The sequence below is a fragment of the Meriones unguiculatus genome, chromosome 5, assembly GCF_030254825.1.
Source record: "Meriones unguiculatus strain TT.TT164.6M chromosome 5, Bangor_MerUng_6.1, whole genome shotgun sequence".
In the NCBI taxonomy this organism is placed as follows: Eukaryota; Metazoa; Chordata; class Mammalia; order Rodentia; family Muridae; genus Meriones; species Meriones unguiculatus.
In genome coordinates this window covers 6,630,250-6,774,428 of record NC_083353.1, presented here as the reverse complement: position 1 = coordinate 6,774,428, position 144,179 = coordinate 6,630,250, and positions in this window count along the sequence as shown.

Here is a 144,179-nt window from a genome sequence, read left to right as displayed (position 1 = left end):
CCAGCTGTATATGGGATACACCTTATGTTGGGGTAAAATAGACCATAGCACACATGATTTTCAACCTAGGGTTCATGACCCCTTTTGGGGGTCAAATGACCCTTTCACAAGGTTTGCATTTCAGATATCCTGTTTATCAGATTTTTACATTACAATTCCCAACAGTAGCAAAATGACAGTTATGGAGTAGCAATGAAAATAATGTTATGGTTTGGGGTCACCACAACATGAGGGACTGTATTAAAGGGTCGTACCATTAAGAAGGTTAAGAGAGACACTGCCCTTACAGAAAAGGTTAACAGAGAGAATTTATCAATGATCCATTTCATGGAATTCTGTTGCTGATTTTGGTGCGTGAATTCTTGAGATGGTCTGAATGAGAAGTGTCTCTCTTAGGCCCAGGTATTTGACTTCTTGGTGTCCAGTTCATAGCTCTTTTTGGACAGGTGATAAAGCCTTGTTGAAGGAAGTATGTTTCTGTGGGTCCCTTGAGAGTTTACAGCATTGTCTCATTTCCGGTTTGCTCTATATTCTTTGTGTTTGCTGTTGAAGACATGATGTTTTAAAACCCTTTCCAGCCTCTCCTGCCATTGTGAACTCCTCCTTTGGAACCATAAGTCCAAGTAAGTATTTTCTTCTACAGGTTGCCATGACTATGATGCTTTATCATAGAAACAGAAAAGTAAGTAGCACTTCTCTGATCTTACTCAAGTCAGATTGCTTGAATGCTAGTTTTATGCCAACTTGACATAAAAGCAGAAATCTCACTAAAATCATAGTCAATCCCTCTGTATTGCAAAAGCCCCCTGATGTCATCATTTATTTGATCATTTAATCTTCTACTCCACTTACCACTTCTTAACCCTAACCCTAACTCACTTCCTAGCCTTAACCCTAACCTTATAACCCTATCTCTATCCTTAAAGGAAAGTATCTGAAGCTGCATAACTTGGATCTAATTTGAAAATTAAATCTATAGACTAGTGATTTCCTCTCTGTAATATGCTAAACAAAATCAAATACCTCAGAAATAAACAAATTATCTTGCAAATATAGAAGGCTCAGTGTGGAAGAAGAAGAAAAAAAGAATAGAATAAAACAACAAAAAGACAGCAATTTATGGAACAAGGAAATGGCTGTGGGTGACAGTAAGGTGGGAGGATTCAAGAGCTGAGTGATGCATAACCACTGAGAAAAATCACAATGGTCAGTGCAGATAGAATACTCAGAAATCACAAAAGGTCAGAGTAGGTACTGTGCATAGCAGTAGCAGTGTATTACCTTACTAAGAGATGTGGCATCCATGTTCTTGGGGGAAAAAATAACTAAAGTGGGGAGGCAAGTGATGGATCCATCATGGCTGAGAGCATAGAGCATGCGCAGCTAATGAACTTAGCACAGCAAAGGGCTTTAGGCATCATAGGATGGAGGCATTTCTAGTGCTGTCTTCTAATGTCCCTTCTTAACTCTATACCAATACTGAATATGTTGGATATGGCTTTCAGTATAAGCCAGCCACACCACGCATATGCATCAAAATAAGAGATTTTTACTACTTATATTCTGACAAGGAATAAAACACCCCAAAAGAAGGCTAATGAAAAGGCTGCAGTGGGGTTTCCTACAGGTATTTACTCATCAAGAAGTTAAATTTTCATCTCCGCTTCTGTTTTTCTAGGAAACTATCCCAGTTGTGACTTCCATGTCTTCAATCAAGAGTCAGTCTTGACTCTAGATAACAACATTAACCCTCTTAGCCCTCAAATCACTCTTCTTTCGAAGTTATTTTTGTCTCTGAGCAACACCAGCCTCTAATCAGTGCCTTTGCATGCCGTGGCAGTCCTGAGAGGGTCCACAGAGCTCTGAGTCTGCAGGCAGAATCAGATCATTCTAAATGATTCTTCTGATTATTTTAACTACAGCATTTGTTCCTATGTCCTTTGTGGACTAGAAGGCACCAGCATTTCCTTTTGCAGAAGAGAATCCCCAGAAGTAGAACTAGAAAAAATTTAAGATCTCAAATAAAGTTCAGACTTCGAAATTAAAAAAAAATGCTCAAAATAGAATTCTGTTGACTTAGCCAAAGACACAGTATATTATGGGGTTTTATTTATGCATGAAACCAAGGCCTTCAAATACCCAATGTTCTTAAATATAATGTGCAGATTCTGCAGATGACTAATGAACCAAATTGATGACTTAACCATTCTTTCCTCTGAGGAAGAGTTAAATAAATTGGATTAAACATGAGGGCAAAAGGTGCCCTTCACTTAGTGGAATGATACCTTCAACTTGGAAAGTAGTTTTGACTTTGAATGCAAAAGCCCTCCCTGGTGCTTTTCTGGGATAGATGTGTTTCAAACTCAAGTTGTCTTCTGTGGCTACTGTTCCAAAATCTTTTTTCTTGCGTGTGCAGCACACACACAACACTGAGAAAACATTGCCCTATAGGACCTGAGTGCTGTGGTGCTCTACTGAGAGGGAGCTGGACCCATCACAGAGGCTGTGGCTCACCTTTTCTTTGCCACCTTGTCAGGTTTCATTACCTTGACATGTCTCATATGTTGATATGTGATAAGAAATGGTAGCCTTTGACAAAAGATGAGGAAATGAGGCTTCATTGGGACACAAAACAAATGCCAAATGAAAGCTGTAGAAAATGGATGTGACATGGTTATTCAGATTGCTTTCTTAAGGAACCTTGCCTCAGCTGCTTGTGAGGACGCCCCCATTTCTGCATCACCTGGTAGCAGTGTTTTCTCATGAATTTGTCATGGATGGTTTTAACATCCTCCTATACATGGAAAGCTACTGCCTTGTGGGGAAAATGAGCTGCTGGCCACCTAGGAAAAATTCATCCACATTATTAATCTCTCTTACAGCTACTGAATCCTCACAATTATAAGGATGGCCTTTTATTTTAATATGGATATTGCTGAATTTCTTTTCATGGTTTTTATTTTTATATTGTTTAGTAAGACTCTGGGCATTTTGCAAGGCTTCCTTTAATCTCAAAGTTGTCAAATAGACATAATGTAAACATGGAGACTGCCTTGGATTTTTTCTTCCCCTTTAAGTGCTGTAATGGAAATGAGATGCTGATGGAACATGAGGATTCTAATGAGAAATTCAGCACAAGTTTCCAGAAGGCATAGCAACCCAGTTATGATCTGGGATGGGACTGCTATCTGGTGGGGGGTTTTAACAGTTGGCTGTTTCAGGCAGATGGGTTGTGACAGTGTAATTCTAAATGATGGATCTGTTTGGGGTTGAAATTCTGCTCACCAGTGGCTGGAAGAACAGTGTGTGTGCATGTGTTTGTCTGATATCTGACTTCTAGAGTAAATTAAGTTTTTATTCCTTCAAAACCAGTTAGCACAAACATAGACTTAAAACATTAATGTAAATTTACAGGTTAAAATTCACTTGTCTCTCTGCTCAGTTTCCTGTGGCTAAAATCATGGTGTCTGATAGCTGAAGCTGACATCTCACCTGAGAGATCCTACCTATTTCAGCTTTGCATGACTGGTAGCAGAATTCAGTGTGTTGGAGCTGTAGTTCTGTGCCTCTTGATCCTGAAGAGCTCACCTGCCTCCCAGATAGCCTAGAATACAACAGCTTGCTTTTCCAGTTTCTTTTACATACACCAATATCCTAGACCATTGTCTTCCTAAGTATCAAGCGCCAGTTCTGGGAATCATGGAGCAAGCATTCATCACCAGTTTCTAGATCTACTTTCTCTAAGCCTTCCTGCCAAAGAATGAGTATAGGACTCTAGAGCAGGGCACGATATTTGTAGTTAAATGCATCTGATTTCCAATGCCAGTCATTCCAAAGTGGCTTCTTATCCCTGCTAAGATAATACTGCCAGAAACCAAAAACAGAGATCCATTTCCCCTATTTTTGGTGTTTTCCCATATCTTTAGTGTCTTCTTTTGGCAGGACCTAACAGAATCCAGCAGTTTTTGCCAAGGGATCCCAGGACACTGGGATCCCTTGGCAAAAACTGCTGGATTCATCTCCAGCATCCCCAGCATGGCACAGATTAAGTTGGTGTGGAAATGATAGACAATGTATAGATAGTGGACACTATAATTTATCCATCAAAAATAATAGGAACACTCTTGAACAAATACATCTAAACCTCTCCTAAACTTCAGTCTAGGGTAAGAAATTGGCCCTTTTGCAGAATTTAGCTTTTGAGTGGCAAATGCTTACAATTCTTTTAGCCTGGGGTATCTCTGACTACTTCCTCAGGGCAGCTGGGCAGCTGACATTGACTTCCCACCTCACTATCAGCCTAACACAGGCAGTGGGATCCTGGCTTCCTTTAAAAAGAGATATTCTAAAAAAACATCTTTACCCTCCCTTTAGTTATCTGGTTATTCTAAGAATGAACCCCAAGAAATTGTATTTCCTCAGGAATCTCATCAGGGAAGGAAGGATTTTTTTTTTCTTTTGACTGAATTCTGAAGATCTGTGGAGATAGCTGAGGGAAACTGTGCTTATCCAACATGCCTAACATCCTGACTTCAAGCTCCAGGACTTCAGAAACATCAACCAACAACGAAAATCCCAGAAAAATACAATAGCCAGAGAAGGAACTTGTCACCCAGAAAGACAAAAAAAAAAAAAAAAAAGTTATCCGATTGTGATATTTCTGTCAGAGTACCTTACAACACAGTATCATTTCCTTGCATAGCTCTAGAGACATGGAGCAGATAGGATTGATGAGGGAATAAAGAAATGACAGACAGATGAGCACAGAGAAAGCTGGAGTCAGGTGATCTGGACTTTCAGATGGAGAAGTTACAGCACCCTAAAAGCTCATCCTGTTTATTATATAGAGATGAACAGGCAGGCAGGGTTTTTATAGACATCTGAACAACGGGGTGACATTATTACATACAGATAAAAAATGAGGCATGATGTATTATATACAGCTGAATGAAGGAATGAAGTTTAGCTAATCTCCATAGAAATAATCTCTGTAAGGGAGTAGTCCTCAAGCTATAAAACTCTGGACAGGGGAAGAAACCATGGTGAACATTTTCTTTTGAACGGCACCTCCAAGGAGAAAGCTTTTCTTTGTTGTTTTTGTTTTTTTTTTTTTAATTTTAAGTTTTTATATTAATTACAGTTTATTCACTTTGTAACCCAGGTATAGCCCCCTTCCTTGTCCCCTCCCAATCCCACTATCCTTTTCGAATCTCCTCCCATGCTCCTCCCCAAATCCACTGATAAGGGAGGCCCTCCTCCCCTTCCACATGACCCTATCCTCTCAGGTCTCATCAGGGCTGGCTGAACTGTCTTCTGCTGTGGCCTGATAAGGCTGCTCCCTCATTAGGGGGAGGTCAAGGAGAAAGCTTTTCAGTTCCTCCAGGGGTCTAAGGCTCTGGGCTTCTTGAAAGGACCATGTCCATGTTAACAGCGCACATTGGCTCAGGACTTCAGTCACTCACTTTTTTTTTCTTACAGAATAGACAGAAATAAAGACAATAATGGATAATGAAGGGCAAAACCACACTTGAACCAGAATTGCTTAGTTATTCATACTTCTTTCTTTCTATTGAAACCTAAATTTAATGACAGGGCTCTGAAGATGGACTTCAGGTGAGAGTGTCAAAAGACTTCTTTGCTCTTCCTAATTTCATCCCACTGCACTAGTGCCCTGTTCCTTAGATTTTCAGTATTTTGTTAATTGAGCCACTGAGCATGGGTGGGCGAATTTTGCTCTTTATGGTTGCTAGGGCCCAGGCTCTGACCCTAACAACTCTGGTCAGACAACCTACTAAGTTGTCTACAATCATTTTAAAATATGGGCTTATTTATTTTTTTCAAGCACATATCTGTTTGTGTGCACATTGCATGTATCTAAATTTCTCTATGTGTAGTGGTCAAAGGACAACTCAATACCAGTTTTCGCCTTTCATCAGAGTGTTTATGAGAATTTAACTTGGGTCATTAGGTCTTGTGGCAAATACCTTTACCCAGTGAGCCATCTCGCTAGCCCTAAATGTATTTTGTAATTGGCAGACAGTTGTACTTCTTTATGGTGTGCCCGGTGATGTTTTTGGCACATTTATATATTGTGTAATGATGAAGTCAGGAAATTTAAGCAATCCATCATTCCAACACCATCTCTTTGTGATGAGAACATTCAAATCTTGTCTTTGAGGTTGTTAACTGTAATCACCTTTCTGTGTAATAGCACATCAGAATTTATTCCTCTGCTCTGCCTGTGACTCTGGAGTCATTGTTTTGTCAGTCTCTGGGCTGTCTCTTGAAGTTCAGCCTCCAAGAGCTTTTGCTCCCACCCCTAGACTTTGAAAAGCAGAGGTTTGGCAAGCAGCAGGCTCTTGGCAGGTTTCCTGGCAGCAGCAGCAGAAGTAGAAGCAATCCAGATGTGCAAGGCTGCTCTCAATACTCAGGGCCAGTTGATAATCTGACACCCTTTAAAGCACAAGTCAGCAAGGCTGGGAGAGACCAGTCATGGGTTAATCCACTCAGACTGGAAGCCACCCCTTCCCATTGTTCCTTTCACTGCTTTCGTTACTGTAAGGGTGCAGAGATTAATCAGCAGGTTTAAAACTTGAAAGCTTTTCTACATAATTTTTGTCATCAGCAAACCTTGGGAAAACTTAAAAAACAATGAAAGCACTAAATCATTTTAATTGCAGATTGAACTAGTGTCTTTATAGGATATTTTATTGCTTGTCTTCTGAACAGACAGCAGCTGCCTTAATGTGTCCTCAGACACATTAAGTTCATACTGGCACGCTCCCATGGAGATTCTCAGGTTGATGTGAGAAGGTGGGATTTGCCTGTAGCAACTGGCGTCATTAGACACAAGCTGTTTTTACTTTAAGAAACCCCAGTGTCTGAGAGGCCAAAAGTGCAAATTAAGGATGTTGAGACATTGCACATGGCACAAAAATGTCTACATTTTAATAAAGAACAATTAGGATCCTGAAGTAGTACTTTTGCTATGGTTCCCATGGAGCTCTTTAATTGGGAGGATTTATTTTGCTCTCAGGTACTGGAGAGACATGCTTGCTGCCTTCAGGAAATTGTGGGGCACCTGCAGAGCACGGTCCCCACAAAGCTGCATGCCGTGACAGTGAGCCCAGGTGCAGCGAAATTCTCTCCCGGCTGCAGGCTGTGCCCTCATCAGTGCCAGGCTGACATTCTCCACCCACTCCACCACCATTTTGCTCTGTGCTAACATTTGAATGTGCGATGACCCCCTCATCTTGAACACTTGGTCCCGGGCTGGTGCTGCTGCTGGGGAACTCCTGACACCTCCTTGCTGAGATCTGACAGCTGCAGGTGGGTCACAGGGGCAGACATTTTGGATCTGACTCTCATTTGAAACCCACTTTTTTTTTCTTTTTCTTGACTACTATTTCAAAGTAGCTGATCATTAGCCAGTGATGCAACCACAACAGACCATATAGCTTCAGATCACCGGCCAAAATAGCCTCTCCTCCCTTAAATTCTGTATTTGCCTTTGTTTCCTCACAAAAATGACAAGAGTAGCTAATGCAGAGGGTGTGATAGGAAAGAGGTAATCTCAGAGGTCCTGTCACTCATTTATTTAGGGTTAATGATAAAGCACTTGAAAGTAGAAAGAGAAGAATATACAAGGTGGGTATGTCTGTAATCAACAGTTCAAAAGAAAGTTAGAGAGCAATCTGGGCTACATGACGCCCTGTCTCAAAACAAAATTTAAAAAAAGAAAGACCCAGAAGACCACGCATAAACAAAATTCTGAAAGTAAGAAGTGGTGTTAATATGAAGCAGCTGCTTTTCCTGTGATATTTATGGTCTGCCTAGATTGCATGAGATCATGATTACCACATCCTCCTGAATTCTTGACATGTGGGTGAGAGACAGCCCATATGTATTCCCATCTGACCGGCAAGGTCATGTCTTATGCCCCTCCTACTCATCCAGCCACCAACCTTTCAGATTTGTAGTGTTCCATCCAGGTTGCTGACAATCGGAGGGGAGGGGCTGTTCCTGGCTCCACTGTGACCAGAGAAAGGTAGCATCCTGAAAGTCTGTGTATGCATATGATGCTTTGTGCTGTCTCTGGAAGAGTTCCCTGTCTAGTTTCTGTGATGAGGCCATGGGGACAGAGCACATGCACAACAGGAACAAAAGTACAAAAACTATCTTTAGATCTCATCTGTTGCTTGATCCTGTTTCTCAACTTTTGAGTGTGGGCCTGTGACTTTTAGCTGATTCTTCCAATTAATATGCAGATTCCTCATATGTTATGATGCATGTTATTTTCCAATGGAGCAAAAAAGTCAAATATAGACATGGAGAATGTACTTCATAGCTGTGCTTTAGGTATGGAAAGTTCCATTTTGAGGAAAGTGATTTTTAGAAGCTACTATTAAACACTGTGAGTAGCTAGCTTCCACACATTTTACTATCATGCACCTAAATTAATTTGATTTAGTATTAATAACAATTAGAGAAAAAATAATCCCTACCTTCAAAAAAGTTGAAAAGAGACATAGAATTATTTAAGATGGAATTTCATAGAGAAAATTCTTTCATGAATTTATTTTATTTGTAATTTTTATGCTTTTGTGTGTGCATGCTTGCATGACTGTATGTGCAGCACATGAGTCCAGGAGCCCGTAGAGTCCATTAGATACCCTGGCATGTAGAGTTGCAAGCAGTTGTGAACCATACTGTGGGTGCTAGTGACTGAACCCAGGTACTCTGCAAGAAGAGGTAGCCCTTGTAATCATTGAACCACCTCTCCAGCCCTTGCATAGAGAAAAATGTTTAATTATATGACTGCCTGTGTTTCTTTCTAGCCATTCTTCCTCAATGTGCTTCCTGATGTCAGCCCCAAGCCTTTTCTCCTCTGGATTGTGTTTCTATTCAAGAGTGATTACATGTATGCATTGTATTTACAGGTTTGTCAGTAGTCTCCACCAGCCCCCATACAGTTTGTTCTTGGTCTTCAAATATCAGCTCACATAAAACACAAGTTAATGCCCTTTTCTCTTAAAAAACAAAACAGCCCTAAAGCAGCTTTTGTTCCATCAAAATCTGAATCAGTAGCATACTTAGGTTGTATCTTGTTTTCCTCTATGCTTTGTGGGGGGTTCATGAGTTTGTACTCTGAGCTCTCTCAGGTTTTCCTGCTGGATATCTAATGCAAATGGTTCCTCCACTGCTGTCTACTATTCAAGCGTGGGTGCTTATTCTCCCCATTGCCTTTACATTTCTGCTTTTCTTCTTTTTTATTAATTAATTCAACTTAAATCTCAGTCATAGCACCCCCCACTCTTCTCCTCCCAGCCCCACCTTCCCTCCCACATCCCCTCTCCCTTATTCCTCAGAATAGGGGAGGCCCCCTACCCAGACACCCCAGCCTGGTAGGGAAGTTCCATCAAGGGGAAGTGATAAAAAGTAGACAACTCTTTATCCCTGCACTTCTTGTAGGCAGGGTAGATTTCGGATCAAAGGTTTTGTTGGTAGGTTCTTCCTCTCCCTCCACTAGTCCTGCCTGTCTAGGAGGCAGTCATTTCACTTCATGCTTCCACCCCACACCCCATTAGGATTTTCAGCTAGAGCCACACCCATATCCTCCCAGGAGCCTACCCTGCCACAGGCCTCTGGCTTAACAAAGATACCCCCCTTTGGTTTCTGCTTCTGGCATACCTCAATCAGGATGATCTTTTCTATTTACCACCATTTGCTTGCAAATTTCATGATTTCCTTGTTTTTAATTGAAGAGTAGTATTTCATTGTGTAAATGTACCACAGTTTCTGCATCCATTCCTCCGTTGAGGGACCTCTGGGGGTTGTTTCCAGGTTCTGGCTATCATGAATAGAGCTGCAATGAACATGATTGAACAATTGTCCTTTTTGTACTTTAGCATAGATATATGCCTAGGAGTGATATAGCTGAATATGGTGGATCCTTACCTCTGTGGTAATCTGATCTTTTCTCTTAGTTTTCCATCTCTGCAGTTTTCTCAGTTTGTGTTTTCTGTATTGATTCTAATCCTGTTTTCCAGTCTTGAAGAGATTTACTCATTTCCTTCACCTGTTTGATTGTGATTTCTTGTCTGTCTTTGATAGTCTCTATTTGTTTGGTTTTATTATCTCGCATTTCTATAAGAGATTTATTTTTCCTCTTTATATGACTCTAATAATTGCATAGGCATAGATTTAAGGTCATTTTCTTCTGTTTCAGCTATGTTAGAGTATCCATTGTTTTTTGTGGTTTCTGGTGGACCACGATATCTCGGTTTTTTTTTGTTTTTTTTTTTTTTTGGTTGTGTTTTTTCTGGCCGTTTTCATCCAGTTGTCTGTAACCTTGGCTGTTCCTAGAACCTGCACGGAACACTGGATCTGCCCATCTCTGGAGTCTGGAGTCTGGAGTAGTCTTCAAGATGATGAGAGAGGCCTGGGGGAATGCAAATGGGTGCTGTCGTTTCAGATGTGGACCTGCTGGGGTGTGTGTTTTGGAAGGAAGGGTGCAGGTGTGAGTGCCTTGAAGTGAGTGGGCAAGGGTACCTTGAAGGGCAGAAGCACTGGCATGGGTGCCTAGAAAGGTGGATCATGGGCATCTAAGGTAGCAGCTGCAGGGCTGGTGGGGGTATGTGCCTCAGGTAGCAGCCAGGGAGGCTCTGATGCTTCAAAAGGCACCTGACCTGTGGTTTCCAGACCTACCAGACATTGTGCTCCTGGGATTCAGATTCTTCTGGGCTCCGCCATCTTGGATCCATGATTCCCTATGATTTAATTGTCTCCCTTTGGGGAGGGAATCTGATGTCTGTCTGCTAGCATTTTGGGTCCCTGGAACTTGTGGGCTGCACTGGCTCCAATATGCAGGAAGGGTAGGGAGCTCACAGTTTGTTACTCCTGTACTGAGGAGAAGGCCACAGGGGGCCTGGGATTTCTTCCCTAGTCTGGGAAGCACCAAAGTAGGTGTTTCTGATCCAGCCACCATTTTACTCACAGGTTTCACAATCTCTGATCTTCTGTCTCTTAGATGTGGTACACATTGGTTGCTATCATCTTGGAACTCCTTAAGTTTTTCTTTTTTCAATTCCATTGAGCTCTTTTTAAATTCCCTTTACTGTTCACAATAGCTTGGGTTTTTCTGTACCTGTTTAGGATAGAATGATGTCACTTGTATTATTCTGGAAATTTTCAAACATACAGAAAAATTTACTGCCTTTTACAGTAACTTTTATTCTGTGGAGGTTTGAGTCTGAAATGCCCCTTGGGTCTATTTTTCCATATGTGTTTCCCAGCTGATGGTGCTATTTTGGAAAATTGTGGAACCTTTAGGGCAGCCAGTACTCAACCTGCGGGTCCTAACCCCTTTGGGAATCGAACGATCCTTTGACAAGGGTTGCCTGAGACTATTGGAAAATACAGTTATTTACATTACAATTCATGACAGTAGCAAAACTTACATTTAGAAAGTAGCAATGAAAGTAATTTCATGTTTGGGGTCAACACAACATGAAAAACTGTATTAAAGGGTGAGAACATCAGGAAAACCAAGAGCCTCTGCTTTAGAGGTTGGTACATCATTGGTGGAAGGAGGTCACTAAGGGTGAGATGGTGGTACCCATCTCTAGTTCCTACTGTGCTACTTCTGCTTGTTGGCTTACTGTGATGTGAAAAGATACTACCAAGTTTGCACTGCAATGAAGTGGGCTGTTCTAATGTGCACATGTATATGTATTGCTTATTTTTAATTGTAACCTTGACCCAGCCTGGCTATAATATGAAACTTTAAGTTCTTGCCTTTACCTACCCACAATACTGAAATAAAATCAGGAATTGTGAAGACAAATTAACCCTTTCCCCTTCTATATTGCTGTAAGATGGTATATTTTATGATTGCAAGAGAAATGAAGCTACAACATATATCTCCCCCACACACTTCTAGTCCACGGTGGTTAATAGTGAGTTATATATGTTTTATCTTATGTTTATCAGCATATTCTCTTATATGACCATTTCTCAATCCGTCTTTCTTGAGATGTGTCTAAAGGATATTTCAGACATTTTTACCCTTGTGGGTGTCAGCACTGGGATCCTCATCTTCTCAGGTCCTAGTCATTCTGTCATTTCCTCTCATGCTTCTTCAGATTTGGTCTATGCAATGTGTGGAATATGGCAGAAGAGACTGTCTGCCTTGAAGGTCATAGCACAAAAGGGGCTATGGCTTTGGCAGCCATTTCTAAACAGTTGAGTTGCAGTTAAGTCTTGAGATATTGATGACCATGAAAAGAGAGCTCTGTGGCCTAGAAAAAGAGGATGTGCTTCCATGTATGTGGACCTATCTGCATTGCCCACGTGGCACGCCTGGGTTGGCTACCCAGAGGCTATTTAAGCTGTGGGCTGGCTTTCGCCAGGGTCCGAGGATTGTTCAAGGTTCCTGAATAAACTGCATTGAAAAATTGAAAAAAAAAAAAAAAGAGGATGTGAAGTTGACATGAAGACTTGTCGCTGCTTTAGTTTTGAAGAAGAATAGGTGTTGGTATGATCAAAATACATTGTACAAATGTATGGAATTTTCAAAAATGAAAGTAAACCACAAATTACTTTGGCTTACTGGTGAATCTTATAGCATAACTATTTCTGCTTTCGTTGATTGTAGCATTTTTAAGATTCATCCAGCAGTAGTCTTTATTAGCAGTGTGTAAATTTTACTTGGTACTTTTCAAAATAGGGCTACACCCTACACCACAGTTATTTCCATTACTTATCAAAAAATATTTGAGTTGATTGCAATTTCAGGCATTGTCTTGATAACTACTGCTCAGGCTGAGAATATAGCTCACTTTTATAATCTTGTGTACCAAGTAAAAAGAAGCATGTTCAATTTCTGGCTTTTCAAAAGAAAGCAACAACAAACAAACAAATGAACAAATTTAACAATACTTTTATCATATACATTTTAACTGTTTTGTTTTTTGTTTATTTTTTTTGCAGATATGTATTTTTTCATTGAAGTTTTAAATATAGAATTGGCATGTCCTGTTGTAACTTGCTTGGCAGGGAAGAAAATACTCTAAAGCTACTCCTGTAGTCCTCTCTTTAGTTATCAAACTATTGAAACAATGGAGCCCAAGAGACTGAACATACTCCTCCCTGGATACACATGCTGGAAGAAAAGTCTGAAGCTGAACCACCTGGGACACCTTACAGAAGAGATAGTGATTAATCACCACGCATTGACCAGGACTGCTTAGTTGTGTATTTCTCTGGCTCTTTGCTTAAATCTTACTTCAGGACCTTAAAGAAGAACATGTGTTTGGATGGGCCACTGCTAGTCTCTGTCCCTCTTTCCATTTGGTCCCTTGTAAGAAATCTCAGTTTTCTTTGTTTTTGTTTGTTTGTTTGTTTTGTTTTTCATTATTGTGGTGGTTTTTGGCTAGGTATGGCCCCTATAGACGCATGTGCTTGAATGCTTGGCCATAGTAAGTGGCATTATTAGAAGGAGTGCCTTGTTGGCAGAAGTATGCTACTATAGGGGTGGGGCTGTGAGGTCTAATATCCTCAATCTCCACCCAGTGTGGAAAACAGTCTCCTATTGCTGCCTCTGAATTAGATGTAGAACTATGGGCTCCTCCAGCGTCATGTCTGCCTGCAGACATGATAATGATGATGATATGGAGTATGCCTCTGAAACTGTAAGCCAGCCCCAATTAAATCTTTTTATTCATAAAAGTTGCCTTGGTCATGGTATCTCTTCACAGCAATAAAACTCTAACTAAGACAATTAGGAATTTGGTTGTTTAAATTTGGTGATCTAGAAAAAGTGTTCTACTCTAGCTCTTTGGGGAACAAGCTGTGACCCTAAGTCTAGTAAAAGTATCATAATTATGTTTACTCTCCTGTGAAAAGAATGAATCTTTTCCCAAAGTGGATGTTGCATCTCACATTCTCATCAATAATGTGTAAGAATTTGGTTATGCCACATGCTTACTGACACTTAGTAATGCCAGGTTTGGAAGTTTAAGACATTACTATGAATATGTAATGGTAGTTCACTGTATTGTTCTCTTGATTGAATCCTCTAATCTATTTTTATGAAACCATTTTCCCTTTTACCTACAGGCTGTTTCACTCTTTTAATTCATATCATTTTAAAATTAATAACACTATAAGCGTTATATTGTTCTGTTTGTTTTTAAAATATCCATTTGCTTATATTAGATTTAGCTCTTACTTTCACTGATTCTCATATGAAAGAGAGACTTCCTATTTTTTAAATAATATGTCATTGCTGAAATCTAGAACACATTCACACACACACACAAAATACATTCATAGTACCCCATTTTCTTTAGACAGAAAGCCAAGTAAGTAAGAACAAGCAATCATCAAGCAAACAAGTGGATACTGCTGAATAGAACTCAGCTCATGCTATTTGAAAGAAGCAACTTTGAGACATTTCTGCAAGAAAGACAAGATGTCTTTCTAACTTAAGTTACCTAGGGAATAGACGTGTCTCACACACATCACACACACACACACACACACACACACACACACACATATATATAGTTTCTGCTTTTCTTGTTGACATAAATTGGATAACAATCTTCTAAACCACCTTTCCTCCTTCCTTCTACATTGTATCCTGTGAGGATAATCTCATGTGCTTTTTAGTGGGTAAGTCTCCAACTTTTGATGGTGTTTGTGTGTGTGTACATATGAACATGTATGTGTATGTGTGTAAGTTTGCATGCTTGTGTGTGTGTGTGTGTGTGTGTGTGTGTGTGTGTGTGGAGGCCAAATATCAACTTAGGGATTTTTTTTTCTGATTAGCCTAGAAGGGCTGACTAATGAACCCCAAGGTTCTACCTGTGTCTCTCCTCAGTGCTTGAATTACAAGTGCATGTGACCATGCTCAGCTTTTTCTTTTTAGGGGGTTTGCTGTTAGGAACCAATTGCAGGTCATCTTCATTACAAAGCAAGCAGGTGGTTTTGCACTTGAGCTATCTCTCTAGCCCCCAGACACTGTATTTTTGTACCTTCTAGGCATATTAGTAACAAACAAGCTGAGTTTCTAGATGGGAGTCACTACATGCTTTTCAATTTCTCTTTAGTATCTCCAGATTGTATGAATATTTGTGACAAGGCCTATGTCACATCTTTATTTTTATTATCCAGATGTCTTAATACAAAAGGCTGTTAAAGATATATACTCCACTTTGTTGTATTATCATTTTATGGACAATAGAATATCTTCTGAAAGCCATGAAGTAGAGGATTATTCACAAACTGTTCTCAACTCACTGTCTTCACTATGATAGCATGACTTGACCTCTGCTCCAAACCCAGTCACTGCATCTCAATGAACAAACCTTTTCCAGCTCGCCAATCATACCTCTCAGAAGTTATAGTAACAAAGCTCAGAGTTTGATTTTGGAAGCTTTGAATTATAGTTTATAGTAAATCCTGAACTTGTTACTACTTAGGGACTATCAAACTACATTTCTGAAGTAATGTATGAGAAGACTGTGGGTATAGGTGTGCTATAAGAAATAGGAGGAACAAAGTAGAGATAGAAATGAGAGATGACCAGAGGACAAGGAATTAGAAGAAAAAATAGAATCAAATTTTGCAGGAAAGAGTTTTAACTTAGAACCAGCCACAGCTGATGTCACTCTGGTTTTCTTTCATAGTTAATCATTAGCTTTACTTGAGGCATTGAGAAAATACTTACTCTTGAGCCCAGGCTATACCTGACTTACAAAGTATCTTCACCTTAATCCAAATATCCATCAGGCAGATCTTTGTGTGACCTAGAAAAAAAAAAACATTTCTTTTTCTGGGCATATTAAGACTCTTTCACAATCCCTTACTTTACTGCAGTCTTTACTTGTCATTTTACTTTTCCTTGTCCAGAGAACAGCTTCTGTGGAAGCCATAAGTTCCCACCAGACAGATGAAGTTCTATCTTTTGGTAGTAGGAACTAGAAAAGCATATTTTAACAAACAAAATATGCCCAAGATGTGAATGATTCAAATGAGAGCTGAATATCTCATAATATGCTAGGAGCTTGGTCCATTCATTCTCCATTCCTTCATTTTGCAGTTATAAATACAGTGTTTAAGGTATGTTGCTTTAAGAAGCGCCTGACATTCATAGACTTCTTTGTACAAGTAGGACAGCTTTTGGAGACTTCTGGTACCTCTTCTAATTAAAATGATGCATTTTGTTAACTCTTTGAAGATTTCATGCAATGTAGTTTTATCATATTCACCAAACTGCTACTCTGCTCCCCATAACTCCTCACAGATCCATGCTTAGTTGATTTTAGGTTTTAGTTTTTTATAGCCTTCTTTCTCAAAACACACACCAGTGCACACATACAAACACACACACACACACACACACATACACACACACACTAAAAAGAGCACAAACTGAAAAAGAAAACAAATGAAGAAAACATTCAGTCCATTGTTAATATTCTTTAGGAATTCCAATTTTTGCTGTCCATATATGCCTGCTTGTGGGGGTATCCACTGGAATGTGATCCATCTACCAGTCACCACACCCTTAAAGAAACCTAATTCTCTTTTACAAAAACCACCATCTGTCACTAGCTCCCAACATTCCATTTCCACATGGTCCCTGCTCCCATTCTGGAGTAATCAGGTACAGTTCCTTTCCATGGTGGGCACAGCCACACTCTTCTCTAGAGAACAGTAACCAACTTCTGCATCTACAGGTAGATACTTTTTCAAGGTCATCCTGAAGCAGTCACTGCAAGGGGACTGACATAATGAAAACCATATTTCCAGAAGAAAGCATTCAGTCCCCACCCATGCCCCATTCAAATTTGATACCTTAATGCTGAAATTGCCTGGCAGTCAGCAGAAGGATTAAACTTTATAGTGACAGACACAGAGAGAAAGAGACCCTCTTTTACTTCTGAGTTCACTAGAGAGTTTATGTCATTCCAGACTGAGTGCCAGAATTCTGGGGGGTGGTTGACTCGACTCTACCATCACTGATAGAATGGAGCCCTTGTTACCACCTCAGTAGGCTGCCATAAAAATCAACAAATAATTAAAGAGTGAGGAGTACTGAATCACTTTATGACAATAAATGAAATGGGTTTATGCGTTTTTATTTTGGGGTGTGTGTGTGTGTGTGTGTGTGTGTGTGTTTGTTTATTTGTTTGTTTTCACAGAACTTGGCATCTTTGTTTTTATTCTGAAGAAAGCCACCATAAAAGCTTAAGTATATAAGGGTTAGGTACATTAATGAAATAGCAAATCAATTTTATTTTTAATTAACACTGTTATTGTTATATTTTCCCAAATAACATTTGAAAACATGAAATTAAATTTCTAAATAATACAATGTTTAAATGTTTTTAATATTCATATTGTAAGTAATTAATTAGAATTTAAAGATGCCCAGAACTATTAGCAATGGAGGATGCATTTCTTTGTCACTAACATTGTCAGGCAAGGATGTCCATCTAAGCTTGCTATTTTTTGAGACTCTGGTTAACTTCATGATTTTTTTTTATAATTTGTAATTTTTAATTCTACAAAGATATACTTTCTTTTGATCTTAATTCATTTATGTTACCCACTTTCAGCTTTTAAAGTTAATTTTGTAGATTTACTAAAACTCCAGAGAAATTTATTGCTTTTATAAAATCACACAATATATCATCCCCGTTTATTTTTAAGTCATATGTACTTAGGCTTCAAAGAGGAAAAAAATGGTCTCTAGTGTTCCCAAAGCTGTGAGCATTTATGCTCTTTTCATGTTTGCTTTTTGTTGTAAGTAGATGATTTATTAGGCATTCTCCTTTGGTTAAGTAGTATGTGGTATGCATTCCTGTTATTTTTAATGTTTAATTTAATTGCAATTTACTGATCTATACCTTACCAGGTCATGACACATCAGCTTCATCCTGCATTCAATTACTGCTTTACAATAGTCCATTTTTGAGCCTTCTGTTCTATTCATTGATCTGTCTTTCTATTCTTGTGTCAGATTTTAATATTTAGCCAGAGCCAGTTTTCTTTGTTCTCATTTATCTTTCAATGTTTCTTTGTTCTTTATTGACTTGTTCAGACATATTGTAGGATAACTTTGTTAAAACTATGTATTGTTTTGCTCTTTCACCTAAGGGCTTTTGGTTTAAGACCTTAGGTTCTTCTTAGATTGGTCCTTAATCTTCTAGAATACTAAACTGTTAATCCTTCAAATTAATTTAATTATCTGAACATGAGCAAAAAGGGAGTGTAGCTCATTGATACTTTTGAAACAGGAACAAAGATTAAATGCATTAAAATATTAAATGCATTAGTGCATATATATATGCATAATGCATGTATGGATTCTACTCATGGTAAAGACATACAGCATTCTCCTCTTGCTTGGCATACACAAAAATGGATAAAACATTTTTTAAATTTATATATTTCAATTTATTCACTTTGTATCTCAGCTGTAGCTTCTTCCATCTCCTCTCAGTCCCTCCCACCCTCTTTCTTCTCCCACTATGCCCTTTCCCTAGTCCACTGATAAGGGAGAATCTCCTCTCCTTCTATTTGACCCTAGCCTATCAAGTCTCATCAGGGCTGGCTGCATCATCTTCCTCTGTGGCCTGTCAAGGCTGCACCTCCAAAGGGGAGGTGATCAAACAGTAGGCCACTGGTTTTATGTCAGAGACAGCTCCTTCCCCCGACTCCCTTAATAGGGAACCAACTTGGAAACTGAGCAAGGTGTCTAGGTCCTCTCCATGCTTGGTCCTTGGTATCAGTATCAGTCTCTGCAGACCCTCTTGGGCTCAGGTTTTTTGACTCTGTTGATCTCCTTGTGCAGTTCCTGTCTCCTCTAGTTCTTTCTATCTCCCTCTTCTTCCATAAAGTTTCCTGTACTCTGCCCAAAGTTTGGCTATGAGTCTCTGTATCTCCTTCCATACCCTGATGGGTAGAATCTTTCAGAGGCCCCTGTGGAAGGATAAAACATTTAAAACCACATTTAGCAAGGTGATATTGAACATGAATATGTAAAGCATAGGTAGTATTTAGAAGACTCGAGTGTGTGTGTGTGTGTGTGTGTGTGTGTGTGTGTACACAAGGAGGTGCCCATGCAAGTGGAAGCCTGATGTTAACCTCGTGTGTTATTCTTCAGGAGCTTGTTTGCTGAGACAATGGCTCTGGCTGAACTAGAACATGCCAGCTAATGTGGTTAGCTATACTAAACCTCAGGGACCTTTAGGTCTCTGCCTTCTTATTTTTTTCCTAAACTTTATTTTTATGTAGGTGCTAGGGATAAAACTCATTTCTGAATGATTATATGATAAGGGCAATTTGGACTGAACCATCTCTCAAGGCCCCAGATAAGATCATAATTAATAATGGATTATATGCTTTTGAAGAACTTGCGACATGGAAGTTTAATCTTTATTGTTAACTTGATGTCCATTAGACTGACTTGGAAGGAAAAAAATTCTATAAGCATGCTAATCAGTATGTCACTAAGACTTAACTGAGGAAAGCTTACCTTGAATACGAGTGCTACCATTTAATGGCCTCATTCATTGGGCTCCATAAAAAGGAGAAAGTAGTTGAATGACATTTATACTTTTCTACTTCTGGACTGAGAACCAGCCACTTCATGTTATTATTTATGTGTGGCCTGCCGTGATGGACTGTGATGCTCCGAATTGTGCTCAGAAATAAACCATTGTTCCTTAACAAGTTATTGTCAGGTATTTTTCACATCAACTAAAAAAGTAATTAAAATAATTAACATGACATGCAGCTTTCCAAAATAAATACAGTGAGGAAAAAATTAAAAATGGACAATGATTCACATAGCTCTAGGAAAACGTTAAGCTGACAGTATGTGCACAATTGAAGTCTGTGAAGAATTGAGGACAGACAAGTTTCTTATTTAGCTCAGTTAATTTTAAACATAAACAATAGAACAAAACTATATTGATTCACTACAAAGTCGACTTGCTTAAAACTAGAAAAAAAATTAAGCATCCAAAACCAAACACACAACAACAACAACAAAGCAAAAACAACAAAAATAAATTACACATTAGGCATTCTAAGAATCTTTTCCCCTTAAGGGTATAATTTTAGAAAACAATACCACATTTCAGTACTTAACATTAACTCAGCATCTGTTTCTCATGAAACAATTTACAAAGTAAGGAGTATCACATGAATAAGTTTTTAAAAGTACTTTAATTTATCATATCTACTGAAGCAGGTGATATTCAATAGGTATAAAGGCATCAGCTTCCTATCCTTTTTGTCTCCAGCATATTGCCCATCACTGTTAGGCTCCAAAACCCTGGTTATCACCATTAAAATAATTCAAATGATATACAGACCAAGCATAGTAAAGAAAATAGAATTTATCATAGAAGAGAAATCTCAGTGGAGTGAGGTGGGTAATGGCCAACGAGTCCATTGTGTTGACTTACATTTTAGGAAGGCTATTTCTAAAGTTTCCAGAACAGACAGCTTTATCTGTGAGGGTTTGAGTGTTATTCTTGTCTAGGTGATTGACAGGTCCACTTGGATTAACTGCTAAAAAGGGGGAAAATGATATGTATTGTTCTCTACTAGAAAGCCTCTAGCTAGACTTTAATCTCATGATTTCTTTTTGGACAATTTAGAACACCGTTTCTCCATTCAGAGCCCATTGTTTTTGTCACTAATTAAAGTCCTACATTTCTGCTCCCAGTTTTGTACACACTGAATATGAGGTAGGGTTTCATCCTCAGTGACTTCTAAAACTGCTCAACAAGCTTAAAATCACTGGAGCCTTTGCAGACTACGAAACATATAAAGTGTCAGAGGGGAGGAAGGTTATGCAAATACTTTTCTTCAAATTGTCTTTGGACTCTGTCTCCTTGCTGTTTGGGTTAGCCTCAAAGGCTGAAGGAATGTTTTGCAAACTTGGCCATTTCGCTAATTCTGGTGATAAAACTCACCTTTAGTTTGGTTATCAATATTAAGGAATAGACTTATGAATTCATAGCTGAAGGTTTGGGAACAGGCATTAAGGACACACTTTGTTAAGTGGGCATTGTTAAGTAAAGGATGCTGCAAAATTGCATATTCACATGTAGAAGAATTAACCACCATATCTTTTTATCCTTTGTGATAAAATTCATCACAAAATGAACTGAAGACTTGAATCTGAGACCTGCAACTTTGATTCTGCTGGGAACACACAGAAGAAATGATTCAACACTTGGGAATGGGCCAGAAAGATTTTGGGTAAAGACTCAAATCACTAGGAAGCAAAAGTAATAGTCACCAGGATGTACAAATAACATGCACAATGGGAGAAAATATTTGTGACTCATACATCTCAGAGTAGACTAACATACAGATTCTGAGGCTCTAAGAAACACAACAATCAGAAGCAAAATACACGTTAAGTATCTTGGTATATCTTAAAAGGCTATGGGTCTAAACAGGATTTCTAAAAAGAATACAAATGAACAAGAGGCTCAAAAAGATGTTGAATATCAATAGTCATCAGGAAAGTGATAATGCTGAAAAAGGTAAAGGACCAGTGGGCAAGTAAGGAGGGACAGAGAGGGAAAAGTTGGTGAATGGGATAAACTACAGGATGTACTTGATGAAAATCATGAAACCCCATCATGTTTACAGTGCAAAAACCTATCAAAATGTTTACAAAGAGCCTAGAGAGATTTCTTAGTGGTTGAACGTGATTAATGTCCTTTCAGAACTTCAGTTTCCAAAACCCACATTGGGTGTTTTACAATCAACTGCAACTTCATCTCCATGGGATCAGATGGACTCTTCTGGCATCTACAAGAACATACACACGTATAGCACACATATGCACACACAACACCACACACATACATGCAGTAAATCTTAGAAAAATACCTAAAAATTTCACAATGGGGTGCAGTAGAAGGGCTCAATGAATAAAGGTGCTTGCTGCCAAGTCAGATAACCCGAGCTTAATCCCCGGAATCACATGGTGGAAGGAGAACTGATTTTTCAAAGGTTATACTTTGGTGCCTACACATGCATTTAACATGTGCACACAACAAGATCTATAATAATAATAGAAACAACAATGGAATTAAATTAAAATACAAAGACTAGCGTACCACTTTTGGGTGGCTTCACCCAGCAGCTTATAGAAACAGAGGTCCACAGCCAAACATTAGACAGCGCTCAGGCAGTCTCATAAAACAATTGGAAGATAGATTGAGAGAGTGAGAGGGGTCAATGACTCCACAAGATGACCTACAGGTTCAACTGGCCTGGGCCCATAGGTGCTCACAGAGATGGAACAACCAATCAAACAATGTGCTTGGACTGGTCGTAGGCCTGCTGCACTTATGTAGCAGACTAACAGTTTGGTTTTCATCTGCATCCCCCAATAACTGGGTCAGGGCCCCTTTCTGACTCTGATACCTCTCTTTGAATCCCATTGTCCTTAATTGGGCTGCCTTGTCTAGCCTCAGTGAGAGAGGATGTGCCTAGCTCTCCAGTGACTTACTGTGAGAAGGTGGATTGTTACCCACGGGGGGATCTCCCAGTTCTCTGAGGAGAAGAAGAGGTAAGAGTCAGGGGGCAGGTATGAAAGGGTGAGGGAGGGACTGGGAGGAGAGGAGACAAGCTGCAATCAGGTTGTAAAGCGAATAAATAAATTTTAGAAAAACAAAAAATTCAAAAAAGAAAAAAAAGACATAATGAAATAACTTGTTACCACAGTGTCAATAGCAACATTAATCACTTTTATATTTGATGAGTAAATCACCAGTCATGGAAAACCATAATGAGCTTCCTACACAAAATGAGGATTTGAGCTATCTTATGATCCTGAAATACCATGATGCTATTTGGTATATATTCAAAGTAAATCAATCCACTATAAAATACTATTTAACCAGGAAGCAGAATAAAAACATGTCATTTAAGACTGCACTTTTAGAGCTGGAGAATCACCGTGTTAAGTGAAATATTCCAGGTATATAGAAAAATATGGCATAAACTCATTTCTATGTGAAATCTAAATCCAGTAATCTCAAGGAAGTAGAGACTATAGCAATGGTTACCAGGAAGTGAAGAGAATATGGATGGAGGGAGCTGGTCAGCTGTTGATCGGGGATACTCATTAGTGGTAGACTGTACTGGGAAGTTACAGTGTCCTATCACATAGTAGGTAAGCATAGACTATAAACATGTATTGTGTATTTCTAAATTATAGGTGGAAGGGATCTGAAAGTTTTGCTATATGTAGTGATCCTCTGGTGTTTTTCTCATCTGGGCTTGACACTTCGTATTTAATACTTCCCTTGGAATGGTGGAAACCCGTGTTAATGCTGGGGGTTTAAGAGGATGTCTTTTGTGGTTAGGAGCACTTTATGCTTTTCCAGAGGACCTGAGGCTGTTTTCTAACACCTATATCAGGTAGCTCACAACAGTTTGTAACTTCAGTTCAAGGGGATCCAACACCCACTTCCAGCCTCCACGAGCAACTTCACACACATTGTAGACTCTCATTCACACACACATGCATAATTAAAAAATATTTTTACCACCGTTAGAAAATAAAGATGTATGTTTGAACCATGTGCGTCCCTCCAGCATCCTGAGAACCAGAATGATCAGCTGACACATGGTCCACTTACTCATGGAGACAGAGTGATGATGATGATGATGATGATGATGATGATACATGTTTTTATATCATGTGATATGTGATATTTGGGTGGTTTTTTGTTGTTGTTGTTCGTGGTGGTGGTGGTGTGGTGATATTTCTATCCCATCTGTACTAACACATGTGTAGTTATTTGAGTGCATGTTTGGAGTTGGAGAATCACTGTGTTAAGTGAAATACATTGTGTGTTAGTACACTCACAGATTTCATCAACCATCTTAGATTCAGGAAACCAGAGATGAGAGCCTCATCTTCTTCAGTGTGTTATCTTCATTGTGAGGTCCTAAGGCTATGAAGTCTTAGCTTCTATGATGATAATGGAAACCAAGAGTTCCACAGCCGAGCTGCCTGCTTCAGTTCTTAGACTTTAGACTTTCTACTCAGATACAGTCACTTTGTGTCCCTGTTTTGCATAAAATGAGAGTGCATTTTTATTTCCCTTCTGGGGCTGAGCTGAGGATATGTAAACACATATAAATACTGAAAACAGTGTGTGTCACTGAACCTTTGCTGTTAAAGATAGCTAAACAGACATACAGAAAAAGACTTCCAAGGCCCAGATAAAATTCGATAAATCTGAGGCTTCGTTCTGTAATGACTGGGCAGAACTCTCTTGGCTCAGCCTCCCATTTGCCCTCCTGTTGCTGTATAAATGTGAGCTGTGGAGCTGCTGCCAGGATTCAGTGTTCTTGTTTCAGTTGCCATAATTCTGTCTCAATATCCTTTCTTTATCATTTTTTTTTTTTCCTTCCATGAAGAACATCTAGTTGGGTAGTGAAACAGTAGTGATGAGATGTAAAGGAAAGAGGAAGGGAGTGAAAGAAAAAAAAATCTCATCCTGGCCAGACATTTAGTTATTGAAACTGATTTTAATCTGGTTGTTTAAGAAGTAGTTTGGCAGTATCCAACAACAGACTTCCTTACTTTTGTCCATCCTGTGTTATTTAGTGGAGAGCTCCCTGCCTGGCAGGGAGGAGTTTTCGTCTATTTAATGTAACCAATATGGAATGACTTCTCTGTACACTTTAAAATATTAGCTTTTTACTTACTTAAGTGTATCTGTGTGGGAGGTGGTGTCAGAAGAGCACACTTGTGAGTTCAGGTACCTCAAGAGGCCAGAAGAGGCCATGGGTCCCTTGGAACTGTAGTTATAGAAGATTGTCAGCCACCTGATGTGGATACAAAAAGCTGAAATTGGATCCTCTAGTGAAGTAAGCAGTGCTGAGCTACCTCTCTAGCCCATCTGTCCTTTTCTTTCTTTCTTTCTTTCTTTCTTTCTTTCTTTCTTTCTTTCTTTCTTTCTTTCTTTCTTTTAAATTTCTTTTCTTTATTTAGTGTTCATACAGTATTCAGCCTGCATGTGTGCCTGCATGCCAGAAGAAGGCACCAGATCTCATTATACATGGCTAACAAGCCATCAGGTAGTTGCTGGGAATTGAACTTAGGACCTTTGGAAGAACAGCCAGTGCTCTTAACCTCTGAGCCATCTCTCCAGCCCCCATCTGTCCTTTTCAAAAACATCACTGGTAATAACAGGTCACAAATTGAAGTGAAGAAGTGTACATGTCTATCTAAAGTAATTTCAGTTTATAACTTTGAATAATTAGGACACGCTGAGAACTATTTGTTTGCTCTAGTGTTTCAGCACTTACATATTTATTACCACAAAAGTGTGAAGGTTTTATTTTCTTAATTATAAGTGGTTCTCTGGTATGTTTGCCTATGTGTTGACAAATTTGGCTATGTTTTATGATTATTACATTTGGTTGGAAGGCACCATGAATATTTTGTTGGGAGAACTGTAAATTAGGGAATGAGATGTGCAGCCTGCTCCTTTTTGTCACCTAGTGTCTGTTGACTGGCAGTTTAATAGGAAAGTCTGGCAGAGCTTGCCCTGGATCAGGAGACCGAGTCACCTGCTCGGCTCTAACACCTAATATACAACCCCACAGTGGAGATATTTATTTGTATGTGCCTCGGTGGACAAACCTCTAAAATTTCATTTCTTTTGGCTTTGTTTTCTTCTCTTTCCTAACATGAAACTGCATATGTGCACAATGGCAAAATGTGTCCATATGGAGCAGAAATTGTGTAGACTCTCTAGAGATCGAGTGGGCCTAAGAGTGATGGAAGGAAGTGAGGTCAGTTGCTATGATTTTTCAATATACTCTTTCGTTTCTGTATTTAGCTTTATTAAATTCTTGTCAAAGCTAAAAACTTTAAATATTAGGAGAAAATCACATTAATAATATGAATTATCATGATTTTGCAACACTGATATTTAGGTTTCTTTAGTTCTAGTTACCTTTTCTCCTTTTATATATTGATATTGGTAACAGTACCCAGTTGTCATGGCTCACAATATAAAAAATATATATATATATTTCTGGGCTGTGAAGAACTTAGTCTTTTTTTAATTGAGAAAAATTAAAATGTTCCTTTTTCCTTTCAATGTTTTCATTAGATTTTCTTTTGTCTTTCAATTACATATAAAAATATAGTTCATCTTGAGAAACAGTAGAATTTAGATATTCTCTCAAAACTTTGTGTATGATTAACAGTTTAAGATTATTCTATTATCACAATTTCTTTCAAATCTTCTCATTAGTTTAATAAGTACTCAGATACATAGAGACTAAATCAAATTATAGGAACTATAACTCACTTTTAATAGACACGTTGCTAGTAAAAGAAAATACAAATCAAATAGCCAATTATATCTTACTGTTTACTAGAAAGAAATTATTACCTATAATGTTACTACCTAGGAACAACCATTGTCAATTTTTCTATGTAAGTCCTAATCAACACACGTGAGCATGCATGCATGTGTGTACGCTCCCCTCCCACACAGACACACAAATACACACCCGCAAATCCAACAAAAAGGGATCTCCTCCTGTATAATCTGCAATGAAGAAGTTCTGGAAAATGCCTTTCCGTAGATACTTCATAACAATTTCCATTGCTTTCTCTAGTTTTTGAAGCATAAATTGTTATAGTGTTGTCACCAACAGTAATAGTTAAAGTTACCTTGCATGTTTTAAAGGCTTTAGTAGACTAGTGATCTTATACTATGCTGAGACAGTGAGGCCTCTTTGATGTTAGGGGGGCACACTTGTCATAAGAGACAGGCATTCTTACACAGGAAGATGTATTTGAAGTAGAAGGAAATGAAGTATATCATCTTGACGCAACTCAGGATAAATGTTAAATTAGTTGGCAACACAAGACTTTCTCTCTGCTTGTGCCTTTGCTTTCTACATTTTGTGTTTCCCATAGCCAACAAGAAGTACAAAGCCGGGCATGGTGGTTCACAGGGTTAATCTCAGAAATAAGGAGACAGAGGCAGACAAATCTCTGTGAGTTTGAGGCTACTCTGGTCTACATAGCAAAGTCCAGGCTAGCTAAGGCTGTAAAATAGGGCTCTATCTAAAAAAATATGAATACTTTATAACTATATATATATATATATGTATATATATGTATATATCCATTGCATAGACATGTGAGTACATACATGCATAAATACATACATATAAAGAGAAAGCTCACACAAAAGTCTATGATGTATTTTTTTCTTTGTTTGTCATTATTCTTTTTTTCTAAAACTCCCAACTTATAAACTGAACTAAATAACAGGTATGTTATAATGGAAACAATTATAACATTTGTATGGGTTAGTGCTATGTGGAGGTTCAAGTGTCTGCTGGCAGTCTTAGAAAACATCTGCCATAGGTAGTGGGGGCTGTTCTGCGTTGGATTCTATATACTAACAAAATTCACTGGTGGTTTCCATAAACTCTGGGTTAAACTCTAGGGCACTAGTAGGCTGGCACACAATATACAGACTATTTTCCTCAAAATTGTTTAGAACAAAATTTTAGGACTTTAAAATACAATCAAAATGCTAGTATAATCCAACACTACTCTGTGACCATTGATGAACAGATAAGACATTATATGCATTTTATGACTTTTTGTGTTCCCATGTGTCCTCATCTCCAAGACTTATCACACAAACAATTTTGGGCTGCCATCTCTTTGATCCTTTGTCTAGATATTAACCCCTATGTATTTGTTCCTGAACAATATGTCATTTAATTTTGTTTTAAATTCTGCTAGTTTTAAAGTTCTCCAGCTTGCTCATCAACTCTGTGTGTGTGTTATTCTGTGATTCATTATTTAGTTTGATACTGTTTAAACTCATTTACATACACAATTTAAACTTGGGTTGTTGTCCATACTAACCTACTGAACAAATGCACAGATAATTATTACTTTCCTGTAGGTTAACATTGTAATTATGTCCGGTATTCTGACTGTCTCACTCTGTTGGAGAATGAAAATTCATGAGTATTATCTGAATGAGTATTATCTGTAAGCATCTGAAAGTTCACTGGGATTTGGACACTGATCAGTAGTATGTATCTTTCAATTTCCTTATATCTTTGGCCATCCTTTGGATTTTTGATTTCTCAAACCTTGCCAGAGGGGTACACCTACAGTGAATCTTGTTTTCTGTGCTGTATGCTCCATTTGGCAGTATTGGAGAAATGGAGTTGTTGAAGCCTCTTAGAGCCTACGTTATTGTACTGCATAGGCATTGATATGAAGGATTTGGTGTTTTTCCTCCAGTGTTTCCTTTTGTTTAGTCCAGTCCTTCATTGCTATCCTCTTACCATTTCTTTGTAGAATGAGACAGTTATGTTGCTTCTGTGAGATATTTTCTCATAGCAATGATAAATATTACCAGGCCACAGAAGATGACAATGCAGCCACTCCTGATGTGATCTGATAGTCTAAGATCAGAAGGAAGGAGAGAAGGACCTCCCCTATCAGTGGGCTTGGGGAGGGGCATGTGTGAAGAAGGGCAAGGGAGGGTGGGACGGGGAGGGGAGGAGGAAGGGGCTTATGGAGGGATGCAAAGTGAATAAAGTGTATTAATTAAAAAAAGTTATAAGGGAACAAGATCAGGTAATCTAAAGGCAAGCCTATTAGAATTACAACAAACTTCTTAGCGGAGACTTTAAAAGCCAGAAGGTTGAGAATGATGTCCTGCAGAACATAAGAGATTACAGATGCCATCCCAGACTATTATATCCAGTAAAACTTTCAATCATCACACATGGAGAAAACAGAATAGTCCACAATAAAGTCAAATTTAAACACTATCTGTCTACAAATCCAGCCCTCCAAAAAGTACTAGATGGAAACTCAAACTGAGGAGGTTAACTACACCCATGAAAACACAAAAAATAGATAATCTTACAGCAGCCATATCAAAAGAAGGGAAGCATACACACCACTACCACCTGCACCACTGCCCACAAAATAACGCTAATCAACCATCACTGGTATGGATATAACCTAGAATCTCTGCTCGGATGTAGCCCATGGTAGCTCAGTATCCTAGTGGATACCTTAGTAAGGGGATCAGGGACTGTCTCTGACATGAACTCAATGGCTGGCTCTGACCTCTCCCCAGCCCCAAAGGAGGAACAGCCCTGCTAGGCCACAGAGGAGGACTTTGCAGCCAGGCCTGAAGATACCTGATAAGCTAGGGTCAGAAGAAAGAGGAGGAGGTCCTCTCCTATCAGTGGACTTGGAAAGGGGCAGAGAGAAGATGAAGGAGGGAGGGTAGGAATAGGAGGGATTGAAAGAGTGGGATACAGCTGGGATACAAATTTAATAAACTATAATTAATATTAAAACTTAAAAAAACAATAATTTGTCATTGATATCTCCCAACATCAGTGGTCTCAATTCCAAAATATCTCCCAACATCAGTGGTCTCAATTCCAAAATAACAAGACAGAGACTAAAAGAATGGATGCAAAACCAGGATCTACCCTTCGGCTGTTATCAAGAAAAACACTTCAAAATCAAGGACAGGCATTGCATCAGGATAAAGGGTTAGAAAAAGACATTACTAGCAATTGGACCTAAGAAGACAGCTGATGTAATCGTGTTAATGTTTAAAATACACCACATAGTTGGACATTTCAACAGATAACAACAACAACAACAACAAAAAACACTGAAGTAACTCCCTGAATTCTATCATACCATCACAGATTGAAGCTATATATCAACAACAACAGAAAGCTTGCAAACTCATGGAGACTGAACAGATCTTCACTGAATGAAAAATGGGTCAAGAAAAGAAAGAAAGAGAGAAAGGAAGAAAGAAAGAAAGAGAGAAAGAAAGAAATTTAAAACTTTCTATACTTATTTACAGTGTCTTCTTCCTACCTGACCCTTCCAAGTATTCACATTTCTTTGTATCATAAATGTCATTACTTAACATTTTACACTTGACAGTCCTTCTGTATGACTCTATTTCTTTTTTTTTCTTATATATGTATTTCTAGTTTATATTTCTCATTTTACTGCCTGGCGTGATCATTACTTTGGAATTTTTCTCCAATGATGTTATGCTTTAGTATTTAGAATCAAGTTCATGTTCTCTTAACAACATTAGCTGTTGCTTCTCCTCCCCCAAAGCATTATTTACTGTGATATTTTTAAACTAAATTATCTACTTGAGATTCTTTTTCTCAGAATACATAAATGAGATAAATTGGGACAAAATGAAAATTTCTTATGAGATGGGTATTCATTTTTTAATCCTCAGGAGAGTTTGATTTTATGCAATAAAATGCCTAGTTTTTTTTAAAGCAACTCTATTTATTTATTGGACCTTTCATTTATTGCCATTTATCTCTTATTCATCTTCACTTAGAAGATGCATCTAAATACTTTTTCCAGGCCGACTTGTTATATTTCTCAATGTGACACATCTCTAGACATGTTTTTTTCTGCATGTCCAATGCAACAGTTGATGTGTAAGGCACTATATTTAAGGTATTAGATAAGTTCTTTAAAAAAATCTTTAACTTGAAGGGCTGTTCTAAGAGCCCAAACTATACATATTGTATAGATATGTAGCAAAAGATTAATAGTACTCAAATTGGAGTAAATTATTATACAGACCAAATTTTCATGTGTACAATTAAATGAGGATTGATTCTGTTCAAACAGGGATATCTGTTTAGGAATAAAGGTGATAATTACTCATATTTCTCTTGGAATAAGAGCAGCTGAGTACGGAAAATAAACAAGTCCCATAAAACAAATTAAACCCAATAATCACAGAAAGAACTTTTGGCAAATTCTGGTAAGGTTAGAATTAGGTCACAGATCCATACTAGAGATGAAGGGATTTCAGAATAGCTTAGGTACGTGAAATAGAGCTCACGGGGACTACCTTAAAGTCTGTTTGTCAGAACCAATTCTGAGTGGTTTTCATCATTTTTACTGAGAGTGGTTTATATGTCCCACCTGCAGCAAGAAAAAAAATTGCAAAACAATAGAGAGAGAGAGAGAAAGAGAAAGAAAGAAAGAAAGAAAGAAAGAAAGAGAAAGAGAAAGAGAAAGAGAAAGAGAAAGAGAAAGAGAAAGAGAAAGAGAAAGAGAAAGAGAAAGAGAAAGAGAGAGAGAGGATTTAAAGCAATCTGAGTTGGTTAACATGGGAGAAGCCACTGTAGGGTTCCTCTGAACACCACTTAAAACTTCAACCTGAGCAGGGAGCAGCCTTACCAGGCCACAGAGAAAGACAATGCAACCATCCTGATGAGACCTCATAGACTAGGATCAGAAGGAAAGGGAGGAGGACCTCCCCTATCAATGGACTGGGGGTAGTGACATGGGTGGAGAAGGGGGAGAGAGGGTGGAAGGGGAGGAGGGAGGGAGCTACAGGGGGTATATAGTGAATAAACTGTAATTAATAAAAATAAAAATAATAAAGAAAAAGAAAAACTTCAGCTTGACTTGGCTATGTAAATACCAAAAGAGTCACTGCTGTGTAGATATGCTGATTAAAATGTACTTGCTGCCTGCTGTCCATAATCACACCTAGTGCCATCTTCCCCGTTCTCCCCCTGGACTTGCAATATTGATAAGATCCTGTCAGTGCTGATTTTAACAAGATTAGCAAATTGTTAATCTCCTCTGTGTTCATAGCAAACAGGGCAAAGCTCAAGTCCACATTTCCTCTGTCTCTGTCAGGCAGAGTTCTTTATCATGCATCAGAACCCTGCCAGCAGAGGAAACTGCATTTACACTGATAACTGCGGCTACCAATAGAAGCATGACTGGCTTAGTTTCTGGACTCAGCATTGATAGCTTTAGCTAAGTACTTTATAGTGGTCAAAATAGCCCAAAATCACTATTTATCTTTGGGTATATTTGCACAGCTTGAAAACAAAGCTACCAAAACCAATAATTCTTTTGTCAATGGTTATGCCTCCAGAGGCAAGATTTTGACCTAGATTTCACAGGGAGACATCCTTGTCAAAATGATGAATACAGTGATGTTGTCTGGGTCCTTTCTAACATCCTTATGCCTTGTTCTGTTTTTGTACATTCAATATAAGAAACCTAGAGTCTCTGGTCTCCTAATTGTGGTTATTATTAGAGTCTTAATTTCTATTCAAATCTATGCAAATATCAGTTGAAGGTAGAGTAATGTGTTATCTCCTACCACAACTATGAGGAAAAATCTGGGTGACTGGAGATGTCATTCAGTTGAAAGCTAAGAGGCTTTCTTAGCCCTCATAAAGATCTGGGTTCTACTTCTGGTAAAAGATTGGGGGTTATGGTAAACACCTCTAATCTAGAATTCAAGGTTATTCTTTTTTAATTTTTTAATTATTATCATTTATTACAATTTATTCAATTTGTATCCAGGCTGTGTCCCCCTCCTTTGTTTCCTCCCAATCCCACCCTTCCTCTCTCTTCTCCCCTTATGCCCCTCTTCTAGTCCCCTGATAGGTGAGGTCTTCCTCCCCTTATATTTGACCCTATCCTATCAGGTCTGGTTGCATTATCTTCCTCTGTGACCTCACAAGGCTGCCACTGAGTTCATGCCAGAGAAAGCCCCTGCTCCCTTTATCAGGAAACCCACTTCGAGACTGACTCAATAGGCTACATCTGAGCAAGGATTTTGGGACCTCTCCATGAATTGTCCTTGGTAGAGCTATCAGTCTATGCAAGGCTGCTAGGGCTCAGTTTTTTGGCTCTGTTGGTCTCCTTTTGAAGTGCCTGTCCCAGGTCTTTTGATTTTCCCCTTCTTTCATAAGATCACCTGCACTCTGCCCAAAGTTTGGCTATGAGTCTCAGCCTCTGCTTTGATAATTGAATCAGTAGAGTCTTTCAGAGGCTGTCTGTGGTAGGCTCTCAAGGTAATTCTTGAACACCCAGAAAGTTTGGGGCAAGCCTGGACTAAACAAAACCCCATCTTTAAAGTAAAGAAACAAACAAATAAATAAACAATTATTAATTTTATTTCCAAATAATTACTTCATGTTAATGTGTGTATATATGTATGTGCGTACTGTACCATGGTGCAAATGGATTGCAGGGGATAATATGTGGAAACTGGTTCTTTTCTCCTTGTGGATCTCAGAAATCCAACTGAAGTGGTCAGGAGCCAAAACACGTGGCTTTACCCACTTAGCCATCGCTCTGGAGTGAAGGAAACAACATTAATTTTTTTTAAATGGATGATTTTAAATAATGAGACTTCTAAAGAAGGAAAGAGATTCGTCTCTGAATTCTTCAAACTCTGCCAAAGCAAATTTTTTTTTATGAAAACCAGTGCTAACACTCATTACTCTCATTGAGAGAGCTTATTATATGCTAGTCATCAAATCATCCTTTGCACACTTCAATAAGTACTTCCAATATTCTTATAAGGTAGACAGTCTTTATCCTTATTTTATAACTCAGAAAATTTAAATTGGGATAAACAGCTTCCTAAATGCCGTATAGCAGCAGCCTCTACATGTTTCTCCTCCAATGTTGAAATAAGTCGTGTCTTAGGGTTGACAGTCGTGAGGAAGAAAGTTTCCCTGAGTAGCAGAACCTTGAGATCTTGACCGAGAATTGTTCCTGATCAGCTGATTAAATCAGGCAATCATTTTAGGATTTCTTAGTTGGTATTAATTGACAAAACTGTGTTAAATGAAAAGTATGATCTTTTTTCTTACGCAATCCCGATGTATATTATAATAAATTATTGATTCAGCTGATAAGAAGTCAAAAATATTGGGCTGTCTTTCTAAATTCACACACAGAAGTGAGAAAATATTGAAAAAAACCTCATTGAGTGGGAGCAAAATCAAAATCTCTCATTTATGAGAAAACACATTTGACTCCAAGGGAGCATCACTTTGACAGGTGTTGCTACTATAAACCCATACATTCTGAATTGTTTGGTTTCTTAACTGTTAATTGAGATGCAATTTCATTTGCATAATATAAGACTAGTATGGTAATTACACTTTTCTTACTAATTGCCACCCAATTAACCTGCTTTCAATGTCTTCTTGGTGAGAGAGCAACATCCAAATATCACATTTGCAACCTAGTTGCTGCATAAGACTGTGATTAGCTTTTATGGTTTATAAAATTTATAATTAATGACATTGCAGCTAGACCTGGGCTTGACCTTATACCTCAAAAAAGGTCTATTAGGTATTTATTTAATATCTAATTAAATTTTAGCTATCTCAGTAAATCAACTTAAAATGCTCCTCTTCTAATATAGACTTAAAGTGTCACAAGAGACTCCTGAATGTTTAGGAACAGAGTCAACCTTCCTAGTCCTATCCCTTTATGACTTCTTTAGGAATATCCATCTGTCATAGCTTGATTTTGATTTTAGGCATGCAAACCTCTTATTCCTCATTTTAGAGGCAGAACTTTGACAAAGAAAACATCTTATCTTTGAACTGGAATTGATGATAACTTCAAGTTCTGTTTCTAGCTGAGACTGTTTATGATCTGTTCTGAGCCATTTGTTCCTAACCTCCTGCCCTTGCCTCTGCTATGCTCCCTAGAGAGTCCTGGCACAGAAGGAACAAGACCCTCATTCTTATTTTTCAAGCTGGATTTGGCTAGCTATATTGCAGATAGTTTAGGATTTCACTGAAAGAAGATGAGTCCTAAGCTTTTGAAATCCAGGGAGCTATCTATTATCTTACAAAATGCTGATAAGTGGTATCAGAAGATATAATCCTAAATCCCTTGTAATAGAAAAAAAAAAGTAGAGATGAGAACATTGCAAAATCAAGCACACTGTTACATGTTCAAATCTAAATTATGAGGAGGATCATAGACATGAACAGTAAGCCATAACGGAAGATACTTACACTGTAACTTAACTCTCAGACATTCTTCTCACTCTGAACCTATTATAATGAATAATTACTTTTCTCTACAATAATAGGTTAGTATTTTGGATAACACATTTTCTTATGTGAAGTCTTATCATGTTTAATTTTAGGAATAAACACTGTGGACATGAGTAATTGATTGATCAGTTTAATACATATTTATTTAGTTTTACATACTACAGTATACTTTAAGAATGCAATGGTTTAAAAACAAATACAGAAATACAGTAAACCATAAAATTGGGAATAGAGTCATTAAACGAATTATTGTCCATGAGAATAAAAGACATGTTAGTGAATCAAATGCTGGAAAGAAACTTTAGGCCTCACAGCTCTAGAAAAATATGAACTAGAAAACATGGCATTCAAGCAGAGACTGGAGGAATGATGAGGAGCCCTTTCACATGGGATGTGGTGGTTTGAGGGAGAGATGCCCCAATAAGTTCGTGTGTTTAAAAACATTTTTTTCCAGTTGGAAATAGAGTGAAATTAAAAGTATTTCCTCCAGCATGTGAGAGACAGCCAAAACCTGAGGATCAACACCTCATATTCTCAGCATCTGAGGCCCAGTGTGGCTACCTCTCTCCATTGCTTTCTTCAACTGTGCTCCCTATGCTAACTCCCTTCAGGTCATAAGAACCACTCTAGATGTCCCTGTGTCACCAGTGGTTTGGTTTAGTGCTTCTTTCAGAGGTTGCACCACAGCAAACTCTCTCCATCCTGTGTATGACTCTAAGTGACTTGGGGAACAAGGAGTTTATTTTGTCTTATGTTCAAGAATAAAAGTGTTCATCGTGGCAGGAAAGCATGGCAACAAGCAGTAGGAATGGCACTGGAGTAGGAAACTGAGAGATCACATCTGCAACAAAAATGGAAGGAGAAAGCAAACTGGAAGTAAGGAGAGACAATGAATACCTCAGGTCTGCCACCACTGACACCAAAACAGTGGAAGGCACTGCTTCCTGTAATGTCTAACCCTGTTGATTAACTTTGTGAGGGGCCTCCAAGACTGTAGAAGGCAGTAAAAGTCATGTCATAACTGTATAACTGTAGTTACAAAAGCAAGATCAGAGAAAGCCAAAAGGGATACTTTCAGATATAGCTGAGATAATTAAAGTGTAAGCTGGAAACAACCCAGATACCCCTCCGCTGAGGAGTGGATACAGAAATTGTGGTACATCTACACAATCGAATATTACTCAGCAATAAAAAACAAGAAAATCATGAAATTTGCAGGTAAATGGTGGGAACTGGAAAAGATCATCCTGAGTGAGGTATCCCAGAAGCAGAAAGACACACACAATATATACTCACTCATATGTGGATATTAGATATATAATATAGGATAAACCTACTAAAATCTGTACCTACAAAAACTAATCAAGAGGAGGACTGTGGCTAAAATGTTCAATCCCCATTCAGAAAGGCAAAGAAGATGGACATCAAGGAGAAAATAGGGAACAGGAAAGGAGCCTGCCACAGAGGGCCTCTGAAAGGCTCTACCCTGCAGGGTATCAAAGCAGTTGCTGAGACTTATGGCCAACATTTTGGCAGAGCACATGGAATCTTATGAAAGAAGTGGGAAATAGTAAGACCTGGAGAGAACAGGAAGTCCACAAGGAGAGCAACAGAACCAAAAAATCTGAGCTCAGGGGTCTTTCCTGAGACTGATACTCCAACCAAGGATTATGCATGCAGATACCCTAGAACTCCTGCACAGATGTAGCCCAAAGCAGTTCAGTGTCCAAGTGGGTTCCATAGTAATGGGAACAGGGACTGTCAATGACATGAACTGATTGGCCTGGTCTTTGGTCACCTCCTCCTAAAGGAGGAGCAGCCTTACCAGGCCACAGAGGAAAACAATGCAGCTACTCCTGATGAGATCTGATTGACTAACATGAGAAGGAAAGACCTCCCCTGTCAGTGGACTTGGGGAGGGGCATGCATGGAGAAGAGGAAGGGAGGTGAGATTCGGTGGGGAGTTGGGAGGGAGCTACAGGGAGGATCCAAAGTGAATAAAGTGTAATTAATATTTTTTTAAAAAGATGGTAAATAAAATTTAAAAAAAGAAAAAAACAGTGTATTGTATAATTTGCTTGTGAAAAAAGAGCTGGGAAATCTATAGAAATATTTGTCACTGTTATTTGAAATAGTACTACAGACACTAAAGATGGACAAAAATCAGAAAAAGAGAGGAAGAAGGAGAAAGAAAGGGAAGAAAAGGATTGAGTAACTTACTCTGGAACCAATAATTATGATCTCACAGTTAAATTATAATCTCTATTTTCAAAAACCTTTCCAATAAATCGTATTTACTCATCACAATAGCTTCATGAGAAGAAGGAGAAAGAAAGGGAAGAAAAGGATTGAGTAACTTACTCTGGAACCAATAATTATGATCTCACAGTTAAATTATAATCTCTATTTTCAAAAACCTTTCCAATAAATCGTATTTACTCATCACAATAGCTTCATGAGTGTCATGTCTCTACCCTTGGTTGAGAAATAAGTAAAACCACCTGTGTATTTGAGTAAGTACATTATGTACTCTAAGCTGTGAAGTTTATGTAAAATGACCCACTATTTAGTGATTGGATTGGGCCTCAATGACAGAAGCCAATCAGCATCTCTCCTCCTATCCACTCTCCACAGTAACAAGCCAATGAATGGTTTTATAAGTTAGCAAATGTCACTGAACATATATTTTCTAAGAGTGGGCTATTTTTCTTTTTTCATGAAAGAGAGAGACAGGGAGAAGGGGACAGAAATGAGAAATGAGAGAAAGGGAGAGAGAGAGAAAGAAAGAGAGAGAGCAGTAGCATGAGTGAGCATTTTTGGGTTCCCCTACAGGAGGTTCTCCTTGTGGAAAATGTAGAGGGCATTATGAGCTTGCATAGAGTTTAGGCAGTATGCAGCAACTGTTAAGGAAGAACTTGTTGGAGCTGCAGGGAAATCAACATATGGAAATTGAAAGCCAAGTTGAAATACTGAAGGCAGCATGGGAGAGAAACTTGATCTCTAGCTACAGTGTTTGAAATGTTGCTTGAATTTTGCCTGGAGCCTGGGTTACCTGAGGAGAGGACTTCGCAGTTCTGTAAGCCAGTGGCTTTTCTTAGTGTTTAGGCAGTTTCTCGTGGGTTTCCTTTCATTTTTCCCCTCAAAAGAGACAGAGGCAGTAGACAGTTACAGTGCTAACTGATCCTTAGAAGCAGTGCAAGGGACAGAAACAAGTCTCATAATAAAGACAGATGTTTATTGTTTTTCTCTCTCTCTCTTTAGTTCAAGAATTTTAGAAATCATCAATCTGGGTCTGGTGTGGTGCTATGGTCAGAAAACTGCCTTCCTTCTGCTTCTGTTCCACCATGCTAAATTCCCATTCTCGAGAATAACTCATGGTCTAAGGTGTGCTGCAGTCAGCACAGCTGAGGTCATCACAGGCACCTGGAAAAGAGGGCAATTGTAGGCAGAAACACATGACTCTGTGTTCCCTTCAAGAATGAGCAATTTTTCATCTTTCCCACTGCTGCTTATGCATTGTTTGCCACGGGTAGTGTTGCAAGCAGAGCTTGCTCAAACAGTATTTTCCTCACTGTTGTTTTAATAGGCATTATCCAGTATATAGTCACAACTTCTGCTCGTACAATGATACTAGGAGTTGGGTAAAGTGTAATGTCAGTGTTTCACAGATGAAGAAGATAAAGTTTGGTGGATAGTGCGGCTTGCAGTAGAAGCTAAGCCCGGTTCTTCTGATTTCCTCTTTAATGCTCATTCTGTCGGGGAAGTGCTTCTTAGAGATGATGGCTCATCTTCCTTGCCAACTTGACTAGTTTCAAAATCATCCCAGAGACTAGGAAGGTACACCTCTGGGAAACTTCTGTGAGGATGGTTCTAGGATGAACTAACTGAACGAAAGCACCAAGCCTGAACATGCATAAAGATAGTAAATGCTAAGTATCATAAGTGACAAGATAGTTTTCTTGGAGAGGGGCATGGGAGGAAGTGAGGAAGGGAGGGTGAGACCGGGAGGGAATGAGGGAGGGGGCTACAGCTGGAATACAAACTAAATAAACTGTAATTAATATAAAAAATAAAAAATTAATTTAAAAAAGTTTTCCATAATGAGATAGGAATAAGGCCAAGGTTAAGAAACTCTGTGTCACAATTTCCTACTAGCAAGAATGCAGAAAATTTAACTCGGCTTCCTTCATGAGTAAGAAGTGTGGCATGGCAGGCATATGAGTCCATGGTGAGGCCCTGCCACTCCCAATCCATTATCCTTGGTATTTTTCCTGGTGTATGGACACCTAGATTAGCATTTTTGTAGTTAGGAACAGCCTGGGCTTTTACAACCCTCATAGCTGATGACATAGTGGGTAAGGTGCTGGTAAAATTTATACCAGTGGTTCTCAGCTTTTCTTTTTGAAAAACAATTATATATTTTTAATTTATATATTCACTTTACAGCTTGATGGTAGCCCCCTCTTTTCTCTCCCCCCATTCCTATCTTCCCACCTTCCTCCATCTCCCCTCTTCCCTTCTCAGTAAAGGGGAGTTCCATGACACTCAACCTTCTTAATGCTTTGTATAGTTCCTCAAGGTGTGGTGAACCCCAACCATAGCATTATTTTTTTCCTACTTCTTTTTTTTGTTTTGTTTTGTTTTGTTTTGGGTTTATTTTTTGTTTGCTTTTTCTTTTTGTGAAAGTTCTGTTTGTTTGTTTTTCATATTTATTTATTTATTATTTATTTATTTAAATTTTATTTTTCTTTTTAGTTACATTTTGTTAACTCTGTGTCTGAGCTGTATCCCGCTCCCTCATTCCCTCCCCAACCCCACACTCCCTCCCTGGTCTCCTCCCTGCCCCTTTCCAAGTCCACTAATAGGGGAGGACCTCCTCCCCTTTCATTTGACCCTGTTTTATCAGGTATCTTCAGGGCTGGCTGTAGAGTCCTCCTCTGTGACCTAACAGGACTGCTCCTCCCCTGGGGGGGAGGGGGAGTCAAGGAGCCTGACCTTGAGATCCTGTTAGAAATAGTCCTTGTTCCCCTTACTTTGGAAAACTACTTGGTTACTGAGCTACCACGGGCCACATCTGAGCAGAAGTTCTAGGTTATATCCATAGATGGTACTTGGTTGAGTGTCAGTCTCAGAAAAGACCCTGTGCCCAGATATATTTGGTCCTTGTAGAGCTCCTATCCTTTCCATATCATACTAACTCCCCTTTTTTCACATGATTCCCTGCACTCTGCCGAGGGTTTGGTTATGAGTCTTAGTGTCTGCTTTGAAACACTGCTAGGTAGAGTCTTTCAGATGCCTTTTGCGGTAGATTCCTGTCATACCTTCAATGCATATCCCATTTGACTTTCTAAATGAGGATTGATCATCTTACCCCGTGTCCACTTTCTTGATTATCTACTTTAGGTGTGTAGATTTCATTATCTTTATCATATCTTGTAGGTCTATATAAGCGAGTATATACCATGTTTGTCTTTCTCCTTCTTGGATACTTCACTCAGAATGATCTTTTCTAGATCCTACCACTTGCCTGCAAATTTCATGATTTTCTCTGTTTTGATTACTGAGTAGTATTCCATTATGTAAAAATACCACAATTTCTGTATCCATTCCTCCGTTGATGGACATCTGGGTTGTTTCCAAGTTCTGGCTATTACCAATAAAGCTGCTACAAACATGGTTGAACAAATGTCCTTGCTGTGTACTTGAGCAAATTTTGGGTATATGCCTAGCAGTGGTATAGCTGGGTCTTGAGGTAGCACTACTCCTAATTGTCTGAGAAAGTGCCAGATTGACTTCCAAAGTGGTTGTACCAGTTTACATTCCCACCAGCAATGGAGGAGGGTTCCCCTTTCTCCACAACCTCTCCAGCATGTGTTATCACTTGAGTTTTTCATCTTGGCATTCAGATGGGTGTAAGGTGAAATCTCAGGGTGGTTTTGATTTGCACTTCCCTAGTGCGTAATGAGGTTGAGCATTTCTTTAAGTGTTTCTCTGCCATTCGATGTTCCTCTTTCAAAAATTCTCTGTTTAGCTCCGTTCCCTATTTTTTAATGGGATTACTTGGTTTGTTGCTTTTCTGCTTCTTTAGTTCTTTATATATACTGGATATTAGCCCTCTGTCAGATAAAGGGTTGGTGAAGATTCTTTCCCTATCTGTAGGCTGTTGTTTTGTTTTGATGACAGTGTCTTTTGCTTTACAGAAGCTTTTCAGTTTCATGAGGTCCCATTTGTTGATTGTTGCTCTTAGAGCCTGTGCTGTTGGTGTTCTGTTCAGGAAGTTGTATCCTGTGCTAATGAGTTCTAGGCTGTTCCCCACTTTTTTTCCAACTGATTTAGAGTATCTGGTTTTATGTTGAGGTCCTTGATCCACTTTGACTTTAGTTTTGTGCAGGGTGATGAATATGGATCTATTTTCATTTTTCTGCATGTAGAGATCCAGTTGGTCCAGCACCATTTGCTGAAGATGCTGTCTTTTTTTTCCATTGAATGGATTTGGCTTCTTTGTCAAATATCAAGTATTCATAGGTGTGTGGGTTTATGTCTGGGTCTTCTATATGGTTCCATTGATCCTCTTTTCTGTTTCTATGCCAATACCATGCACTTTTTATTACTGTTGCCCTGTAGTACAGCTTGAGATCAGGGATGGAGATACCTCCAGATGATCTGTTGTTGTACAGGATCGTTTTGGAGATTCTGGGTTTTTTGTTTCTCCATATGAAGCTGAGTATCTTTTTTTCAAGGTCTGAAAAGAATTGAGTTGCTATTTTGATGGGAATTGCATTGAATCTGTAGATTGCTTTTGGCAGTATGGCCATTTTCACAATGTTAATCCTACCAATCCATGAGCACGGGAGATCTTTCCATCTTCTGATATCTTCTTTGACTTCTTTCTTCAGAGACTTGAAGTTTTTCTCAAACAGGTCTTTCACTTGCTTGGTTAGAGTCACACCAAGGTACTTTATGTTACTAGTGGCTATTGTGAAGGGTGTTGTTTCCCTAATTTCTTTCTCAACCTTTTTGTCTTTGGTATACAGGAGGGCTTCTGATTTTTTTGAATTGATTTTGTATCCTGCCACTTTGCTGAAGGTGTTTATCAGCCGAAGGAGTTCTCTGGTTGAATTTTTGGGGTCGCTCATGTATACTATCATATCCTCTGCAAATAGTGACACTTTGACCTCTTCCTTTCCGATTTGTATCCCCTTGATCTCCTTTAGTTGTCTTATTGCTCTGGCTAGGAATTCAAGTACTAAGTTGAAGAGATATGGGGACAATGGACAGCCTTGTCTTGTCCCTGATTTGAGTAGGATTGATTTAAGTTTCTCTCCATTGAGTTTGATGTTAGCTATAGGCTTGCTGTGTATTGTCTTTACTATGTTTAGATGTGTGCCTTGTATCCCTGATCTCTCCAAGACTTTAAACATGAATGGGTTTTGGACTTTGTCAAATGCTTTTTCAGCATCTAAGGAGATGATCATGTGGTGTTTCTCTTTCAGTTTGTTTATGTGGTGGATTACATTGATGGATTTCTGTATATTGAACTGTCCTTGCATGCCTGGGATGAAGCCTACTTTGTCATGGTGTATGATATCTTTGATATGTTCTTGGATTCGGTTTGCAATTATTTTATTGAGTATTTTTGCATCAATGTTCATAAGAGAGATAGGTCTGAAGTTCTCTTTTTTGTTGGATCTTTGTGTGGTTTAGGTATCAAGGTGACTGTGGCTTCATAGAATGAGTTTGGTAATGTTCCTTCTGTTTCTATTTTGTGGAATAGTTTGAGGAGAATTGGTGTTAGCACTTCTTTGAAGGTCTTGTAGAATTCTGCACTGAAGCCATCTGGCCCAGGGCTTTTTTTGGAGGGGAGACTGTTAATGACTGCTTCGATTTCCTTGGGAGATATAGGGCTATTCAGTCTTTCTACCTGATCTTGACAATTTTGGTAGATGGAATCTGTCAAGAAAATTATTCAATTCATTTAGATTTTCAAATTTTGTGGCATATAGGCTTTTGTAGTATGACCTAATAATTGTTTGGATTTCTTCAGTGTCTGTGATTATGTCCCCATTCTCATTTCTGAGTTTGCTGATTTGGATATTTTCTCTCTGCTTTCTAGTTAGTTTGGCTAAGGGTTTGTCTATCTTGTTGATTTTCTCAAAGAACCAGCTCTTGGTTTCATTGATTCTTTGAATTGTTTTATTTGTTTCTAATTGATTGATTTCAGCCTTTAGTTTGATTATTTCAGCTGTCTGCTCCTCTTGGGTGTATCTGCTTCTTTTTTTGTAGGTTTTTCAGTTGGGCCATTAAGTTGTTTGTATGTGATGTTACAAATTTCTTCTTGCAGGCACTTAGTGCTATAAATTTTTCTCTGAGCACTGCTTTCAATGTATCCCATAAATTTGGGTATGTTGTGCCTTCATTTTCATTGAATTCTAAGAAGTCTTTAATTTCTTTCTTTATTTCTTCCTTAACCCAGCTGTCATTGAGTAGTAAGTTGTTCAGTTTCCATGTGCGTGTCGGCTTTTTGTTGTTTCTGTTGTTGTTGATGTCTAGCTTTAGTCCATGGTGGTCAGATAGTATACAAGGGATTATTTCAATCCTTTTGTATCTGTTGAGGCTTGCTTTGTGACCCACTATATGGTCTATTTTGGAAAAGGTTCCATGCGGTGCTGAAAAGAAGGTGTACTCTTTTGAGTTTGAGTGAAACGATCTGTAGACGTCTATTAGGTCCATTTGATTTAGGAATTCTGTGAGTGCTTTTATTTCCCTATTTGTTGTCTGTCTAGTTGATCTGTCCCTTGGTGAGAGTGGAGTGTTGAATCTCCCACTATTAAGGTATTAGGATCAATGTATGATTTAAGCTTTAATAATGTTTCATTTACGAATGTTGGTGCTCCTGTATTTGGGGTATAGATATTCAAGATTGTGATGTCCTCTTGGTGGATTTTTCCTTTGATGAGAATATAGTGGCCCTCCTTATCTTTTTTGATTAACTTGGGTTGAAAGTCTATTTTATTAGATATTAGGATGGCTACTCCAGCTTGTTTTCTGGAACCATTTGCTTGAAAACAGTTTTCCAGCCCTTTACTCTGAGGTAGTGTTTATCTTTGTTGCATAGATGTGTTTCTTGGATGCAACAGAAACAGATCCTGTTTCCTTAACCATTCTGTTAGCCTGTGTCTTTTAATTGGTGAGTTGAGTCTATTGATATTGATAGATAATAGTGACCAATGCATGGTAGTTCCTTTTGTAATGGAGTTGGTGATCTTACCCTGTTTCATTCCTTGTTTTCTTCACGTTTTTGTTGGGATATTATCTGTATGCCCTGTTTTCTTGGGTGAATTTGTTTTCGTTGGATTGGAGTTTTCCTTCTAGTATCTTCTGTAGGGTTGGTTTGCTGTTTAGATATTGGGTAATTTTAGTTTTGTCATGGAATATTTTGTTTTCTCCATCTATGTTGATTGAAAGCTTTGCAGGGTATAGTAGTCTGGGTTGACATTTGTGATCTCTTAGAGTCTCCATGATACTTGCCCAGGCCCTTCTGGCTTTCATAGTTTCCTATGAGAAGTCCGGTGTGATTCTGATAGGTCTACCTTCATGTTACTTGGCCTTTTTCCCTTGCTGCTTTTAATATCTTTTCTTTGTTCTGTAGATTTAGTGTTTTGACTATGATGTGACGTGATGTGTTTCTTTTCTGGTCTAGTCTATTTGGAGTTCTGTAAGCCTCTTCTATATTTATGGACATCTCTTTCTTTATGTTGGGAAAATTTTCTTCTACGATTTTCTTGAAAATATTTTCTGGACCTTGGGCCTGGAGTCTTCTTTTTCATCAATTTTTATTATTCTTAGATTTTGTCTTTTCATAGCAGCCTTGATTTCTTGGATATTTTGTGATTGGAACTTTTCTGATTTTTCTTTTTCTTTGAGAGAAGTATCAATTTCTGCAAGTGTGTCTTCAGCTCCAGAGATTCTCTCTTCCATCTCTTGTATTCTGTTGGTGATGCTTACTTTTGTGGTTCCTGATCTTTTCTCCAAGTTTTCCAGCTCAAAGGTTTTCTCATTTTGTGTTTTCTTTATTGATTCTAATTCTGTTTTCATGCCTTGCATCATTTCTTTCATGTGTTTGAATTTGCATTCCTGTCTCTCTATGATGGCCCCTATTTCTTTGTTCATTTCCTTTTTATATGCCACTAATTTTTTCTCTACTTCTGTATCTGTTTGGCTATGTTTTCCTATGTTTCTTTAAGGACTTTGTCTATTTCTTCTTTCTTTACCTCCAATTAACTGGCCAACTCTTTGAAAGATTTGTTCATTTCCTCCTTATAAGCCTCAAATAATTGGGCAAGCATGGCTTTAAAGTCATTATCCTGTGCTTCTGATGAATTGGAGTATCCATCAATTTTGGGGTTTGCTGGTGAAGTCATGATGTCCTGATTTATGTTGGAAGTGTTCTTTCGCCTACCCCTGGCCATTGGCTTATCTGAAACCTTCCCTGTTTGTTTTTGGATTCTGCAGATCAGACTGGTACTGTCTCTCTCTGGCGTCTGGAGATTTCTTCCGGAAGCTGAGAACTCTCAGTTGTGCTGAGGACTAGCTGTACCTGTGGGAGGAAAGTACACAGGCGCAAACGGGGCAAATGCAAGTGTGTGTGTGTGTGTGTGTGTGTGTGTGTGTGTGTGTGCGCGCGCGCACGCGTGTGTGTATCTGTGTGTGTGTGTGTGTGTGTGTGTGTAAGTCTGCGTGGACGTGTGTCTCGAGGGACAGAGTGACGGCTAATGTTGAACCCTTGAGTGTGTGGGAGGGGCTCTGCACTGTATATGTCGCAGGCGCTAGTGATGATCTCAGTGCAATTTCTGGCATTAACTGCCTTAACTCCTCAATTAGACCCACAGAGCAGGAACTTCAATGTCCCTAGTGCCCCTCTGTTTCCCAAAGTGGGTATGTGGGTGGGAGGGGGTTCGATGCCTGGCTTCTGCTTTAGAAGGACCCAGGATCTGGGGATTTGCAGATTCTCAAGGGTGCACTCACTTACAGGCAGGTCACTTGGCAGAGATCAGATATCCAGGCTCTCTCTACTCTGGTTTGGCCCTGCTTCTTTGATGTGCTCCACCAGTTCTGTGCTGCTGTCACTGCCAGGTTCTGAGGTCTTGCTGCAGCTGGAGATTTCAGGGTGGTCACGTCAGTAGGGATTGGGGTAACCAGGCTCTCTGTTCTCTGGTTTGGCCCTGGTTAGTCTTAAACTGGAGGGCTGTTGTGTCCCGCCAGCTCAGTGCTGCTCTGCCGCCAGGTTAGAAAGTCCGGCTGTAACTGGAGACTGGGTCACTAGACCCAATGCTTTCTGGGAGGTTCTGGGGTCTCTTCACTGTGCTCTCCAAGCTTGGGAGGCCCAACGCCTGGTGTGTCTAGCTTGTATGACATTTCTGCCTGGTTTTGGTGAGTATATAGCATATTCTCTGTCACTGTGGGATTGGGCGGGCCATACCGTCAGTGATGGCGATCCTGCGGAGCTAGTCGGGCCCTGGGAGGATGGTGCAGCCGCTGCGCAAATCTGGGATTCTGGAACAGGTACTGCTGGCCTTTGCTGCTAAAGCGCTTGGAGCTGTGCCTCAGCTCCAAGCTGAGACCCCAGGCAGTTGGGTCTGAGCTGAGAAAGACCAGCAGGCTGTGCCGAGGAGGAGGGAGGTCTGTGGGAGGGGAGTGCCACGAGATCAAAGGATCCTTTCTCTCCTTCCCCAAACAAGTCCCGGGTGACCCGAGACCAAAGTTTTTACCTCCTGCGATGTTCCCTGTTGTTTAGAAAGCCTCACCGTTGTTTTCCTGGGTTAGAGGTCCTTCCATTCACCAACTCAGAAATTTAGCTATTTCACAGCTCAGAAACTGTGTGTGCTAGTCGCCATCTTGGCTCTGCCCCCTTGTTCCTACTTCTTAACTACATTTTTGTTACTGTTATGAATTGTAATGTGAACATTGTGTCTTCTCATGCTCTTAGTAGACCCATGTGAAAGGGTTGTTCTAACCTCAATGGAGTCGCTGACCCAACATTTGAAAACCACTGTTTTATATTGAAAGGATACCTCTGAACCCAATTAACCATGATAGCTTTGGGTTAGTCCTAGACTTAACATTAATTATAATATTTATTACCTCACAGGGTTTCATGTAGATTCAACCAGATAGAGCGTGCAAAACAGGTGATCCATGGTATGCTCTTGATAAAAGAGGTTGTTGTGTTATTCACTAATCTAACTTTGGTCTATTTAGGAAAACATAGAAGTGAACATTTGTCCTTTACCATATGACTAACTGAGTTATGATTATATCCCTGTTCTCAGGACTTCCCTACCTCATCTCTACCAAGTGTATATAAGTAAGAAATATTGTAATATTGTTCTAGTGCCACAAGAAGGACGTTTTTAACTTTAAAAAATTGCTGGAAGTGATAAATATTGTTTAACATCTTAAGAGTGCCTGCATATATGAATGAGCTCCGATAAATTTCTGTAATTCTTTTTCTCTTTTGGAAATTGAGAATCTTACTGTGCCCAGCACAAGATTTTCCCTTAAAGCAGAGACCTAAGGGCTTCCTGCTTTCAAGGTTCTTATTTAACACATCAATGCATTGTGAAGGTCTCCCTTAAATCTTTTGCAGTTATAAACAAAGATAAAATGATTGGTGAATATATACACTTAATTGAAACTGCCACTCTGACTTACTCCTGACCTTGGAGGTGTCATAGCCTAGGGGGATTTCATATGGGTGTGAGCTGAGAGTAGGTTTACAAAGCAAGTGTCCCTGAAATCAAGATACCTTATGGAAAGAAGCAGAGAGAACTGGAATTTTTGGCATTTGAAGGAGATGAGAGTTGATGTTCACTAAAGATGAAGAGTATTCCTGGGGGAATAGCAATGACAGTCAGAAGATGTACTGTTAGACATTCTCTGTCAGGGGCTGGGGACACAGCTCAGCTGGTAATTTACCTGTCTTCCAAACTTAAAAATCGTCAGGTATGTTGATAAGGATTTTCAGTCCCAGTGTTGAAGAGGCAGAGCCAAGAAGATCCATGGAGCTTGTTAGCCCATTATCCTAGTCTATGTGGGGAGTTCTGCATCAGTGAGACATACTGCCTCAAGCAGACAGTATAAACTGCCATAAGAAAAACTTATTGAAAAAGAAAAACTGGTGACCTCTTTAGGCACCAACACATGAGAATATTCATCTACTCGCTCACACTAAAACATGTGCTCATTCTCATACATATCACATAGATACTCAAATATATAGTTTTACAGATTGAGTTGATAAATGACCCAACAGAAACAAAATACTGAAAGTGCGGAGCTGATGAGAGAGGAGAGAAGGGGAGAAGGGACCTTAGGAAAAGGAAAGGGGATGGTATGGAGGACAGCTGAATAGAGGAGAGAGAAGACTAGAGGAGAGGAGAGGGAGACATGGGTGAGAATTGGGTGGAAGAGGACAGCAGAGGAGAGGAGAGATGCGGGGAGAATGAATGAATCACGTCTGGAAAACAGTCTTGTGTAGAAGTGATATGACTAATGCCCAGTGCATATAATACACCTTCCTGATATAATACTTAGATTATCTAATTGGCAGTGAGATTAGAGTGGATGGGCTGATAGAGGGGTGAATATTGAGCATCTAGGCATCCAAGATAGTATAGGTTGAGCATTGTGGATAGAAAGAGGACTAGAGGAATATTGCTGCTGCCTCTACGTGAGTGCAGAGCACACACAGACATACATGCACAAATACTCACAACACTCACACACATATGCATGTACATGTGTGCACTGTGCTCTCATTTATCAAGAAATAATGTTGTGAAGAAATAGTTTAACAAGCAAGTACAAGGGTCTCTTGGCATGTTTGCGTATGATGCTCTACCATAAATTCCAAAACGTTGGATACAGGGGTTGGTAAGTTCTTTTTCTACAGTCAGCTCCAACTTGACAGTTCTCTTAATAATTGTACCATACTCAAGATGTTTCACCTTGATAAGCTGATGGAATTCCATCGGAGTTCAGGTTCTCTCTTTCTTTCTTTCATGTGTGTGGGCATGTGTACACACATGCATATGTGTATGTGTGCATGTGTATTTTGTGAATGTTTCTAAGTGTATGTGTGTGTGTATTGCTTATGTGCATAAGTGTTTGTGTGTATATAAAGGCCAGAAGTTGACATTGCCTGTCTTTTTCCCTACTGCTCTCCATCTTATTTTTGAGACAGGGTCTTTTCAGTAAACTGCAAGCTCACCATTTAGGGAGATTGAGGCCAGTGAGTTCCTATGATCTATCTTTCTCCATCTCACTGACAGATGCACTCTACTCGTATCTGGATTTTATCTGGGTATTGATGATCCAAACTCAGATCTCCAGGTTTCCACAGAAAACTGTTTATCTACTGAGCCATCTCCTCATCCTTTAAAGTTTTCTGCTTTCTTTTCCTTTTTTTTTAATATTAGTGTTTCAAAATCTCAATGGACTTTCTAAACCCTCTTCTCTAGTGGCACCCCAGTCACACTTGAATCTCCAGGAGTCTCTTTGTTTTTAGGCTTCATCAACAGCTGTTTCCACTTGTTTCTTCCATTCACAAGGAAAAAAAGGCCCACCTAGCATCACCACTTACTCTCAAAGCTTCATTCAGTAGCCACACAGGGAAGGCTATTTTTGATGCATTTTCACAGTGGTTGATGTGATTAACTGATGAGAATTTTACAGAACAGTCAAAGAAGGTATTATTCAAGCTGTTAATCGGCTTCCAAGAATGACGGTGACTCTTCATGTATGCTCATGTGAACACTGATTTAATTTTTATTTAGAAGGCACCATGCTTAATTGCTGAGGATGTCCACCTTTAAGTATTAAATATATAGAAACATTACAAAAAATGGCCAAATAATCTATCATAACTGTATTCTGTTATGTGAATTTTAATACTGTGTCATTAAATCAAATTCAAAATTCAAAGTCCTGATAAGTTTTTGTTTTAAAACTGAACAAAGATAACATTTACTTGAATTAGCATTGGGGGCCCCTCTGAACAATGTTTAATTATTCCTGATGTCACTTTTGCTGAAGGCTTCCTTTCATCTTCTTGAGAGTTTTCAGTGAGACTCACCACAAAATGCTTTCACCCCTTTCATTGGATATGGGTGTTAGGTTTTCCTCATAAAGTCTTGCTTCATGCTTCTAATTTCCACTCATTTCTTTTTCTGTTCATGTAGCCTCTTTGGATATTGCTTACTCTATGCTTATTTTTACTGGGAAAGATAAAACTTCTGAACACAAATCTCTCAGAAACTAGGTTGAAAGACATTTCTTAACTTAAGGTTGGGAAGCTTTTAGAGGGAAGAATCTTTGAAGTTTTTGAGTCTAGACTGTCTTCTGATCCAGTAACCTGCAGAGAAAGGTCAGGTTAGCATCTCAGTACAAATGTCAGTTTAGGATTCAAATCACCTGGCAAGAATCAGTTGAAAGATTTGTAACATGAAGGAAACGAATAAAATAGTATGCGAATGATAATATAAGAGATTACTGGGGGCATTGATCTAGTTTACAAGATGAAGACACTAAGCCACAGGCAGGCTTCAACAGGTAGCAGGAGTATCTGGCTTTGTGAAAGGATGGGGAAAGAGAAGGGGACCACATCCCCTCTGACACACTGAGATGCCTTTGTAGGCAGCACCTCGTCCCGTTTGTGTTCACAAGGAATGCAAGGTATTATTAGCCTTTATTCACCTTGGAAAACATCAAAGGCTGCAAATCAAAGTGATTTGTCAAAAATAAAAGTGAATTTCCTTGGCAGGGAGGAGTTTTGGAATGGGGGTGGAGGGATGGTTGAGCTCCAAGATGAAGGATGGAAGCACAGAAGTATAGTCCCTGTCAAATCAGTGCTCTAGTGGCCTCGTATAGAAACCAGCAATGACTCTGTTACACAGAAATAGCCCCTAGGGGTGTGTGTCTAGTTAGCTCTTTACTTGACTTACAAAGAGAAATTTCTGGATTGAAGGGTGCTTAGGGTGCTTCAATTTGTTACCCAATGAGATACAAGGGCGGCAGCAAGCAAACCCTGAGGAAGCATTGAGGAGAGTGCAATCTTGATACTACAGGAGAAATAAGGCTCCTCTATCGGGACCCTCATTATTAACAGAATTTAAGATTGGACTCAACTGGAAGCTCAAGGATTTTTTTTTTTAGAATGAAAAGAAAAATCCTCAAACCAAAACAAGCTGTAAATCTCAGCTGCTATACAGAGAAGAATGGAAAACAGAAGGAAAAAAACCATGCATTTTAAGCTGGCACAGAGATCTTACAAATAACCACATGATAGCGAAATGAGCTTCACAAGAAGAGTAGGGAGACCAAATTATTGGAGAAGCCCAAGGTACAGAGGAGGCATAACTAAGAGATTAAAAAAAAAGATTATGGTTTCCAGAGGAAAACGTATAAAGACCCATGGCTGCAAGTCAGGTAGTTACTACACTAGATATAGTGATTCTGGGAAGGATGACACCGTTTTTAATTGTAGGACTAATTTTTCTGTGCTTCTCTTTGGGATTGTTGAAGGTGAGTCTCTTTTTCTATGGGTGGACTCTTTAGGTAGGTGACTGATACAACCAAACAGTATGCTTAGGATGCATACTGTACTCAGGATAGCAGTTCTATTGTCTTGGGAAGAAGCTCTTTTTTCCTTACTGGGCTTTTAATGTTACCCTAATATTTGGATGAGATTCTGCTGAGGGCAGAAACTCTGTGGCTGCTCTAGAGCTGTTGGAGGTCTCCCTGTTGTTAGGCTATGACTGGATCTGGTTGTGCTTATGTGGAATGTTAGTACATGTTGTCTGTGCATCTTTGAATCCTCAGAATTCCTCTTGTGGTCAAAAGAAATATTTTTACCATTCAAATATCCCATCATTGACCATTGCTATCATTTTCTCCATCTGGAGCAATAATTTTATTTTATAAAAGACTCAACTACTATTCAGCTAGCATCCTGACATTTCATTGGCCAAAAATAATAATTATAAAAATAAATAAAATAATAAAGAAAGAAATAAAAAGAAAAAATAAAATGAAACATGGCCTGCTTAAAATACATGTTCATTTGTTGTTGTTGTTTGTTTGTTTCTTCATTGCTCTACCAAATATCTGCCAAAAGCAACTTAATGGATGGAAGGTTTATGTTGGCTCATAGTTTGTGGGCATAGTCCAATATGGTGTGGAAATCATTACAACAGAATGTGACATGATTGCTCACATCAAGCCCAGAGCCAGGAAGCAGATGGGTTCTAATGCTCAGCTCTTTTTCTCTTGCGGAAATCTAGATTTCTGAGTATGAGTAGCAGCCATACTCAGAATGGGTCTTCCCACATCAGTTATTAATCTCACAGGCATGCCCTCAAGCTTGTCTGCCAAATGACTCTAGATCCTGTCAACCTGATATTACTGATCATCAAAGTTTTCATTCACATGTTGAGTGGATTATTTGTTGAATATCTTCTGTTACAAGTATGAACAGCTTTCTCCTTATGTGAGAGTCGTACTGTTAACAAATCAGAATATTGAATAAAAGCAAAGGAACTTGCAAAACACAGACCATTATTTGGAGCCTGAGAGTCTCATACGAACAGATAATCCATTTTATTCAACAGGAGATTTTAGAGTGTTAGAGTGGCAATAAAGGCCCACTAAGGAAAAACTCCTGTCCAGAGGATAGAATTTCTGGCTTGGGTTGAGACTACTTCAGTTGGATGGGCCAATCACCTGACCGAAAGACCACTCCTAGGAAGGCAGGCTCACTTTGAGCCATGCTGACTATTGGCAAAGTAATTGGTCCTTTTAACAAGAGCCTATGCTTTTGCATTCCAGCATACTTGCCACTAAAAGAGCAGTTCACCTGGGCACATGCATGGCACTTCATAACTCTGTCACTACTCTTAATTAGTCATCAGAGTGAAATTTCTTTTCTTCTTCCCATCTCTTTCCAAAGCATGTTTTTTTTTTCTTTCTTTTTTTTTTTTTTTCACTAACACATCAGGCTTCTCTAGCATTTGGACTTGTTACTCTTTCTCTGAAGCTTCCCTCACCATCATGTGGCTGCTTGTCAGTCATGCTTCTGATCTCCATGCCAGATCAATGGGCATAACTCTTTCTTGTCTTGTTCTTTTCCTTCTACTTACAGCTGCTAAGACTTATAGTTTGCCTGTCCTGAGAATCTTTCTTTGTAAATTCCACTAAAACGGTCCTTGAGATTCTGTTCAAGAATCTAAGATTCTATTCTTAAATTCATATGAATGAATTCATAAGAAGAACCTGATTTTACCATATATCATCTGTAAACCATGAAGGGACCCTAAAATACTAGTTGTTTATTTGTTTGATTGTTTTTGTTTTATTAGATTACATAGAGGTGTTTATTACCACAGTGTGTTATTCCTATGATCCTTGTGATTCTACCACAGTTCTAAAACTTCTAAACAATCCTTTATCAACAATAAGAAGGCAGATTTATTCTCAAAGGAAGTAGGTGAGGAAATAAGTATTTTGGATTTTAAAATTTTGCTCTTTATAGTAGATTTTCTTGACATTCTCAAATACTTGGACTGTCCTTGATCAACATGATTGCTTTGGATTGATTCTTTATTGGTGTCCTCAGCCCTGTAGCCCTGAATAAAATGTGCTAGTGCACGTGAGTATGAGTAAGACTCTGGATTCTGGGTCCCAGATCCTATCACTCTGTTCAAGCAGCTGAGTTATCATTGTCTGCTTTGATATCTCCATGATGTTGATCGTGTGGTCTGCAGAGGCCCCTTGTCTTCCCGTCAGTGTGCTCGCTGAGGTATAGCCTTTTATAATTGACAATCGGTGCTTCCCACTCTGCTTCTGTTGTTTTTCATTGTCAGACAAGGAACTTCCATTTGCCCCTATTAATGTGTCACATCATCCAATACTTGGAAAACATTGAACCTACAATTATAGCAATGGCTACAGTTCTCTGCTTACTGCCATTTTGTCTTTGTCAAACATTTTCTTTTTCAACAATATTAATATGATCAACTATTAAAGTACATCTCCAATATAAAGATGTTTATTAACCCATTAAACAGTCCCTACCTAGTCTGTTGTTGAAATTACTTATGATTCAAATTAAAGATACTTGTGTCTTCAACTTTTCTAAAGACCAAAAAGAAAATGTTTTTACAACTGTCTGGCTAAATCTCAAATGTTTGTGTATACAGAAATGTCCTATCAATGTCCTTATGCTTTAAAAGTAAATATTGTTGTCAATTCTAATTTTCTTTTTAAGTAAATTTAAGCATCCCTCCTTGCTCCTACATGCTACTTATCTTCTTTGGGTCTGTGAATTGTTTATCCTGTACTATACAGCTAAAATCCCCTTATAAGTGAATGCATACAATATGTGTCTTACTTGGTCAGATTTACCTTGCTCAGGATGATCTTCTCTAGTTACATCCATTTGCCTGAAAATTTCATGATTCCCTTGTTTTTAACAGCTGAATAGTATTCCACTGTGTAAATGAACCAAAATTTCTTCATCCATTCTTTGGTTGAGGGGTATCTAGGTTGTTTACAAATTCTGGCTATTATGAATAAAGCTGCTATGAATATAACTGAGCAAGTGTCCTTGAGGTATGGTAGAATATCATTTTGGTATATGCCCAGGAGTGGGAGAGTTGGGTCTTGAGGTAGAGTTATTCCTAATTTTCTGAGAGACATCCAGACTGATTTCCAAAATGGTTGTACAAGTTTCCACTCCCAGCAGCAAAGGAGGAGTGTTCCCTTTCAACAAATCCTCACCAGAATATGCTGTCACTTATGTTTTTGATCTTAGACATTCTGCCTGGTATAACACGGAATCTCAGTGTCCTTTTGATATGCATTTCCCTGATAATGTCATTGAACATTTCCGTGCTTCTAGACCATCAGAGATTCCTCTCTTGAGTATTCGTTGTTTAGCTCTATACCCTATTTTTGATTGGATTATTTTATTTGTTAGTGTTTAATTTCTTGAGCTCTTTATATATATACTGGATATTAGTCCTTTGCCAGATGTAGGATTGGTGAAGATCTTTCCCTAGTCTGTAGACTGCCATTTCATTCCATTGTCAGTGTTCTTTGCCTTACAGAAGCGTTTCAGTTTCAACAGGTAAAATTTATTAATTGCTAATCTTAAAAGTCTGAGCTGCTGGTGTTCTATTAAGGAAGTTGTCTCCTGTGCCAATGAGTCCAAGGTTCTTCTCCACTTTCTTTCCTAATAGACTTAGTGTATCTGTATTTATGTTTTGGACTTTGAACCACTTTGAGTTTTTTGTAGGGTGATGAATATGGATCTATTCCCATTTCTCTACATGCAGACTCCAGTTACAGCAGCGACATTAAATTCATGTGCTGTTAGCAATAGCTTGGACAAAATTTTTCAAAATAGTGCTCTATCCAATCAGACATTGAGTGCTGTACTCCCAAGAACATAGTGTTCTGCTATACATCTATTATATTTATTGTTTTGTAGTTGTTTTTGTCTTTTCTTCCTTCTTAGTTCAGAGTAAAGTCATGAATTAGAATGGTTTGTAATGTTGGTATAATCTGAACTCAGAAATATGAATTTGCATTTTCCCAGTATGTTATTTTGCTATGAAAAGATATGAGTTTTTGCTGGAGGAATATGTATCTAGGCACAGGTGTTGAGAGCTTAAGGCTTTGCCTACTTCCAGTTTGCTCTCTTTGCCTCATGCTTGTAATTCAACATGTGAGCTCTTAGCTACCTGTTCCTACTGCCATGCATGCTGCTTGCCTCCCTGCTATAACAAATTCCCATCCTTCTAGAACCATAAGCCAAAACACACTCTTTCTTCTATTTAGTGCATTGACCATAGCAGTTTACCCCAGAAATAAGGAAGCGACTAATACAAACTAATATAACTGTTCAAGCTGCCTTTAAATTCTTGAACTCTTGTGTCCAATCCTACTTTCAATCTCTAAGACTGGGACCCTGAAGATTCTATGCTACTTTTCTTCCTCCTTTTTCTTCATATTCCAATGGTGTCAAGCGCTTTACAATTTCAGAGAAAAAAGTTAGCAAGTTCCTCTGTGTGTGTGTGTGTGTGTTTATATATACAACTGTGAATGTAAATGTCACAGGTGTGGGTGTCAGAGGACAATATTGGGTGTGTTAGTCCTTGCCTTCCATCCTGTTTGAGACAAATTCTCTTTTTTGCTGTTGTTTATTCCAGGCTAGATGACCTATGAGCTTCCCTGGATTCTCTTTTCTTTGCCTCCCAAATGCAGAGGCACTATAGTTGCATACAAGCATGGGTTACCACATATGACTTTATGTGAGTTCTGGGAGATTCAAATCACTACTCATGATTGTTTGACTGCTTTAACCTCCGACTGACGTCTCCAACATTACTATTGACATCCCTTCTGAGTTCATTCAAACTCTTAATCTTCTTTGTTGAGAAATTTTCACTGAAAAACCTGACTGTGGTCAACATTATTATGTTCTCCAATTTTGTTCTTTCTATCATGGAAGTAAACTTTTGTATGAGTCAATGTGCTACTCTTATGGATTGGCTACCTAAGTTATTGATAAGTACACCATTGGAAAGGTTAATGTAATTCTGAGAGAAGCCAGTTAATTCCTAAAAAAGTGAGCTATGACAAAACTATAAGGTGGGCCTCTGAGTTCTTCTTGTTCAATATTTTTCTACATGAATGCTTGCCTGTATCATATGTATTGTAACACTGTCATATCCGTGTTTTCATATAGCAAAAAGGTTCCCTCCATAGTTCTAGTTGGAGTGATGTCCAATGTGGGACATTCAGGTATGAGCTGAAAAAAAAATCTCTTTACTTTATAATACAGTTCTTCAAGTTAAAACCTGAACTCTCTAAACCCTGAGGTTTTTCTTGTGTTTATGATCTGACACATTGTGGTCAAGTGATAATATTTTTAAGCTTAAATAATATTAAAATAAATAAGCAAATGTTTAAAATGTATATAGAAATAAAGCATGAAAGTAGAAGAGAAACTGAAGGGATGGAAAGGATCTATGTAGATGATAATTGAGGAGTAGAAGAATTTAATGAGAGTGGGGAGGGAAAGAAACATTGCATGGCTTCTCAGGCATATAGAATTTAGATTTAACTATGTAGATGACTTGAAAGCACAAAGAGTGTTCAACAGGAGAAATAACAGTGGGATAGAAAAGAAGTTTCATAAGAGACAAAAAGGAACAAAGTACAACCTAAGTGCATAAAATGTCATGAAAACATTTTATCTGCTAAATACAATTAATACAAATAAAAACATGAATAAGTAGAAAGCTGTAACCATAGGTATATTTAAAGGCTTTCATATTCTCAGAAACAGTCTATTGAGTAGTGTTAAAATTCAAAACTTAACAGAAGAGTTTGTGTTTTCAAACAGTTTGTGAATGAATAAAGACAGCACAGCCTGCCTACAAGGCTTTCCATTTGCAATATAGTAGTTGTTGTGTTCCTAGTCATTAAAAAGCAGAGACCACTGAGGATTTCTCTGCTAGGGAACTGTTTCAGAAAAAAAAAAGTGTTATAACCTATGTTTTAAATAAAGACAAATATGTACATTCAAGAGGAACCGTATAGGGAAACTGGGATACTGTTTGCAAATGATACTGTGTGTGTATGAGAGAGAGAGAGAGAGAGAAAGAAAGAGAAAGAGAGAGGGAGAAAGAGAGAGAGAGAGAGAGAGAGAGAGAGAGAGAGACTCAGTAAGAGGTTAGGAATGAGAGCTTCTCTGAGCCAAAGAACTATTTCTGATAATTTCTCTTAATCTCACAAGCATTGCTTTGAGACCCTAAGAAATATCATTAAGATCTCAGTTTGTTTGTACATAACCTCCACCTTAACAAGTAATACCTAGACAAACTTAAGTTTTCTCTCTCTTTTTTTTTCTTTTTTTTTCATGCTGGAGAGTGAGTGTATAATTTGTCTTTTGGGAACATCAGTTTCACTTTGACATTCCAAACAGCTACATGCATAACCCAGACTTTACTTTTCAAAGCTTTTGATTATAAGGCAGTCCAGGAATTCCTTAGCATTTCTTTTTACAGATTGCTTATTCTTTGCATTTTTAAGAAAAAAATCATAATAATGGTAATTTAGATTGGTTTGTCCACCTAGTGAGAAGGCGTGACTGAGTTCCATTTGGTTCTTTGTCATTAAGCAGTTTTGACCTACTTTGAAGAATTGAATTTTTCTCAGAAGCATTGATTGTTTATCTTAATTGTCTGTGATGGATTAGATTTTGAGTCTCCTGGGAAGGAGTGATTGCTCAGCCCACTTAAAATTATAAATCACAATATGGAATGGCTAGCTTCAGAGTTGAGGAGAGCTAATAACTGAGGGTTTTGTTGTGATATATCAGTTAATAACTGAGAAATCTCAAAAGGCTTCTTGAAATCTGTTTATGCACAGTGCTTTGTAGTTTTGGTTCAAATGAACATCACACTAGCTTAAATTTGAACACTTAATGACGCTCACAGTAGATTTTTTTATACTTCATCTTTGAGTAAGCAGAACAACAACAAAATTTTCAGTGTGTCATTTTACAGCCTATTACCTATGTATATAAATGCTACATATCAATATGTGTTAGCTAGGCACGTGTGCATGCACACACCACCCCCACACACATAATCACCTGACTGTTGTCTCAAAACTCAGTGCATTATTTTGTTTTATATCCAGCTTATATCAGTTTGTGCTTTACTTCACATGTTTGGGCCAACTACATGACTAATACATGGAACAAATAATTACCTATGCCTTGGGTCAAAAATAAGGAGGGCTAGGGAAATGCCACAGTCATTGAAAACTCTTCCTGCTCAATCAAAAAGGCCATAGTTTAGATCCCAGCCCTCAAGTAAAAGCTGAAAATTATCCTGTCAATGACTGTAACCCCAGCACTGAGCCAGGCAAAGATAGACGGGCTACACAAGGCTTAATTGCTGCCAACCTAGATAAAATGGGATTTAGAAAGAGACTCTGCCTCCAGAGGAACAGGAAGAGAATGGTATAGGAAGACACCCAACGACCTCCTCTGTCTTCTGCACAAGTTGTAAAAGCAAGTGGACGTGCACGCAGGAGCACGTGTAAAGTACACATATACTTAACACATATGTGCTCTCCACACCCATGCAGAAACTATGCCATAGTCTGCATCGCTCAAACCTGATACTTAGTGGGAGTCTGTGCTTAAAGGCAATGAACTAATTAATAGGACAGAGCTATTTAAAGTAGCATCATATTTTCACCTGCAGCATGGACATTATTGGTTGCACTTAGTTGTTTGCCTTCAGATTTTGCCAAGTTATAGATCTTATTGAATATTCAAATTAAATTTTAATATTAAAAACATGTTAACATTCCTTTAAAATGTATGAACTGGAGAATGAGAAAATACAACTTTGATTTTTGTTTTCTGCATCCTTTTTTTTTTTTTTTAAATTCCAGATATAAGGCAAGTTAGGATTTATCATTAGGGTTCTGTTCTTAACCGTTGGTCTTTTGGAAAAAGTGTAACTTCTGCGTACCACATTAAGTTCTTGCACAGTACAGGGCTGTGCACACTAGGAAAGCCAATTAGTGCCTCTCACAATGGCCCATGAAAAGGAGCTCATGGGAAGGCCTGCCAGACACATCCCTGCAGGACTCTGCTGGATTTCCCCCAGTAATCTGGACCACAGACTTGAGAGAAGTGACTACAGTCTACACTTTCATTTCAGAGTTCAGCTTCCCTAATTGTGCCATCAGGAGGAATCTTGGAATTGTGAGGCAAACGAGAGGCCAATGTGAAGGGGAGCTGATTAATTTCTGAACGTTCAATGAGTTCATTTCACAACTGGTGTTCTTCTTGATACAAAAGTGTGGAGGAGCAGACTGATCTCCATGAGCAGATACAATCTCTCTCGAAACTCACAGGGCCCTAGGTGCCACAGGAGAGAGTGCCATTCTCATTACTTAGAATTTCATTTAGAGTGTAAATTAATCTGGGCAAGGCTAGGCAGTCTTTGCCCTTCTGTCAGAGAAGATTATTAAGTGTGGATGCATTCAAGGGATTTTAGGGGTTGGAGGGGACAGTTATCACAGAAGAGAAGAATAAGAGAAATTTAATCAGGGGAAATACTCTTCCACTAACATTTAAATGAACACTAATATTTTCTGTCATATCAATTATGTTATTTTTCCAGAGAAACCTTAATTTTCCTGCTAAAGTAAAAAGACTACAGTTTTGAAACACTCCACATGATTTCTTGTTTACAAGTACAGTTGTGGCTTATCGAGTAAGAAATGTTGATTTTCTTGACTGCTGATATTAGTAAAAGGATGCAGGCAAGCACAGCTCAAATGTCTTATGATTTTTCATCTGGAACCGTTGTGTTCCACCCTCCCTACTTCTGTTTATTACAGTGAGCTAGAGCTTTAGAAGTATGTTTCTTATTTCCAATGAGTTTTTCAAAAACAAAGGAATGTGAGATATTTGGTTACCATTACTCCTTTTTACATTTTGTGCATGTCTATGGTTATGAATTAAACGACTATTTAATGGGCTGGAGAGATTGCTCTCACCAGTTTAGAGTGCATATTGCTCTTGTAGAGGACCCACGTTCAGTTCCCAGGACCCATGTAGTGTGGCTCACAAATACCTAAAACTTGCTGTTCTGAGGAATGTAGTTTTTGATCCATGCTCTCTCTCTCTCCCTCCCTCTCTCTCTCTCTCTCTCACACACACACACACACACACACATACACATATATACACACATATACAAACACATTAATAAAATAGTAAAAGAAGTACTTAGAATAGGGGTCTAGCATATTTGGTAAAATGTTTTCCCAGTATGTTTGTTTAACCTCCAGCATCTCATAATACATGTATTTAACATGATACTCAGTAGGTACAGGCAGAAAAATCAGGAACTCAAAGTGATCCCTAGATACAAATCTAATTTGAGCCATTGTGGAATACATGGGATCCTGCACAAAATATTAATATTTAAAATAAGCATTATAAAAGAGACCGAGAATAGAAATATATAATTTTCCTATCTAGAAACGTAGGCTTAAGAGTTAGCTTTTGTTCTCTATGTTTTGTTGAGCAGGTAGTTTCTTTATTTACTGTTTTTTGAAATATGTATTTGTTTATTTTTATATATGTGTATATGCCTGCATGACTTTAAATGCATGCAGTGCCTGGACTCAGCAGACTTGAATTAAAAACTAAGACTTTCTGTATAAAGGTCACACCAGCTTTAATTTTGTGGCAGTCCTTTTGCCTGTATAGTTCTGAGAGTAAAGACACATGCTAACATTCCCTGGATTCCTTTTGTTTTAATAAATTGAAAATAGAATTGGGTCTGACTAATTTCTAAAGATAGAAGGGCCCAAACCCTTTGTCTTCTTCAGTTATTTGTCTTAAAATATTCCTCTCAGCTTGTAGTTTCCATCTCTGCCCTTGTTTCCTCTTAACAGGTTTCTAGTTTACCCAATGACTCCATCCAGGTATAGTTTATATCCGGGCACAGTAAGGCTTAACCCCAGGTGATCTGATTAGTCACTAACCTCTCTCCAGAGCTACTGATCTTTAACCAACAGTATGGAATATTTAACTAAAATATATTCTGTTCTCTGACCATGCATATGTTACCTGGAAGAGCCATCTTGTCAGTACTGTTTAGGAATAATAACTGGATTTATGACTTGGGCAAAGAGATTTTCAATGGTAAAGTCTAGTGAGACAACTCATTCTCAGAGACTTTCACTCAGAGCTGGCTGGGTTTCCTGGTTTGAAGTGCTTTGCAGTCACAACAGTGATAGGCTGAGACCTCTTCTGCAACCAAATAGGGAGCAGAGAAACCTCCTATCTGAGCTCCCTGGACCTCCTTCTCTCCCTGTGACTGAACTAGGTTCTTTGTGAGTCCTTTTAGCAATCAAACACTTATGGTGATTAACGTGCAATTAGTGCAGCAGTGCATCATGCTCCAAATTCTCCTTCACAGCAACTTCCACTTTACATCCTATCACTGACAAATTGACCCATTATTGGTGCAAATTTACAAAGAAGCTTTATTAGCTCAAACAATCTGTTATTATTATTATTATTATTATCATTATTATTATTATACAGCAGAGATTAATTTTTAAAGTAGACTGTGGTTTGGCTGCCTTTTAGTTGGAGTCCATCTCTGGGGTCATTAATTTAGCCAAGTATCTAACTGGCTAAGAATATCCCATAGATCTGAGGCAGGTAACTGTACCTTACACAGAAATTTTGTGTATGCATGCGCACGCACATACACACATGCACATCAACTTTTTAGCCAGCATTTGAAGTCCTGTATATTTCTGAGTTCTCAGCAACCAAACAGTCAGCTAGATGAACACATGCACATGCTGAGACTGTGTTGAGCAGCCTGGCTATAGTTTGGTAAAATGTGTTCATAATAAACATGAGAAGAGAGGACATCAAGTATTTTCAAATTTGTGTTTTTCTAATGACAAATTCAGATCGGCTTACTGAATTGCCAGATACTTCGATTGGAGTTATTTTTAAGTACAAAATGATCATGGTTTAGTCTGTTACTGAACTTCAAGGTTGTCAAGACAAATCTGGACACAGGCATGGAATAAATTAAGTAGGAATGCTGTCATGGGTAATGTCAACAACTTATCTAAAATCTATTGGGGCCTTTGGAGGAGGGCATGTGGAGATAGCTGTTTTTTTTTTCCCCTCCACTAATTAATTTATTTATTCATTTTACATCCTGATCATAGACCCCTCCTCTCCTCACATACCCCTCATCCAATTCTCCCTCTCTTTCTCCTCTGAGAAAGGGAAGGTCTCCCATGGGTAACAACCTTCCCTGGCACATTAAGTGGCTGCAGTACTAGGCACACCAGTTCCCACTGAGGCCAGACAAGGCAGCCTAGTTAGGGGAATGAGATCCAAGGCAGGCACCAGTGTCAGAGAGAGCCCTGTTCCAGTTGTTGTGTGACCCACACGAAGACCAAGCTGTGCATCTGCTACATATGTGTGTGGGGCGAGGGGGTTGACCAGGACCTGTCCATGCATGCTTTTTGGTTTGACGGTGGTGGGGATTGGGAGGAGGGAGAGCAAAGGAGAGAGGGCTGGCCGAGGGAACGAATATTAGAAGTGGCAGCATCTCTGGGATGTACCAGAAACCTGGGATGGGGGGCAGGAAGTCTATGCGGGTAACCCCCATTTCTGTGCTTTACTGGCAAACTATGCAATACGGAGCTGATGAGGAAAAGAGGAGAAAGAAACAAGAAGATCTTTTATTATATGTTCTTTACCATTCCACGAGTCTTAATTAAATCGAATAATGCCCATTCACAATAGCCACTTGAAAATGACTTTTCTATTTCCATATATATTTTGCTGTTGCTGTACAGGTGAGGAAACTTGGTAAGAGAGGGTGCAGGAGCTTTTCAATGTCATGTTATTAAGGGTAACCCGGAGACTTGGCCTGAGGTGTGGTGTCAGAGCCTCTCCTCTTCACTGGCCTCCTTAAGCTTTCTACAGAGATAGGCTCAATTAACACATATGTTTCTGAGTGACTGGAAATTATTATCTGGAAGAAATGAGACCCTGTCTTCTGTGTTACTGGTGAGTGGCACAATCCATAGGTCATTGTACACTTGGCTTCCAGTGTTGCTTGTCTATTACCCACAAAGTCTAGCTATGCTCATTATCCATTGTTATAACCCATCTCTCAGTCAGTTCTCCATCATCTTATCCTCATACTTTGCTGGGAAACATCTTTTATTAATTGAAAATGATACATTTAAAGTAATTAATTTCTCTCAAAATTAAGATATTTTATCTAGCTCTTCTGCTAGGAATTCCACGTGATGACATTTTCTACCCTCTTCATTTGAATATTGTTTCATCTAATAATCTAACATATGTGCTATTATCAGAATAGACTTTCTGGTTTTTCTTTTATATTAAAGATCATTAAGAACTATCATTAAGAACTCTTGATATTACTCTACTAACCTTTTAAAGCCCAGTTCAAGTTTTTGTCTTGGGAAGTCCCACATTTTAGCTCATCAGTTGATGCCACACCTCCATTTTCAAACTTGTGTTTTTCCAATGACAATCACAGATCAGCTTTACTGAATCACTATCATCAGATAATTTGCCAGTAATACATATATAGCGCATCTATAATATTCCAGACATATAAAGATATATTCTTCCAGAATCTCCAAAGAATCATCTAAATAAGTTTCAATAGGTTTGTTTTGTAGTCATAAAAATAACTTTGAAGAGTAGACTGGCCAAAGGCACACAAGGACAAAATAATGAAGCTGGTTGTGATTTCAGGGGCCTCTATGACACTGAATCCTATGTGTTAATTAGCAGAGCAGAATCTATTTTCCTACCTATCTATTGGCTGATACTGCACTAACTTGTAATAAGAACACACTTAATAGTCTAAAGGGATTTTTTATTTGTATTTGGTCTTTAAGAGTTCCAGCAATAAATGGGGTTCATTACTGAACTGGAAAGTTCTTGCTCAGTCACCCTTGGTACTGTGGTAGTGTACAGTTATTGTGTAGGGAAGCTTGCCAAAGTCATTTGCTGCAACCAGAGAGATGCAATCAGTATGAAACACCCAAATAGTTACAGTGCATTTTCACGTTTTCTTAGACTAAGATGTCACAAACCTTCCTAAAGATAGAAAACAACTCCAAAGAGGGGTAATTGGATGCATTATAGGCTGAAAATCCTCCAACCAAATCCACAAGATGAGTGATAAATAGCACAGTCCTCTGCTTAGAGATCTGAAAGAGTTAATTGCTGTGCAAACAGAGGAGGTTTATGCCTATAAAGCCAAACTGTTAACTGACAGTAGAGTTTTGAAGGTTTTATGCTTGAGACACTTGAACACAATGGGGTTTTATCTGCCTTTTATAAAATGTAGTTTTATTTCTCTCTCTTTTATTTCTCTCCTTAAACATGAATGATAGGCGATTAAAGGTACTCTGAGGGGGAAAATATTTTTGACTTGCAAGGCTGTGGAAGCCTGATTTAATCAACAAAATGCCATGCTGAGAACTATTTCCATTTCCTTGTCATAGAAAATAAGAGGAATGAATTCAAAAGACCGGGTCCTCTAAAAAAAATGCTTCCAAAGCCTGGATGACATCTCTAACCATGTTTCAGAGCATCATGGTCCCACTAGGACAAGTAAGCACATGACTGGGTGCACTGTGTTTCTTAGCCATGTCTTTAGCAGCCAGACTCAATATCGTCAATCCCTTCACCATTTATTTATCAACAAGTCATAGTGGTTCCTTTTACTCTTGCTATGATACAGTATTCTGACTAAAGCAAAGTCAGGAAGAAAAGTATTCCTTTAGCACACAGACCAAGGTGCATTTCATTAGTTAGAGAAATCAAGAAAGCAAGGGCTTAATGGAGCTGCTCACATCACATCCACCATCAGGAAGCACATAGAGTGATGAATGAATCCACCTGGGATCCCATTCAGGGACAGGTCCTTACCACAGTGGAGTGGACTCCTCATCTCATCTCGTACAGCTGAGATAAATCCCCACGCTAGATGCTCATCTCTTCGCTGATCTTAGATCATGTACACCTGACAATTAGCACTGCACCTCACACATAGGTTGACATTTCTCTACTTTCAGAATTTACTACCTATTGAGAAAAATTATGACAGCACCGTCCTCCACAGCATATACCTTATTATAAATATATTTAGTTTTTGATACAGAGTTTTACCATAATTAAATTGGAATAAGACAGGGGCTCGATACCAGAGATTACTTCTCTATTGTTTGTTTATTATTTTTAAAAAATTTTTACAATTTATGAATTTTATACCCCAATTGTAGCCCCCTCCCTCAACTCCTTCTCAGTCCCACCTTTCCTCCATCTTCCCTCATCCCCCTCCTGAAATGGGGAGTTTTCTCCCCTGTCATCTTCCCCTAGCTTATCAAGTCTCAGTAGCACTATCTAGATCCTCTTCCTCTGTGGCCTGGCAAGGCTTCATTGAGAGGGGGAAGTGATCAAAGAGCAGACAACTGAGTTCATGATAGAGGAATGCACATGGGGACTGAGCTTTCTAGGGGTCCTTCAGTGACTGGTGATTACTTGTTAAAGAACACTGAAGAATACTTGAAGAAGAACTGAATTTTACTACTATATTGAATAAAGTGTTGGCTGTGATGAAACTCACTCTGTTATTCAATAAAACTTCACGACCTTCAGCAGGCACCTGTTAAATAATACTGCTATTGGTATTAAATGGAAGAGAGTGTTTCTTTATTGTATTTGGGGCTTTTGTATGGAATTTTTGATGTTAAATTACATTTCCTTGAAAAAAATAAAAATGTCATAAGTAATCAAAAAAAAAAGGAAAGAAAGAAAAAAATAAGAAAGAAAGAAAGAAAAAGAAATGAATGGAAAGGGTGCTGACCAGATGACAGGCACCCCAAATATAAAACAATAAACTTCTCTACTGAAAATCTCTCACTGGTTTAATCTCTCACTGGTTAAAAATTTCCCAGTTGAATACTACTTCTTATCACCAGATATCTTTTTAGTATTAAAAAAGACAGGAATAAACTCAGGATAGATATTAATTAAATGAGCATGGGTTGATTACAGCTCAGGTTACATTCCAAATAATAAAAGGCATAAATCAGACTCCCAAATCATGACTACAGAGCTTACTCTTGTGAAAAATATCTCCATCAGCTGAAGAATAAAGAAAAACTTTATTTAAGAATTTTAAGACTCTACCCAGGGTATCAAAACATATGCTGAGATTCATAGCCAAACTTTTTGCACAGTGCAGGGAATTTTATGAAAGAAGGAGGAGATAGGAAGACCTGGAGTGAAGAGAAGCTTCACAAGGAGAGCAACAGAACCAAAAATATCTGGGCACAGGGGTCTTTTCTGAGACTGACACTCCAAACAAGGACCATGCATGGAGATAACTTAGAACCCCTGCACAAAAGTAGCCCATGGCTGCTCAGTGGACAAGAGGGTCCCCCAATAATAGGAACAGGGACTGTCTCTGACATGAATTCATGGACTGGCTCTTTGATCACCTCTACCTGAGCGGGGAGCAGCTTTACCAGTCCACAGAGGAAGACAAAGAAGCCAGTCCTGATGAGACCTGATAAACTAGGGTCAGATAGAAGGGGAGGAGGACCTCCCCTATCATTGGACTGGGGAATGGGCAAGAAGAAGATGAGGGAGGGAGGGTGATATTCGGAGGGAATGAGGGAGGGGCCTACAGCTAGGATACAAAATGAATAAACTGTAATTAATAAAAATAAAATGAAAATAGAAAAAAAATTTTGGGAAGCAGTAAAAACTACCAAATAGGAGAGAGAGATTTAATTCAATTCTAGTGAAAAAAGAAGGCAGGGTTTGTAATGCTAGGACAAGCAAATGGAAGAATTCAGAAGGCAGTTCACAGAGAAATGGAACAAAGTAGCTGTTCATTAGTGTTTGATGACTGGCTTTTATGATGTCAGAAGTCTCTCCACAGAGATATGTTGTTGAGGGTCTTATTCTTTTAAATTTATTTTTATTTTTATTTTTATTTATTTTTCTTTTAAATTTCTTAAAAGTCAAAAGTGGGGAACAGCCTAGAACTCATTGGCACAGGAGACAACTTCCTGAACAGAACACCAACAGCACAGGCTCTAAGAGCAACAATCAATAAATGGGACCTCATGAAACTGAAAAGTTTCTGTAAAGCAAAGGATACCGTCATCAAAACAAAACGACTGCCTACAGATTGGGAAAGAATCTTCACTAACCCTTTATCTGACAGAGGACTAATATCCAGTATATACAAAGAACTAAAGAAGCTGAAAAGCAGTAATCCAAGTAATCCAATTAAAAAATGGGGAACAGAGCTAAACAGAGAATTCTCGACAGAGGAATATCGAATGGCAGAGAAACACTTAAAGAAATGCTCATCCTCATTAGCCATCAGGGAAATGCAAATCAAAACGACCCTGAGATATCACCTTACACCCATCAGAATGGCCAAGATGAAAAACTCAAGCGATAACACATGCTGGAGAGGCTGTGGAGAAAGGGGAACCCTCCTCCACTGCTGGTGGGAATGTAAACTCGTACAACCACTCTGGAAAGCTATCTGGCGCTTTCTAAGACAACTAGGAATAGTGCTTCCTCCAGACCCAGCTATACCACTGCTAGGTATATACCCAAAGTTTGTTCAAGTACACAAAAAGGACACTTGCTCAACCATGTTTATAGCAGCTCTATTTGTAATTTTTATACAATGGAATACTACTCAGCAATCAAAAAGGAGGAAACCATGAAATTTGCAGGCAAATGGTGGGACCTAGAAAAGATCATTCTGAGTGAAATATCCCAGAAGGAGAAAGACAAACATGGGATATACTCACTTATATAGACCTATAAGATATGATAAACATAATGAAATCTACACACCTAAAAAAGATAATCAATTGAGCGGACATGGGGTAAGATGATCAATCCTCGTTTAGAAAGACAGGTGGGATGTGCATTGAAAGTATGACAGGAGTCTACTGAGTGCATCTGAAAGACTCTAACTAGCGGTGTTTTCAAAGCAAAGACTCATGACCAAACCTTTGGCAGAGTACAGGGAATCATAAGAAAGAAGGGGAGTTAGTCTGATGGGGAAAGGATAGGAGCTCCACAAGGACCAAATATATCTGGGCACAGGGTCTTTTCTGAGACTGACATTCAACCAAGGACTATGTATGGATATAACCTAGAACCTCCACTCAGATGTAGCCTGTGGTAGCTCAGTAACCAATTGGTTTCCCAAAGTGAGGGGAGCAAGGACTATTTCTAACAGTAACTCAATGACTGGCTCTTTGGTCTCCCCACCCCCGAAGGGAGGAGCAGTCCTGTTAGGCCACAGAGGAGGGCTTTGCAGCCAGTCCTGAAGATACCTGATAAAACAGGATCAGATGAATGGGGAGGAGGTTTCCCCCTATCAGTGGACTTGGAAAGGGGCAGGGAGGAGAAGATGGAGGGAGGGAGGGACTGGGAGGGAATGAGGGATTGGGACACGGCTGGGATACAGAGGTAATAAAATGTAACTGATAAAAAAAAAATAAAAAAAAGTCACATAGAAAGCAATTTGTTTTTTATGACCTTTGTGCATATATATATGTGTACCATGTAATATCTATTTTCCCTTTATTCATTCTCTTGTTGATTACATTTCAGAGGGTTAGATACCTGGCCCTGAGAAAGATAGTCCTAGTATCTTACACCTCATAGGGATGGAAGAATTTTCAATTTTCAAGTTTTCTAAGGTGAATATTTTAGAGGCCACCAGGGTAAAGCAAGTCCTTCCTTCCCTCCTTCTCTTCTTCCTTTTCTTCATTGCTATAATAAGAAAATCACTGTTAAATATGCATAATGGAGGAAAATAAAATTTTGCTAAAAAACTAAAGTGGGGGATTGTAGAGATGGTGCAGCAGTTAAAAGCACTTGCTGTTCTTACAGAGGACCAGAGTTTCATTCTTAGCACACAAGCTAGGCAGATAACTTCACCTGAAACTCCAGCTCCAGGGGATCTGCTGGCTGCTTCTGATCCCTGTAAATACCTGCACTCACACATACAAACACATAAGTAAAAACGAAGTGAATCATACAAAAAGCAACCAAGGGGTATTTCTATTGTGGGATCTTCCAACACTGGCCTTTGCCTTTCCTTTCTTTCTCATGATCTGAGAAGATATCTCTTTGTTTCTGTACACATTGCTTTAGGGACTACATTTTGTACTACTGACACACTTTATGAGTGTAAGAGAGCGCCCACGTGTCGGGGTAGGCCCTTCAAGGGTGAAGGTAACCTTGCCTTCCAGGTGTGGCCGCCTGGCTGAGGACATATGATGACATCACAGGAGCAGGTTGTGCTCCAAAATACTAACATTCCTCCCTTTTTCTATAATTAAAAATGGGGAGCTTGGGCTGCTTTTTATAAGGTAAGTTAAAGTATATAAATTTAGGCTCATTGGAAACAGCTCTTGGTTGTCACGCAAGAGGTTGAGAGAGAGAAGAATTATAGCAACAAAACGGTCAGATTGCAAGGTCAAGAGTAAGGGAAGCCTCTGCCCTAGAAAATTTAGGGTAGAGTGTTGTCAATAGAGAGAGTCGCCAGCCATGCAAGGCAGCAGGTAGGGACTGGGGAATGCTGGGAGAACCTAGAGCCACCTGTCCTGGTCCTAAAGCACAGTATTTCAGCCTTTTGTTAACAACAAGTGAATAATGGGCATAGATTCTCTTCTGGCTACTTCATGATGACACTGGGGGTGCTGTAGGGACGTCAAAAGGCTGAAATGTTGGCCAGGTCCAGGAAGAACCAGAGAAGACTGAGAGGTGCAGCCCTGTGGCCATGGCCCCAGGGGGTCTGCGCGCCTGAGCAAGCTGATGTTTTATGCTGGGGCTCGGTTTTTGGGCATAGAGCAGAGAAAATCGGTTGTAACTTCCTGTCTGGAGTCTGAAAGGGTCCTAACAAAGCTAGGGGATCCCAATCCTAGCCAGCTCACCATTGTTATTATTTATTATTACTAAAATAATAATTTGTATTATACACAGAAAATCATTAACTAGGACTCTCCAACATCCTTTTCCCATGACAGAATTAGCTTTCAAAAATCATACCCCAGTATACTGCGACTTCTCTTTCTACCCCAAAGTGAGTTATCTCAAATGGAATTTGAATACAGTCAAAAGAATACAATCCTTTGTCTTGGTATTTACAGTATTTTCCATTTGCTACCTCTGGAACAAACAAAGTAATTTTCTTCCTTGGTTAGCAGTCTATACCAGTTTTGCTTACAATAGTAAACAAATACTAATGCTTGAAATCTAGGATTCTAAAGTGTGTGAGGGTATTGTACACATACTTCATTTCTTCCTCTATACAAGTACATGAGAGGAGGAGATTGAATAAGACCTTATAATGCTTTTCTGCACACCAAAGAAGTAATTAGAAGCCAAAGAAAATTGAACAGCAGTGATTATGATTTATTTGGGTGGGATATGGCTATGTAGCCTTTGAAAGCAAAACTTTAAACACAGGAGCTGTAGAGAGTTTGGTTTCATTATCAACTATGGCCTGAGGAGTCCATGGTTCTCTTTGTTGTCTAAAAACAAACAAACAAACAAACAAACAAACAAAAAACTGTCTTCCTTGCCTTCACTGTGTTATCTCAGCTCCTGCCTCCATGGAAGCTTTGTGTTCTGGAAACCCATTCTGCTGAGCTCTTCCCTCTTTTCCTGGAGACAGGTTCCATTTTTTATTTTTATTTTTTTGCTTGAACTGAGGCATATCAGCCATCAGTGTGTCACAGCCAAGTTTTAAAAGGCTTACTGATGAATTCTAAATTCCTAGGGCCAGCCCTAGTGTTCCAGGTTAAATTTGAACCTTCTTGTGTTTGTGGGCTCTGAAGAAACTTCTTACCTTTTCACTCTATTTGGAATCATACTTTCTTCATATTTTAGAGCCAAGCCCAAGCCCATGGGCCTCAGCCATGGCACAAATCTGAGCAATGTATTCTATGCTAGCATCAGAATTATCTATTTCCTCTGGCAACATGGAGGGAACTCTTCCCGGGAGATGTGATTTTTTATTAATTTGAAGCTTCCACAATGAAAATATATTTCAAGCAGGAGTACAAAAGCAATCCTCTAGATATATCCCACACTGGTGAACATGAGAGATAAGATCCAGGCACATGTATACCAAGAATATTATTTTTTTTCTATTTCCAAACCAGCTGAGCTGGGACCCTGCATCTCTCTGCTCTTGTGTTGAATGGAGGAGCACAATATGGTAGTTGCTGCTAATAAGGAGCCTGGAAACAGAAGTAGGCAAAGATCAGCCTCACACAGTTACAATTCACTCTGTCTGATGTGTATGGATATGTCCCTAAGGGACATGGGGAGTAGAAGAAAGACAGAGAATCCTTGTTCTAATGAGTCTGTTTCTAAAACTTTAGAATCCCCAACAGTTACTTTTTCACCAGACACTGGAACTTGTTTTAAAGCAATACAGGCAATAAATTCTCTAGAGAAGGCAAAAGGTGGAGTATTAGGTAAAAATTATGATCAAATAATGAACTGGTAAAAAGACAACTTCCTGCAAGTTTATTTTCTTAGATGTGTATAAGAAATAGGAAACAATTTTCTCTTTATGTGGCTAACAAAAATCTAATACTCATCTATATTTTTATAAATTAAGTCTATTCTATATCTTGGTATAAGTAGGTGTTAAAAATGATAATATTTATTGTATTTCTACTAAGTTAATATATATTTAAAGACTTGAAAGGATAAATGTTCCTTATAGTTAAGTGGCTTGAAGTGCAAGATATATGTTGGAGAGGTGGTTCAGTATAAAAATAGCACTTGCTCCTCAGACTGAGGATTTGACTTTGTTCCCTAGGACTCCCATGGTAGAAGCAGACCCAGAACTCCTGCAAGGTGTTCTCTGACCACCACAGTAACACTGTGGCATCACCGTATCACACCTACATGCACACACACACATACATACAGAGAGAGAGAGAGAGAAAGAGAGAGAGAGAGAGAGAGAGAGAGAGAGAGAGAGAAATAATATATAATAAGGTTTGTGGATCTTTGTTTTGTTTTGGGTTTGTTTGCTTTTCTCTCAAAACTGGGCTCTGTAGGTAATCACAGCACACTCAGGGAGGCAGAGGTAAAAGGATCTTTGAGTCTTCAAAGCCAGCCTGGTCTACAAAGTGAGTCCTGGACAGCCAAAGCTACACAGAGAAACCCTGTCTCAAGAAACAAACAGAACAAACAAACAAACAAATAAAACCAAATGCTATCAAAACGGCTCAGTGTATAAAAGCATTTGATGATCTGCCAAGTTGTCTTCTCACATGTATATACTATATGCATGTCGTGGCACACAATCTACAAATGTTCATATACATGTATATACACCCCCAAGTAAATAACATAAGAAATTAATTTAAAATGAATTATGAAATAAATCAAAAGACTTCTTCTGGATTGTGTAATAAAATAATTTAAAATGAATTCTAAAATGAATCAAAAACATCCTTTTTGATTGTGTGTTTTAGTTTGGGTTTGTACAGGGGAAACATGATCACAACAACCCTTATAAAGAAAACTTCTAATTGAGGCTGGCTTACTGTTTCATTATCTTGGGAAACATGAAAGGATGCAGGCAGACATGGTGCTGGATAAGAAGCTAAAAGTTCTACATCTTTTTTTAATTTTATTTTTTATTTATTTTTATTTTTATTTTTTGCATTTTCTTTTTATTGTTTATTATTATTAGTTACATTTTATTAACTCTGTATCCCAGCTGTATCGGCTCCCTTATTCCTTCCCAATCCCACCCTCCCTCCCTAGTCTCCTTCCTGCCCCTTTCCAAATCCACTGATAGGGGAGGACCTCCTCCCCTTTCGTCTGGCCCTGTTTTATCAGGTATGTTCAAGTCTGGCTGCAAAGTCCTCCTCTGTGGCTTAGCAGAACTGCTCCTCCCTTGGGGGGTGGGGAGTCAAAGAGCCTGCCCTTGAGTTCCTGTCAGAGATAGTCCCTGTTCCCCTTACTATGGGAAACCAATTGGTGGGCACAGGGTTTTTTTCTGAAACTGTTTCTCCAACCAAGGACCATGTATGGATATAACCTAGAACCTTTACTCGGACGAAGCTCATGGTAGCTCAAAGTTCTACATCTTGATCTATACTCAGCAGAAGATTAATCTAAAGCCAGAACCTTGTGGCTGGTGCTGCCAAGTTCTGCTGTTTGCTGGGTCTGGAACTTGGCCCACTTGTTCAATTACATCTTGACCAGTTTTTGGTTGTCCATGGTTTCCTTCCCTGCCTAAGTTTGTCTGTCATGGAACTTAATCTGCAGATGAGGCTGACCTTGACCTCAGAGATCTGCATGCCTCTGTCTCTTGAGTGCTGATATTAAAAGAGTGTGCCACCATGCCTGGACCTAAACTGTTCTTTAATTCCTTTTCATAAGCTGTAACCAAAGGTAAGTGAAATCTTGCCCTGAGGTCACCACTTCCTTTACTCCATTTAATATATTTAATCTGTTTATGCTTTTGAACACCAGATTTAGCTCCATTCTACTTCCTGTTGTCCCCCTTTTTATTGAACCATACATTTTGTATTTTTCTTTGTTCATGTTGCTACTTTTCATCAAAACAGTCTTCATAACAGTGAACTCCAGTAATCACAGGACAGAATCTATATTACGCTGTTTTGAGATTTCCTTTCCCAGTGCACTTAATCTCAATCTCTTCAGCTTATCCCCACGAAGTCTATTTGGACAAGAGCAAAGAACAGCCACATTCTTCACCAAAATCTCATAAGAACAATCTTTAGGCAACATACCAAATTTCTTTTCCTTTAAAACTACTTGAATTTGGCCCTTATAGTTCATATCACCCTCAGCACCACTATCTTCCCTGCTGCTAGTAGGGCCCTGTAAGCAGCACTTATACATTCTACTGCTTTTGTAATCCACAATCCCAGAACCCCCATTCCTCCAAAGTAAAGCATGGCCACACCCATCACAGCATTCAACAGACCCTGGTACATTTTCTATTTTTACTTGTTCAGCTTGTTCCTTTTCCTTATAAGTCTTTATAAAACTGAACACCAATTTTCAAACTACCACTTTGTGCCCTGATAATTTCTAGCAACTACATCTTTTCTAACATCTACATATTGATCCACATTCTTTTGTGGATGCAAAACTTGTGTCTGCCCTGAATATCTCCTTTTTGGCTTCTGATCTTCTTACTTGTTTTGAGTTAGCTTGAGTTCACATGTATAATGCAGGGTAATGCCCTGACATGGTTGTCTTCCCCATGCAAAGTAACAGAAGTAACAGTTATAAGCTCAGTTAGATCAATCCTCACTTAGAAAGACAAATGGGATGGGTAAGACTCTACCTAGCAGTGTATCAAAGCACATACCAAGACTCATAACCAAACCTTCGGCAGAGTTCAGGGAATTATATGAAAGAAGGGGGAGTTAGTATGATGTGGAGAGGATAGGAGCTCCACAAGGACCAAATATATCTGAGCACAGGGGTCTTTTTTGAAACTGATACTCCAACCAAGGACCAAGTATGGATATAACCTAGAACCTCTACTTGGATGTAGTCCAAGGAAGCTCAGTAACCAATTGGTTTTCTTCTAGTAAGGGGAACAGGGACTATTTCTGACAGGAACTCAATGGAAGGCTCTTTGACCTCCCCATCCCCCACGGGAGGAGCAGTCCTCCTAGGCCACAGAGGAGGACTTTGCAGCCAGTCCTGAAGATACCTGATAAAACAGGGTCAGATGAAAGGGGAGGAGGTCCTCCCACATCAGTGGATTTGGAAAGGGGCAGGAAAGAGACTAGGGAGGGAGGGTGGGATTGGGAGCAAATGAGGGAATGGGATATAGCTGGGATACAGAGTGAATAAAATGTAACTAATAAACTTAAAATAAAAAAAAATAAGTTCAGTTGGAAGCTTCTGGGCATTTCTATGACACATAATGATAAAAAGAGCATTTTTAGGTATACAATGGACTGCAAACTCAGCCATACCTACCATCACAAATGAAATTTCTGTTTTAATGTAACTGAGAGACTGCCCAGACTATATACTGTGATGAGAAACTCATAGTTTATCATAGATCCACTTTGATTCTTCCTACTACTTCACACTTTTAAACTCAGGTTCATATAGGACAGTAATGATAAGCAACATCTTCAAAGCTCAGATCTTTCTACATCCAAGTCCATGAAATATGTTTTCTTTATAGGATTCTCATTGGCTCTGGCTATATCATGTGCCCGTCCTTGAACCAGCCACTAAGAACCAATAAATGTATTATCCGTTTCCGATTATTACATCACCTGCAAACTGAGGTTCCAATGTATGGTAGAAGAAAATGCTAAATAGCAAATGAAACACACCATGCTCAGTTAAAAGAGGGGTGTCTAACAAAATAAAAGCTCTTCCCAACACGTTTCTGAACAAAGACCTCTGTATTCTCAGTTCCCACTTACCAAAAATTATGTATCTGATACTATCAATATGTTCAGCACTGTTTTGAAGTCTGAATGCGACAGCATAAATAAAGCCTTGAGAATCATAGCTCGCACGTGAAAACCACACAGAATTATTATTCCTTATGTCTACAGAGCATGCACAGCCTTATTAAAGCAGACACCTGATTGGAGTTTTGTCAGAGCCAAATTGTCAGCATTAATTAGTCTGATTTGTTTTCCTTTGGTTGCTTTAAATAATGAAAAAAGCTTGTTACACATATGAAAGAAATTGTTTTGAAATTTTATTCTCTTTTCTATTGGTATCCAGCAGTTAAGCCAACTGTTTTAGATTGGGCCACCAATGGGAAGCTATTTAATAAAGTTGCTCATGGTTTAATGATTTGTGTGTTATAAATTATTCCTCTTAATGTCATTCCTGGGGAAGTTCCCAATTGTTTCAGAAAATAGGCAGTAAAAAGAATTATGATGTGTTTCTGTATTCACAAAGCACCTCGTAAGGAAATCTTATTTTTTTCATTGTCATTCCAAGCCCAACCATTTATTTTATTTTGAATACAGTCACAGTAAGACCCTTTAGTGCTTACTTCTTTACTGCAAGTATGTTAAAGATCCCCATGCTTAGCCAGCACACAATTGCTTTCCTGCAGCATTCTCATTTTGTCTCTCAAATTCTAATAATGTAAAACTTAGCATGAGCTTCAAGAAAGGAATCAAGATGTGCTCGTTTTGATGAGAAATGTCCCCCATAGGTTCATCTATTTGAACACTTGGTCCCCAGTTGGTGATTTAATCTGTTTGAAAAGATTATGACAGCTTTAGGAGGTGGAGCCTGGATGAAGAAAATATGTCACTGGGAACTACTTGGAGGTTTTCTATCCTGGTCCCACTTCCTGTTATCTCTATCTGCTTCCTGTTTATTGATTAGCCAGCTTCCTGTTCTTGTTTTCCCTGACTGATGGCATGCCTTGTCTTCACTGGAATTGTAAGACAAAATAAACCATTTCTTTCTTGATTTATTTTGTAAGGGTTTCTTGATTTACTTTTATCATATCAATGGAGAAGAAAATAAATGCTCAAACTTTCCCAGGGAAGTAACCATTCATGGAAACAATTTTTAAATAAATGGTACCCAAATACAGTATTATTACCAAAACAGCTGGGAGTTAGATAACATACAAATAACAATAATATGGTAATAGTAATTAATGAAATAGTAATTAATGTTTAGCAACATGACAGATGCAGTAAATTAGCTTTTCAGGAAAAACCATGCATTTTCTTTGAATCAGTTCAGTTGTAGGGTAACAGAAATTGTAACAGAAATAGCAACTGGTCAATTTCTTCCCCAATTATTTTGTGACAGGCAGTTGATTTATTGAACAGCAAAAAATAATTTCTACAGTAGTTCATCTTATATGCTCTGGTTATTTAAATGGAAATGTATTTGAAACCATATATTGACTATATAATGTGTTCTCACTATCCTATTTTACATATATTGTGGATGCAAAATTGCTCTTCATGTTTTCTAAGTATGTATTATTTCTAATATGATTATGAACTTTGGGGAAGGAAAATAAAAAGTTGTTTGTTCATCTCCTGACAAGAGGACTATTGATGGTGAGTCAAAAACAGTACACTGAAAAACATAAAGAAGTCTTTATATAACATGGAATAAGAAGGTCAATTATTCCTGAGAGAAGGAAGTAGAATGAATCCTGTTAGTTTTTATCTAGTGTAATCTATTGAATTAGCATATTTCTGAATGCCTATAATTTTTGAACAATATTCTTTTCATATTCTTTGATAGGAAATGAATTCTATTTCTCATAGAATAAAATTATGTAAATACCCCTATGCTAGCCCTCAGAAAATAAGTTACTAAGTACCATTAGCACTGGCACTTTATAAAGAAGCCTTTGGCCTTTCAGAGAAATAAAATCTTGCTTCTTTGCTCTTGTTCAAACTCAGCTGGGTATCTGAGATTGCCTGCTTTTGTAGAAAAAACAATCATTTGCAATTTTTTTGACACACAGCAAATAATAATTGAAAAATTATGCTTTGGAGTCCAAAGACTTAATATACATCCATCCTTCGCTTTCTAAGACTGGAGGAAGCAATCGAAATATTCGCATTGGTCCTGGAAAGGGGTCTTACTGAAGAACTTTTTTTTTTTCCTTAATCATTTACTCTTGTTACTAACTTCCCTCTCTCTTCATCATGCAGGTAATAGTATCTGGAAAGAAAGTCATACTAGACCATGAACGTTCATTTATCAGAAGTGAAGAAAATTTGGTTCTGAGATTTAGGAACCAAGGCAAGAAGCTGTACAGGTTATAGGCTTTCAGCTGAGAAACATGTGACTTTCACATTGGACCTATTTGGTGAGGCTGAGTGTATGAGCTGTGATAGCCCTTCCTGAGTTATACCTCTAGTGATTATCAGTCAAGTATTTGCCCAGCAGAGAAGAGTTTAGTGAGAGTCTCAGTCCTGCTGTTGGGACAGATCCCCACACCAATTTTGCCTTTATTTTCCATAGTTCATCAATATTGCCTTAGTTAATTTTTTCTTTCCTGTCAGCTTCTAAAAAAACAGCAAGCATTTTCTTCAGAATGGGAACACTTTCGATGTTCTCTAATGCAAGTTTCTTTCATTCTTCTCACATGTAGGATATGAGTTATTCTCAATTATATATTTTCTATCTGTTATTCCATTCTTCTAAGCCCTCAAGGAAGTTTCTTTAGAATGTGAGCATGAAAAATAATGTATTTTCTTTGCAGGTAAAGATTGGGTGTATCAATCACATTCCTACCAAAATGATTTCTGACAATTTTTTATTTTACTTTCATTTGGGTTTGCTGTATCTATTGATGAAGTAAGCTGTATGTAGATTCATGACTTTTCTCCAATTCTACAAAATCTTTTTTTTTTTTTTTTTTTTTTTTTACAAAATCTTTTTGTTTGTGTAAATTCTGGTTCCATTATCTGCTTTTTTCCTTCCTGGTCACTATCCTGAAAAATAGTATGTATCATATATATATATATATTTTTCTCACATGTAATCTTGGATTGCTTACTGTCTTTTGAAATGACAGTAGTTAGCATGCTACTTTCTGCTATCTTAGACTGTTCTTTAATATTTCATATTAATTGTATAAAATAATGGACTTTGTTGTCTTCTGGACATGAGAGATTTTTTTGCACTATTATCTCACAATAGCTATGTTACTTGAAGAAAATCAAGACAACCAGCATTCTAGCATGGATGGGGGAGGAGCTCATGCCCCATCCTGATGATGAGCTATAGGAGGGAGAGTCATCCTAAGCGATGTGGCCCCTGGTAGAATGGTTGACCATTCTCTAGTAGATGACTCACCTACATTAACATATAAAACAGGTACTAATCAGACTTCGTGACCTTTAAAATAAAATAGTGTTAACTTGAGAAGGAATCTTGGAGAGATTTGGGAAAAGTTGGAAGAAAACAGTGCAGAGTGAATATAATCAAAGAACGTCGATTTATATGCAAAACTCTTAATGAATGAATGTATTAAAAATAGCAATTTTGTTAGTGTCTCCTTCCCTTTCTTCTGCCCCTCACAACTCTTCCCTAATAATATACCCTGTACTTTCATGTTTATAGTTTTGTCTGCAGAAGTGGAAAAAAAAATATTTTTCTCTCTTTCTGAGCCTAGCTTATTTCACTTAACATGGTAATGTTCTGTTTTGCCCATTTTCCTGTAAAAAGAATAAACATCTGTATTTTTCTGTATAAATAAATAACACACATGTACATAAGCCACATATTATAGTAAATTCATCTACTGGTGGCCACCTAAGCTGATATTGCAGCTAGGTTACTTGAGCAGTTCCTTACAGATGAGGGCATGATGCTATCTTTCTACTGTATCTTTGCCCTTCATGTGTTTAATACATACCAGGGGTAGCAGGACCAAATAGGGTCATAATTCTGTTTTCAATTATTTCTGAGAAGCATCCATACTCATTTGCTGTACCTACTCTAGTTCGCATTTCTACCAAGAATGTGTAAGGATTCCTTTTTTTTTTTTTTCTTTTTAATCTCACATCCCCACGAGGAGCACTTGCTAATGATTTTCACAGGGTTGAGATAGAATCTTAACAGTTTTGTTTTGGGCTTCCTGGTTGGCTTAATGCTATGAACACAATTTTTTGGTTTGCTTTTTCTTGTTAGTTTTTGAAAATCTTTAGCATGTATATTCATTGAGCATAACACTATATCATAGAAGCACTTTAAAGATATTTGCTTACTTAGTATAAATACATATATATATTTAGTGTATATATATATGTATACAGATATACATTTGTGTAAGGGTGTGGTTACCCATGTATTAAAATACATGTGTGAAAGTTACAGGATAACCTGGGGGAGTTAGTTATTTCCTTATACCATGTAGATCCTGGGGATTAAATGTCTTACTCAGTGGCAAGTAGCTTTATCTGTGGACCATCTCTTTGGCTGAAAAGTACTTGTTCATAAAAATGTATAATACTGGTGAGTCCCCTTTGTTCCTTCAGGAAATCTTGTTTCTACATATAGGACATGGCTTGTGTATATATTTAAAATCTAGAAACACAGACAAGAAAAAAAATAAATGTTTATTTGTCATTTTGGCTATGACTTAATTTATTTGACATGTTTTTCTCTCTTTGTATCTTTTTCTTTTCTTTTTGTCACCAACCTACTTTGCTTTTTCCTCATGAACAAAACATTTTCGCTTGGGTATCCATAACACAGACAGCTAGTGTAATGATGAATCTTTGTTGTTGTTGTGAACTCTATGGGACCTAGAATCACCATCAAAGAAACCATTGGGTGTGTCCCCTAAGTATTTTCTAAATTGGGTTAACTGAAGTGGGGAGGGCAATCACATGTGTGTACATTAATGAAGAAAATGCTTCACTTCCTTGCTTACAGGCCAATCTGGTGGGAGAATTTGCTCAACTCAGGTTCCCTCTTCCCAGGTATGTCCAGTATTTTGTCATGTTGACAAAAACAACCAGCATGCTTACATAACCATGGTATTGTCAAGCAGTAAAATGGTTATTGTTAATGTTATTGCCATGAAACAGTGATATAAATGGCCAGATCTGAAAAGTTTTGCCTTCTCTTTCTTTTAATATAAGTAGAAATAACATTTACCTGTATGAAACAGTTCTTAAAATATGAACGTGCTATCTGACTCCAAATCTCAGGACTCTGCCTTTACCTTTAAGGGTTCAAATGCTATTATTTCACATGTGCAATCCATTTGGTAATCTTTTTGTTAATTGTAATGTCTGCTTAATTTCTCACATTAATTTTTCAGTCAGTAAACAAGATCTTTACAATAGCTCAAACACTGTGAAATAATTATTGTTATTTCAAATGCAATGTTTTTAAATTATGAGAATGTAAGTGCATATCTTATGTGACAGTATGTCTTCTGTAGTGAAATTCTCATACCTGTGCCTGGTCTTTTCAGTCTAGCTATGAAAGGCCCTTCCTTGAGTTTCAAATAAAATCTTTTTGTTGTTGTTGTTGTTGTTGTTAATGATGGCAACTAGAAAATAATTGTGGTCTATGGGCAATGTGATTTCTGCTTAACTCTACAGTTAAGAATGTGAAAATAGTTACAGATAATCAGAAAACAACTGGACTTGTTTTATTTAAAAAGCAGATACTTGGTCAGATTTTTTTCACAAGTGCATTTTATTTTTTTCATTAAATGTATGTTTTCTTTCATTTTTCTTGTTTTGAGAGAGTCTCGTGTAGTCTATTTAGCATCCAACTCTCTATGTAGCCTAGCCATGTCAATTTCAGCCTGCTAGTTGCTGGAATTTTAAACACTCCTCCCATATCTGGATCAACTATAAATAGTATTTATTTAACCCTTCTCACGGGCTAGCTATCACATGAGTTGCTACACAGTATGTTTATACTACATTACAGAGTTCTCTTGATAACCCCGTTAAAAATAACATTTCTCTCCCTAAACTTAGTGGAGAATATGAAAGAAATAAATGTACAGTAAGTTAACAACTGAGCTAACCCTTGGGTCAGCCCTGTACGTAAGTATGCATTAGTCCAAACAGATGTGTATGTGTGTGTGTGTGAGAGAGAGAGTGAGTGTGTGTGTGAGAGAGAGAGAAGGAAAGTGAGGAAGAGAGAGAGAGAACAAAAATTGAGTTCCTTACTACTAAAACAGAATTCCCTGAATGTGTTACCACTTCTAATGAATTTAGTTACAAACTACTTTACATTTCACAAAAAGGGGTGATATACAAAGAAATTGAACTTTCATTATTCATTTCTTATTTCATAGAATTATAATACGAACAGTGGGACTTCATATGAGTCATTCTTTATATTTGCAAGATTCTCTGAGTGATAACTGAAGTGGATTTTATATTATTTTTTCTAAATTATCTTTTGGGATTTCTAGGTATTATATTTAAGACATTTTTTAAGAAGCTAGATAGGATGGAAAATAATTTGGACCATATCTATCAAGTTATAAGACAAAATATTCCTTGTCTTTTCCTACTTCCTCTGTCTATTCTATGGGCCCTTTGGAATGAGGTTTCAGTGTCTTCCATAGGGTCCACCTTGCTATTTGGCTTCCTTAGGACTATAGATTTTAGTATGTTAATCCTGTGTTATATCGCTAATACCCACTTACAAGTGAGTATATACCATATGTGTCTTTTAGCTTCTGGATTACCTCACACAGAATGATCTCTTCTAGTTCCATCCATTTGCCTGCAAATTTCATGATTTCTTTGTTTTTAATAGCTGAGTAGTATTCCATTGTGTAAATGTCCCACAATTTCTGTATCCATTCTTTAGTTGAGGGAAATCTAGGTTGTTTCCAGATTCTGGCTGTTATTAATAATACTGCTATAAACATAGGTGATGAGAGATTACTAAACTTTGTAAGAAAGAATCAGTTTTAAAAGATCTTTGACCTCTATTTTAGAACAAGGGTGTAATGAGAAGAACATGAACTTATTTTGAACTCTGGTTCTGTATTATACTCACAACATAAACAACATGAAAGGCTTGATGCTTGAAGAGTCAATATGTCTACATGAAATTGTATTGTTAGTAACCATCTTGATGGATATGGATAATGGTGAAAAGAGCTGTGGCCAGAATGTCATGTAGACGTGCATTTCATCGTGATGTCTGCAAATCTCGCAATACTTGCCATACACACTTTACATAAATGTCTGAAGCCTGTCTCACAGAGTGGCCAAGATGGAAAACTCAAGCGACAGCACATGCTGGAGAGGTTGTGGAGAAAGGGGAACCCTCCTCCACTGCTGGTGGGAATGTAAACTGGTACAACCACTCTGGAAATCTATCTGGCGCTTTCTAAGACAATTAGGAATAGTGCTTCCTCCAGACCCAGCTATACCACTGCTAGGTATATACCCAAAGTTTGCTCAAGTACACAAAAGGGATACTTGCTCAACCATGTTTATAGCAGCTCTATTTGTAATAGCCAGAACCTGGAAACAACCCAGATGTCCATCAACGGAGGAATGGGTACAGAAATTGTGGTATTTTTATACAATGGAATACTACTCAGCAATCAAAAAGGAGGAAACCATGAAATTTTCAGGCAAATGGTGGGATCTAGAAAAGATCATTCTGAGTGAAATATCCCAGAAGGAGAAAGACAAACATGGGATATACTCACTTATATAGACCTATAAGATATGATAAACATAATGAAATCTACACACCTAAAAAAGATAATCAATTGAGCGGACATGGGGTAAGATGATCAATCCTCGTTTAGAAAGACAGATGGGATGTGCATTGAACGTATGACAGGAGTCTACTGAGAGCATCTGAAAGACTCTAACTAGCAGTGTTTTCAAAGCAAAGACTCATGACCAAACCTTTGGCAGAGTACAGGGAATCATAAGAAAGAAGGGGAGTTAGTCTGATGGGGAAAGGATAGGAGCTCCACAAGGACCAAATATATCTGGGCACAGGGTCTTTTCTGAGACTGACATTCAACCAAGGACCATGTATGGATATAACCTAGAACCTCTGCTCAGATGTAGCCTGTGGTAGCTCAGTAACCAATTGGTTTCCCAAAGTGAGGGGAACAAGGACTATTTCTAACAGGAACTCAATGACTGGCTCTTTGGTCTCCCCACCCCCGAAGGGAGGAGCAGTCCTGTTAGGCCACAGAGGAGGGCTTTGCAGCCAGTCCTGAAGATACCTGATAAAACAGGATCAGATGAATGGGGAGGAGGTCCCCCCTATCAGTGGACTTGGAAAGGGGCACGGTGGAGATGAGGGAGGGAGGGAGGGACTGGGAGGGAATGAGGGATTGGGACACGGCTGGGATACAGAGTTAATAAAATGTAACTGATAAAAAAAAATTAAAAAAATAAAAAAGGAAACATTTAGTCATGCCCCCAGAATTTATTTGTGGCTAGGAAAAAGCTTACGTTGCTCTCAGTTGTTTCCATCATTCTGATAATTTCATGCCTGTGATATTTCAGGTTTTCACTATTGATTATCCATACCTCTGATTGCTTCTTCCTTCTCTGTGATTACATAAAACTAGATAAACAGCACATGCTAATGTACATTGGGAATAGTTTTTTTACAAGTCCCACTCATAAGTACAAAGCTACAGGTAATTAATGGCTGTGAGAGAGGGGAGATCAGAGTTTTTCCAGAGGGCAATTCTTTGATTGGTCTCAAGCCCAACTGGTCAGTTCTAAAGATGTGTATGAAAGAACAACACTAAATTGGCTTAGTAAGTTGCACACACACACACTCACACACACACACACCTAGCAATTCTGTACACATAACAATAATAATTAAAGAAGAAAAGGTCATGGATTTTATAAGGCATGAGTAAGGAACACAAGTGGAGTTAGAGGAGGAAGAGAGAAGGAAGAAGAAATGCTGTGAATAGAGTACTCATGATGAAATTCACCAAAAATTAGATTTAAAAAAAAATAGACTCTTGGCCGAAGTCATGCACTCAACTTTACTGATGTTTTCACGATGCGCAGGGATACCTTTCAATCTATTTTGACTTTTTCCACCTGCCAGCTTCTAATTCACACAAATCCATTCTTGATATTTATGTATTTACAGGCATTCATTTTTCACCTTCTGTCTTAAGCCATAGTGTGTCTAATGGTGGCTTTACATTTTATATTTCTTCATCAGCTGCAGAATCATTTTTTAGAAGAGTTCCATTCCACAGTCACTCAAAGGTTGTTGCAGTTAGGAGCTAGTTGGCCCCCTTTCTGAGTTTATATTAATGCAAAGTGCAGAGGAGACTGCCTTTTGCCGCCCCTGCAGTCAATGCTTTGCAAACATTGAGCATAAACACATCTACTACTATGCTGCCATTATTTACAACTTTACTGATTGTTTCTTTCAATTTATTCCTCCTTTCACCTTTAAAATATTTTTCTCATTGTAGAGGAAGACACATAAGTAATGGAAAAATAGCAAAAAGTACACACTTCACTAAATCATGCTTATAGGAATACCATGCAAAAACTGCCAAGGAGAAACAAAGATGTGGAATCAATCTCAAAATGTCAGCCTTCGTAAATGGAGGCACACCGCGGCCACCTGATGGAAAATGGCCACCCAAAAGGCAGATGCTCTGTATGTTTCTCATATGTTTGTTTCTGTTGTTTGTGTTGTGGTGTATGGAACTAGTTGGCCATCACTGTCATGAGCTTCATTCTTTACTATCTGTAGTTCTAAATCATGGATTTTCATTGTCATATATAGTTATTGTATGATATATAGTTAGTCTATGTATAGTTAAGGCGTTTTCATTGAATCTGCTAGTATGAATAATGTCCTGGGTTTGAGATTAGCTATTCTCCATGTATAAATATATTTTTACACTATCATGTTTCTTCCCCACCCCCGGTTATTTACATAGGCTTTTATTTACAAACCAACTTCATCTTCTGCCTTCACATTCATATATGACGATAATCATGCGCTGTTGATGGCATTTAACTTGTGTTTCCCTAGTAATAACTGACAGCTCTCCACACCACAGCATAGTCTGGGAAATACTGCATTGAACTGTGCTTTGCAAAGCAACTTGTCTTTACTAAGGGAGTATATGTAGCTTATTTGTCAGATCTTGTTATTAGGGTTGGAGAGATGGCTTTGTGTTATGGGTCAATGGTACTCTTCCAGAAGATTTCTGTTCAGTTCTCAGTAGTCCTGTCAGGTGGTGCACAACTGCCAATGGGATCCTAAATTCTGTGCTGGCCTCTGCAGGTACCTGCACATAAACAGACATAGACACATATAAATAAAAATTAACCCTAAAAAGAGGAATATCTTGCCATTATACCTGGTAAAGCTTTATTCAAAGAAGTCATATTCTTCTATGAATTTGAAGCCTTGCTCTTCCTGTGCATCGTCAACTAAACAAGCTGTAAAAATTGTTTCTGAGGACACCTGAAAGGCTAGGATCAGATAGAAGGGGAGGAGCACCTCCCTTATCAGTGGACTTGGAGAGGGGCATGGGAGGAGATGAGGGAGGAAGGGTGGGATTGGGAGGGAATAAGGGAGGAAGCTACAGCTGGGATACAAACTGAATAAAGTGTAATTAATATAAAAAATAAAAATAAAAACGACTGTTCTGAGGCCCCATTCTACTTCTCAGACTCCCACAGCTTCTCAGGGATACCCTGAGCCTGAATGGCCATGTACAGAAATCTATTAGACAGAAAGCAACACACTGTTACAGTCGTAGCCAAAGCCACAGTTTAGGGAATCTGTGTTAGGGAGAAAAATAGGAAGTCAGTCTTGGACATGTTTCAGTTGTACCACAGATTTGACAGAGAGATTCCATATAACTTTCTGCTAGGACACATTCTTTATAAAACTAAAACTGTTCTCTTAGGATGCAGTTTGCACATAGTGACATAGTGAAGCCAGTCCTATATACAAGGACTATTTATTTGATAGTAATTGCTGAAATGAAATGAGACTGCAGGCAAGTATGTGTATGTATGTGTTTGTACACACATCTGTGTTTTATGTGTGTCTGTTTATGCACGCACATATTTATGTGTGTTTGTGGGTATTTATGTGTATACTGTGCCTATTGTGTGTATGTGTATATAATGTAGTGTGTGTACATGTATGCATGTATATCTCTAATATATTAACTTTATTTTTAGAAGAATCTAAACATTCTGAAGTCATTTATCAACAAATTTAGGAAAAAAATGAGCTACTTTAGGAATCAAACAGAACATTTTTAATCTTTACAGAATTTCTATATGAAAATTAGTTTCCATAATTTTAGCTTGACACTGTTTTTTGAATTTTCTGAAATTTAAAAGCCTTTGACATCTAAAGGCTTTAGGTGGCAATTTTACTTTATTATTTTTTTTTTAATTTAATGATTGAAACAAAAATATACCTAAAAGAGAAGCTTTTGGAAAACCCATTTGTTATTGCCTCTCTTTTATCATTTCTCAGACTTGACCTTGGCCTCCTACCTGGCCCTGAGTTTCAGATCTGGGTCTCTAGAAATATCCTTGTTGACGACAGTTTTGTCCAAGGGGATGTCCACAGAGTGCCTCGTGAGTATAAGATGACTATAGTTATCAACTTTCAAAGAGGACTTGGTCTTGATCTCTTGATTTTCTTCTTGCCTTGGCAGCTGTCATTTTAAGGGATAAGGGTTGAGTCTAGCCACCAGGGCATGGCTGTAAGGGTGGTCTGAGGTGCCAGCCCCGTTGAAGCCACCAACAGTTGTTGGCTGCAGATCATGATATCTCTCAACTTACTCCACATCTATTGGCAGCCCCTTGTGTCTATTTTTTATTCAAAGCCAAAGTGAACCATTTAAAAACATTAGAGGCTGGAAACATGAGTAGAATGTAAGAATGCATGATGGCCATGGAGAGGATTGAAGTTCCAAGTGGATGGGTCAGAACCTTCAACTCTAGAGCTAGGATGTCCAATGCCTTTTTTCTGTCATCTATGGGCACCTATACTCGCTTGTGCCATCTCCTCCTCCCTCTATCTTTTCCTCTGTCTCTCTCCTCCTCCTCACTCTCCTGTTCTCCCACTCTACACACACACACACACACACACACACACACACACATACACACTACAGTATTAGGTTTTTTTATATTCAGGTGGAACAGCCCCAACACAACCTCTCTTAAATTTTCACTTGGTGTTTTTTCTTTATGGAACACTTTCCTATAGGGAGGCTCATGGTGATTTCTGGTTCTTCCTTTAAGTTTTTTAGCTCATGCAATTTTGGCAAATGGGCTTTGGATGAAAATATGTATAAGGTAGTTAGTTCTCTTCTCCTCTCTCTTGGATCATTGTTCAAATTTTCAAATACTCTATGCCTAGGTGCTTATATCTGATTAATCCAATTAGATTGGATGAATATGATTATGGGGGTAGGGGCATGTTTAAGATCTCAGATACTTGCAACCAATTTCATATGGAAAAACAAAAAATCTAGAATAGCAAAAAAAATCTTGTACAATAAAAGATTTTCAGGAGGTATCTCTATGCTTGATCTCAAGCTGTGTAGTAGAGCAAGAGTAATGGAAATGGCATGGCACTGTCATAGAGACAGAAAGGTGGATCAAGGGAATCATACATAGACACATATAAATAAAAATTAACCTTAAAAAGAGAAATATCTTGCCAAGATCCAGAAATACATCCACACACCTATGGAAATTTAATTTTTGACAAAGAAGCCAAAACCATACAATGGAATAAAGACAGTGTCTTCCAGAGATGGTGCTAGTCTAACTGGATGTCTACATGTAGAAAAATGCAAATAGACCCTGCACAAAGTTAAAGTCCAAGTGAATCAAACACCTCAACGTAAAACCAGACACACTAAATCTGGTGGAAGAAAAAGTGGGGAAGAGCCTAGAACTCATTGGCACAGGAGATAATTACCTGAACAGAACAACAACAGTGCAGGCTCTAACATCAACAATTAATAAATGAGAGCTCATGAAACTGAAAAGCTTCTGTAAAGCAAAGGATACTGCCATCAGAACAAAATGAGAGCCTACAGGCTGGGAAAAGTTCTTCACCAACCCTATATCTGACAGAGGGCTAATATTCAGAAGATATGAAGAATTGAAGAAATTAAACACCAAAATACCTAAGTAATCCAACTTCAAAAATGGGGTACAGAGCTAAACAGAGAATTCTCAATAGAGGAATACGGCAAAGAAACAAACAAACAAAAAATTGTCCGTAGTCATCACGGAGATGCAAATCAAAACAACCCTGAGATTTAACCTCACACCCATCAGAATGGCTAAGATTAAAAACCCAAGGGATGATGAATTCTGGAGAGGATGTGGATAAACGGGGAACCCTCCTCCATTGTTGGTGGGAATATAACATTACATAACCACTTTGGAAATCAATCTGGCTCTTTCTCAGAAAATTAGGAATAATGCTACCTCAAGAGCCAGCTATACCACTCCTAGGAATATACCCAAAGATGCCCCACAATTCAATAAGGACATTTGCTCAACTATGTTCATAGCAGTTCTATTTGTAATAGCCAGAATCTGTAAACAATTTATATGTCCCTAAACAAAGGAATGGATACAAAAGGGGGATACATTTATAGAGTGGAATACTACTCAACAATTAAAACCAAGGAAATCATAAAATTTTCAGGCAAATTCTGGGAACTAGAAATGATTATCCCAAGTGTGGGAATCCAGAAGCCGAAAGTCACATATGGCATACATTCACTTATAAGTGGATATTAGCCATATAATATTGGATAAACATACTAAAATTTATAGTCCTAAAAAAGATAAATCATAAGGAGTACCCAAGGGAAGATGCTAAATCCTCATTGAGAAGGAATCCCGCACAGAGGTAGCCCATGACTGTTCAGTGTCCAAGTGTGTTCCATAGTAATGAGGACAGGGACTGTCTCTGACAGGAAGTGATTGGTCTGCTCTTGGATCACCTCTCCATGAGCAAGGAGCAGCCTTACCAGGCCACAGAGGAAGACAATGAAGCCAGTCCTAATGAGACCTGATAGACTAGGGTCAGAGGGAAGGAGAGGAAGACCTCCCTTATCAGTGGACTGGGGGAGGGTCGTGGATGGAGAAATGGGAGGGAAGGTGGGATTAGGAGGGGAGGGGGGAGGGAGCTACAGGGGAGATACAAAATGAATAAACTGTAATTAATAAAAATAAAAATAATTTAAAAAAGAAGGGTAAACAGGAAAGATATTGGAAGTAGGAAAAGACAAGGAACTGTACAGGTGCCTTCCACAGAGGACCTCTGAAAGACTCTACCTAGCAGGGTATTGAAGGATCAACTGAGACTCATAGCCAAACTTTGGGCAGAGTGCTGGAATCCTTATAGGAGAAGAAAGAGATAGAGAGAACTGGAGGGGCCAAGAACTCCACAAGGAGACCAACAGAGCCCAAAAACCTGGGCCCAGGGATGCCTGCACAGACCTATACTCCAACCAAGGGCCATGCATGGTGAGGACTTAGAACCCCTGCTCAAAGGTAGTCTATAGGTTGCTCAGTTTCCAAGTGGGTACCCTACTTAGGGGTACAGATGTTGTCTCTGACATGAACTCAGTGGCTGGCTCTTTGGTCACCTTCCACTGAAGTGTGCAGCCTTGTCAGGCCACATAGGAAGATGCTGCATCCAGCCTTGATGAGACCTCATAGGCTAAGGTAATATAGATGAAAGGGAAGTCTTCCCCTATCAGGAGACTAGGGAAAGGGCATAAGGGGAGAAGAGTGAGTGTGGGTGGGACTGGTGGGAGACGAGGGAGGAGGCTGCAGGGGGGATAAAAGTGAATAAATTGTAATAAATAGATAAATAAAATTATATAAAAGTCTGACAATATAATTGTTGTTTTTAATTCCTCAGATGTTGGGGGACAGGATGAGAGTCGTACCCAAGCTTTATGAATACATGGATTGGTCTGAACCCAGAGTATTTCTATCTGTGTTCTAGCTATCTTTAGGCCTAGGACTGGAAGCTTCTAGTCTCTGTACAATCTAATCTTTTCTAAGCCCTGATCATGAAGGCTTCTGGCCTCCACCTGCTAAAATGGTCTAGAATGTTTTCAGCCTTCAAGACTTACTGCTGAATAAACTCATCTTTTCTAGTACTTTCTGAAATCTTTCATTCAACTCATCTGTTTTGGCCTAAGTCCTCTCTAAGATAACTGATTCAAATCTGCTTATCTTGCCTACTGACTGAATTGTTCTGATTGGAAAAACTGCCTCTGAACACCATGAACTGAACAGTTCAAAACAAACTGAACAAGGTGTAACTGCAAAAACTCAATCAAACGCAGCTACATTCAACTGCGCTACCCCAAACCACCACCCAAACTCTATTGTATTGTATCCAGGAATGAATCCTCTTGCTTTCTCCCTTCCCATTCTTTTTGTTGTTGCTGTTTCTGTTTTCTTTTTTTCATAGATGTCTTTGACTTGCTTGGTTACAGTCACTCCAAGGTGCTTTATGTTATTTGTGGCGATTGTAAAAGGTGTTCTTTGCTTAATTTTTTTCTCAGCACTTTTGCCTTTGTATACAGGAGGGCTGCTGATATTTTTGAGTTAATATTGTATCCAGCCACTTTGCTGAAAGCGTTTATTTATTTTTTTTATTTTCTCTCTTCATCCCCACCCATGAAAAATGCACCAAATTATAAATATATATGTGCAGCTGAAGACTCCAGGCCAAATTGAGCAACATTTACTGGAAATAAAGGTAAATTATTCAATGTATACATTTTACCTTAACAAGTGTTTCAGCAACCCTAGCAGTGGTCATTTCTTACAAGGAGAAGCAATTAAGAGGATTATGATTAGTGAAGCCTATTTAAAAATCTACAAATAGGGGCTGGGGAGATGGCTCAGCATACGACTTTTGCAAGAAGACTCAAGTACAGTTCCAGTACCCCATGTCAGGTGGTTCACAACTGCAGCTGCAAAATATCCAATGCCCTCTTTTAGACTCTGTAAGTAACTACACAAACACACACACACACACACATACACAAATAATTAAAAATAAAATAAGTCAATCAAGTTCAATAAAATATTAAATAAAAATATTTTTATATAATTAATAGCACTTTATTCACTTTGTATCCTCCCATAAAACCCTCCCTCTTCCCCTCCATATTCTACCTTCTCTACCCCTTCTTCACCCATGCCCCTCCCGAAGTCCACTGATAGGGGAGGGCCCCCTCTCCTTCCTCTGATCTTAGTCTATCAGATCTCATCAGGAATGGCTGCATTGTCAACTTCTGTGGCATGTAAAGGCTGCTCCCCACTCAGAGCTAGGTGATCAAAGACTAGGCCAGTCAGTTCATGTCAGAGACAGTCCCTGTTCCCATTAATATGGAACCCACTTGGAAAATGAACTGCCAGGGGCTACATCTGTGCAGGGGTTCTGGGTTATCCGCATGCATGGTCCTTGGTTGGAGTATGAGTCTCTGGAAAGACCCCTGTGTTCAAATTTTCTGGTTCTGTTGCTCTCCTTGTGGGGTTCCTGCCTCTCCAGATCTTACTATTTCCCACTTCTTTCCTAAGATTCCGTGCACTCTGCCCAACAGTTGGCCATAAGTCTCAGCATTTGCTTTGATAGTCTTCAGGGCAGAGCCTTTTAGAGGCCTTCTGTGGAAGGTTTCTAGGTTATTTCCTGTTTTCTTCTTCTTCTGATATCCATCCTCTTTGCCTATTGGGATGGGAATTGAGCATTTTAGTCAGAGTCCTCCTTCTTGATTAGATTCTTTAGATGTACAGATTTTAGTAGGTTTATCCTATATTACATGTCTATATGAGTGAGCATACACCGAGTGTCTTTCTGCTTCTGGGACAGCTCACTTAGGATGATCCTTTCCAGTTCCCACCATTTACCTGCAAATTTCATGATTTCCTTGTTGTTGTTTTTTTTTGTTTTTGTTGTTTTTATTGCTGAGTAGTATTTCATTATGTAGATATACCACAATTTCTGTATCCATTCTTCAGTTGATGGGCATCTGGGTTGTTTCCAGCTTCTGGCTATTGCAAATAAAGCTGCTACAAACATGGTTGAACAACTGTCCTTATTGTGTACTTGAGCAGCTTTTGAATTTATGCCTAAGAGTGGTATGGCTAGATCTGGAGGAAGCACTATTCATAGTTGTCTGAGAAAGCACCAGACTGATTTCCAGAGTGCTTGTGCAAGCTTACATTCCCACCAGCAGTGGAGGAGGGTTCCCCCTTCTCTATAACCTCTCCAGCATGTGTTGTCACTTGAGTTTTTCATCTTAACCATTCTGATGGGTGTAAGGTAAAATCTCAGGGTCATTTTGCTTTGCATTTCCCTGATGGCTAATGAGATTGAACATTTCCTTAAGGTTCCTCTGCCATTAGATAGTCCTCTATCCAGAATTCTCTGTTTGGCTCTGTTCCCCATTTTTTATTTGGATTACTTGGTTTGTTGCTTTTCAGCTTCTTTAGTTCTTTATATACACTTGATATTAGCCCTCTGTCAGATAAAGGGTTGGTGAAGATTCTTTCCCAATCTATAGGCATTCGTTTTCTTTTGATGACAGTATCCTTTGCTTTACAGAAGATTTTCAGTTTCATGAGGCCCCATTCATTGATTGTTGCTCTTAGAGCCTGTGCTGTTGGTGTTCTCTTCAAGAAGTTGTGTCCTGTACCAATGAGTTATATGGTCTTTGCCACTTTTTCTTCTAACTGGTTTAATGTGTCTGGGTTCATGTTGAGGTCTTTGATACACTTGGATGTTAGTTTTGTGCAGGGTGATAAGTATGGATCTACTTGGATTTTCTACATGTAGATATCCAGAGTTAGACCAGCCCAATTTGTTGAAGATGCTATCTTTTTTCCACTGTATGGTTTTGGAATCTTTGTGAAAGATCAGGTTTCCATAAGTGTATCAGTTTATTTCTGGGTCTTCTGTTCTATTCCATTGATCCACCATTCTGTTTGTATGCCAGTACCATGAAGTTTTTATTACTGTTGCTCTATAGTACAGCTTAAGATCAGGAATGGAGATATCTCCAGAAGATCTTTCATTGTAGAAGATTGTTTTAGCAATTCTGGGTTTCTTGTTATTCCACATGAAGTTGTGAATTTTGCTTTCAAGGTCTGTTAGAAATGTGTTGGTCATTTGTTGGGAATTGTATTGAATCTTTAGATTGCTTTTTGTAAGATGGACATTTTTACTATGTTAATCCTGCCAAGCCATGAGCATGGGGGATCTTTCCATCTTCTCATTCCTTCTTCTAATTCATTCTTCAGAGACTGGAAATTTTTTTTCATACAAGTCTTCGACTTGTTTGGTTAGGGTTACACCAAGGTACTTTATGTCAATTGTGGCTATTGTGAAGGGTGTTGTTTCCCTAATTTCTTTCTCGCCCTTTTGTCTTTTGTATACAGGAGGGCTACTGATTTTTTTGAGTTAATTTTGTATCTGGCCACTTTGCTGAAGGTGTTTATCAGCTGTAGGAGTTCCCTGGTATAATTTTCAGGGTCACTCAGGTATACTATCATATCATCTGCAAATAGTGATATTTTGACTTCTTCCTTTCGAATTTGTATCTGCTTGATCTCCTTCAACTCTCTTATTGCTCTAGCAAGGACTTCCAGAAATATGTTGAAGAGATATGGAAAGAGAGGGCAGCCTTGCCTTGCTCCCAATTTCAGTGGGATTGCTTTAAGTTTCTCTCCGTTTAAATAATGTTGGCTATAAGCTTGTAGCATATTACCTTTACTATGTTTAGGTATGTGCCTTGTATCCCTGATCTCTCCAATATTTTAAACATGAACGGATTTTGGATTCTGTCAAATGCTTTTTCAGCATCTAAGGAGATTATCATGTGTTTTTTTTTTTCTTTCAGTTTGTTAATATGGTAGATTACATTAATGGATGTCCATAAATTGAACCACCCCTGCATGCCTGGGATGAAGCCTACTTGATCATAGTGGATAATATCTTTGATGTGTTCTTGTATTCTGTTTGCAAGTATTTTGTTGAGTATTTTTGCATCAAAGTTCATAAGGCAAATTGACCTGAAATTCTCTTTCTTTGTTTGGTCTTTATGAGGTTTAAGTACCAAGGTGACTATGGCTTCATGAGATTGGTAGTCCTCCTTCTGTTTTTATTTTGTGGAATAGTTTGAAGAGAATTGGAGTTAGCTCTTCTTTGAAGGTCTGGCAGAATTCTGTACTGAAACCATATGGCCCTGGGCTTTTTTTGGATGGGAGACTTGTGATGACCACTTCTATTTCCTTACGGGATATAGCACTATTTAATTGATTTACCTGGTCTTGATTCAACTTTGGCAAGTGGAATCAATCAAGAAAATTGTCAATTTCATTTAGATTTTCAAATTTGGTGGCATCTAGACTTTTGATAAGTAAGTCCTAATGATTGTTTGAATTTCCTCAGTGTCTGTAGTCATGTCCCCCTTTTCATTTCTGATTTTGTTGATTTGGATGCTGTCTCTCTGCCTTTTAGTTAGCTTGGCTAAGGGTTTTTCTATCTTGCTGATTTTCTCAAAGGACTAGCTCTTGGTTTCATAGATTCTTTGAATTGTTTTATTTGTTTCTAATTTATTGATTTCAGTCCTGATTTTGATTATTTCCAACTATCTACTCCTTTTTGGTGTGTCTGCTTCGTTTTTCTTTCTAGGGTTTTTCGGTGAGCTATAAGTTGCTTGAACAAGCTGTCTTGAATTTTTTCTTGAAGGCACTTAGTACTCTGAACTTTCATCTTAGCACTGCTTTCATTGTGTCCCACAATTTTGGGTATGTTGTGCCTTGATTTTCATTGAATTTTAGGAAGACTTTAATTTCTTTCTTTATTTCTTCCCTGACCCAGCTGTCATTAAGTAGCGAGTTGTTCAGTTTCCATGTGTGTGTAGGCATTTTGTTATTTCCGTTGTTGTGGAGGTCTAGCTTTATTGCATGGTGATCAGATAGGATACAAGAGATTATGTCAATCTTCTTGTATCTCTTGAGACTTGTTTCGTGACCAACCATATGGTCTATTTTGGAGAAGTTTCCATGAGGTGCTGAGAAGAACGTAAATTCTTTTGTGTTTGGGTGTAAGGTTCTGTAGAGGTCTGTTAGGTCCACCTCTGTCAGAGACACTGTTTCTTTGTTTAATTTCTGTTTTGTTGACCTGCCCTTTTTTGAGAGTGGGGTGTTAAAGTCTCCCAGTATTAATGTGTGGGGATCTATGTGTGGTTTTAAGTTTTATCAATGTTTCTTTTACAAATGTGGGTGCCCTTGTATTTGGGGCATAGATGTTCAGGATTGTGATGTGTTTCCTGGTAGAATTTTTCCTTGATGAGTAAAAAGTGTCCTTCCCCATCTCTTTTGATTAATTTTTGCTGAAAGTCTATTTTATCAGATATTAGAATGGATACTCCTGCTTGCTTCTTGGGTCCATTTGCTTGGAAAACTGTCTTCCAGCCCTTTACTCTCAGGTAATGTCTATCTTTGTGACCTTGGTGTGTTTCTTGTATGGAGCATATTGTTGGGTATTGTTTAAGTATCCATTCTGATAGTCTGTGTCTTTTTATTGGAGACTTGAGTCCATTGATGTTGAGAGAGATTAATGACCAGTGGCTGTTAGATCCTTTGATTTTGATGTTGGCTGTGGTCCTAAGTTTGTGTGCTTGGTTGCTATTTGTTTTATTGTAGTGAGGTTAATTACTTCCTTTGTTTTCTTGAAAGTAACTAGTTTTCTTGGGTTGTATTTTCCCTTCTTGTGTCTTATATAACACTGGATTTGTGTGTAGGTATTTTGAAATTTGTTTTTTTTTCATTGAATATCTTGTTTTCTCCGCCTATGAGGACCGAGAGTTTTGCTGGGTATAGTAGCCTGGGCTGACATCTGTGTTCTCTTAGGGCCTGCATGATATCTGTCCAGTCCCTTCTGGTTTTCATAGTCTCTGTTGAGAAATCAGGTGTGATTCTGATGGGTTTGCCATTATATGTTACTTGGCCTTTTCCCCTTGCAGGTTTTAGCATTTTTTGTTGTTGTTATTGTTCTGTATACTTACTGTTTTGATTATTATGTAGTAGGATGATTTTCTTTTCTTGTCTAATTCATTAGCTGTTCTGTAGGTCTCTTGTATTCTTATAGGCCTCTCCTTTAACATGTGGAAAATTTCTTCTATGATTTTGTTGAAGATTTTCTGGGCCTTGGAGCAGGGAGTCTTCTTTTCCTCTATTCCTATTATTCTTAGGTTTTGTATTTTCATATTGTCTTGGATGGTCTGTGTCAGGAATTTCTTAGATTTAACATTTTCTTTGACAGATACATTGATTTCTTCCATTGTATCTTCCACACCTGAGATTCTTTCTTCCATCTCTTGTAGTCTATTGGTTATGCTTACCTTTGTAGTTCCTATTTTCTTCCCTAAATTCTTTTTCTCCATGATTTCCTCTGTTTGTGTTTTCTTTAATTTTTCCAATTCTATCTTAAGATCTTGGGCTGTTTTGTTTATTTCCTTCACCTGTCTGACTGCATTTTCCTGTTTTTCCTTCAATTCCTTCAGCTGTTTGTTTGAACAGTCCTCTGTTTCTTCTATTTCTTTCAGTGATTCAAGTATTTTTTCTCTAAAGGTCACAAACTGTTTGGCTGCAACTTCCTTTATTTCTTTAAGGATGGCATAATCTCTTTTTCTTTATCTTCTATTTCTTTACAGATGGCCATAATTTCTTTGTTTTTATCTTCCTCTATTTCTTTACGGATGGTCATAATCTGTTTGACTTTATCTTCCTCTAAGTCTTTATGCATTTTATTTGTTTCCTCTATTATCCTCTTCATGAGCATAGATTTTTTGGTCATCTTCTTGACTTTCAATCATGCTGGGGTGTCCATGGCTACTTGCTCCTGGATAACTTGGTTCTGAAGATGGCATATTGCTCTGTTTTTTTTGTTTGTTGGGCTTTTACACTGGCCTCTACTCATTGGGCTATCTCAGGTGTTGGGTATATTTGTTTCTGGTGGTTCCTGGGATCCTGTGGTGGAGAGAATCCTCTTGGCACTAAGATGGTTTTTCCTGAAGGAAGCCTTCTCAGCTTTTTTGGTATGGCCACTGTATGGCTGGTGTTTTCCAGGAGTTGCCACAGCTCACCTCAGGTGTACAGACTTGAGTGGTAACTGTGGTCCTAGTTAGTCAAGAGGGCTCTGCTTTCACCTGGAGAAGTGGGAGACAGCTGCCGTGATCCTGGGTTTCTTGCTATAAATTTAGTGAGCTGCTGCTGTAACCTAGGTGTCCCATGGTTTGGTCAGTTTTGTTAAGGATAACTGGTTGCCATTTGGAGCAGTATCTGGGGGTTGATCTTGGGATCCCAGGCTTCTGCAGGTCTGAGGTTGGGGCTCTGTGCTCCAGTACCCAAGTGGTAATCTGTGGCAGGTGAGTACTGCTCTCCTGGGAGCAGTGGGCTAGCTGGTGCACAGCAGGTCCCTGGTCTGGGCCTGTCTGCGGGACCTTTTCCAGGGATATGCTGGGTGGCCTAAGTCTGTCCCCGTTTGCTTCCTTCCCTGTGGGGTGTTCTCCAGACAGGATTTGCAGTCTCTGTTCCCCTGTGGTGCACAGTTCTGTCTCTGATGGAGAGCTGGGCACTCAGCAAGTCTCTGTGCTTGCAGCTGGAGCCCAGTTCAGTGATGGCTGCTTGCACCCACCATTCTGTGAGACCTTTTCCAGGGTAAGACTGGGTGACCCAAGACCAGTCCCGTTTCCTTCCTTCCCTGTGGGTTTTTCTCACGACTGGGACACCCAGTCTCTGGTGTTTTTGTGCCCAGTGTGCTGAAAGCATTTATCAGCTGAAGCAGTTCTTTGGTAGAATTTTGGGAGGTCACTCATTTTATACTGTCATATCATCTGCAAATAGTGATACTTTGACTTCTTCCTTTCCAATTTGTATTCTCTTGATCTACTTTAGTTGTCTTATTGCTCTAGCTAGGACTTCAAAAACTATATTGAAGATATATGGAGAGAGTGGGCAGCCTTACCTTGTCCCTGATTTCAGTGGGATTGATTTAAGTTTCTCTCCATTTAGTTTGATGTTGGCTATAGGCTTGATGAATATTGCCTTTACTATGTTGAGGTATATGCCTTGTATCCCTGATTTCTCCAAGACGCTAAACCTGAATGCGTGTCGAATTTTCTCAAATGCTTTTCAGCATCTTAGGAGATGATCATGTGTTTCTTTTTTTCTTTCTGTGTGTTTATGTGGTGGATTACATTTATGGATTTCTATATATTGAACCACAACTGCATGCCTGTGATGAAGCCTACCTGTTCATGGTAGATGATAACTTTTATGTATTCTTGGATTCAGTTTGAGAGTACTTTATTAAGTACTTTTGAGTCAATGTTAATAAGATAGCTAGGTGTGAAATTCTCTTTTTTTTGTTTGGTCGTTGTCTAATTTAGGCATCAAGGTTATTGTGGCCACATACAATGAGTTTGGTAATGTTCCTTCATTTCTATTTTTTGAAAAAGTTTGAAGAGGTCTGGTAGAATTCTGCGCTAAAACCATCAGGACCTGTGTTTTTTTGGCAGTGATACTTTTGATGACTGTTTCTATTTCCTTAGGGGATATAGGACTGCTTAATCTATTTGCCTGATTTTGCTAAAAAGATTTGGCAAATGGAATTTATCAAGAAAATTTTCCATTTTGTTTAGATTTTCAAATCCTGTGGCATATAGTGTTTTGAAGTAAGACCTATCTATTCTTTGAATTTTTTTCAGTTTCTGTCATTATATTGCCCTTTTTGTTTCTGATTTTGATGATTTGGATAGTTTCTTTCTGCCTTTTGGTTAGTTTTGCTAAGGGTTTCTCTGTCTTTATGATTTTCTCAAAGCTGTCGGTTTCATTGATTCTTTGAATTGTTTTATTTGTTTCTACTTTATTGATTTCACTCCTGAGTTTGATTATTTACAAATTTCCACTATTAAGGTGTTGGGATCAATGTGTAATTTAATCTTTAATAATGTTTCTTTGACAAATACAGGAGCCTTTATTTTTGGTGCACAGATGTTCAGGATTGTGATGTCCTCATGGTGGATTTTTTTCCTTTGATGAGAATGAATTGTACCTCCTTGTCTTTTTTGACTAATTTTGGTTGACAGTTTAGTTTATTAGATCTTTGGATAGCTACTCCAGCTTGTCTTCTGGGTCCATTTGCTTGAAAAACCTTTTCCAGCCCTTTACTCTGAGGTAGTACCTGTATTTGTTACAGAGGTGTGTTTCTTGGACGCCACAGAATGCTTCATCATTGTTTCCGCAACCATTCTGTTAGTCTGTGTCTTTTTATTGGAGAGTTGAGTCCATTGATAGATAATAGTGAGCAATGAATGTTAGTTCCCTTTATTGTGGATTTGGTAGTGGTAGTGTGTTTGTGTGTTTGTTTTCTATTGATTTTGTTGATGTTGTGAAGTTTTCTATGTCCTCTGTTTTCTTGGGTGGTGTTGGTTTTGTTAGATTGGAGTTTTCCTTCTAGTATCTTCTTTATGGTTAGGTTGCTGTGTAGATATCGTTTAAGTTTAGTTTTTTCATGGAATATGTTGTTTGCTCCATCAATGCTTATTGGAAGTTTTGTTGGATATAGTAGTCGGGTTTGACATCTGTGTTTTCTTAGAGTCTGCATGCCATCTCCCAGGCCCACATGGCTTTCATCCTTTTTGTTGAGAATTCTGGTGTGCTTCTGATAAGTCTGCCTCTGCATATTACTTGATCTTTTTCCCTTGCTGCTTCTAATATATTTTCTTTGTTCTGTAGATTTAATGTTTTGACTATTATGTGACATGAGGAGTTTCTTTTCTTGCCTTGTCTAGTTGGTGTTCTGTAGGCCTCTTGTATGTTTAAGGACATCTCTTTCTTTAAGTTGGGAAAATTTTCTTTTATGATTTTCTTGAAAATATTTTCTGGACCTTGGTACCTGGAATCTTCTTTTTCGTCTATTCCTTTTATTCTTACATTTCATTCTTTTCAGGGCATCCTTGAATTCTTGGATGTTTTGTGTTTATAACTTTTCCGACTTTAATTTTTCTTTGAGAGATGTGTCAGTTTCTACAATTGTCTCTTCAGTGCCTGAGATTCCCTCTTCCATCTCTTGTATTATGTTGGTGATCTTTACCTTTGTGGTTTTTTATCTGTTTTGTATGTTCTCCACATCTAGGCTTTTTTTCTCTGTTTGTTTGTTTTTAGTATTATTGATTCTAATTCAGTTTTCATGTCTTGCACCTTCATCTGTTTGAATGTGGATTCTTGTCTTTCCGTGATGGCATCAATTTTTTTTGTTCCTTTCCTCTTTATTTGCCTCTAATAACCAGATAAGCATGGATTTTAAATAATTTTCCTGTGTTTCCAATGAATTAAAATATCCATTGATTTTGGTTGTTGCTGGTGAAGACATGATGTTCTGATTTTTGTTGGATTTGTTCTTACATACATGTGGCCTCTAGCCATCTGCTGGTTTGTAGCCTGTGCTGTTTGTTCTTGGAGCCTGCACTGCAGACTGGGTCCCTCTGTCTTTGGATTCTGGAGTATTCTTCAGGAAGATGAAAGAGATCCACAGGTGTGAGAGAAGGTATTGATGTTTCAGATGCAGCCAAGGGAGCAAGGATACAGGCACAAATGAGCAAGTGAAGGAATATGTGTGGGAGTTTGCCTGCCTATGAGGGTCAAGTGTAAGGGAGGAGCTTAAGGTCAGGCTGTGGTGCAGGTGTGGCTGTGGTTTCCAGTCACAGTGCACTTGCACAGGTGCCCTGAATGTCTTAGTGGCACACCGGCCTGTCTCTGTATTGTGCTCCAAGTGCTCAGATCTGTCTGGGCTGCACTGTCTTGGCTCCAGAAGTTGTTTCCAGGACTTGTTTGGCTGGACTAACCTGCAAGACCTATAGAACATGGGCTTAATGTTGACAATGCTGTCCCAGGGATCCCTATGTTTTGCCCACAGTGGGGTTGGGGTGGGAGGAATCCCATGTCTCATGGCTTGTGTAGAGGGATGCTGGATCTGGGGCTCTATAAGCACGGTCTTGCAGATGCACTCACTGGCAGGCACATGAGGTAAGTGCAGAGGGCCCACTTGCACTTACTTGCAGATGTATGTGATAAGCTCAGAGAGCCTATAGTTTTCGACTCTCAGACTTGGATCTCCTTTTTAGATGTTAGTGTAAGGAGGTGACCCATCCCTGGGGTTACACACTCCCCTCTGCTATGTGCAGCTACTGTGAAGCCACCAGAGAAAGTGATGGTGCAGCCAATAGTGATAATGCAGGGGCTGGATAGTTCACCAGTCTCAGATACACCCCCCCACCCCAGAAATGTTTATAGAGGGTCTGGATCCAATCTGTCCCAGCTCACAGGTTGTCCCCTCTAACTCAGGAAGCATCAAAGTCAATACTATGGCTTCAGCTGCCTATCCACTCACCAGTTTTGGAGTTTCAGATTCTCTGCCCTTCAGAAATACTGCATGCTTGTTGCTGCCATCTTAGAGTCTCCATAGTCTCCACTCCTAATCATCATAAATTCTGGATTGAACAAAATAAGATGAAAAGACAATGGGGTGAACTGATTTCTTCTAACTGAAACTCATGGCTAAAATTTAAAGAGGGATTGAAAGTGTATTACACTCAAAGCAAAGAGAGCTTTTGAGGTTTTTTAAATGTATAAGTGATAAGAACATCTTATCAGTTCTTCTCATTGGTTTGAGAAAACCAAAACAAACTTGACTTTTGAATCTATGAATAATAATGTTGTACCAATCCAAACATTTTGCATAGCTCTGATGAAAGATAAGATTTTGAAGAATTTGAATGTTACCACACAGACCCACTTTTGTCTCACTGTTACCCTTTCTAAAACATTCATGGTCACTTGTAGGGGAGGAGAAAATAAAACCAACTTGTTTCCCTTGCAAGCTATAACCACAGAAAAGGGGCAATACATTAATCTACACTGAGGTCTAGAGCGCTGGCAAATCAAAGCAAAAGAATAGCAGGAGTACATTATCATTCCAGTCGAGGGAAAATCCAGTTTCCACCCTGACTGGAAGGAAAATGAGCTTCAAGAGGAGAGCAATGGTTCACTGTTTCCTCAGATGGTCAAGGGGATAGGTAGGTGAGAATGATAAAATTGGCAACAGGACAGTTTAGGGAACATGTGGAGAGCCACTTGTTGATCACGTTGCTTTGTTACTGAGCTCTCAGTGAAAAACATGTTTTCACACTGGCCTTGCCCTGGAGTCAGGGATAGGCAAGATGTTTTTAATAAGTTCACTTCCTTTTGTTTGTGTGAGGATCACACAGACAGGTAGTTGAGGTAAACAAGTTTGACTTTTTGATGAACTTCATTGAATGAAGATGCTTTGCCCTGACTATAAAAAGGGTCTATGGAATCAACTGAGGAGCCTAGTTTCTACTGGAAGCCTTCTCAAACAGATCCCATGTATAGTGTCTTGTTTTTTTAAATTTTTCTTTCAATCCTCACTCCCTATTCAAGAACTGTTCAGCTCTGACAGTGGGCTCTGACAATTTGGCACCTGAAAAGGGACTTTGAGATCCAAGGAAGCAGTGAACAACTCTAATTCTATGGAATTTAATTAGAAATAGTTTTATATGTGGCACAGGACTGAGAAAGTGAAAATTTCAGGGTTAGAAAGAGGAAAGAAAAATGGACGCTTCGGAACAAAATGAGATTAAATCATCTGCTCCTCCAAAAGAGTTATATGTCCCTCCTAATGATAATTTATTGTTAGAGGAAGACTTTGAGAATAACTTAGAACTTGCTGAGGTTGCAGAGATAGAGGAAGAACAAGCCAGGCAGAAAGAAGATGTAACAGTTTTATGGCTTTCCAGTTTCAGAACAACCTGATGGACAGGATAATAGGGTGAGAGTCTATGCTCCTATACCTTTTTAGCAATTAAAAGAATTGAAAATTGCACATGCTCAATAATAAAGAATTCTGACAAGCAAATGGCTCTCCACAGGAACAATTATGTGGGTCCTTCATAGAGTGTAAGGACTCATAAGGAAACAGAGAAAACAGGCTCACCAGAGATGTGTTCATTAGGACCTAGGCATATTTATTTGATCTTTATGGTTGGTCTCTTTCTGCTGCTACTCTTCTACTTGTCTAGTGGGTGCATAAGAGCAGATGCAGAATTTTTAGCAAAGATCCCAGGAATATGGAGGTTAATAAAATAGTGTCTTGGTTGTGAAACAGGATTCTTATAAAATTTTACATGATTTTGCTCAGCCATTATTGATCAACACAGAATGTAATGTCTGTTGAGACAGCCTGTCTCCCAGGACAGCTAGCTGACTCTCTTGGAAAACAATTTAGGAAGGAAAGACTGCAAACCCTCAGAGTTTCTTAAGACTGCAACAATTTTCTCATTCTGTATCTCCTACCCCACCCCTATAGAAGTTAACACTAAAATTTTGCCCTAACGGATTCCTCAGTTTCCTACTGGAGAGAGCCTGTCCCTTGCTGTGAAATAATAAACACAGAATAATTGTTTGAAGGTCAGACTCCAGTCTTTTTTCTGACATCTGTCCCTTTAAGTTGCCAAGTAAATGTAGCATTTAATTCCAGCTTTGAAACCCCTAGTTAGACTTAGCATGATGGTGAAAAATTTAAACCTGTAAATAAGCATGTCATTGTTCAAAGTGAAAGAAAAAAGATACATTTACCTGAGATGCTATCAGGTGTTTTCCCATCTGGCATTGAATAAATATGGATTACTCTTACATGGTGTTTTTCATGCAATGAGTTTCATCATAGTTTTGGTTTTGCTTCCATGCTTTTGTTTCTTTTGTATCCATTACAGAAACTGAAACACCAAAGAGCATGCATGGACTAGACCTTGGCCTCCTACATATATGTAGCTGATTGGCAGCTTGCTTTTCATATGGGTTCCCTAGCAAGCACATCAGGGACTGTCTCTGACTCTACTGACTGCTTTTAAATCACTTTCCTCTATTTGGGCTGCATTTTCCTGTCCTCCATGGGAGAGGGTGCAGTTAGTTCTGATTCAGCTTGGTGTGCCAGGATGAATTGATATGGTTGGAGTCTCCTCTTTTCTGAGGAGAGAGGGGGAAAAGAGAAGGAGTTGGTACTGTGGGGATAGGAGATTAAGAGGGTTGGGCTTCAGTAAGGATATAAAGTGAATAAATAAAGTAATTAAAATAAACTAAATGCTAAGTTCTAGAAGAAGTTGCAAGTATTATTCATAGTAAGCAACATACTGGAAATCCAGGTATGTAGATACTTTTTCACTTCCTGGATAGTTTGTTCTGTGACATAGTATTGTGTCTTCTTATTCTTGACTGCTGCATGTCTGCCAGACTTTCTGATATCCTTCTGCATTCCATTGCTACCATTTTGTTTTATCACTCCAATCCATGTAGTTTATATGCTTCACTTACTTTTACAAATGATCAAAGTGCTTTGGAAACAGAATGGTTGATCACAAATAAGCACTTTGCGTGGAGCATTAATTTGGATTATGGGTGGAGCACATTCCCCTGAGCTCTGTTCAGAACCAAGAACCCTATAGCCCTTTCTGTTGTGCATTTTACAATATACTCATACAGCTCTAGTATTATAAGGGATCTAGGACAGGACACATCTGACACCCTAGATGACTACTGCTCAGAGAGAAGGACACAAGTAGTGTAATTTTTCTAGAAGGGACTATGGACATTTTTGACAGTAGAATTTATTTTAGTTCAGTACCAGAGTTTGGAAGATCAACAAAGTCACTGTCCATCATGATGAGACCTGACAGGGTAGGGTCAGCAAGTAGGGTAGCAGGACCTCCCCTACCAGTGGACTTGGGGAGGGGCATAGGAAGAAAAGAGGGAGAAACAGTGGGATTGTAAGGAGACAAGAAAGGGGGGGCGCAGCAGGAATACAAAGTGAAAAAATAGTAATTAATAAAAAAAAAGTCACTGCCTGTTAAAAGCAAGTGGTGTCCTCCCTATATTATTACGCAAATTGCTACAGCAATGCATTTCTTGCCACCCTCAGGTAGGTGTACCTTGGCTGCTGGAAAGATGAAGCTTTCTCTAGCAGAAGACAGAGATCTCTGGGTTTGACAGCAGTTTATAAAAGAGAAAGTGATATTGATGACAGCCTCAGAAGTGGGTATTCTTTCTGGATTATCAAAGAAATTTTGGAAAACGTTTATTACCAAAGGAAATGGAAAATATTATTTTTTTTGGAAAATATTATTTATACATATGATATGTCTGGCTTATTGGTAAAACTCAATTATGCATTTCTGATGATGAAGCAAGAGGAGACACTTGGGAAGGAAGGGGATTTGTGTTTGTTTATGTCATGGTTTACTAGTATCAGTTATGAGGAGAGAGGGGAAATTTAAAGAAACGAAAACATTTTCTCATAGGTCCCAGCACAGGAGGCACAGCAAGCTACATAAGGGTCGCATAGAAGAACATCAAACTGGGCAGGAGACAGAAGACAGAGGTAAGGGAATGGATTATTCCACTTTGTGGGAGCTTCTTTGGGAAAGGTAAGGCATGGAAGTATAAACAGTTTGGGAGTTGGTGTGTGAATAACTTTGATAACACTGGGACATAGGGATCATCTGGAATTATCTGGTTCCTGATTGGTGGGGAATAATGCAGAATTCAGGGAAATTATTGCACAATATCTTTTCCAGGGACAGTAGACTTGGTGGAGGAGGTGGAGCTCTGTGTTGTTGAGTCTGTCAGTCATAAGGACTGGAATTTTTACTCTTTTTTTTTTTTTTAGATAGAAGACACCATAACATCATTGTATGTAGCAAATCATGCACACACATTCACACCCACATCTACACACCACCCCACACCCCCACACAGATCTTATCAAAATGAGGTAATGCTATTACAAGACTATGATTTTATGCCATTTTAGTACACTGTGCACTGTGGTCTAAGTGGCTTAGAATTATATCATTAAACCCAGCTTGTCATCCATCAAGATACATATATTTCAGACATCTTAGATATATTTTAAGCTCAGATCTTTTTCTGCAGAAATTCACTGTCAGTTTTTAAATTTCCTGGGTTTCAGGCTCTCTGGAAGGCAAAGGGTACAGAACAAGAACTCGGAGCTTAATTAGGAGGTTCATGCATCTTAAATCCCGTATTGTTTCCTGCATACATCTGTGTGCTTGTGTACAGGGAACTGTCCTTGGAGAAATGGAAAAAATTATTAAAATAGAAAATCAGTTTATATTCTTATGTTTATCATTCATATTTACTTGGAGACTGAATATGAAAAGTTTTAATGGCAAAGAACTTTCTAGAAAGTTTTTATTATCCAGAGGAACAGGGATATGAAATTGAGTTGTAACCTTACCCATAAAGTTGACTGTGGTAAGTTCTATTATACTAGAATTCTGTTATATCTGGTTTTATTTCCACATTCCTTGTTGTGTATTAATACCCACCTTTCTCATTGTGCTTATCTCTTAATGGGAAATAGTTTCTGAATATCCTCGCTGTTAATAGAAGAGAGCATAGAAAATCTTTCTTTCCCCCGGTGCTGTGATAAAATTAGCTTTGTTATCATTAGTTGGCTCATTTAGAGAACCTTGCAGTGCTAGATGGTTGCGGCACTTGGCAGGTATCAGCTTTGAATCTTCCTTTCTTAGTTGTGTCGGCAGAATTTCAATTGTATAGGTTTCTTATTTGAGAAATGTTTCACTATCTGAACATTTAAATAGTAATTTAATGCTATTCCCGTGATGGAGGCCTCCTGGAAATCAGGCTCATTTTGTGCTGTGTTGAATGGTGGTGCTGCTGTTGCTGTGTGGAGTGGAAGTGGAGGTGAATGCCATGAGACGTTTCTGTAAAACCTGGGCTAAGGGTGCAAGAGCCTTGTTCAATTCTTTCACTTGTCTTTCCTCTTTGATTTTATTCAAATGTAAATATACTTGTTTTAACATTATGATAATTTTTATATTAGCGTTTTGCTATTTATTTTATTTATGTTTTTGAAAATAGACTTTTTAATACAATGTATTCTGATTATGGCTTCTCTTTCCCCAACTCCACCCAGATCTTCTTCTACTTCCAAACCTACCCAGATCCAGATTATTTCTTTCTTTTCCTCATTAGAATACAAACAGGTTTCTAAAAGAGAATATAAATAATATGAACTACGGGAATCTAAAATCACCTGGATCATGTTGGCCTGGGGACATCTCAGTGGGAGACTGTTTTGATTGTTGCTTAGTTAGTGAAAGATCCAGTACATTGTGAGATGCACGATTTCATAGCTGGGTGCTAAGCTATATATATATAGCTTATATATATATAGGGGAAACTTAGTAACCATCAAGGAACAAGGGTGTGGTTGTTTCCCTTTGCTCTTGACTCTCAATGTACTGTGATTCACTGCTTGGTTTTCTGCCTTGCCATCACTCAATGATACAGAGTAACCTGGCATTGTAAACTAAAATAAACTGTTTCTTCTCCCTCCTGAGAGGAATTCTGACATTTTCTTGTCTTCAATCCAGATCTTTACTAGTTTCCCAAAATAAACTCTTTGAAGAAGGATATATTTTACAAAGTTCTGCTAATTAAAACAGTAAAACAACACATATCAATTTTAATTAAAATAATATAATTAAAAATTTATATTATTTAAAAATCGACATCTCACTTTATACTGAGAACATTTTTGAGTATATTGAAAAGATAAGAAGATTAGGTATGTATTTGTAAAATATAAAGAGAACATGCTAGTATTTATTCTTCTGTGGTCTAATTATATTTAGACAAGTCTGGTAGGAGAATAAATGTAATGCCTTTATTAATATTTCATATAATAAACAACCCAGAGAACAGTTCTGAGCTATAGTAATTGTGGTCATAGAATCCCTCAATATGTAATAGATGGTGTCTTCATTACTATAACAATAAGTTTATACAAATTTAAAGATATCCTTATCATTAGCTGCAGTTCCTTAGCATGCACAAAGTCCTGGGTTCAGTCCCCAGCAATATATGAACCTGGAAGCATGGTGGTGTATTCCTGTAATCCTAACACTTGGGAGATGGGACCAGGAAAATCAAAAGTTCACAGTTATTTTCAACTTATAGAGAGTTCAACCCTACCCTGAGCTGTAATCAACACTGTCTCAAAAAAATTCTAATCTTTTTCTGTAAAAAAAAAAAAAAAAAGAACATATGCATAAATGAAATAACCAATGTAACAATGTTTAACAATTGTGTAGTGTCTATTATTTCTCATAACACATTTAGGAATTTATGAAGTAGTATTTAATTAAGATAAATATACCTAATATCCTTAGAATAAAGGTATTGCAATTACACATATTTTGCAGATGACAAAAACAAAGATCATGAAAATAATACTTTTCTTGAGCTAATATAGTAATCAGTGGCAGTGCAGAGGTTAAATTTATACAAATATTATTAACAACTATTTCATACTGTGTCTGCAGGTGAAGGAAATACATCTATAATCATTATAATCATTCTGGAAATGAAAACTCAGTAGTTGACAAAATGTTTGGGTAAAAAGTAAAAAAAAAAAAAAAAAAAAAAAAAAAAAAAACAAACACAATATCAAAGGAAAGCAATTGAAAAACCAAAGCTCAGATGGTACCCAAGAGAAGTTGAGTAGCTGTGGTTCCCAGAATCCAGGTGATGGGGATTTTAGAATTATAGTTCTGTGTCAGATCTTACTCCACTTGGTTATTCTCACTTGTTATAACTTGGGTTAATACCAAGTGCCAGACTAAAACCATGCTTCATTTCCCTGATTTTCCTTTTGTTTTAATTTATCCATAAACTTTAATTTTATAAAGTCTCCTCTGTGATCCACATCTTCCATAAATGTAGAATGTTTATACAAGTTGATCTATCTGATCACCTCATAATTCACAATACAGTTCATTCTTTCATCTTTCTGTTTATTAAGTTTTTTTTATTTATTCACTTTATATCTAGACTGCCACAAGCCTCTCCTAGTCCCACCCCCCCACCCATTTCCCCCTTTCTTCTCTGAAAAGGGGATTCCCCACCCCTGGTACCTACCCCAGCACATCAAGTCTCATCAGGACTGATTGCATCCTCTTCCACTGAGGCCAGGCAAGGCATCCCTGGCAGGGTGATGTGAAGTTGGATGTCTTACGGGCTTCAGGACCTGTGATGATGTAAAACCACCCTTAGAGTTGGAGAATAGCTAGACTATCCTAACAGCCACATGTTTGTGTATTCAAGATTTTTTTTCTGTAATAACTGCATCCACTGATACTTTTATTTTATATCTGAGATTATAATAAAATTACATAATCTTACTCCTCTTTCTTCTTTCTCTAAACCTTCCCGTACACTTCTCTTTGCAGTCTTTTAAATCCATGGCCTCATTTTCCATTAACTTTTCTCATTCTGCTGTTACATATACATATGAGTATATATATATATATATATACTCATAGGTATACCTACTCAGTCTGTATAACATGATCTTTTTGTGTGTATGCTTTCAGGTTTGACCATTGAGTATTGGAAACCAATGGTGTGCTCTTCTCAGGGATAGACAATTTCTCCCACTCCTACCACTGTTTAGTTGCGTGTTGTTATTTGTTGTGTAGGGCTGGGACCTCATGATCTTTCCCAGTCCACTTTGGCATGTCTATTGTTGTTGTCCTTGTTCAGCTCACGTTTAAACAGATATCTTGGTGAGACTTGATGGATGAAATGTCTGACATTACTAAGAGACACTATCTCAGGGCAAACTCCCTAATTCTCTGGCTCCTACAATCCTTCTACACCCTCCTGAACTATTCTCCCTTTAAGAATGGTAGTGCTTTGTAGATGACTCATTGAAACTTGTCTCTTTGCTATCTCCCGTTAATCTTTTTCCTGAATATCAAATAATTGGAAAATATATGTTGACTTTTTACTTGCCAGTATGCATTTAAGTTTTTTTTTTTTTCATTTATTTACAATCTGGCAACAGGGGTCTTTTCTGAGACTGATACTCAAACCAAGGACCATGCATGAAGATATCCTAGAACCCCTGCACAGATGTAGGGCATGGCAATTCAGTGTACAAGTGGGTTCTGCATAGTAAGGGGAACAGGGACTGTCTCTGACATGAACTAAGTGCCTGGCTCTTTGAACACCTCCTCCTGGAGGGGGGGCAGGGCAGCCTTACCAGGCCACAGATGAAAGCAATGATGCCAGTCCTCATGAGATCTGATAGAGGAGGGTCAGATGGAAGGGGAAAAGGACTGCCCCTATCAGTGGACTGGGGGAGGGGCATGGAAGGAGAAGAGGGAAGAAAGGTGGGATTGAGAAGGGCTGAGGGAGGGGCTACAGCTGGGATACAAAATGAATAAATTTTACTTAATAACACAGCATATGTAACATTCACATATATAAATATTAATGTTATATAATGGAAAATCAGAAAAACTTTAGTCAAAAGCTAACACATGTCCTATTTTCTCAAATACATTTTTATTGATAGACAGCCATATTCATTCATTATTTATTTTCTTTATTATTTTTTGTGCTGTAATAGCAGAGTTTAGTTCTTGAGAGCATTTATCTAACCTGGAGATTATTATAAAATATTCACTATCTTTTCCTCTATAAAGTGCCTGCAAACATCTGGTTGTACAGTCTCACGCAGAGAATCCATGGGATATTCACTCTCTGAGCAATTGGAGTTATACAGTTTTCCTCTATTTCAAATACTTTAGATTTTAGGTTATTCTATATCGATTTCCCTATTTTCTGTGTAAAAAGATGTCTCACAGCTGAGGATATGCTTGAGGCTGCTGTTTCATGCAAGCTCTTTATTTAAAGAAATTATAATTTTACTCTGACATCAAATTTTTTGAGAAGGAAAATTGAAATGGCTTACAAAATAGCTTTGTATGGAGGAAAAAAGAAAGCCATATTAGCCAAGGATAGCATTTGACAGATTTAAATAAGGTTTCACTATTGATTTTGAATGTTCTTGTTTCTTTTTTTTTCTTTTTTTAATTTATTATTTATTACAATTTATTCACTTGGTATCCCTGCTGTGGCTCCCTTCCTTGTCTCCTCCCAATCCTACCCTCCCTCCCTCTTCTCACCCTATGCCCTTTCTCTAGTCCAATGATGGGGAGGTCCTCTTCCTCTTCTTTGTGACCCTAGTCTATCAGGTCTCACTAGGACTGGCTGCATTGTATTTTCTGTGGTCTGGAAAGGCTGCACCCCCAAGGGGTAGGTGACCACAGAGCCTGCCACTGAGTTCATGCCAGAGACAGCCCCTGATCCCTTTATTAGGGAATCCACTTGGAGACTAAGTCTATGGGCTTTATCTGAGCAAGGATCTTAAGTCTTCTCCATGCATGGTCCTTGGTTGGAGTATCAGTCTCTGCAGGGCCCTCAAGGCTCAGAGGTTTGTTTTGTTTTGTTTTGTTTTGTTTTGTTTTGTTTTGTTTTGTTTTGTTTTGTAGAAGGGGCTCTGTTGACCTCCTTTTGGAGCTCCTGTCCTCATTAATCCTAAGCAATCTTCTTTTTAATTCACTTTACATCCCAATCATAACCCATCCCTCCTACTGTCCAGGTCACACCCTTTCTCCCTCTTCCCTTTATTCTGCCTGTCTCAGAAAAGGAGAGCTCCCACCAACTCACCCCAATAAGTCAAGTCACATCAGAACTGAACATATCCTCTTTCTTGGTGACCTGACAACACAGCACTCCAGGGGAAGAGGACTAAATACAGAATTCTCAGCAGAGGAATATCAATGGCTGAGAAGCACTTAAAGAAATGCTCCACTTTCATTAATCATCAGAGACATGTAAACCAAAACGACTCTGAGATTTCATCTTACACCAATTTAATATCAAAAATTCAAGTGACAGCATATGCTGGCAAAGGGTGTGGAATAAGGAGAACACTTCTCCATTTCTGATGGGCATGCAAACTTGTATTATGGAAACCAATCTGGTGCTTTCTCAGAAAATTGGGAATAGGTCTACCTCATGACCCAGCTCTACCATTCCTGGGAATTTATCCAAAAGTCGTTCCACCATACAACAAGGAAATTTGCTCAGCTATGTTCATATTGCGTTTATTTGTAATGACCAGAATCTGTAAACAAAGCAGATGTCCCTCAAAGAATGAATAAACAAACGGTGGTACATTTACACGATGGAATACTTCTCAGCTTTTAAAAACAAGGATATGATGAAGTTTTCGTGAAAATGGATGGAATTAGAAAATATCATTATGTGAGTGAGGTAACCCAGACTCAGAAAGACACGTGATATGTGATCCTAAGAAATCTTAAAATCATTTAACACTCTAAGAATGTTCACCAACGAGAAAGATTGTCCGATTGCAACTTATTATTTGAATATATCTTCCTTCCACAATTCCATCGCTTCCAGTTAGTAAAGCGCTTTTTCAAGGTTCTGAAAGCTGAATGAAGTGGGGTACAGATGGAGGATTAGTTTACTAGATATGTAAATTTTAGGGTTACAGTGTTGCCCTCCTGCTTTCTGTCTGAAATTATGTGAGTAGCCTGTGAAATATGCTCATACCATCTCTACTTTGGTGTTCTGTATTCTCCCAGACCCAGAACAGAACCAACGACTAGGGACTGAGAAGACTAAAACCATGAGCTAAAATAATCCTCCCTGATGCTTAATGTTAATGATCAAGGGGACAGATTCTAAAATCACCTGGGAGAGATTTAGATTAAAATACCTGTTGCAATTGTCTTGATTGTATTAATTGAGGTAGGAAGATAATGACATTTTCCTACTTTGTTTATTGCTGTTGTTGTTACAAAATACACTGCCAAAAGCAACTCAATGGAAATGAGAATATTTTGACACAGAGTTCAGGAATACATACTTTGGTGAAGTCAAGGCAAGAGGAGCTTATAACCGCTGGTCATATTATATACACAGGCAAGAAGCAGGGAGCAATGTAGTCCTGCTGCTTCTTAGCTCATTTTGTCTACTTACACAGTCCAGACTTCAAGCCATGGAATGGAACCACCAATAGTAGATGGTCCTCTAATACTTCCTGAAAAAAGATGATGATGCTAAGGCTCATAAGACACTTGATTTGTCTGCCATATGACAGTTTTCACTTTCCTTTTTTATTAAGTTCACATGATCCATTCATTATCTTCCCTGTTTTTCCCTAGCCTGACTCTTGTTCAGTTTCTTTTTAAACAATATTTTTATTATGTGCATTGGTGTTTAGCCTGCATGTGTGTCTGCACGAGAGAGACAGAACCACTGGATCTTGAGTTATAGACAGTTGTGAGCCTGCCATTTAGGTTCTGGGAACTGAACTCTGACCCCCTGGAAAAGTAGCTAATGCTCTTAACTGTAAGACATCTCTCCAGCCCCTCTTATTTAGTTTCTAATCATTGCAAAGCTTCCACATGCTTCTGTGTGAGAATTTGTAACTAGTTAATGAGAGAGTTAAGAATTGCAGCCCTTGTTGCCTCTTATAAGACAAATTTTATTTATGAACACATGTTAACTGCTTGTGATATGTAAGAGAGAAGTTGAGCAAGTACAGAGTACAAGATACAGAACATATTAAACACATTGAGCTTTTTGGGAAAATGGTTCAGTGATTAAGATGCCTTGCTGTTCTTACAGAGAATCAGAGTTCATATCCTAGCACTCACATCAGGAGGTTCACAATGGCCTATCACTGTAGCTCCAGGCAAACCCAACACAGTATTTAGGCCTCTGCATGGACCCATACTCACACATGCACACAGGGATAAATTAATAAATAAATGCTATAAAAGTAGACACTTGGCCATAAACCAGCCATTGTGCCAACAATGTGTGCATAGAAAATATGAGGGGGTAGCTTAAAGTATGTTAAAACTTAAAGTGAGATGCAATTCGTATCATGTTGGAGGAACCCTGCTGTTTGAGCTTGCAGTTCTCCCAGTCTGGATAGGCATTCTGAGCTTGGTGTTAATGTACAGAACTCTCTCTTTCCAGCAGGGCCTCCTGCTCTCTACCTGACTTTATCTGGAGAATGTCTTCAGAAAGGGATGCCCTTAACCACATTTGATGTATGCCTTTAACTCCCTGCTAGATCTCCTCTCCTTGAGCCTATATGATAATTAAGTACCCTGCTCCTGTTCATATGATAGGAGAGTGCTGTTTAATGCAAATCAAGGGTCCTTGAAGTGTCTAGTTTTGTTCAACATGTACACCTTCTTTGGAGTCTGTCACACACTCCCCGAGGGGTATATAGCCTTAGTTGTCTGGAATTAAAGTTGAACTAGCTCCCTGCGGTGGTGGTTCCCAGGTGTGTGGTCCCTGTACAGTGTTCTCTGGCCATTCCAGGCATGCTCCTTGTCTAGCATCCCTCCTGACTTTGTGGGCTGCTCGGAGACAACCCCCAGGCAGGAGGAGAATCATAATAACATATGTGAAATGCCAAATAAAATACATGTAATAAATGTCAGTTTTGATATTAGTTCATTTGGGTTGTTGTTGTTAATTTGTTTTCATTTTGCCTGCAATTCAACTAAGTACCTGAAGCATGCAGGCAAAGCATTCTACCATGGAACACTAAAGCCAGTTCTTATATGTTTCTCTGCTATAATAATTGTTACTATCACAAACTAGAACTCTGCTCTCTTGATTTCGTGAGTTCTCTCTAAGCACTATGGTCTTATTTACTCATCTTGTCCTCGCTTACTGCCATGTTTGTTCTTTTGTTTTTGTTTTTTTTTTTTCCTTCCTCATTTTTCCAGTTTTACTTTCCTGTCAGAATTTGACACTAACTCTTTGGTCAACTCTTGCTTTTATTTCCTGAACTGTGAGAGCTTTTAGTCAAAGCCTCGTTAAACTACAAATTAGTTTGGAGACAGAGTCTTGCAGTGTAGCCATGTTGCTCTCTAACTTGGCACTCTTCCTGTATTTACTTCATTAATGATGAAAGTAAGGAAAGTATTATGATATCTAAATGACTAGGCCTATATTTTGAATATATCATCTACTTATTCTTATCGTTCTTTCAAAATTCTGGCTGTAGATCTGACAATGTATTTTGAATTTATTTTTGTATGAATGAGACATAGGGATCCAGCTACAGTTTGTACATGTAGATTTTCAGTTTTACGAGTTTGACTTATAAGAGACCATCTTTAATACATGTTGGCTCTTCTCAGTGAGGCATGGCAGATTTATTAGCATTATTTCAGGTTCTTTCATACTACCTGACTCTGGCAGCACTCTTCTTTGTAAAATGCATATTGCATTTTACAGCATAGTACATCAGTATCTATAGTACCAGACCAAAGCATTCTTCATTTCATAAGTATTTTTTGGGTGATAAGCTTTTGAAATCAAATATCTATAGTTGTGTGGTTCTATTTCTCAGTCATCAATTCTATCCTATTGGTCTATGTGATTATTTTCTGTCAATATCTTGGTGTTTTTGTCACTATGTTACTGTTACATAATTAGAAAGTAGTTGTTGTAATAACTCTAGCACCTAGAAGATGGGGTCTTCCCATCTTCCAGTGTATTTTCATAAGAAGTATTTTACAGTTTTCCTTGTAGAGATCTTTTACCTCATTGGTTAAATATATTCTTAGGGTACACTGTTGTGGATATTGCTTGATTGAGGCTCTTGTAAATAATACTGTGTTCCTGAAGTTTTTCACAGTGTATTTACTAGTGTGTGTATATTTGTGCAGGTGACAGAAAGTGTGTGTGTGTGTGTGTGTGTGTGTGTGTGTGTGTTTGTGTATAGAAAAACTACTAACATATGTGAACATTGGTTTGTATCCTGAAGCACTGGTAAGACTGACTATGAGGTCTTTCTTATTATTCTTGACAAGACTTAGGGTCTTTTACATTTAGCATGATATCACTTAAAATATGGACAGTTTGCCTTTTTCCTTTCACTTCTTATATGTCTGAATTGTTTTAATGATGGTACTCTTTTTAAGAGGCTTATTTTTCTTTCTTTGTGAATTCAATAAGCACTTTGTGAAAATCAATATGTAATGGAAAATTAGAGTGATGATGTTTAATTTGATTTTAAAATTTAAGAAGTTGTGGAATCCACTTCCTGCTAGTCACTGTAAGTGGCTTTTCTTTAATTTTCTGCAAATGTTATTAAACAGCTCTTATCTTTCTAGAGAATGAATATTCTTTATTTTTCCTAACTTCTTTCACATAGAATCACTAGAATTTTCATAAAAAAATTATTGAAATTAAAGACACTAAGCTTCTAGCCAGATTGGAGATATCTGTGTTTCTGTGTTTTACTAACTGTCTTACTTGCATACTTTTTTTGGTGTAAATTTAGCCAGCTTTATTTTATTTCATGGAATTCTGCAGGAACAAATTTGATAAAAGTAAATATTTTATGTATGATAAATTTGACAGTATCATGTAGGGTCTATCCTGGCCAGCTGTCCCTGGCAAAACATTTCATTTTATCAGGTTCTATTTCAGAAAAAAATGCCAAACCCAGCCTTGCACACTCTTCGCAAGTACATTTCAGAAACATGCATTATTTTTGTAATTATTAAATTGAAAGTTAGCTAGGAAAAGAAAGACAAAAATCTGTATTCTTGATAAGACATTTTTTTTTCTAATAAAGTTTTTATTTTTCACGTATTTCTCACTATTGCTTCTTCACTGACTTAGAGGACAGAGCCCTCCAACCACCATTACTCCTCCCTCTTACTTTGATTCCTCATCATCAAACTGTGTCTGCTCGCTTCTGGTTAAGGCCCTCTTACACGTCTGGAGATTATATTTATTGGCATGAAACATGGAAGTGAATACCATGTTAGAGTGTGATTGGGTTCCACTCTTGATTTTGTTATTACCGCAGCAGTGTCAATGACGAGCTCATGGTTACTTGCCTGCCCCCTTTGGTGATGGAACACACACATAGCTGAGTTTCAGCCTAAAACCCAGTTAAGCTACTGTTTGTGGCCAAGGTAAGATTTACGTTCATTTCTGGCTCTTACCATTTTCTGCAGCTGATTAGCCGAAGTCTTCCTCTGCTTGAAGTTGTTCACTGCTTCCTGTTTGAGATGATGTCTCTATTTCATTCCTGAAGATGGTTCTATGGTAATGGCAGGGCAACTATCTTTTCTCTTCAGGTTTAGGAAATGCTTGGGAAAGAGAGGTACTGTGTGTCATAAATACAGATGGTTATACTCTGCTGAAGCAAGCTATAGCATATAGCATCTGATATTTTTCGTGACTTTGCATATAGATAGGATGCATTAAGAAATGCACTTTTTTTCAACTCTACAGCTGTTCATAAAATTGTCACAGAAATTTGCATTTAAAATATACATATAGGGAATCTTCACACATTTACAGAGCTCTCTGGGATGCTTAAGGGGTAAAATTTAGTACCTGCTGGCATATACTTTCTAGTTATATACTAGGAAAGGGGTGGATAACAGAGAAATGTGAGCCTTAGTTAATTTGAGTCTTGTGAGCCTTAATGATGGGATGAACAGACCATGAATTTTATGAGGTATTTCTATTAAAATGGAGATAAAATTCTACTTTCTCTGACAGTATAGCCAGCCTAAGAAAATGTCATTGATTAAAGATACTTCTACAGTGAAAAACTAAACAACAAACACAAACTAAAAACAAGCCAAATGCTTACAGTTGGGGAGCAAATTTTACAAGTAGAATTTTTGACTAAAGGGAATTGTTTAAAGAGAATATTTAAATTTAAATTGTAGCAGTGTATGTTTGTGCATGGAAAACATTTTTTAAGCAAATATATTACTCTGACCAATTTTAGTTTAAAGTATTAAGATTTGTTTAAAATATTTTAAAAGTAATTCTAGAAGTACAGTATATTTACTGTGCTTAGAAAATACAAAGACACCGAATAATAAATTAAAGCTCTCATAAATCCATTCACATGAAATACTTTTCATTAATGTGTTTTTTCTTGCTTTTACTGTGAACATAACACCCACTTCTTGGTTAAAGAAAGAACCATCGTGTTGTGTTGTACTATGTTGAATCAGTAAGTTATGTTGCTTCAAATATTCCTATTTAATTATTTAATACATTTATGTTTTGTTGACAATAATAAGAGTTTGAGAAACACTTTTCTGTTTTTAACTTACAAACTATTGGTTTGATTTTGTTTTTTATTTAGGTTGATTTCCAAGAGTTTGGTGTTTTAGATTAAGTGGTTTGTATATTACTAAGTGTTTGGATAAACATTTATTATAGTAATCTCTAAAAGGCTATGTGGACTGTGTGAAACAATAAGATTACTGTAGATTACTGTAGATCCACAAAAAGGAGTGAACACAGAATTATCCTTTAGAAATACTTTACTAGGAGTGTTCTAAGTTTATAGCCACAGGGAGCCGTGAAGGGTCTCTACAGGTAGAGAACATCAAGAGAGAATATTACAGCCACAGGCAGCCATGAAGGGGACCTGAAGGTATAGGAACATAGGAGATATGCATAGGACAAAGGGAGTTGCTGACTCCAAAGCTTTCATGAGATGTAGGTTTGTTCTACACCTCGTGTTGTAGCCTGTTTCAGCCCACCTGCCAAGAAGCTCACAGACATTCATCAGGTAGGACTCTAAGCTTAGCCTAGACCTAAGCGGAGGAAAGAGAGAGGACAGAGACACTGCAGGCTACTGACCAACTCCCTGTTACTAGCTAGGAGATTGCAGTGGGACATAACCAGATTTGGAAGAAGAAGAAAGAGCCACCTCTAGAGAATGCTGAAATGTACATTTTCAAACTTGTTGTTTGTGTACAAAAGTAACAACTTTGTGGGATAAAAGATAGAGGACATGGATGCCTGTGGATGGGGTGTCCTTGAGACAAAGAGTAGCCATCTAACCCTGACTAGCCTTGCATTTACAGTTCTCTTACAGCCTTGTAAGAGGAATGTGAGGCTATGCCACCACATCAGATTGTTTTCCATTTGTATAATTGCGCAGTAATGGTGCTTTTAATATTAAATCTGCTGAACATGTCCTTCATGATTCATTTCAGAAATTAAATAATCTGGCTATAAAAATACCAGTCAATGCTTTACATCAAAAATGTGTCTTAAAATACTTTAAATACATAAAATATGTTTAACATGGCCTCACATTTCTGCTGCCAACTAAATTATTTTCTGCTGGACTAGAAATAATGAGCAAATGTATGAAGGGATTTGGGGATTATTTATTCCAAGGACAGAAAGGTCTACAGTTATACATTATTTCAGGATGTTGGCTGCTGTGCTGTAGAAGGAGCCAGACTCTAGATAGGTGACTTTCTGGGCATAGCATGCAGATAACTCACCAAAAGAGATTTATTGAAAAAGTAATGAGCAGAGATCAATGCATTACTACTTCATTTATAAATCAGTCCCTACAGACTCTTGGGACACAAGAGAACTAGCTTTATTCATAAGACTATAATGCTCTTGGTGGCTGAAACTAGATTTACGGTCATTTTTTTATCCATTCATTTTTGTTTATCATGTATAGAAAAGATTTAGATGTTCAATTGGGATGGGAGGAAAAGCACTTCTGGAAAATTCAGTGACGTTCAGACAGCTTGATGACGTGTTTTCTGCTACCAAAGCAGCGGGATTAATGCTGGTTGGCACCAGGGGTGAAATTTAATCACTGCACAACCTCTAGTGCCTTTGTGGTTTATCACCTATGATTGTGCTGTGCAGGAACAGGACTTCCTTTCATTACCACTGGGTAGTTAGTCATCAGCTGGCAAATAGTTCATATTAACTTCCACTGTGGGCTCTGATGTGGTAGTGCATAGCTATTTTAACTTTTTCTGCACTAACATTATGTTTCTATGACAAGATGGCAGGGCTCAAAAGAAAGCCTTTGGGACATTGTTGATATTATATGATTCCTATTTGTCAGTCCCTGGGAATTTAGGTCCATATTCCTTAAAGGGGAAAGCTGATTAGAGAACCTGCTCTTCAAGGCGTGGGGAAACTAACAGGAGTTTGTTAATGAGAATTGCTGTTCATTTCCTCATTGCTTCTATGGAGAAGAAACCCTAAGAAGGTCCAGCGTCCAGTGTGAGTTGTCCCTGGCCCCTCACAAACAAGTTCAGAATGAACAGCAACATGGGACCTTTTCTATTTCCCTTGTGCTATAGATAACACAGTGCTAAGCTGTACATGGACTGTTAGGCAAGCAGTTTCGGGACCTATGATTTTATAGTATGTTATGGTCCTTAAAGAAGCACATATTAAACATTTGACCTTGAGAGAAGAGAAATTTCTGCCCAGAGCTTAAAAGGGTAAGCAGTAGCCAAAGGAGACTTTGGTTTTGGGACCATGACCCTTTGGGAAGAATACCCAAGGAAGGTGGGCAGTATGTCCACACACAAAAATTGCTTATGACGTTTTAAAGAGGAACACATTTGTGATTGTTTATGGGAACATACTTTAAATTAAAAGAAAAGTTGTAAGAAGAACATGGGAAATGTTGCTTTAATAAAAACTTATGAACACACTATTTAGTAATCATAAAAGAATGTCACAGTCTTATCCTTGAGTTGGCTGTATTACATGGGGAAACAGACATAAGACAGGACTGTGGTATCTGAATAAGTGCTTTAATAGACATGTTGGAGATAAAATCAAGAAATTAGACTTTACAGCCCTGAGAAATGTTTTCCCATCTTTCAAATGGGGCTTCCAATAGCTCAAACTACCATCTTGCTAATAAAATCAATCAATAAATGTGAAGTACTAATTCACATGAGGAAAACAAGTGAGCTTTCTCACCTGTAAAATAACATTATTTCAACAGTAAATGGCGATAAGTGAAGGAGTGTGGATAAATTGTTGGCCATTGATTTTGATGCTTCTATTGTGGGTATTGTAGTGCTAACACAGGGTAGCTGATTCAGTGTGTAGAACATTTTATGAATAGGTAGGAGGCTATGAAAGGCATGTACCCAGAAAATAAAATACTCACAGCATCTCTTGAAAAAAATAATGAAGGCTGTCTAACAGTTGGAAAGTTATGAATAGGGAATCTGAGTGAACACAGTTATCTTTTGCAAAGATTTTGGGCTTGAGCAACTTCTCACCTCTGAATGTGAAGGCCGTAGTTTAGTCAGTAAAACAGAGTGTACCTTCAGAGTCAACACTGTGAATGCTGGGCATAATTTGACATCCTACCTTCAAGATATTTGAAACTATGAAGCTAAAATATGCGTACATATGCAGGCACAGGCTAAAAAGAAAGAGCACGTATAATTTTTTGGCCTTTGTGCTTTCTTTTTTTCCCTGAAAGTGTGATGGATAACTTATGTGATTTCTTCTACAGTTCTAGTATAGCCATTGCAGAAGAAACCCTGATTAGTTTAATTGATTAGGTGTGGCTCTGATAGTGTTGTTCTTTCCTTTCCTGTAACTCAATCATGAATGGGTTAGTAGCAAGAGTCTTCCATTGTGATTTGAATGTAGATCAAAGGATACTTTAGGATAATTATCATTTGCCATGAAAAAAAATAAAAAACCTAGTACTTAATCTTCAGCTATGATTTTGAAGGTACACGACAGGTCCTTACGTGTGCCCACTGCTCCTTCACTCACCAGCTTGAGAAGGGGCCCTCACAGGTTTGTTTTCCTGTCAGATAGGTTTACGGTGCAACAGAAAACTTTGATGGTGAGTTTATTCGTGGTTTTTCATAAAGCAATATTTCTTGAATTGCAGACGCCTGGTAGAACTACTGCTATATAGTCCAGCAAAGCATCTTTTTACTATGTTTTCACGATGCACGTGTGCATGGTAATGAATCTGCCCAAACTCAATGGAGTTGGAGACATGGAGAGCATGTCCCACTTCTTACATAAGATCCTATTCACTCTGCCCAACATTTGGCCATAAGTCTCAGCGTCTGCTTTGATAGTCTGCAGGGCAGAGCCTTTCAGAGGTCCTCTGTGGCAGGTTCCTATGTGGTTTCCTGTTTTCTTCTTCTTCTGATGTCCATCCTCTTTGCCTTTCAGGATGGGGATTGAGCATTTTAGTCAGGGTCCTCTCTCTTGATTAGTTTCTTTGGATGTATAGATTTTAGTAGATTTATCCTATGTTACATGTCTATATGAGTGAGTATATACCATGTATGTCTTTCTGCTTCTGGGACAGCTCATTCAGGATGATTCTTTCCAGGTCCCACCATTTACCTGCAAATTAAATGATTTCCTTATTTTTCATTCCAGAGTAATACTCCATTGTGTAGATGTACCACAATTTCTGCATCCATCCTCCAGTTGAGGGGCATCTGGGCTGTTTCCAACTTCTGGCTATTACAAATAAAGCTGCTACAGACATAGTTGAACAAATGTCCTTATTGTGTACTTGAGCCCCTTTTGTATATATGCCTAGGAGTAGTATGGTTGGATCTTGAAGAAGAGCTATTCCTAGTTGTCTGAGAAAGTGCTTTCTCAGGTATGGTACTATTATAGAAATAAAATGGTGGATCAATGAAGTCAAATCAAAGACCCAGAAACAAACCCACACTCCTATGGAAACTTAATTTTGACAAAGAAGCCAAAACCATACAATGAAAAAAACAAAACAAAACAAAAAAGACAGCATCCTCAACAAATGGTGCTGCTCTAACTGGATATCTACATGAAGAAAAATGCAAATAGACCCATATTTGTTACCCTGCACAAAGCTAAAGTCCAAGTAGATCAGCACAAATACAGACACTAAATCTGTTAGAAGAAAAAGTGGGGAAGAGCCTGGAACTCATTGGCACAGGAGACAACTTCCTGAACAGAATGCCAACAACACAGGCTCTATGATCAACAATCAATAAATTTGACCTTATGAAACTGAAAAGTTTCTGCAAAGCAAAGAACATTGTCATCAGAATGACAGCCTACAGACTAATCAAAGATCTTCAGCAACTCTGCATCTGACAGAAGGCTAATATCCAGAATATATAAAGAACTAAAGAAGATAAACACTAAAAAACCAAGTAATTCAATTAAAAAACAGAATTCTCAACACTGGAATATCAAATGGCAGAGAAATACTTAAAGAAATGCTCAGCATCCTTGATCATTCAGGAAATGCAAATCCAAACGACCCTGGACCCTGAGATTACACCTCACACCCATCAGAGTGGCTAAGATTAAAAACTCAAGTGATGATCCATGCTGTATTGGTTATGGAGAAAGGGGAACCCTTCTCCAATGCTGGTGGGAATGCAAACTTGTACATCCACTTTTGAAATCAATCAGGAGCTTTCTCAGAAAATTAGAAATAGTGCTACCTCAAGATCCAGCTTCCACTCATAGGCATATTCCCAAAAGATACCCCACCATTCAATAAGGACATTTGCAGACCAACAAGATGGCTGTGCTGGTAGAACACTGGGTCTGAGGAGTAGGACAGCAGTGTCAGAACAACGACCGGGAGACTGGACTCTGGGACCTAAAACAGCAGCCTTTGTGATTGCCAGGAGAGAGGAAAGACTATGGTGTGGAAATCAATTGTGACCAACCTCAGGTCACTCAGTCAATCCCTGGAAAAGTCCTTGGGACCGGATGACACACCTGTCCCAGCAGATTGGAGCACACAGCCTCTTGCGGCACCCCCAGCCACCATCCTGGACCAGCACACACAGCTTCCGGCCCAGAGTGAGGCATCCAGCCTCCGGACCAGAGCGGAGACCTCAGTTGCTGGCTCAGAGAGGAGTACATAGCCTCTGATCCAAAGCTGGGTGCACAACTGCCAACCCAGATCGGGGTGCACAGTCTTGGGACCAGAGCAGCAACCTCAGCCACCATCTCAGACCGCAGAGCACAGCCGATAGCCCAGAGTGAGGCTCCAAGCCTCTGACCCAGAACTGAGCCCTTAGTTGCTGGCCCAGACAGGAGTGCACAGCCTCTGGCTCAGAAGGGAACAGACAGCTGCTAGCCCAGATCAGAGAACAGAGACTCTGGACCAGAGCAGCACCCGCAGCTGCCATCCCAGACCAGCACACACAGCTTCTGGCCCAGAGTGAGATACCCAGCCTCTGGAGCAGAGTGGAACCCACAGTTGCTGGCCTAGAGAAGAGTACACAGCCTCGGGCCCAAAGCTGCACCCTCCAACCACCATCGCAGACAGGGGTACACAGCCTCCTGCCCATAGCAAAGCACTCAGCCTCTGTCCCAGAGACTTGCTGTGCGCTCAACTCACCTTCCCAGACAGAACTGAGTGCCCCAGGGTAGCAGACTGAATTTCTCTGTTGGGAGAAAACCCCACAACCAAGGAATCAGCAGATTCTTCAAGAGGAATCTTCCTGGAAAACAGTGTAACAACAGCAGCGGCTCAATAAATTCAAAACAAGAAACCCAGCAGCAGAGCAGCTGTCACCAGAACTTCTACGGGTGAGAGGAGAACCCCCTGACTAACAAAGACCACAGCCACTACTCAGGTCTATGCGCCTGAGGTGAGAAGTGGAAATTCCTGAGAAACACTGGCCATACAGTGACCATACTGAAAAAGCAGAGGAGTCCTCCTTCAAGAAAAATTATCTTTCTGCCAAGCTGATTCTCCCTACCCCAGGATTCCAGGAAGCACCAGAAACTAAAGGCCAACACCTAAAACAGCCCAATGGGTAGAGGTCAGCGTAAAAGCTCAACCAACAAAAGACAGAGTAATATAGCATCTCCAGAACCGAGCTATCCAGGGGCGAGCAGTCCTGAACACCCCAGCATAATTGAAATTCAAGAAGATGACCTTAAATCTATGCTGATGAAGAAGATAATAGAGGAAACAAATAAAATACATAAAGAATTAGAGGAAGATAAAAATCAAATAGATTATGGCCATCTGTGAAGAAATACGGGAAGATGCATCCAAACAGTTTATGGCCTTCAGAGGAGAAATAATTAAGTCACTGAAAGAAATAAAAGAAACATAGGAATGTTCAAACAAACAGTTGAAGGAACTAAAAAACAAAACAAAACAAAACAAAAACAAACAAACAAACAAACAGGAAAATACAATCAGACAGGTGAAGGAAATAAACCAACTCAAGATCCGAAGGAAGAACTGGAAAAATTAAAGAAAACACAAACAGAGGAAATCATGGAGAGGAAGAATTTAGGGAAGAAAACAGGAACTACAGAGGTAAGCATAACCAACTGACTACAAGAGATGGAAGAAAGAATCTCAGAAGATACAATGGAAGAAACCAATGTATCTATCAAAGAAAATGTTAAATCCAAAAAATTCCTGACACAGAGCATCCAAGAAATCCAACACAATATGAAAAGACAAAACCTAAGAATAATAGTAATAGAGGAAAAAGAAGACTCCCTTCTCCAAGGCCCAGAAAATATCTTCAACAAAATCATAGAAGAAAATTTCTGTAACATAAAGGAGAGGCCTATAAGAATACAAGAGACCGACAGAACACCTAATAAATTAGACCAGAAAAGAAAATCCTGGTGCCACATAATAATCAAAATAGTAAGTATACAAAACAAAGAAAAAATAGTAAAAGCTGCAGGGAAAAAAGGCCAGGTAACATATAATGGCAAACCCTTTAGAATCACACCTGACTTCTCAACAGAAACTATGAAAGCCAGAAGGGCCTGGACGGATATCATGCAGACCCTAATGGGCTAACAGAGATGTCAGCCCAGGCTAATATATCCAGCAAAACTCTCAGTCATCATAGATGGATAAAACAAGATATTCAATGACAAAAACAAATTCAAACAATACCTACCCATAAATCCAGCATTACAGAAGATACTAGAAGGAAAAATAGGACCCAGGAAAACTAACTACATTCAGGAAAACACAGGAAACAAATAACCACACTAAAACAAAACAAAAAGTAGCCTAGCATACAAACACAGTACCATAGCCAACAGCAAAATCAAAGCATCTCATGGCCACTGGTAATTAATCTCTCAATATCAATGGACTCAACTCTCCAACAAAAAGACACAGACTATCAGAATGGATATGTAAACAAGACCCAAGAATATGTTGCATACAAAAAAACACACCTAAGTCATAAATATAGATATTTCCTGAGAGTAAAGGGCTGGAAGATGGTTTTCCCAGCAAATTGATCCAAGAAGCAAGCAGGAGCAGTCATTCTAATATCTAATAAAATATGCTTTCAACCAAAATTAATCAAAAGAGATGGGGAAGGTCATTTCATACTCATCAAAGAAAAACTCCACCAAAAAGACTCCACAATTCTGAACATCTATGCCCCAAATACAAGAGCACCTACATTTGTAAAAGAAACATTAATAAAACAAGAAACCACACATAGATCCCCACACATTAATACTGGGAGACTTCAACATCCCACTCTCAACAAAGAACAGGTCAACCAACAGAAATTAAACAAAGAAACAATGACTCTAACAGAAGTCATGAATCAAATGGACCTAACAGACCTCTACAGAACATTTCAGCCAAACACAAAAGAATTTACCTTCTTCTCAGAACCTCATGGTACCTTCTCCAAATTAGACCATATAGTTGGTCACGAAACAAGTCTGAACAGATACAAAAAGATTGAAAGAATCCCATGTATACGATCTGAAGAACATAGAATAAAGCTGGATCTCAACGACAAAAGAAATAACAAAAAGTCTAAACACACATGGAAACTGAACAACTTGCTACTCAATGACAGCTGGGTCAGGGAAGAATAAAGAAAGAAATTAAAGTCTTCCTAGAATTCAATGACAATGAAGGCACAACATACCCAAACATGTGGGACGTAATGAAAGCATTGCTAAGAGGAATGTTCATAGCACTAAGTGCCTTCAAGAAGAAATTTGAAACATCTCATGCAAGCAACTTAATGGCTCACCTAAAAGCCCTAGGAAAAAAAAAACGAAGCAGCCAGACTAAAGAGGAGTAGACAGCTGGAAATAATCAAACTCAGGGCTGAAATCAATAAAGTAGAAACAAATAAAACAATTCAAAGAATCAATGAAACCAAGAGCTGGTTCTTTGAGAAAATCAACAAGATAGACAAACCCTTAACCAAACTAACTAAAAGGCAAAGAGACACTATCCAAATCAACAAAAGCAGAAATGAAAAGGGGGACATAACAACAGACACTGAGGAAATCCAAACAATCATTAGGTCTTACTTCAAAAGACTATACGCCACAAAATTTGAAATTTTGTCTATTTCAAAATTTGAAATAGACAATTTTTTGATCGATTCCATTTACCAAAGCTGAATCAAGACCAGGTAAATCAATTAAATAGTCCTATCCCCTAAGGAAATAGAAGCAGTCATCCAAAAACAGGCAGGACCAAATCGATTCAGCACAGAATTCTAACAGACCTTCAAAGAAGAGCTAACTCTAATTCTCTTCAAACTATTCCACAAAATAGAAACAGAAGGAAGACTACCAAACTCATTCTATGAAGCCACAGTGAGCTTGGTATCTGAACCTCACAAAGACCCTACAAAGAAAGAGAATTTCAGGCCAATTTCCCTTATGAACATTGATGCATAAATACTCAACAAAATACTTACAAACCAAATACAAGAACACATCAAAGATATCATCCACTATGACCAATTAGGATTCATCCCAGGTATGCAGGGGTGGTTCAGTATTAGGAAATTCATTAATGTGATCCTCCATATTAACAAACTGAAAGAAAAAAAAACACATGATAGTCTCCTTAAATACTGAAAAATCATTTGAAAAAATCCAACATCCATTCGTATTTAAAGTATTGGAGAGATCATGGATACAAGTCACATACCTAAACATAGTAAAGGCAATATACAGCAAGCCTATAGCAGACATCAAACTAAATGGAGAGAAACTTAAATCAATCCCACTGAAATCAGGGACAAAACAAGGCTGCCCACTCTCGCCATATCTCTTCAACATAGTTCTGGAAGTCCTTGCTAAAGTAATTAGACAATTAAAGGAGATCAAAGGGATACAAATTGGAAAGAAAGAAGTCAAAATATCACTATTTGCAGATGATATAATAATATATTTAAGTGACCCCAAAAATTCTACCAGGGAATTCCTACAGTTGATAAACACCTTCAGGAAAGTGGCTGGATAAAAAATTAACTCAAAAAAAAAAAAAATCAGTAGCCCTGCTGTATACAAAAGACAAAACGGCTGAGAAAGAAATTAGGGAAACAACAACTTTCACAATAGCCACAAAAGACATAAAGTACCTCTGTGTGACCTTAACCAAGTAAGTCAAAGACTTGTATGAAAAAATTTCAGGTCTCTGAACAAAGAATTAGAAGAAGATATGAGAAGATGGAAAGATCTCACATGCTCATGGCTTGACAGGATTAACATAATAAAAATGATCATCTTACCAAAAGCAATCTACAGATTCAATGCAATTCCCATCAAATTACCAACACATTTCTTTACAGAGCATGAAAGAAAAATTCTCAACTTCATATGGAATAACAAGAAACCCAGAATTACTAAAACAATCTTCTACAATAAAATATTTTCTGGAGGTATCTCCATCCCTGATCTCAAGCTGTACTATAGAGCAACAGTAATAAAAACTGCATGGTACTGGCATAGAAACAGACTGGTGGATCAATGGAATCAAATAGAAGACCCAGAAATAAACCCATACATATAGACACCTGATTTTTGACAAAGATGCTAAAACCATACAATGGGAAAAAGATAGCATCTTCAAGAAATGGTGATGGTATAACTGGATATCTACATGTAGAAAAATGCAAATAGATCCATACTTATCACCCTGCACAAAACTAAAGTCCAAGTGGATCAAAGTCCTCAACATAAAACCAGACACACTAAACCTGTTAGAAGAAAAAGTGGGGAAGAGCCTTGAACTCATTGGCATAGGAGACAACTTCCTGAACAGGACACCAACAGCACAGGCTCCAAGAACAACAATCAAAAAATGGGACCTAATGAAACTGAAAAAATTCTGTAAAGCAACAGTCACTGTTGTCAGAACTAAACGAATACCTATAGATTGGGAAAGGATCTTCACCAACCCTACATCTGACAGAAGGCTAATATCCAGTATATATAAAGACCTAAAGAAGTTAAAAAGCAACAAATTAAGTAATCCAATTAAAAAATGGGAAACAGAACAAAACATAGAATTCTTAATAGAGGAATATCGAATGGAAGAGAAACACTTAAAAAGAAATACCCAACGTCATTGGTCATCAGGGAAATGCAAACCAAAATGATGCTGAGATTTCACCTTACACCCATCAGAATGGCTAAGATAAAAAACTCAAGTGACAGCACATACTGGAGAGTTTGTGGAGAAAGGGGAACCCTCCTTCACTGCTGGTGGGAATGTAATCTTGTACAACCACTCTGGAAATCAATCTGGCCCTTTCTCAGACAATTAGGAATAGCTCTTCCTCAAGATCCAGCCATACCACTTCTAGGCATATATCCAAAACAGACTCAAGTAAATAATAATTATATTTGCTCAACCATGTTTGTAGCACCTTTATTTGTAATAGCCAGAAGCTGGAAACAACCAAGATATCCCTTAACTGAGAAACAGATACAGAAAAAATGGTGCATCTACACAATGGAATACTACTCAGTAATAAAAAACAAGGAAATCATGAAATTTGCAGGTAAATGGTGGCAACTGGAAAAGATCATCTTAAGTGAGCTATCCTAGAAGCAGAGAGACACACATGGTGTATACTCAGTCATATCATATAATATACAATAAACCTACTAAAATCTGTACACCTAAAGAAACTAATCAAGAGGGAGAACTCTGGCTAAAATACTCAATCCCCATCCAGAAAGGCAAACAGGATGGACATCAGAAGGAGGAGAAAACAGGGAACAAGTTAGGACCCTGCCACAGAGGGCCTCTGAAAGGCTCTGTCCTACACACTATCAAAGCAGATGCTGAGACTTATGGCCAAACTTTCAGGAGATTGCAGGAAATCTTATGAAAGCAATGGGAGTTAGTAAGACCCGCAGGGGACAGGAGCTCCACAAGGAGAGCAACAGATCCAAAAAATCTGGGCACATGGGTCTTCTCTGAGACTGATAGTCCAAACAGGTAGCATGCATGGAGATAACCCCGAACCCCTGCACAGATGTAGCCCAAGACAGTTCAGGCTCCTAGAGGGTTCCATAGTAATAGTAACAGGGACTATCTCTGACAAGAACTGATTGGCCTGCTCTTTGATCACCTCCCCCTGAGAGGGCAGCAGGCCCTCTTCTTACCAGGCCACAGAGGAAGACAATGGAGCCACTCCTGATGAGACCTACCAGACTAGGATCAAAAGGAATGAAAAGAAGACCTCCCCTACTAGTGGACTTGGGGAGGGGCATGCATGTAGAAGGAGGAGGAAGGAAGGGATTGGGAGGGGAGGAAGGAGGGATCTACAGGGGAGATACAAAGTAATTAAATTGTAATTAATAAAAATAATAAAAAAAGGAAGGGCATTTTCTCAACTGTGTTCCTTGCAGCTTTATTTGTAATAGCCAGAATTTGTTAACACCCTGGATGTCCCTCAGTGGAGGAATAGATAGAGAAATTGTGCTGCATTTATTCAGTGGAATGCTACTCAGCAATTAAAACTATATTAGTGCAGGGGGTTCCTCTATGAGACTGTTTCTCCAACCAAGGTCCATGTATGGATATAACCTAGAACCCCTGCTCAGATGTAACCCATGGTAGCTCAGTATCCAATTGGGTAGCATAGTAAGGGGAACAGGAACTATTTCTGACATGAACTCAATGACTGACTCCTTTAACTCCTCCTCCCATCCCCCCACCCCCGAGGGAGGAACAGCCTTGCTAGCTCACAGAGAAGGACATGGCAGCCAGGCCTGAAGATACCTAATAAGCTAAGGTCAGATGGAAGGGGAGGAGGACCTCCCCTATTAGTGGACTTGGAAAGGGGCAGGGAGGAGATGAGGGAGGGAGGGTGCATTTGGGAGGGAATGAGGGAGAGGGCTATGGTTATGATACAAAGTAAATAACCTGTGATTAATATAAAATAATAAAAATTAAATAAAATAGTAAATGAAATTTGCAGACAAAAGTGGAAACTAGAAAAGATAATCCTGAGTGAGGTAACTCAGAATTAGAAAGACACATATGGTAAATACTCGCTAGTGGATATTAACCATACAATATTAGATAAACATACTAAAATCTGTAGTCCTAAAGAAGCTAAACAACAATGACGAGCCTAGGGAAGATTTTTAATCCTCATTGAGAAGGGCAAACAGGGTAGACTTCAGAAATAGGAGAAGACAAGAAACAGGACAGGAGCCTTCCATAGAGACTTTGAAAGACTCTACCCACAAGGCTATTGAGGGAGATACTGAGACTCATAGCGAAACTTTGGGCAGGATACAAAGTGAATAAATTGTTTGTAGTTCCTGTTCTCTTCCCTAGGTTTTCTACATCCAGGATTGCTTTGGTTTGTGTTTTCTTTATTGCTTCTATTTCCATTGTTAGATCCTAGACAGTTGTATTCATTTCCTTCTTATGTTTGGTTGTATTTTCTTGTATTTCTTTAAGAGATTTACACAATTCCTTCACCCATTTGATTGTATTTTTCTGTGTTTCTTTAAGGGAATTATTCAGTTCCTTCTCCAGATTAGTTGTATTTTCCTGAAGTTCTTTAAAGGAAGAGAACAGGAACTACAGACACAAGCATCAGTAATAGAATACAAGGGATGAAAGATATAATCTCAGTTGCAGAATATACGATTGAAGAAATTGTTACATCAGTCAAAGAAAATGTTAAATCCAAAAACTCCTGACACAAACATCCAAGAAAATCTGGAACAATATGAAAAGACCAAACATAAGAGTAATAGGAATTGAAGAGGAAGCCTTCAAATTCTAAGGCCCAGAAAATATTTTCAACAAAACTATCGAAGAAAACTTCCCCAACCTAAAGAAAGAAAAACCTTTAAATATACAAGAAGCCTACAGATCACTAAATAGATTGTAGCAGAAAAAATTCTCCTGTAACATAGTAATCAAAACACTGAATGCAGAGAACAAAGATACACTATTAAAAGCTACAAAAGAAAGAGGCCAAATCACATGTAAATGCAAGCCTATCAAAATTACACCTGACTTCTCAATAGAGACTATGAAAGCCAGAAGGGCCTGGGCAGATATCTTGCAGACACTAAGAGAGCACAGATGTCAATGTAGACTACTATACCAAGCAAAACTTTCAATTACCATAGATGAAGAAAATATGATATTTCATAACAAAAACAAGTTTAACAGTACCTATTACCTATACACAAACTCAGCCCTACAGAAGAAACTAGAAGGAAAACTCCAACCAAAAGGGGCTCACTACATCCAGGAAAGTCACAGGAAACAAATAAACCCACAGCCACAAAACCAAAGAAAGGAAGTACACACACACAAACTCTACCACTACTAACATAAAAATAACAGGAAGTAACAACAACTGGACATTAATATCTTTCACCATCAATGATCTCAACTCCTAAAGAAAAGACATAGGCTAAAAGAATGGATACATAAAAAGGAAACATCATTCTGTTGCATACAAGAAACACACCTCAACAATAATGATAGACATTACCTCAGAATAAAAGGCTGGAAAAATATTTTCCAATCTTATGGACCCAAGAAACAAGCTGGAATAGCTATTCTAATATCTAAGAAAATACACTTTCAAACAAAATTAATCAAAAGAGATGGGGAAGGACACTTCATATTCACCAAAGGAAAAATACACCAAGATGTCACCTCAATTCTGACTATACATGCCCAAAATGCAAGGGCTCTCACATTTGTACAGGAAACATTACTAAAGATTAAATCACACATTGAACCCCACATGTAAATAGTAGGAAACTTCAACCCACCTCTCTTAGCAATGGACATCTTTGAGACAAAACCTAAACAGAGAAATAAGGAAACTAACTGACATTATGAGTGAACTGGACCTAATAGAACATTACATCCAAACACAAAAGAATATACCTTCTTTTCAGCACCTAATGGAACCTCCTCAAAACTGACCTCATACTTGGACACAAAGCAAGCCTGAAAAAAAAAATGACATAACACCTTGTATTCTACCAAACCATCATGGATTAAAGCCAAACTTCAACAATAACAGAAACAATACAAACTCATGGATACTGAACAACTCCCTAATTAATGACCACTGAGTCAGGGAAGAAATAAAGAAAGAAATTAAAGTGTTCCTAGAATTCAATGAAAATGAAGGTACAACATATCGAAACTTATGGGACAAAATGAAAGCAGTGCTAAAAGGATTTCATAGCACTAAGTGCCTTCATAGAGAAAGTGGAGAGAGCTCGTACTAGCAACTTAACAAGTCACCTGGAATCTCTCAAAAAAGGGAAACAAACACACCCAAGAGCAGTCCATGACAGGAAATTATCAAACTCAAAGCTTGTATCAATGACCTCGAAACAAAGAGAACAACACAGAAAATCAACAAAACCAAGAGCAGTTTTTATTTTGAAAAAATCAACAAGATAGATAAACTTGTAGCCAAACTAACTATAAAACAAAGAGGGAGTATCCAAAATAAAAAATCAGAAATGAAAAGTGGGATGTAACAACAGACACCGGGGAAATCCAAAGAACCATTAGATTGTACATAAAAAAGTGTATGCTACAAAATTGGAAAATCTAAATAAAATGGGTGGTTTTCTTCATTGATAGCACTTACCAAAGTTAAGTAAAGGTCAGGTAAACAATTTAAATTATCCTATAACTCCCAAGGACATAGAAGCAGTCTTCAAAAGCCTCCAAACCAAAAATAGCCCTGGGAATGATGGTTTTAGCACAGAATTCTACCATATTTTCAAAGAAAAACTAATATTAATCCTCAAACTATTAAAAAAAATAGAAGTAGGAGGAACATTGCCAAACTCATTCTATGAGACCACATTTACCTTGGTAACTAAATCATACAAAGACCCCACAAAGAAAGATCTCACTTATGAACATTGATTCAAAAATACTAAAAAATGTATTTGCAAATTGAATCCAGGAACATATAAAAATATTATCTACCATGATTAAGTAGGTGTTATCCCTGGAATGCAAGAATGGTTCAATATACAAAACTCCATCAAAATAATTCACCATATAAACAAATGGAAAGAAAAAAACCCACATGATCATCTCATTAGTTGGTGAGAAGACCTTTGACAAAATTTAACATCCCTTCATGTTTAAAGTCTTTAAAGAGGGAACAAAGATTGAGGGAAGGTCCAAATAATAATTGGCCCAACCTGAGACCCATCCCATGGTAGAGATCTTGCCCATGACACTAATAATAGTACTCTGCTATGCTTTCAGACAAGAACCTGTCTTGACCATAATCTGGGAGGCTCCAGCCAGCAGTGGATTGAGACAGATGCTGGGGCTTGCAGCCAAGCATGGGGCCAAACTCTTGGAGTAATGTGAAAGTGTTGGGGGAAAGATGAAAGGACACAGAAGAGACAGAAGCCTCATAAGAAGACCAACAGAGACAACCAACCCAGTCCCATGGTGGCTTTCAGAGACTGAGACATCAACTAAGGTGCATGCATGATCTTGACCTAGGGCCCCTGCATACATGTAGCTGATGGGTGACCTGGTCTTCATACTAGGAACTTGGCCAGTGGAGGTGGAAGCTGTTTCTAATTGGACTCTTGCCAGCTATTGGATCACTTCTCTCTAGCAGCACTTACCTTGCCTGACCTCAGTGGATGAAGATATGCTCAGTCCTGATGTAATTTGATGTGCTGAGGAAGGTTAATTTTGAGGGATGGGTGCTCCCCTTTTCTGGGGAGAGGGAGAGGTGAAGAGGAAAAGAGAGGAACAAGAAAGACTTGGAGGAAGGAAAGGAAGGGGCTCCCTTGTGATGTAAATAAATAAACTAATATAAAAAAGAATGAATTTAGGACAAATAAGTTCATATTTAATGGATGACATGAAGGTTGAACAAGGCATTTCTGCTAAGGCCCTGATGTCCCTAATTTTGTCTTAGAACAATGGCTGGCTGAGAAAAATAAAATATCAACTTCTTCAAATATATTTCCATGGAGAGAGAGAAAGAGAAAATACAAATAGTAAAATATTAGCCCATCTGACATGAACATGAATATCAAATATTGAGTTTTCACAAGTTAACACAAATATTGCTGGATGTGTGGTGGGGCTTTGCATCAGATATTGAGAAATGCAACCTTAAAAATGTTATCTTGGAATCTGTAAGTGCATAGATGATATTTAAGTTTGGAGATCTGAGATCTTCTGGAAATGAGTGTTTAGACAACAAAAGTCTTTCAGTATTTACAGATGACAGACAAGAGAAGTTAATGAAACTGAAACCTAGAATCCACTGATAATAAAAGAGAAACACCTACACACGGGCACATAGTATACCCCCCTCCACACACACACACACACACACACACACACAAACACATGGGGGGAGGGCGGAAGGAGTTTTCCTATTTGTTTGCTTTTGTTTTGTTCTGCTTTGTATTTGTCAAACTATATGAAAATTTCCCACATCATAAATTATTGTAGTCAGGTGTGTGTGTGTGTGTGTGTGTGTGTGTGTGTGTGTGTGTGTCTGTGTGTACAGACTATGAGTCTGGGTCTCTGGGGAGACCAGAGTGGGATGCTAGGTCCTCTACAGCTGGAATTTTAGGTGGTTGTAAGCTGCCTAATGTGGGTACTGGGAATCAAACTTAGCTGTGTTGGAAAAGCAGCACTTCTTTCCCTTTGACCCATCTTTTCAGTCCCAGAAGCTTTTTCAAATAGGTAGGCAAGCTTTTTTGATAATGGTTGTGTTATTTAAGATTGCTTTAGCAACTCCTGTCTTGCCGTTTCAGTGTATGAGCACTCCTTCCCCAAACATGAGATTTAGCTGAGCCTGTGCCCTCACAAGTAAAACTAACACTTCCTACCACCCCAAATCTGCCACCCCATCTTTAGTGATCTCAGTTACAGTTCCCACTACACAGGATTATTTGTTCCTATACCTGTATGACCTCTCAGAAGGCTGATGTTTCCTCTCCCTTCTTCACTGCAGCGAATATCAGCCAACACTACTATTCCTTTAGAAAATCTAAGACACCAATTATCAGGTCAAATGAAGATGTCATAATTCTCCATAACTACTGTAATAATCTTGTATCTGCTAAATCAAAAGGAAGGTTATCCAACACATTTAAATATAACACCATTGCCCATAGAAAGGAATGGGAACTGAGCAGAGATTGTTAATAATAAGCCATAGGACATAACTAATTGCTTAACTTAACAGCCACCATTGATTATCAGACTAGAAGCTTAGCTTAAATAGAAACCTGAACTAGAATTTCAGGTGAGAGCTTCAACTTCTTCCTATTTCAAAATTCTTAACTCTCTAGCTTGAACCTTTGTGATTGAAATGTGCCAAAAGAAAAAAGCCACAGACTGACATCTAAGATATACATGGTGACAGTTTGAAGTGAGTAGGTAAAATAATAATTTTTAACATTTTTACTTTGAGATAATCATTCATTTTCCTGCAGTGATTAAGAAGGTCCACCAAGAGCTGTTCCGCCTATATTCAGCTTCTGTATCAGTAACAAGTTGAAAAGTTCTGATGTAAGTTCATGAACTGTGTGCTCACACTAATAAATCCAAGACTTTCTCACCTCTGAGATTCTTGGGAATGACTATTCAGTTCCATACAAAGACCCTTTCACCCCTCTCTCCCCCCAGTCAGGGTGAGCCTACAGAAATATATCTGCTACCATTATGCTATTTCTGCATTTGTTTCAAAATACTGTATATAAACATAATAATGTCATTCTACATAATTTATATACAATGAATAGTGTGTTCCAGATTCCTTTTATTTCCCTCTACATAACTGCTTTTAGAATCATTTGAGTTGTTGCATGTTTCTGATTGCTTATTGTTGTTTATTGCTACCAAATTATTTTCCAGGATGGCTTTTACTTTCTGAATAAGCATCAGCAATGTCTGAGTGACCCAGTTCTATAGTCCCATAATTTTTGAGGTTACTGCTATTTTTTTTTAATTTGACCATTTTGAGAGGTGTATAATGACATTTCCTTGTGGTTTCAATTTGCATTTTCCTTAATGGTTAATGATCATACTAAGCATCTTTTTATGTGCTTCTCTGCCATCTGCTTGTCTCTTTTAGTGACATTTTTTTTACCTATTTTCTGATTGGATTATTTTTCTTTTACACTTGAGTTTAATTTTCTTTTGAGACATTTTAGCTGCATGAATATGGAGCTGGCAAGTCCTTCATGCAGGCTGTATCTTGTCAATTCCTCATCTTTTCAGGGTTTCACAGAGAAAACTAGCTTTTAATTATGATGAGGTCTGTAATGTCAGTATTTATGTATTATCAAGTTCTTTGAGGCCAGAATATTCAATTGTTGGTGTTCTTTACAGAAAACATGTCTTTAGGCTAAATGATGTGCAATAGTTCTACTAGATATTTCATCTTTGATAAAACTTGGCCAAAATTGATAAAATATATCCATATGTTTTCTAGGGCAATATTTTACTATGTTAAACCAAAGCAATACAGCAGCCACTTACAAAGATGGGAACTGAGACTAGTGAGTGTATGAAACATCTGGCAATTGACATTTCTATTATGTAATGTCATGAACAAGATAACATGACTTAATCCAACAGAAATTTATACCTAAATACCTGTGACTCAAATGAGGAACTTCTGATAGCAAGAATGAGAAGATTTTTTTTTTCTTTGAAATTGCCCGTCTGGGAAGCATATCAGGTGGTTACTTAAAGAGTATACAAAGGTAGTAAGTAGATAAACTGAAGATCAGTAAATGTGTATAAGAAGCATAAGATAGTAATTCATAATGTTTTGGAAAATTCCTTTTAAGAACAATTGAAATTTTTCAATAGTGTGGAAATCTGGTACCACACCATGCTATAAAAAAGGAACACTAATTATTTTGAACTTGGTCATAAAACAAATGAAAATGTTCACCTTCTTGTTCAAATTTTAATAACATTCAAGTGTCAGGTATGATGGTGTCTGCATATAAGGTAGAACTGAAGTTATATGCAGGGGTACAAATAGGAAGATTATATGTTCAAAGTTGTCAAGGCCTATATAGGAAATTTAGGTCTAACTTGAAAAAATAAGACCATGTCTTAAAAAGAATAATCCACTCCTCCCCACAATGGAGAGATTCAAGATAACAGAACTGCTGAAAAATAAACCAAGAATGGGACCAATATACTTACAAGTAAGTGTGAAGTTAAAAAGGAGAGCAACAGAACCAAAAGATCTGAGCACAGGGGTCTTTCCTGAGACTGATACTCCAACCAAGGACTATGCATGGAGATAACCTAAGACCCCTGCACAGATGTAGCCCATGGCAGTTCACTATCCAAGTGGGTTCCATTGTGATAGGAACAGGGACTGTCTCTGACATGAACTGATTGGCCTGCTCTTTAATTACCTCCCTCTGAGGGGGAAGCAGCATTACCAGGCCACAGAAGAAGACAATGCAGCCACTCCTGATGAGACCTAATTGACTAGGATCAGAAGGAAGGAAAAGAAGTCCTCCCCTATCAGTGGACTTGGGGAGGGCATACATGCAGAGAGTGGAGGAAGGGAGGGATGATTGGGACAAGAGGAGAGAGAGAACCACAAGGGGGATACAAAGTGAATAAAGTGTAATTAATAAAGAAAAAAAGGTTAAAAAAAGGACACATAGCCCCAAATTTGGTTAATGTTGATCTTAGGTCCTCTACTAAAAGTAACCATTTGTCCAGGTATGTTAAGGATAACAGAAGCATAGATATGAAGGAATATAAACCTCTCAATAGATTTTATGCACTGTCAAAGGTGAGATCATCAATGATTTGCCTAACGGGCAGAAACAAATATCACAAGAGATAGCTTACAATAGAACAAGCCACTTCTGTTGATTTCAAGACACGACAGTCAGTTCTGTTCTGTGAAAATGGAACTCACTTGTTTGACTAGATAACCAATTACATCATCACTTTCAAAGATCTATGGATATGTTCCACATATGTGTTGCCTTGTCCCAGAGAGTTTATAAGACACAACCAAACATATTATAACACAAAAATGGCACTGAATGATTTTTTTTTCTGAAATTTCCAGTGATGTGGTTTGAATGTAAAATTATCCTCAAAAATCTACTCAAAGTGTTGAACACTTGAACCCCCAACTAGTGATACTGTTTTGTGAGTACTGAAAAGTTTAAAAGATTGGGCTTTGGTGTCCTGCTGCCTTCAAGGAATGCTATGACAATATTGGTACAAAACTTGTTGTAACCAGCCAAAATCTGATATGACTTAAGTCCCAACCTACAAGATAAAACCCATACCCTGCCCTGCTTGTGCCAAGAGGATGAAGCTACTTAGTACAGGGACCTAGGGAAAACAAACAAAAACCAGAACAAAACAAAAATCAAATACTACTCTACCACAATAAACTGTTTCCCAATATCATTATATTATATTCATAACTATGTTGCTCAACCAACATAAGAGAAGATACCTCTTGTAGCAGATTGAAATGATCAGACATTATGCAGAGAGTTAAAGACCTTGGAACACTCAGCCCTAAATGGGATGTTTCCATCAAGTTCCAACCATCAGGGCTCCAGGAACTCTTTGGAAGAAGAGGCAGAAAGTTTGTAAGAGCAAGAGGCGATGGAGACCCTCTAAATATACTACATCAAAACACATAAGAATTCACAGAGACTGAGCAGCATGTACAGGGCCCTCACTGGTCAGCATCAAGTAGTCTGTATATATATTATAGCCTCCAGTTTAGTGTTTTTATGGGATTTCTAAGTATATGAATGAGTGGGTTTCTGATTCTTCTCCTTCTCCTGTGCTCTCTTCCGTCTATTTTTTTTTTTTTGTCTAAATTTGTTGGCTTACTTTTTGTTTAATCTTATTAAACCATTTATATTATAATTATATTATAATGCCTTAGAAGCCTGATTTTTTTTTTCTAATGAGAGACAGAAGTGGGTTTTGTTCAGATGGTAGGGGAGGTTGGGACAAGCTGGGAAGAGTGGAGGGAGGAAAAAACATAATCAGGATATAGAAAGTTTGGGCATAATTACAAGAAGTAGATTGTTAGGTCAGGGGTCCCCAGTCCCTTCTGTTCTGTGCCTTTTGTCCATCATGAGATGAAGAATTTTCTCCTGTATATACTCTAGCTACCATGTTTGCCTCAAGCTCAGCAACTGGGCCAGGTAACCACAAGGGGAGAACTCTGACACTGAGATAAAATGAATTATCCCGTTCTTTTTAAATTGTTATTTCAGCTATATTACCACATCAGAGCAAATATAAAAACATATCCTGAAAGAGCCATCACCATTCCCATTTAATCAGTAGCCTTCATTTACATAAACCTCATTATTTACAATTAGTCCAGACCAAACAAACTGTGTTATAACACAAAGAATAGTCTAAGAAAAATTAGAAAAGTAAATGAAAATATTTAAAGGCTGGTTAAAATGGGTTTTGCTTATTCAATAAAATTATCCCAAAGAAGAAGTGACCACATGTTGTTAAGACTTGTCATCAAATTATGATTCACTTATGCACTATCCAAGGGTTGTTTAATCCTTGCAATGGTATTCATACTTTTTTTTCCTATACAAGACAGGAAATGTGGACACAAACTGCAATACTACTTATAAACAGCCCTAATTGTGAAGAAGGTACCATTGTGTTTCTTTTTCTATGGTGTTGATTTAGTGATGAACAATTAAGTTCCCAATGTCCTGGCCTTTACACTGTTGACGGATGTGTGTTTTTTGCTTGCATGCAGGATCAGTTTTATTTTATTCATGAGTTATTTAATTTTCTAATTTGTGGCAGACATTTTTTTTTCTGGAGTTTCTCATTTCCGTTGACTACTATCCATTAAATGTTGTATTGATCTTAATAGAACGTACTTTAAAAAGAAAGTGACTTGCTAGTGTTCTGTTGCTTTTGTTCATTTGTCTTATATTTATTTATTTGTGTGTGTTTCATGTACATATACACCTAATTGTTTTCAAAAGCCAGAAGAGGGTATTTTGTCTCCTACAGCTGTTGTTACAGATTGTAGTGAGCTGCTAAGTATAGGTAGTGGGAATTGAAATGTAATCTTCAGAAAGCTTAATTAACTTTCCTTCCTTCCTCCTTCCTTCCTTCCTTCCTTCCTTCCTTCCCTCCCTCCCTCCCTCCCTCCCTCCCTCCCTCCCTCCCTCCTTCCTTCCTTCCTTCCTTCCTTCCCTCCCTCCCTCCCTCCCTCCTTCCCTCCCTCCCTCCCTCCCTCCCTCCCTCCCTCCCTCCCTCCCTCCTTCCTTCCTTCCTTCCTTCCTTCCTTCTTTCTTACTTTTTTTCTTTCTTTCTTTGATATAGGGTCTCTCTGTGCACCCCTAGATGTCCTGGGCTCACTTTGTAGATCCCGCTGACCTTGAACTCACAGAGATTTTGCCTTTGCCTCCCTGAGTGCTGGGATTACATGCTTGCACCACCACATCTGGCTGAAACTAGTTTTCTTTCCTTTTTTATTTTTTATTTTACTTTCTTTAGTAATTAAATTTTATTCAATTTCTATCCCAGCTGTAGCCCTTTCCCTCATTCCCTCCCAGTCTCACCCTCCCTCTCTCATCTCCTACCATGCCCCTCTCCAAGTCCACTGATAGGAGAGGTCCTCCTCCCCTTCCATCTGACCCCAGCCTATCAGGTCTCATCAGGACTGGCTTCATTGTTTTCCTCTGTGGTCTGGTAAGGCTGGTCCCCCCTCAGGAGGAGGTGATCAAAGAACCCGTCCCTGAGTTCCTGTCAGAAAAAAAGTCCCTATTCCCATTAGTAGGGAACACACTTGAACACTGAACTACCATGGGGTAGCCAAGGGTAGCCATGTGCAGGATTTCTAGGTTATCTCCTTGCATGGTCCTAGGTTGGAGTATGAGTCTCAGAAAAGACCCCTGTGCCCAGATTTTTGGTTCTGTTGTTCTCCTTGTGGATCTCCTGACCCCTCCAGGTATTTCTATCTCCCCCTTCTCTCATAAGTTTCCCTGCACTCAGCTCAAAGTTTGGTTATGACCCTCAGCATCTGCTTTGATACACTGCTGGGTAGAGTTTTTCAGAGTCCTTTTGCATTAGGCTCCTGTCCTCTATCCTGTTTTCTCCCTCTTCTGATATTCTCAAGTACACAACAAAGACATTTGCTCAACCATGCTTGTAGCAACTTTATTCGTACTAGCAAGAACCTGAAAACAACCCAGAAGCCCTTCAGTTTAGGAATGGATAATGAAATTGTGGTACATTTACACAATGGAATATTACTGAGCAATTAAAAACAAGGAAATCATGAAATGTGTAGGCAAATGGTAGGATCTAGATAATATCATCCTGAGTGAGGTATCCCAGAAGCAGAAAGACACACATGGTATATTCTCACTTACAAGTGGATATTAGACATTTAATATAGGATAAACATACTATAATCTGTACACCTAAAGAAGCTAAGCAAGAAGGAGGACCCTGGATAATATGAACAATCCTCACTCAGAAAGGCAAACAGGACCAAAATTGAAACTAGTTTTCTTAACTGCTAAGCTTTCTCTTTACCCCATTATTCTATTTTTAAAATCATGCCACTAGTTAAAAAATAATCTTTGGACTCTTGGGTTTGGTATCTAGCATGCACACTCATACACACTGTTAATCATCATCACAAAATTTAGTTACAATTGAGGATATCTTCTACCTGTTCTCAGTATTTTATCAGATGGTCCCTAAAATCAAAATCTAATTCTACTCTATATCTTCACAG